Genomic DNA, 130,121 nt, shown 5'->3' with positions numbered 1-130,121 from the left:
CTGTGTCGGTCTGACTAGAAGCTGCCTGAGGTGGGAGAAGGTGGATCTCCTGCCTCGCTTCTCTCTCCCATCCCTGGTTCCTGGCTTCCTTCCTCCCCTCTGTCTTCTCAGCCCCTCTGGCCACCGCTCCCCACCCTCAGGCTGTCCTTCCCCCCATGAAGACGAGTGCCTCTTCCTGCCCACAAATCATGCCCGGCCCATCAGAGGGGTCCACGGCCCTGCCCACAGCGGTGGGCTCAGAGTGGGCAAGTGACTCAGGCCTGACCAAGGAGGCAGGATTCTGGACTCTGTTGGGACTGTTGAGAGAGACTCCTTCCTGCTGAGCAGTTGCGAGGCTGGAGCCCGGGTGGGTCCGGGTGGGGGGCGTAGGGGCTCTGGGAATGTTGTTTGAGCCTCTGCCTTGACCTCTAACCAGGAGGAGCTGACTGACCCCCCTGGGGTTAAGGAATGGGACGCAGCTGGGACATGCTGAGCCCTCCACCTTCCCCCACTGCCCACACAGTCTACCTCCCACCCATCTCCACACCCTCCCCGTTGCCGACTCACCAGATCTGAGGATTCAGGGTCCCCAAGATGTGGGTCCCTCCCAGCCCCCTGCCTCCGCCGGGAAAGGAGTTCTCAGCCAGCTCCCCTTTGACAGGTGAGGCCGCGGCTCTGCACGGGGCGATTTGCCGAAAGATGCCCAGTTGGTGAGCAGTGGGCCCACAGGCTAGGAGCCCATCAGTGGCTTCTTTCATTTCCTCACTTAGCAAGCGTCTTCGCAGCCCAGCCCAGGGCCCGAGGCTGTAAGGGTGCAGAGTGTGGGCTCTGGAGACAGGCCCCCGGGGCTCCGATCCCAGGTTCTGCACTCGCCAACGTACAACCTTGCAAGTGATTTCACTTCTCTCTGCCCATTTCTGCTCTGTAAAATCAGGGGGAAGTCCCCTAGTGTCTATAGAAACCAAGAACATTCTGCCTGGTGATAGCTGAGCCCTCTTTCCTAAGGCTGTGCTATGCACATGCCATCCCTCTGGATATCCTTTCAGAGCACCGCAGAGTGGTTCAGAGCACGGACCCAGGCAGCCTGGTTTCCAGTCCCAGCTGGAGATGAAGGAGAAGGGCATCCCAGGCAGGGGAAGCACAGGTGCCTCGCCCTGGGGAGAAGGTTCTGCAGGTTGGATGAATAAGGGGCATGGCTGCATTCCTAATGTGTCCTGCATCCTTCCTTCTGCCCCCAAGAGAACTTGTGCTGTCTCTGGGATGGGGCTGGGGACACATGCAGGGGACGCATCTGAATAAAGCAGTGGGAATCTGGGGCCCCGGTGAACATGATGGTCCTGGGCTCTGTGGGAGAGACAGCGTCCAAGTGGAATGGGGACCCTCCACTGGAATTGGAATTGGACCCGAGCCAGGAGGAGCGGGCCGCGCGGCCTTGGTGGAGGGCCCAGGGGTCCCGGGACAGGGGGCAGTTACCAGGAGACAGGCGAGCCTCCAGGGCCCAGCGTGGCAGAGGCTGGCGGGCTGGGATGGGGTGCTGGTGCAGGCCGTCGGCTGCCAGATACGCTCGCACCGAGCTCTGGCCTCTCCGTGGAGGAGCTGGAAGCTAACACAGGACTCTATTCTGGGGGCCTGAGCCAAGCTGGAGTCACTTCTCTGCTGGATGGGAGAGGTCGCCTCTGTGTCTTCCAGGCCAGGCTGTCCCCATGCAGGAGTGGTGAGGTGTGGACACTGACAGGGTGGGGGGCAGAGGGGCACAGGCTGGCAGGCGCTTGAGGACAACAGCTGCTGAGGGGGCTGGTGGCCTGATGCCTCATTCACGGCCTCCCTCTACGCCGCCGGCAGCCCCTGTGGTAGGAGCCGGGGCTTCCCCTGTTTTATAGAGCAGACCCAGATTCAGAGACACCGATCACTCATCCAAGGTCACTCAGCAGCAATGGCAGAGCCAGGAATTCAGCCTGGGTCTGCATGATGCCCGAGACTGCACTCCTAACCACAGCCGTGTCCGTGAGCACGACTTCCATGAGCACAAGCCTCGGCTGTTTCCTGAACACCTACTGTGTGCGGGGACTTCTGCACGCGTCAGCTCCGGGGGGTCCAGGCCCCAGAGGCTGGAAGCCACTGTCATCCGCATTTCACAGACAGGCCTGAGGCCAAGAAGGGTCAGGCCTGGCATGTTCCTCCCTCTGTTGGACATGCAAGTTACACACCCACAGGCAGGTCCCTTCCCCTTCTGGGCCTCTGTTTCCCCATCTGTAATTCAAAGAGATGGAATCAGGTCCCAGAGGGCCTGTCCAGCTCTCATGCTCTGAGACCCGTCTCCAGGAGACCGACAGAGGGCTGGGGGTGGCCAGGTGGCCAGGAGGGCAGAGAGAGTGTTCCAAGCTTGCCTTCCCTGCCCTGCCTCCAGCAAACCCATTCTCCAGGTCTTCAACCGAGGCCTCCCCATCCCTGAGGGAAGAGAGGGAACGCTCAGTCTGCGGGTCCTCACCCCTGCGAAAGAGCAATTGTTATTATCATGTTGTCCTTACAGAGGAAGCCCGGAGAGGGACAACACGTCGCACAGGACATCTCAGCGAGCAAGGGACGCCACTGGCTCCATCAGGGAAGCTGTGGGCTCGAGAAGCCTATTCTTTCTGCTACCTCCTTCCTGAAGCAAGAAAGTCAGCCCGGGCCTTCCTTAGCCGAAGCCTGATTTCTTTTCCCCTGAGCCTGGGTTCTTGGCTGCCCGGGGGCGGCGAGGTCACCTGCGGCCTCCTCCTTGCCTACCCCTTTCCTGCAGGAACTGGGCCATAAATAGCCTTGCCCATCCTCTCCATAGGTTTCCACCTTTGCAGCTCACCGCGCTCCATTGCCCGTGTCCTCCCTCCCCTCACCTGTCATGGAGAAGATGGGAGTCATTCCACCCCTTGCATTTCCCCGTCATTAATCTGTCCTGCCACCCACCCCTGCTGGGGCTCCTCTGGCAGCTTCCCAGTCCTGCCTGTCTCATTTCTGAGCCCAGAAACCTCCCCTCCTGCTCCTGCTGCCCCAACCAGCGTCGTCCAGAGGCCCCAGAGGAGGCTCAAAGGCTGCCCGGAGGCCAGACCCCCCCTCCTGGCCAGCCAGCTTCCATCCCTACTTGCCTCCCTCTCCAGCCCACTCCGTTGCCACACGTAGCTTCCCGGCTGCCTCCTCCGTCACTCACTCCCCTGCTCCAAGACCGCCCAGGGCTCCCTACTGTCTGCAGGGAAAGGCCCCCCGATCTTTACCTCCTCGCCTGACAACCCACATGTACCCCCTTACCGGCCCCCCTCTCCTGTCGGCCAGCTTCTGCTGTGGCCCAGGGGCCGAGAGGCCAGCCTCCGTTGGCTGGCCCGGGGAAAGCAGCACATTGCTGTGAGAACTTGGCTAAGAGGCATGGCCTCTCCGTGCCTCCATCTGTGAGGCTAGGAAGAGAATCCCCCTCGCAGGGCTGATGACACATGTCCAGTGAGAAATCAAAGCTTAAGGCTTTGTAGCCTGTGGAAGTGCAGACGCTTCAAATTGTTGCCGTTGTCCCGGGGAGGATGGTTGAGATTAACCTCGAGCTCTGGACTGTGGAGGTTAACCCGGGGCTGGAGGAGGGTGACGGGACAGGTGAGTTACCACCTGTCTCCACCCCAGAGGCTCCAAACACAGGGCTGGGAGGCCACCCCCACATTCCCAACCCCACAGCCCTCCCCAGCTCTGACACCCTGAGTGTGTCTCTCTCTTTCTCCAACTCTGTGTTGCTGTGCTCAGGCGAGGAAGCTTCCCTCTGCCTCCCTCTGGCTGGCCCTCGCTCTCTCTCTGCCTTGTCTCTCGTCTTTCTGTCTCTGGCTCTCTCACTGTCTCTCTCAGTCTCTTTGTTTCTCTGTGTCTCTTGGACTCCCCCGTCTCTGTCATGGCCCCTCTGTCCCTGTCACCTGATCCCACCCCAGTGTGTAATATGCCCTCCATCCCTCACACCCTGGGCAGCACCCCCGAACCCTCTCCCACGTCCGTGGAGTCACCCTAGCCCCTGGACCAGGTGTCGACGGGGAGGCTCGGGAGGAGGGGAGGACAGAGGGGGCTCAGACAGGCCAGGGAAGGTCCTGGAGCTAAGGGAGGACAGTTAGCTGAGCCTCTGCTCTGCTTGGCAGGGAAGACCCCAGAAGCATGAGGGGCAGGTGTGGGCCTCCGGACCCTCATTCTAAGTGGCGGCTTCCAGTGGAGGTGACCCTAGGGACAGGTGGCGGGTCAGGAGCCTGGTTCTGGATTAGGCTCTTCTCCCGCCCCCTGCGAGATGTCTCCCTGAGCCTGCCTTTCCCCGGCCCATGAGGTACCCAGGGGTCCCCTCTTGGCCTCCCTCCCACTGTGGGCACCGTAAGGGCTGACCGTGGCCTCTGTCCAGCAGGGGCTCTGGCTGACGTGCCCTGCTGCCCTGGAGCCTATGGCCACAGCGGACAGTTATGGCAACTGAAACCAGAGGGCCCTGCTCGCTGTCCCAAGCCTACGTGGGGAGGGGCAGAGATGGCCCACGGTCCCACCTGGCGTTGGGAGCACGACCCAGGCCAGAGGCCTCAGTCTGGGGTTGAAGGGCTGGGGGCCCAGCTACAGCTGTACTCGTTCAGTTCAGCGCTGAATCTCTGCTCCTAGACCAGGGTCTTGCTTGCTCACAGTAGGTGCTCAACAAGTATTTGTCGAATAAATGAATGAATGAATGACACAGAAGCCCTTTGAAATCTACAGCAGTGATGCTGATGTTTGAGCTGATGGCCAGGGTGCAGGCAAATGCCTCTGCTTGGGGAGTTCCCACTGGGGCTGGTGTAGGGGCCTTTATACCAGATGTGAGGCAGTCAATGGATGGAGTTGGGGATGGATTCTTGAGGTGGTCGGTGCGTGCGGGAGGGGACAATTGACTCGGCCAGTGCCAAGTACCGGTTCTGTCCTTCCCCACCCTTTCCCCAAGACATCCGCCATCTAGTGAAGGACACAGGAAAAGAAGGTTGTCAGACATGTCAGGACCCTGGAGGTCATGAGGTCCAACCCCCTAACTTTGAAGATGGGGAAAATGAGGTTCAGAGAAGGGAAGAGATGACCCTGGATCACACAGTAAATCAGAACCCACGCTCTTTCTCTAGACTCCCTCTCCTCATATACTGAGCTGTAAGTGATCTGATTTCCCTTTTTACATGGCTGCCAGGAAGCTCAGAGGTCAGTTTTCAAACTGTGTCTCATGTGGCAAGCCCTTCAAAACCCTTTCTGGAAGGGAACTCACATTTATTTGGGCCCACTGATGTGCCCCATGTCATGCTGTACCTGGCCACATATGAGATCTCATTTAGTCCCCACAGCGTGTGAGAGAGATATGAATGGCCCTTTTCTTTACAGATGAGGACACAGGTTCAGAGACAGAATCAACTTGCCCAACGTCACAGAGCTTGTAGGTGGGAGAGGCAGAATTCAAGGCTGAGACCCTCTGCCTCTCACAGCCATGCTCTCTCCTCTCTAGAAATAAGCACATGCATGCCTCTCTCTGCCCTTGGCCGCTGCCCTGGTGCCATTGCTGTGCCCCCTGGCCAGATCGGTCCCTCATCGGCACTCACCCTCTCAGTAGGCAGCCCCCTGAGAAGCCGGAAGGGGAGCTTGGTTTTGAAACATCTCCCCTTTGGCATCCGTAGAACTCAGCTTTCTATTGTCCTTGCAGAAAGATTCCGCTGCTGGGGTTGCATTCGGAGCCGGTCTGGCAAACATAGCCCAGACTTCTGTTAGTCCTTCGTCGGAGCAAACAGCCGCCAGAAGAACAAGTAAAACACCGCAACAACACAAACTGCACAGAGATGTTGCTCACGGCATTGTGTATCGTGGAGAAGGGCTCGTGCTCGTCGCAGTCCTCCAGGGGAAGGCGGAGGCCGCAGAGCTCGTCAGAGGGCTGGCTGGCTTCATGGGAGGGACCGAAGCTGGGTTTAAGGCTCTGTAGCTCTGTCTTAACATTCTTCATTTTCTCTTTGAACTTGTGTTTTGTAAGTGAAGTCCAACAGGACGTTGTGGGACACACAGGGAGCACAGAAGGTAATCTGAAGACAGGAAAGAGCTTTACACTTGGGTGCCTTCAACGGCACAGTTTCCCTGACTTCAGAACAAGGGACACATATTTTCACTCTGCAGTGGGTCCCACAAGTTATGGAGCTGGTCCCGTGTGTAGTAGTGGGAAGGGTACTGGGCTGGGGTCCAGGACAGTGGGGTTCAAGGATGCTTCCCTCTAGGCCTACCTGAGAGGGGTTGTGCTGCTGAGCTCTAAGATATTTTTTTAAAGATTTTATTTATTTGAGAGAGAGAGTTCCTGCAGGGGGAGAGGCAGAGGGAGAGGGCCAGAGGGGAGGAGGGGGGAGAGGGATAAGCAGACTCTGTGCTGAGCACGGAGCTCATCAGCTTATCGTGGGGCTCGATCCCAGGACCCTGAGATCACAACCTGAGCTGAAACGAAGAGTGGGACACTTAACGGACTGAGCCACCCAGGCGCCCCTGAGCTCTAGGATTTTATAAACAGCATGTAGTCATTAAAAATGGAAAATAGGTAGACGCCATCAATACCAAGAAAAGTCAGTCCCCATAAAAAACTGCAGTGAGAAAAGCCAGACAGACGCAGGAAGAAGGCCCCCGCCCCCGTCACAGCCGGTGATCTGACGAAGGACCAACAAGGATAAGGCGGCAGTTTGACCAGGCGAAACAGCTGAGCTGAGTTTGTAAGGAATAGGTTTTCCAGAACCAGGCGGGAAGGAAGCAAGTTGAACTTACAGGAATTATGCCTGAAGGGTGGGATTTGAGGCAAGATGAGGGGGAGGTTTCCAGCTTCATTAGACCACACCCTCCAACCCCCCCCCTGCCCCCACTTCTCTTCCTCTCTTTCTCCCACCTGATATCCCTTCCTTCCTTCCCTGCCGCCCACCACTCCCCCGGGCTGTGACGGAAGGGGGGAAGTGGGAGGGCCCAGGCAGGGGAGGGGAGGTGCGCCTGGGAAGATGGGGTGCGGCAGAGCAGCTCCCCTTCAGCCAGCCCATTTCCCTGTGGCAGGCTCCATGATACCTGAAGTTCCTCCACCCCAGATACAGCGACCCCCCCATTTCAGCGCCGCCAGGAGCCCCAGTGAAGTGAGAGAGATCAGGGGAGCTGCCTGCCAGCGAGCAGGGGGGAAGGCAGGTGGGAGGGCTGAGAAAGGGGAACAGGTGGGAGAGGGAAGGTGAGTCAGCGCAGAGCAGAGCGAGCAAGGGTTTGCAGCAGCCAGCGTGGCCTCGGAGCCTCCTGCAGCTCCAGCTCCCTGCTGCCTCCCGGCTCCGGCACCCCGGCCCCTCCCCCTGGGCCCGCCCCAGCGCCCACGGCCCGCACTCCGCTCTGGCGCCCCAGAAAGGCCTTGCTTTCCCAGCCCTTGTCAAAGCTTGCCTCTCCTGTGTCCTCCAGGTCGTGGCTTATGTTAACCTCTGAGATAGGAGCCAGGTCAAAGATCTGGAGTCCAGGGGTACCTGAGTCTGAGGTCCTCTTACCCAGGCGTCAAAGCACCACTGCAGATGAAGGCGGGCTCCTCTCACTAAGGATGAGACTGGGGAGGCCCTCCCTCTCCTATGAGTTGTGCGGGAGGTGAGACAAGGGGTGCTCTCACCTGGCAGAAGGGCACCACAGGGCTTCTGAGAGCGGGGCAGCTGCACTTTTGTCTTGCTGAGTGGTCTCCCCAGGCCCTTGGGGGAGCAGAGGTCACAGGAGCACTCTGGGAAATCCTGATGGGGGCGGCCCCTGCCCCGCCCTTAGCCCCCGTGTGGGAGAGGGTGAGTGAAAGGGAAGCAGGCCTCCTGGCCTCTGTCCACCCTCACCTCGGTTCAAGCCAGGCCCTTAGTTCCCGGGCCCCCGAAAAGACTGAGGCCACCATCCTTGTCCCCCTGCCTCTTGGGAATTGGTCAGAGTTCAGTGAATGAAGGGCCGGGAAGGGTGTCATGTGAAGGGAGGCATGAGGAAAGTTATGGGTGGAGGGGCTTGGATCCCGGGCTAGCTTCTTTCTCCAGGACAGAGGCCTCGGGTTCTCTTGTTAAACTGTGAAAGCACGTCGGATGCACAATGTCTTACCCAAATGGCAGCCACGTTGCCGGGGCTGGTGAACCGGGATCATTCACAAAGCAGCTCAAAGCACTTCTCAGTAGGTGAGCCTGTCTGCCGCTTCCCTGTGCTCCTGAGGTAGTGGCACCTTTTAGCTAGAAGATTCCTGGGGCAGCGAGGGCTCCCGCTGCTTCCTTACGCCTCGACTATTGGGTCTGCGGTTGGCACGCGGACGAGAGGCAGAGCTGGAAGGAGCTCTCAAACTGAAAGTTTCTGTGACAGACTACCACATACGGCCACAACGCCACCCTGGAGTGGACACCCTTTACCACGTGACTTTTACCATGCTCCCAGAAGCTGGAGTCTGATTTCCCACCCTTTGAATCTGGGCTGGCCTCGTGACCTCATTGGCCAAGAGAATGCCGTGGAAATGACTTTATCCAAGTTCAAGGCTAGGCTCAAGAGACCTTGTAGCTTCTGCCCTCACCCTCTTAGGTCACTGCCCTGAGATGCTGCGAAGGAATTTGAAGGAAGACAGGCCCCGGCCAATAGCCAGACTGACTACCTGACACGTGGACGAGACCATCTTGGACCTTACAGCCTAGCTGACGTTCCCCAGCTGCTGGAGTAAGCCCCAAAAACCGAGCAACGGAGCACTCAGTCCACCGAGGGAGCCTCGAGAAAGAATACGGCACTGTCGTCTAGGTTTTGGGGTGGTTTGTTACACAGCACAGGCTAAGCGAAGCCCGGAGAAAGGAAGGGACTGACCCAAGGTCCCACCCACAGTGAGGCAGAAACCAAGTCCGACTAGGACCAGGTTCCCCAGCTGCCCCCTGAGAGCCGTTCTCACTAGCGTCCTGAGGCCAACTTCATGGGCCCAGCCTGGAGTGTGTCCCCGCGTGTAGCTGTAACCAGGCAGGCTCCTCCCCCTTCCCTCTGGGTTACAGAGGGTTACTGCCACCCACACAGGGCTTTCCTGCCCATCATCTCTTGGGAGGGAGGGTTGGTTCATCCCATTCTACAGATGATGAAACTGAGGCCAAGAGCCGATGGGCAACTTGCTGGCAGCCATACAGCTGTGAAGTAGTGAAACTCCGGCTCAAGCCCAGGTCCTCTGAGGCCCGCGCAGGATCTTGCCCATTGCTCCCAGGAAGGAGAATGGCAGGTGGTAACGTCCCCTCCAGGGCTCAGGGTCTCGGAAAGGGACACATACATACCACACACAGACACACGCACATCATGGTCTCTCTCTCTCTCTCTTTTTCCCTGCTTTTCATCTGCAACCAGCCTACCCCTAATGGACCATATACTTTATTAAAAATATATAGTTACAAACTCCATTGTCACTCTGGGCTGGACCCCGGGGATCTGGAAGGACCGCAGGGAGGGATGGTCCTCATCCTGCCCCTCGGGGTCCCACCTCTGCACCCAAACCCAACACCATCCAGGGGCCAAGATGGCTGGCTTTGGGCACCAGCCAGCTGCGTGGGGGAAGGGGCTAGGCTCCCGGGCCGGGAGGGGGAGGGGTTCACAGAGAGGGACTGCACCTTCTCGTCCTGTGGTACAAATGGCAGAAGGTGGCTTTGGTGCCTCCATCTCTCCATTTATAGATATTTACAAAAGAAAGTCAAGAGCAACAGGTCACAGTCATGCAAAAGAAACGCACCCCCACCCTGCCTCCCCCCACACTAACCCCTGCCCACCCCAGAACTCCATGATGCCCACCCCCCAGCAGTCCAGCCGCCTTCCCCAAGGTTCGGAGAGTAAAGGGGGCACGTCCTTGAAGTGTCAGTGGGAAAAGGGTGGTGGGTCTGGGGTCCCCGAGATGCCAGTGGGTAGGCTGACAGGGCAGAGGGTATCCTGGGCCCTTCCCAGGCCTGGGCTCTGGAGTCAATAGGAAGGGGTTCCCCAGTCTTTGAAGCCCCCACCTCCCTCCAGAAGGTCCACGGAGCCAGGGTCAGCTCTGTCCTGAGTGTGGAGGGGATGTGCTGGCATCCCACCCCCGGCAGAGGCTCTTGCGGGAAGCGATGAGGGCGGGGCCCGGAGGTCAGATGGCAGACTCCCTGCGGTAGGAGATGTTGTCCAGTGGGAGGGTGGCTTGCATGCGCTCCAGATCCAGGTGGCTGCCGAACTCCAGCATTCGGATGATGCCCGCCTCCTCCTTGGAGCCCGCCTCCAGGCCCAGGCCCGCAGCCACGGCCGCTGCGGCCGCCGCCTCCTCCTCCATCTCCTCTTCCTCCTGGCTCATGAGGGCCAGCTCGTTCTCGTAGCAGAAGGCACTGGGCGGGGGCGGCGGGGCGGGCAGCACGGTGATCTTGCTTTCCTGCAGCTCCCGGGCGGAGCAGCAGGGCGTGCCGGCCACCTCGTAGGTCTTGTGGAAGCGCGAGTAGTCCACCTTGTAGTGGCTCTTCTCCTCGAAGACCACGGGCTCGAAGCGGTGGCCCCACAGGATCTCGCTGGCCAGGTAGGAGCTGCGGGCCTGGGTGGTCATGGCGGTGGCCTCCACCATGCCCTCGAGGATGACCACGATCTCAAAGTCCTCCGACTCCAGCTCCTCCTTGCCCATGCCGTAGAGCGGGCTGTCCTCGTCGATCTCGTGGACGATGATGATGGGCGACACCAGGAAGATGCGGTCCAGGCCGATGTCGTAGCCCACGTTGAGGTCCCGCTGGTCCAGCGGCAGGTACTCGCCCTCCTGGGTCATGTAGGGCTTGATGAGCTGGGCCCGCACGTGGGCCTCCACGATGTGGCTCTTGCGCAGGTTGCCCACGCGCCACATGAGGCAGAGCTTGCCGTCGCGCACCGAGATGACCGCATGGTGGCTGAACAGCAGCGTCTGCGCCCGCTTCTTGGGCCGTGCCATCTTGGCCATGATGGTGCCGATCATGAAGGAGTCGATGACGCAGCCCACGATGGACTGCACCACCACGGCGATGACCGCCAGCGGGCACTCCTCGGTCACGCAGCGGAACCCGTAGCCGATGGTCGTCTGCGTCTCCACCGAGAACAGGAAGGCGCCCAGGAAGCCGTTCACGTGCATGATGCAGGGCTTGGGGGCCGTCGGGGCGGCCGCGCCCCCGCCCCCGCCCGTGGGGGTCCCCGCCGCCGCCGCCGCTGCAGCCGCTGCCGCTGGGCCGGCCTCCAAGTCGCCGTGGAAGAAGGCGATACACCAGAAGAGGAGGCCGAAGAAGAGCCAGGAGACGAGGAAGGCCGCGGAGAAGATCATGAGCATGTAGCGCCAGCGTGTGTCCACGCACGTGGTGAAGATGTCCGCCATGTAGCGCTGCGACTTGTTGCTCAGGTTGGCGAAGTAGACGTTGCATTGGCCGTTCTTCTTGACGAAGCGGTTGCGGCGTTTCCGCCGGGGCACGTGGGCCTGCCCGTTGCGGCTGTGCCCGTGCATGTCCTGAAGCCGGCGTGGTCACCTGGGAAGACGCAGGGCCTGGGGGGGGGGGGGGAGAAGCCCGACAGGTGAGTTGCTGATGGCCGGGGATCCCCCCCAACGCCCCGAGACGCTCAGAAGGGGAAGAGCTGGGCCTAGGACCCGGGACCTCCAGGAGCCCTGCGGGCAGAATGCGGCAGGTGAGGCGCTTCTGACGACGGGGAGGGAGTGTCGGGGGCCTGAGCCTGTGCCTCCAGGGACCAGAAGCTGAGGCGGCCAGGGGAGCCCTCATGCCACCCCCTCCAAGCCTCCTGGGCCCCCACCCCATCCGGGGAGCTTCCTGACCCTGGTCACAGCTCCACCATCTGCCCCCTTACCCTGAGCGGAGGGAGCAGCGAACGCTCTGGCCCCTGCTCACCTCCTGGGTTCGGCCTCTGCCCTCTTGGCTCCCTGTGGGGCTGGACATCCTCCCAGGCTGTCCCATAGGGCAGTCGATGGCCTCCTGTGGCTTTGGACATTTACTCATTTACTTAAGATTAAATACAGTTTTAACTCCAGTCGCCCACACTTCAAGTGCTCAGTAGCCACTTGTGGCTAACGGCTGCCATGACCAGCCGGAGTTGATAACAGAACATTTGCATCACTGCAGAAAGTCCTACTAGACTGTGCTGGGACCCGTGGCCCCGTGTCGGTTCCTGTCCTGTCCCCAGACCTGTTGGGAACAGAAGGGGGTGAAGACACCAATGGTGGTGGTCAAGATGGAGGAGGGGGGAGCCCCAAACTTCGGCCCCTGTGTAGGCATTGCTATTCCCAAGTCACAGCTAAGGGAGCAGGGCTCAGAGAGGGAAGTGACCTGCCCAAGGCCACACAGCTGTTGAGTCAATCCAAAGTCAGGTGTGTCTAAGCTTCAGCCCCCAGGTGCTGTCAGCATCCATGGTGTCAGGGTGTGGACACCCGGAGGCAGGGAGGCGGACACACCACTGCCTCGCCGTGACGCCTCCGAAGACTCATTTTCCCTCACCTGCAGCAACACGGGGATCAAAAGCCTACCTCACAGGACCCAAGGAGAGAGTGGGTGCTTGGTGAAAGCCGGTCACCCTCCCGCCTGTCTTCCCGCGTCTCCAGAGCGGGAGGAAGCTGGCGAGAGGCAGCATTTGCCTGTCAGCCCCTTCAGCTGTGTCTCAGTGGAGGCGGCCCGCACCCCGCCAGGGCGATAGGAGCCCCAGCTGGGCCCACGGAGGCCAGACCCTCCCTCCAGCCCTCCCCTCCCCTGGGGCCCCGGGAGAGAGAGGGTGCTGCCCGGGGCCCCGGCCGCTGGCGGGGCTGGGCCTGGGCCTGGGCTCCCGGTAACGTTTTGGCCCAGAATTATATAAGGCTGGAAGTTTCTATTTTCTGTTCTATTCTTCTTCCTGATCTAATTGTGCATCTGTGGCAATGTTTATACACTTCCCCGTTCAGGACAACTCGGTTGCCGCAGCAACCGGGCGCGCCAACGCTGTAATTTAGAAATCAACAGCCTGGTGCCTGCCTGCGCCTCTTCTCGGGAGAAACTCCCTCCCTCGGCCAGGCCTGGGGAGAGCGAGCCCTGCCCCCTACCTCCCCCGCGATCACCCCCCACCCTGGGTTCTTCTCCCTTCCCCGCCTTTGCTCCCCGGGTCCCTCAGTCCTGCGCCGAAGTCCTTCGTCCACCACACAACATGGGCAAGTCACTTGGCTGCCGGGAGCCTCAGTTTCTTCATCTGGAAAATAGGACCCGGGAGACCCATTGGTCTGAAGATCTAACAGACAACGTGCATGTGCAAGACGGGCCCCTAAGAGGTCGTCACTTGAGCTGGGAGTCCCAGACCCTGTCTGCCACCTCCCCCAGAGGCCTAACAGCCAGGGCTCCAGGTGCGAGCCCTGAAGAAATTGGGGGCCAGGGGCACCTTCTAGCTTTTAGGGAGGTCTTCCTTCACTAACCATCCCCCTCTCTGCTCTGTCCCGCTGTCTTGAATGCCTCCAGCAGCACCGCAGAAGGAACCAGAGCCAGAAGGAACCAGAAATCACTGAGTTCGAGACGCTTACTTTGTGTCTGAGGCCCAGGAAGTGCAGACCTGGGATGGATCGGCTCAGGGTCCCAGAGTGAGGCAGGGCGGGCCAGCCCTGGGCCGGGGCTGCTCCTGCCCACTCCAGAGCTCCTGCCAGGTGACGGCGCTCCTGGAAGGAGGGGCCTCCTCCCTGGAGAGCTTGGGGTGCGGTTTGCTGCAGGAGAAGTCTCTTTCTGGGGCTCCCACACTCCAGGAGGGCCCAGGGCTAAGGGTAAGGGAGCTGGTCCCTGCCCGCACTAGGCTGCTGGTCCTCCCCCAGCAGCACAGCCCACTTGTCCCCGGTCCTGAATGCGAGTGGCAGGATCAGCCCGGCTGCAGGCTCCACGTTCGGCCCTGAGGCTCCGCATGTCCCCACCCGACACTCCCCCACCCCCAGCTTCAACCGTCACCCCTAGCCCCTGCCTTTCCATCACCCCATCCCCACCAGCCTCACATCTCGGCCCAGTGGGGGCACAGCTTGTCCTGCACCCCTGCTTCCCCTGTCCTGGTCACAGCAGTGTTTCAACCCCTGCAATGTTCCAGGCCCTGTGCCCACGGCTCTGCTCCGCCAGGCTCAGCCGTGCTCAGGAGTGTCCGCGCCCGGGCCGATGGGAAAGCCGCCCCCAGACCCATCACCCACCACCACGGAGGAGCCTGTGAGTCGCCTGTCCCCCTAGAGACCCCCCCGGTTGGTGAGGGCCCTGTCTGCAGGGACCCGTTCAAGTAAGCGCGCACTCCTGTCACCACTGACTCCCTCGGCACGAGCGAGAGGCTCACCTGCCAGCGCGTGGGCTGACCCGCACAACGCCCGGCCGGCACGTGAAAAGTACGGAGCTTGGCATCGTGCTTTCACGTGACAGCACTGGGAGACAGCCAGGATTTCTGTCCCTTGTTTGTCACACGGGGCTTCCCAGCGAAGGCCCAAGGGGAAAGTGCAGAAGAGAAGGGGCACAGATGGTCGAAGAGGGGCAAGAGGCCTTGATGACTGGGTATCAGCCCCTCTGAATATAGCTGTCCTATTGGAGAGAGCGCAACCCCTGGATCGTGTCTACCAGCAAACCGTACTTTTTCGGAAGGCAGGGAGCTGGTCTTCATTCTCTTGCAACAAGTGTGCGAGGAAATGAACACACATGGAAGAACTCGGTTTCGGCACATTTCCTACGGCGGAGGCTCTGGAGGCCGGGCCCCCCTCACTGCCTTGCAGGGTGACCTTGGACAAGTCCTTTCCCTTCCGGGCCAGCTTCCTCGGCTGGTCACTACCCTTGATCATGAGTGCATCCCAAGACTCCTTTCAGGGTTAACATTCTTTCTTCAGGGAAATGAGGGATGGGAGATAACGGCTGCTTTTAAAAACTTAATGTCCTTTCTTGGCAAAGTGGTCCTTTCTTACCAAACTTTTTTTTTTCCTTTAATTTTATGGTGCTGTCAATGTCCCAAATCTGGAGCCCCTAGGCCAGACTTCACTGAACAACTAGAGAAACTGAGGCCAAGAGCAGGGCTGTGGCGCAGGGAGGCAGCAGCTAGCCAAGGACATTCCGGCCTCAGGGAGATAGTGAAGGTGACCAGCAGGGCTGTCAACTCGCTGGCACCATCACTAGCCTGCTCCTTCCGGAGGAGGAGGGCCGGACACCCTGCCTGCCACGGGTCCAGAGGAGGCAGGAAAAAGACCCCACGCCTGTCATTAGGTTTTCCCTCTGATTTTATGACACCAAATGCCCCCTCCTTGCCCACAACTCCCTTTGGCAAAGAAAAGCTGATAAAGTGACAGCAGCCCCAGGGGGACTCTAGCAACCCCGGCCGACTGTGAGGACAGATCTCCCCGTGTGCACCCACCCCACGCACGGAAGAATCGCTGGTGGCTGCAGGGGCATGTCACCCCGGCCCCCAGCCCTCAGCAGCAGCCCTTCCCGGGACCGGGGCCAGCCAGGCTCTCTAGAGGGCAGGAGGTGGGGGCAGAAGGCCGCAGGCGGGGACACTTAGCCAGCCTGCAGGGCCTTGATGCATGTCACTGTTACTGGATGGGACAGTAGGTGAGGTGAAATGACTTGCCCGAGGTTACACTGCTCAGCCCTGGGGCCCAGCTGAACCTGTCGTCCTTCTTCTTCTTGGTGGCTGCTCTCAGGGAAGGAACCTTCTGGAAGTGTCAGCTCCCTGCCAGGCACCGCCTGGTCTGTCTCCCTGAACCGTCACTGCAGCCCTTTGTTTATTTAACAAGTATTTATTAAAGCACCAACCACAGCAACTAGCAGGGTTATTATTTCTCTTCCCAGCTGAACAATCACAGGCTGGAGGCTGGGGGAGTTGGGATGAGGATGGGGGTCGCACAGCAGAAGCGCCAAAGCTGGGATTCCCACTCAGGTCTGGCTGGCTCTGGGTTCCCGGCTCACCCCGGTCCCCAGCCTCCGGCATCGGGCTGCCTTCGCCTTCCACAAAGCCCCGCTCGACGCGGATCCCTCGTGCTTCTCCGCAGCCCCCTCGTGCTTCTCCGCAGCCCCCCCCAGGCCCAGCCCCAGCCCCTCCGGTCTCTGAATCTTCCCTGGCTGCCCTGCCAGCCACAGCCCTGCCTCCTCTGAGCCCCTCGGCTCTCACTGCCTATCCGCTCCACTCGGCTCCTTCTCAACTTTAGGAAAAGAACATGCTGGCTAAGCCCTCGTGGTTGGGCGGCGAGTCCTGGCTCTCAGTCTCGGCCCTGTCACCTCCTAGCGTGTCCCCTTTGGACCTCAGTTTCCTCATCTGCAAAGTGGACATCACGGAGACAGTACCTACCTCACCAAACCCCTGTGGAGGCGTGTGAGAACCACTAGGAACAGAAATGCGGGCCGAGGGCTCCACGGGGCTTTGCAGGTGGAATGCACGGAATATGCAGGGGACGCTGGTGGTGGTGGTGGTGAGGATGCTGATGGTGGTGATGATGGTGGTGGTGACACAGGACAGGGGACTGGGGGCCGGGAAACCCAGTGTCACGTCCTGGCTTCACTACAGCTCCAGCCAGGTGCTCCTTATCTCCATCTGCAAAATGCGGGACCATGTTTGCTCCCTGGCAGGAGCAGGAAGACGCAGTGAGACAAGGCGCGAGCACAGAGTCTGAAATAAGGCAGGGGAGCTGCTGGGTGCTCCTGAGTCCCAACAGCCCCATTCATCCCGGAACCCCTCTGGGGCTCGGACAGGGAGGCTGACTCTTCTTCTACCAGAGGAAGCAGGCACAGGGCAATAGAGGTGAGGCGAGGCGAGGCGAGGCGAGGCGAGGCGAGGCGAGGCGAGGCGAGGCGAGGCGAGGCTGCGCTGAGGGGCTAACTCAGTGCACCCAGATCGGGTTCTCGAGGGTGGGAAGATTTCCCTGAGGGATGTGGAAGGAATTGGCACCATTGTCCCCTTTCCCAGCCCCCTGAGGAACCCAGGGCCTGCCCCTCCCCCAGCTCTGATGGAAGCCTTTTAGGCCTGACCGGCCCGGTTTGGGTGAGGCTTCGCTCAGCTCTGACACACAGGGCTTTGCACGGGGGTGAGAAAGGGCTCGAGGCCTGGCCGCCGAGCTGTGTTCCTCCAAGAGTAAAAGGGAGCTGGAGATGGATCTAGCCATGGGGGACATTGTGGCAGCGTGTCCCCTCCTGCCCGCAGCCCTCTGGAGGCCGCTGTGCTGCTCCTCAGAACCCGGGAGGTCTGACTGCCTCGTCTTCACGAGTCTCAAGAGCCCACAGCTTCCCCCTGCACTCGCTTCGACCCAAGTCCGAAGTGGATTCTCTACCACTTTCTGCCTGTGTGACCCTGGGCAAATTACTTAGCCTCTCTGGTCCCTGCACTCATCACCTCTGGGTGGGGCTAACAATAGTCCTTACCTCATAAAACTGTAAGGAGGACTAAATGGGAGCACACACATCACGTGTCTAGCGCTGCCTACGTGATCGCTAAGGGGTACAGATCACTCCCGGGGCTGACCAGTCCTTCCTTATCCTCCTCCCCCTAAATTTGAGCTGCACGTCGCCAGAGCCCGCCCTGCACCCATCACAGGGCCCTGCCCGTTTGTTTTCCCACACGAGCCCAGGGAGCAGCTGAGCTAGGGCAGTGGCCACAATCTCCGTGGAGGGGGGGGGCGGGTTGGGCCGGAAGTGGGAGCAGGCAGACCCCTTGACCTCTCCGGGCCTTAGCGTCTTCATTGGCCAAGGAACGTGGTAATGCCTACCTTGCAGGGTGGTCGGGAGGGCCAGCTGTGCATTGCCAACTGTCACAGAGTGGGGGCTCAATGAACGCCGTTTCTCCCTCCTACTTTCCGTACCCCGAAACCCCACCGCACACGGAGGCCCTGCCCCACCGGCCGCCAGTGTGACATTGCCAACTGCACGCGGAGCACTGAGCGCGCCTGCTCCGTGGCGGCCGTCTCCTGAGTGCTTTACGCTGATCAATTCCCGCCATGCCCGCCGTGACCCAGAGGAAGTTACCATTATCCTGACTTAAGAAGTAAGAAAACGAAGGCAGAGAGAGGTCCGGCAACTTGTCCAAGGTCACACAGCCCGTTAGTGGTGGAGCCAGGATTTGGACACAGGCGGTCGATGCCAGAGCACGTCCATTAAACACTTGACTCTGCTGGCCGGAGGACTCACGGTCACGTTCCACATTTCTTCCACTTAGGAAACACTGATCAAGCCCTACTACGTGCCAGGCTCTGTGAAGTCAGTCCTTCTGGGGAAGGAGAAGCTGGGTTCTAGGGCAAGTTGGAGCCAGGACCTGGTCCGTGATCATAGAGCTGGATGCACAGGAGACTCTGGGCTCCCAGAGGGGCTCTGAGTAGTGTGGGGTGAGCTGGCTCATTCTTCCAGCACTGCACCCCAACTCCCAACTTTCCCGCCCAGCCACTCAGCCGGCAGGTGAACAGGCTTGGAAAGCAAGTTCCCCAGAATGTCCGGAGAGGCCTTCTGGTTACGGCCAAATAGCAGGAGCTGGGGGCCAAGGGTCACTGCTCCAACCTGCAGCTGTGCCCTTTCCTGCCCAGCCAGCGCCTGGCCCCGGCACTGACGGGAGCTTACCAGCCCCACAGGAGCGGCCTCGATTGGCCCGACAGTCCCACCCAACGGACTGTCCCCAAACACCTGTGCCCTTCTTCTATACAGGGATTGGAAGGTGAGAGTAGATCCCTGGAGGCTCCTCTTTTCCAGAACATTGGTGGTGGGATTCAATCCCCCACAGCCTCCCGGTGGCTTCTCAGGGCCTGGTCTGCTGCGCATTCTTCCTCCGAAGTTGCTCCAAGATTACTATTTATCGCACCCTTGCTGCGGGTCAGACCCAGGCCGTGGACTCACCCGGCTTATGGCTCAGCCGGGGAGAGACGCTGTACGCGTAGTAGCATCCGCACAGCTGGGCGGTCAGAAATCGTGGTAAGCTGCTTGAAGGAGAAGTTCGGCGTGATGTGTTTGGCGCGGGTCCCCTAAGGCCTCTTTGAGAAAGTGACATTGAACCTGAGCCCCGAGTAGTGACGGGGAGTCAAGTCGGTGTGGAGAATTGTGTGTCTGTGTGAAAGGTGGGGTGTAGAACATTCCAGAAGGGGTTTGGCGTTGTTGAGAACCTGCAGCAAGTCCACTTAGTGGGAGTGAAGTGAGCAAGAGGAGCGAGGGCAAACTTGCCCAGCTTGAGGCCCCAGAGGTAGGGGGTGGGGAGGATTACGGATTTCGCCCTCACGGTCACAGGAAACAGGTGGGCAGGCAGCTGGGTGTTGCCGGTTGGATCTTTTCAATTTTCATGTGAAATCTTTAAGATAAATAGGGATAAAGAATAATACAATAAAGTCTTGTGTATCCAGCACCAGGCTTAAGAAATAAAACCACCTTAGGGCGCCTGGGGGCTCAGTCGGTTAAGGCCAACCCCTGACATCAGCTCATTGATGTCAATGATGACGCTGACCTCAGGAGCGTGAGTTCAAGCCCCGTGCTGGGCTCCATGCTGGGCGTGGAGCCTACTTAAAAAAAGAAAAAAAAAACCCAACCCCCTCCTTGATGTGGCTCCCAGGGCCCCCTGCCCTGGTCTGGCCTCGGAGGCCTCCATTGTCTGGGCCTGGTGCACCCACGGGGTAAGAGGTGCTGGGGCCCCGCTCGGGGTGCCATGCACACAGGAGGCTTTTGGGTGGGCTCCTCCTGGGCCCAGACGGTGGCCTGTAGGGTGCGGTGGCGGGTTGCATGGGACTGTTGGGAAGAGGGGTACTGGGAACAGGTGCAACGGGATGCAGAAAGAAGACCCAATTTAAGGAGTGATGGTCTGCAGCGCGCCGTGGCCGTGGGGTGTGCGGGTGGAGAAGTCCGCAGCTCGTCAGGCCCCGAGGTCGAGGTCGGGGCGGAGCTGTTTGATGCTGACCCTGTGGCGGTGTTGGGAGTTGTGGAAGCACATGCAGCTGCCTAGGGCAGGAATGTTGAGGGGAGCGGAGCGCCCCAGAGCCCCTGGGCACCCCCTGCACGGGGACGAGGACCCGGTACAGCAGAGGGAGCAGCAACCAGAGCCAGGAGAAGAGGAGTTTCAGCAGAGCTGCCCAGCAGGCCCCGACCTGCCCAGACCATGTGAGGCCGGCGGCCCCCAGCCCTTTCCCACTGGGATGCTGTCCCTCCCCAGCCACCAAGGGCGAAGTGAGGACATGGGCGCCAGAGAAGGCCAGTTGCTGGGGACGCGGTAGCTGCGGTGGGCCAGGGGACAGGAGCAGAGGTGGCCTCGGCACAGCCCACGTCCAGGGCACATGCCCCAGCAGGGGAAGGAGGCTGGCGTGGAGATCACCACCCCGACCTCGGCCTCTCAGCAAACAAGACCTCAGGAGCTGGGGCTGACGGTGCAGGAGAGGGTCCCCTGGGGCCGTGGGGCATGTGGGGGCTAACACCTGTCACCCGCACCGGCACAGGGTTCCCTGGATTCTCTGATGGGCCTCACAAGAGGTGTGGGAAGAAGGGAGGTGTGGGGAAGGCGAGTCTGAGCCAAGTCCCAGGCTTACTTCCTGCCTCGCCCTGTGTGGACCTGGGTGGCTTTGGAGAGCCACAGGACTGCCTATGTATGACACTTGGGTGCGCTCCTGGGACCCCAGCCTGCAGAGGGTCACACAGGAGGGGAGCTGGGCCCCTTGTCTGCCCAGCCTGGCCTGGAAGCAGCCCGATGCCCATCCATGAATGGCACATCCCACAGCCGGCAAAAAAGGAAGAGGGAGCCCTGTAAGGAGCCACGTGGGTCCTCAAGATGTGTCTTTTAACAAAAAAAAAAAAAAAAAAGGCAACAGTGATGAACATTGAGTATAGTATCTACCATTTGTGGGAAAAAGGAGAGAACGAAATTTATAGACACACATATTTGCCTGTCTGGGCTTGTCTGTGGATGGAGCCCCAGGAAGCTGGTGACACTGGCTGCCTCCGGGGAGGGGAAGCAGGTGGCTGGGGATGGGTAGGAGGAAGAATTCTCACTGTATTCCTGTTTGTGTCTTTTTAATTTTAGAGCCATATGAATGTATTACCTACAGAAAAAAAGACACATAGAAGGCTTTAAAATTAGTGCATACATATGTGTATTTTCTGAGAAGGCTTAGAGCATTCATAAGGTCCTCAAAAGGGCCCGTGATCCCAGGAAGCCTGAGAATGCTGTACTTCTGTGCTGTGCGCCCATGAGAAAATGCCTTGACTTCTCTGAGTCACATCCGTAAGACGGGGAGGAAGAACACCCACTTCGTAGGCACGCTGTGAAGACGAAACGCGGCGCTGGACGGGAAGTTTGTAAACTGTAATGTGCAGAAAGCCCTTTTGGAAGGGGCTGACTTGGCGTCACCTCCCATTCTCTCCCCAGCCCCCTTGAGGGCTCCTCTCCAGGGCTCACAGGCTCCGAAGGGGGCCCTGGCTCCTCGCCCCTGCCTTCCTCCTCGAGTCCTCCCAGCCCGAAGGACCCCCCATCCAGACGGCCCCTCTCACCCTCCTACAGCTCCATATGCCCACGTCTCGCAGTGGCCAGGCTCGGCCTTGGCTTAAAATACCACGGACCCCGACCACCCCACTTGTCCTTGGAAGCAGCAACAGGCGGAGGGGGCTCCTGGTCTCAGCGGCGTCTGCTAAGAGGCAACGCAAACCTGGCAATCCCCAGACAGCCTGAGGGCCCCTCCCCTTCACCCCTCCCCCTCTGTGACCTGGGCGTGGGGGGGGGAGTTCGTTCAAATAAGGCCTGGGCATCGGCCTTCCACCCTCCCGAAGCCAATCATCGTCATAATGGTACAACAACTGACACTGAGTGTCTACTGTGGGCCAAGCCCGGGCCACAACTTTGATCCTCACCCCGGAGGTGGCTAAGGTCCCTCTCATCCTCACCCGGGGCCAGAAGCTTCCCCAAGAAGGTGAACTGTGGGACTGGGGCCTGGACCCCGGCCCCCCACGCTGTCCACCCAGTCTGCAGCGTCCCCCCTGCTCCAGGCCACATCACGACCACACAACTGCACGGCCTCTTCCCCACCCCACCCCACCCCTCTCCGCTCAGGCCTTTCTCCCTGTTCCTTGAACATCTCAAGTTTAATCCTATCTCCGGTCTTGACAAGGCTGTTCCTTCTGGTTGAAATCTTCCAAGTCGCCACTGCTCACACCTTGCTACCGTTCAGCTCTGAGTCAGAGGCTGCCTCCTCCAAGAAGCCCCCGGGGTCCTCTCTGTCTGCGTCCTGACCCTCCCAGCACTTCTCTGATCCAAACGGATTTCCGTACAATCACCGTGAAGTGCGGGGATCTCAAATCTCTGCGTCAGCCCGGAGCCCCGGTCCCCGGCACACAGTGGACACTTCACAAACATCTGATGACAGACAAAGAAACAAGATCCGCGTGTCACCATTCCCGTGAGGGACCTAAGCAGGGGATGTGACAGAATGTGACCAAGGAGGAGCTATTTTTGTCACCGTAGTCAGGGAGAACCTCTCCGTGGCGGAGGTGGTCTCTGCGTGGAGGCCAGAAGGACAGCTTCCGTGGCACTGGCGTGAGTGCAGGACGGCGGGGGCCCGGGGCCTGTGCCTCCCCCTCCCGGAGAGCACCGGCTTCTCCGAAGGTGTCCCCTTCACTCCCAGAGGAGTGAGCAGGGGTCCCTGACTCACGCCAAAGGCTCTAGGCCCTTAAGAGAAGCTGCAGGACTGGAGGGAGAGGCCGGGAAGGCTGGGGCAGGCAGACAGGACTCAGAGGGGCCGGAGACAGGGGTAGGCACACTCAGCCCCCGCTCCCACCCCAACCTCCTGCTCAGCCTCAGACGTGAGCGACTGTCCCTGTGGGGATGCCTACGACACCAGGCAGAGGGCTACGTTCTTATCATTCTGGCCATCGGTCCAGCTGGCTCCTAAGGCCAGAGACTCTCAGACTCCATTCATTCATTCATTCATTCATTCATTCATCCATCCATCCATCCATCCCTAAACCAAGCTGAGCTAGTGTGGCCTCCGCCCTCCCGCCTGGTGTGTCCGCACCACAGCGCAGCGCTTCCTCAGGGGTGTCCTACAAATCCCTGTGGAATGAATGAACGTTTACTGAGCACCTACCATGTGCTGGCGGAAGAGAACTGAGTAAGACACAACCTGCTTTGCTGAGCTGAGCTCCGCGTGTTAACAGGTGAGGACAGGAGGCGAAGGGTCTCCAAGGCCAGAGGGCTTCGAGACAGGTCCTCGGGAAGATGTGGGACAAGCAGGAAATGGGAAGGGGAAGCAGGGCTGGGCCTGGGCTGGGCAGAGAGTGGCCCTGAGCCCTGCGGCGGGGGTGGGGGTGGGGGTTGCTGACTGTGGGGCTTGACAGCCCCGAGCGAAATGGGCTGCTGGGCCAGGGAAGGGAGGTCTGAGGATAGGAGAGTGGCATCCTGGAATTCTCGCCACTTGTACTCTTAGGAACTGAGCATCCTGGAAAAGAGAGGGATCTGCACACCCCAGCCTCTGTCAGTGCTGCCTCCAGGATTTCTATACAGGGCGGTAGCTTTTAAACTTTCTGACCAAGACCCAGATTAAAAACAAACACGTTGTACGTTGCTACTCATTATACAACATATATATTTTAAAAACGGTAACAAGAGCATTGCAAAATAATACGCTCGCTACATATGAAGCACTTGACATTTTCTTTTTTATTTCATTAAAAAAATAAGTAGTGAGCTCACTAAATCAATTTCACAGCCACTCACGGATCAGGACCCGGACGTACTCGGAGGACCCCTGAGCTGCCGGGTGCTCTGGAGCCCTGAACTGGCTGACATGGGGGATCTAGGGTTTGTCTATTTTCTTTTCCAGTGTCCCCGGGTGGGCACAAGCCTCTAGGGCCTGTCTCGAAGCTGCGACTGCGCATGCTAGGACCATGGGCTTTTGGAGGGTACAACTGTGGGGACAGTTGTTGGAGGTCATGAGGGAATCCTTGGAACAGTCTGTTAGACTCTTAGGATCACGGGACCTCCATCCCGTGGCCCAGACAATAAGGATTCTGGGTTCTGGGTCTGATCCCTTTCTCTGGCCCTATATCAGAACCTGCTGCCATCCCCCTAACAGATGTCATTCAGAAGCTGCTTACACACCTCCCGTGACAGGGAGCTCACCCCCTCCCCGGGCAGCCCACTAGAGCGTGCGGAGTGAGGCTCTGCCGTGCTATCAGTGCAGCTGATAACTGTAACTCCGTCCCCTGACTGGCTGTCAGGCTGTTCTCCTATCTCCTGGCCTGTCACCCCAGGGACCCAGGCCGGCTCCAGCATGAGGCCATGCCCGCGCTCTGCCCCACCTGGCTCCTTCTCCTCCCTGTTGCCCAGTGTCTGGGGGATGGCTCTGAAACCCAGCCAGAGAGGCTCTTTCCAAGGTCAGGTGGCCCGAGGATCTGCAGCTGCTGGGCCTGGCGCGGGTGCTCAGCCAGCCCTGCCCCCACCCAAGCAGGTCTGGAGGGTTCGGCAGAGAGTGCAGGCGCTGACACCCAGTATAATGAGAGAAGCAGCGTCTGAAGGGGAGGCCAGTGAGCATGGGGGCTGGGGCCTGGCAATCAGCAGGAGTCGCCCCTGACTCGTCGGGCCACACGGCAGCTCCTGTCAATGATGGGTCGATGGGTCGTGTTACTCTCAAAGCTCACGGATCTTCCCAGCAGCCCACAGATGTAGGGGCACAAACCCATCCCGTAGGTCAGGGGATGGAGGCTCAGAGAGGTGAATACACTGCCCAAGGCCACACAGCCACTCAGGGGTGGAGCTGGACTTGAAGCCAGATCTGTTTCCCATCTGCGGGGCTCAACTGGGACTACGGAGGCCAGAGGAGAGAAGCTTTGGGGGAGCAGGGGGAAGCTAGTCGCCCCTCCTGGAGGGAATGGGCTGGTTCCCTCAGAGCAAAAGCCAAAGTTGGAGGCAGGTATCCATTAACAGAACCTTCCAGACACAGTGGGCTGCCCCAGGAGATGGTGAGCTCCCTACCAAGACGGGTGTAGGGGGCTCTGCTGCGCATGTGCCAGAGTGACTGAGCCCCTCGGCCCTCCCCCACCTTGCTGCCCACGACCAGGACACCTCGGGTTCTGTACCTGTCGTCTCCCCTATATGGTCCCATGGAGTTTCCAAATCGCTGGCCCCCATTCCAGCTGTCCCCTGGGCTGAGTGGAGCCTTAACTGTCACAGGACGGAGGGCTTGGACTTCTTCTCAGGCCTACAGTGGGGGTTTGGGATAGAGGTCAAGACTGGGAGGGGAGCTGCAGGGGAGGATAGGGGAGAAACGTCGCTGGGAGGGGGGTGGGGGGCCCAGAGGCCAGATGGTAAAACCAATTCTGCCACCACATTGAGGTTGGGCAAACTCCTTCTACAAGGCCTCCATCTCCCCTTCAGTAAAATGGGATCAGTCCCTCACAGTCATGTACCCTCTCCTCCCTGGCCTAGCTCAGGTCCCCTCCCATCCTGCAGCCCAGATAAAGCTGGGCTCTGACAGGAGACAGGGCAACAAAAGGGAAAAGCCAAGCACATCCCCCATGGCCACAGGTTGTCCCTGTTTCACAGAGGAGCTAAGAGAGGTTCCCAGGGGGGGACAGTGACCCAGTCAAGGTCACAAGGGGTACGTGGGTCAGGGGGAGCTGGGATTCAATCCCAGGCCTGCCTGACTTGGGCAGACTTCCTTGTTCAGCTGTGACGGGGGGCTGCTGCCCCTTCCCTCCCTCCAGTCTGGGGATTTCCCAGAGAGGGGCCTGAAGAGACCCAGCTCTTCCCTCCCACCTCTAAACAACCCCCCTCCCCCAAGATAGGGAGTGTGTGAGAGAGGGGACGGGTGTTGGCAGTCCCGGGGATGGGAGGCAGAGGAGTCAGGAGCCCTGGGCCAGTCCGGCCCCAATTCTGCCACCATTGCTGTGTGACCTTGGGTGATTCACTGTGGTCTCTGGGCTCAGTTGCTCCATGTTCCAGAAGTGTATGGGAGAAAAAGCAGATACAGGAGCAGATGGGGCCACCAGAAAATGCTGGGGAGAGTTTTCTCCATCTTCCCAGGCCCAGGGGTGCCGCTGCTCAACTGCACTCCCCATGTCCGACTGCATGTCCCCTCTGCCCTCCAGAGGCCCCTGCTGGGTCCACCTGAGCAGGCCTAGACCAACGCTCCCAGCTGATAGGGCCACAACCATGACCACACCTTCTCCCGACACCCCTCCAGCTGGGGCCCAAACACCAAGGACCACCTGTCTTGGCAGCCTCTCTCCTTGACCTGCCAATGCCCCTCACGGACACCTCGCCTCCCCCTGCGCACTGAGACCGGATATTCCGGCTGCTGGCACGAGAGCTGGTCAATCACTGGCCAGGTAGCCCCAGGGAGGAACGGGGTAACTGGCACAGGCTGAGAAAGGGGAGCCCCGGGCTGCAAGAGATGCACGTTTCCTCCAGCAAGCCAAAGGGACCCTCTCAGAATGGCCGGACCCGGGAGCATTCCAGCAGGACAACGGTGTATGGCTGTTTCTACCCTCCGGACCTTGGGCAGACTCGGGCTTCTAGCAGAGCCTCACTTTACTCAACTGAAAAGTGGGAGTGATGGCTCTCGCGGGGTGGCAAGGAGGATTCAGTAAAACCATGAATACAAAGCCTAGCCTAGAGCCTGGCACGCGGGGGCTTGTCCCCCTTCCTGCCACAGGACCCCCAAGAAAACCTCCCTGTCCACACAGCCACCAAGCAACGGCACCACCTCCCCGAGCAGCCGGGCGTCTGAGTGTGCGTGTGAGGGACCATGGGAGAGCGTTGTGTGAGTGTGTGCCAGAGCACGAGAGAGCGTGCGAGCGTGTGCTGGGAGGACTGAGGCAGGGGGACACCAAAGGGGGGGGCAGCGCCACACCCCAGCGCTCCCCTCCCCTGTTTGCCCGCCGGCGTGTCCTAAAACAGAATAGTGGTCTTAGAATCAAGCAAAACCCACCAGCTCAAACCTCGTCCCAGCCACTTTCTATTTGTGTCCCGCCAGCCACTCCCCCTTGCTGGACCTCAGTGTCCCCTTCTGTAGACAGAGAGGACCGTGGATGTCCCAAGTCTTGCGGCTTCACCATAGGGACCAGAGAGTGGGTGGCAGGGGCAGAAGTGTCCCAGGCCTTTGAGAGCAGGGGGCCGAGACCCAGAGCCAGCTGGAGCGTGAGCCCACCCTGCCCCCCACGCTGCACCCCACCCACCACCCCGCGAGCCCCGTGTGCGCGCCTGCAGGAGCGCGCGTGTGTGACTCAAGGTCTATTCATAGCTGAGCTCCACCAGCTGCAGCGTCACAAGCAGAGGGGCCTCAGCCCGTATTATTATTTCAATTACCATCTGAATTAAAAGTTTGAGCAGCGATCAGCCCACGTAGAGAGGGGAAGAGGGAGCAGGAGAAAAATAAAGATGAAAAGGAGAAGAAGGGCTGCGCCCGGAGATTCCCCCCACACCTCAAGGAGGGCTGAGTCGCCCGGGAGGCTTAAAGGTTATGCCAACCTCCAGGATTCCTGCCTGCCCCTTGCCCGGGGCCCAGGGTCCTTGAGGGGATGGGAGGAGCACTTTGAGATAACAGACCTCCGGCAGCTACACTGTGGAACTAGACGGTTCCTTCCAGAGTCTCTCTCACACAGCAAGCTCAGGGAGGGTGTCGAACTGACCTAAGGTCGCCCTGGGAGCCACACCCAAGGCTGCTGGCGCCAAGCTCCTCCTCTCTTGCCAGGCAGGTTCCACCCACAGGTTTCCATGACCTCACAGAGTGTACGACACTGACATCTGTGGGTGGCGCTGGGGCAGGACCCGGGAGGACAGAGGTGGACCTGCGGTCCCTGCTGGTTTCTCTCTCTGCGCCCTTCTCTGCATTCCTGAGGCCAGCCCCCCTACCCACAGCCCTAGCCTAGAGCCAGCACTCTCTCAGCCCTCTGCCAAACCACCGAGCAGTCAGCACCTCTGATCCCAGACCTCAAACCGTCGTCGGCCCAAAGGACCCTCCTGACCCACCAGCGCAGGGAACAGACCCCCTGGCCCAAATCTGACTGGGTGCCTTTGAGCAGGTCATTCTTTGTCCCTGTGCCTTAGTCTTCCCCTTCGGAAAGTGAGTTCTTCCTTGGGTGCCCGTCTATATCCATGGCTTCAGAATGGAGCCCCCAGAGGATCCTTGAGGGGGTGTCATGCTGTGGGGGCGACACATCATCTTCTGCCAAACCCCAGCCCAGGGGAGGGACTTTTTCCATTCTTTTCTCAAGGAAGTCCCAGGGACAGCCCCCAAGAATCAGACTGGCCGGGACTCAAATCCAGACTCATCCATTTCCCTGCTGTGTGACCTTGGGCAAATCACATAGACTCTCTGAGCCATGGCTCCCCCATCTGTAACACAGGGTCACCAAATCGACATTGCAGGGTTGTTGGGAGGATCATAAGAGAAAGCATTTGCAAAAAGCTCCTACCCCAATGCCTGGCGTAAGAATGTGAGGTTCCTTGCTGGAAACCGGGGAAGCGACTGGTGCTGCTCCCCAGCCTCTCCTGGGATATGAAAGACTCCTGGGATTTTGGAGGTGGGGGTGTCATTCACCCTCACCCAAAAGCAGGACTCACTGGGACGGGATTCTTGGCAGGTACTCATCCAGTTTTGCTAAATAGCTCTGGGAATAAGGAGCTCACTATTTCACAAAACAGCCACAGAGGCTCCCCATCTTTCTCTACCTCCAGCTCTGAGAATCTTCTAGAAGGGGCCATGATCTTCTAGCTTAACCCCAAATCTAGCCTGTCCCTGCCTGGGACTGCTTGGAACTCGCTTTAAAATGAGCCCAAAAGGGAGCTCTTCGAGTTTACTGAACGAGGGATGGGATTAATGCTCACGGACGGTGGAGACGAGGGGAGCCAGGGAGCAGGAAGGGAGAACAGAGGAGGCCAAAGTGAGAACTGGGCCCTCCAAGCTCCTGGGTCCTGCCCGGTCTTGCCAGAGCGTTCCACAGGGTGTGTATCTGCCTACCTGCCCACCTACTTCCAGGCAGGCCTGGGAGCCAGGGCCCTGGGTTCGGGCCCCAGCTCTACTTCCTCTACCCCCAAACCACTACTGTGACCGTGCGGTGGGGGCCTACTTCTCTCTTTGGGCCTCGGTTTCCACTTTTATAAAACGAGGACATCAGCCCAGGGAGTTAAGCTCCAGGCCTTCTGTCGTATTGAGCTGCTATCCCACTGCCCCCTCACCTCCCGCCCAGCACGCAGGGAGCCACTGGGCCCTGAGGGTCTGCTGGCTCAGGGCCAGAGACCCTGTCTCTTCCCCTGTCTCTCACCTTCACGTCCACTATCTCTTTCACACCTCGTGCCTTTGAGGGTTCTCTCGTCCCCATTTGACAGGTGTGGAGATGGAGCCATAAGGCGGCGGTCAGCCACAGAGCCGTTCGAAATGCCGGCCTCCTCCTCTGTGCCCAGGAGAGCAGCAGGGCTCAGGGGCATCTTTTTCTCAGGACACTCACCAAGATCTCGAGTGGCCAACTGTCCTCCACACAGAGGTAGACCTGCACAGGGCATGGGGCGGGAGGACCTGCCCAAGGTCACCCGGCGAGGCAACGACAGATCGTCCTGAACTTGGGCTCCCTGCCGCCCCGGTGCCACCTAGCCAGGGGACAGCAACACGGTCTGACCTGCCCTGGCCCTGGGGTCTTTCCAAGATCGGAGCCCTTGTCCTGCCTCGAGGCCCTGCCTGGCTGCTTCCGGAAGCCCCCACCCCCTGGGACTGAGGCGGCAAGAGTGAGCAGGAAGACAGGAATGAAAGTTGAAGGTTGGCCGCTTGCCCCCCGGCCCTCCGTCCCTCCCTCTCCTCGTGCAGGGGGAGCGGCGGTGATGTAATGCATGTAATGCACTCGGCTTTGGTCCCGGTGCCAATCTCAGAAGAGAGACGACAGATTGCGTGAGCCAAATTTGGCATCCTAGGGGGGAGAGGCATGAAAAGTGGAGATGTGGAGGAGAGGAGCGAGGAGCCTGGGGAGGTGCAGGAGAAGCCCCCCTGCCCGGCAGACCCCGGAGTCACCTCCTCTCCTTCCACCCTGGCCCCCCGTCCGCCCCAGCCCACCTGGCCTCAGGGTCCCCTCCTCACTCTGAGAGACCAGCCTGGTTCCTCCCTGGACCCTCCAGCCCCAGGACTGCCAGTCCTGCCCCCCCAACACACCGCTCCAGCTCCGTTTCCCACCGCCACTAGTCTCCTGGTTACCATGTTGCTGGTTGTCATGTCGCTTACATGTCCTCGTGACTCAGTGGTCCCTGCAGAGGGGCCCCCTCCTCCTCACACCCCCCTCAGCTCTCACCCCCGCCTCCCCCAGATCCACATTAAGAACCAACCCGCCCTGTAAGCCTACACTGTTCCTCCTCCCCTTCCCTCTTATCCTAAGCTAAGAAATCTTTCCACAGCATCTCCTAGACCTACTTCATTCTGTGTTCTGCAAATGTCTAAGAACCTACTATGCTCCAGGCTTTTGCAAGCTGCTTTCAGAGACCTGACATCGTCTGTAAATCACTCAGCAACCCAATGAAGTCAGTACCAACATCCCCATTCTCCAGTTAAGACACTGAGGCCCAGAGAGGTCAAGCCAGCTGCCCAAGGTCACCCAGCAGATACTCAAGGCCAGCTCCGTCTGTTCCCAGTCACCCCAGAGGCTCTCCCCGCCCCGGGAGAAGAGCTTCCTTTTGAAGGGTAACCAAAGGTTCCTGAGGAATAGCTCCGAAGCCCCAGGTCCCCCTCTAATTTCTGGACAATCCCCTTTTTGGTCAATCCTCTATTTGAGGCCATATCCTCTCTCCCCATTAGCTGTTCACCTTCTCAAAGGTAAAATGAGTCCTTACTGTCGTCTGCCCAGCACTCTCCCCAACCTGTGAACAGCTCTCAGTTCATCTGAGCCCTTGGAGGTCAGTGGGGCAGAGAGCTGTGTCCTCATTCCACAGATACGGAAGCTGAGGGTCACTTGCTCAGGGTGCTGGTCCCTCAGCTAGTGAGCTGATTCCAGGAGCCTGCATGTAGGGTATGTGAAGCCCACTTCCCAGTGTGGAAAACCCCAGAAGGAGCCCTCCTCCCTGTGGAGAACAGTCGAATGTTCTAGGCTCAGCCCTCCAGGCTCCAACTTGGATACGGGTCAGCTCAATGGCCAATAGCCTTTGTTGGGTCTGCAACCCAGACCTTATCCCACCACATTCCTCTGGCTTCTGTTCCTCTCATCCCAGGCCAAGGCAGGGCTACAGTGTGGCTCTCAGGCCCCCAAAAGTCCTCCCCGTAAGCTCCCCAAACTCCGGACACACACACACACACACACACACACACACACACACACACACACACGGGTCTGTCTCCTCTCTGGGTCTTGCACCCGTGGCCCTGGGACCTCCGTCCCTCAGCTCCCCGTTCCCTCAACCACTTGCTCAGCACCCTACTGGTCTCAAGGACCTGACTTGCCAACTTCGCCAGCCTGCCCTGCCTCTAGTCCCTCCACCACACTCCCACCTACCATCTCCCGGCATCCTCTCCCCATTTTAGAGCCTAGGCCCTGAAGGCAGAAGTGTGATGTTGATGCTGGTGGGGAGGCAGGGAAGTTTCCCTGCTCAGGGGCTCATTCAGACCTCTCTTTCCTTGGGGCTCTCCTGTAGGGAGAGAAGAGCAGTCTTCGCCTCTCTCCACAGCCTCCATCTCTACGGCTCTGAAATGTGAACTACCTCCTTGACTGGACCCCTGTCCCCCCACCTTGGGGTCACCTGGCCTAAAGTAGATGCTCAAAGCATGAGAAGTGGGATGTTGTTTTCTGTCGGATCAGAGGGCCATTTGCAAACAGGTTGCAGCCGGGGAAGTGGAAAGGGGACCCCCCCCCACCCTTCGCCACGAGGCAGGAGTCACCTGCCTCGAAGCTCCTCAGAAGCGGCTGACAACTGGGGGTGGGTGGAGGCAGGGAAAGGTCGTGGCCGGGGCAGGAGGTCAAGGCCTCTTCTACCCACCCCTCTCCGCCTTTCTGGCCACAACCCAGACCTTCACGCTCCCGAAAGTTCGACGGACAAAGCGACAGAGCCACAGAGCTTGCCAGCTCCCGGGACGGCGCGGAACGCGCGCCTGGCATCCGAGACCCGCAGGGATAAGGCGCTGAGCGGACGGGGCCAACGGCTCCCATCCGCCCCCTCGACGGGACACACAGACACGCACGCGGCCGGACAGACAGACGGACAGCGCCGGCGGTGGGCGTGAGCCCGGCTTACCGCGGGGCGGAGGGTCCGACGAAGGTCCAGGAGGCGGCGAGCCGGCTCTACATCCCACGGCGCGGTCGGGCGGGCGGCGTCCCGGGCGGGGAGAGGGGAGTCCCGGCGCCCCCTCCCCGCGAACTCGGCGGGCCGGCGCCGCCCCCCTCCCCGGCTGCCTGTGGGTCTGTCCGTCGGTCTCCGGGTCTCCGCGCCTCGGGGCCGTCCCGCGCCGCTCCCCGCGGGCCGCCCAACTTTCAGCGCTGCCCCGCGCCGCGCCCCCGGCGCCGCCTGGGCGTCAGCATCGTCGGGCCGGCCCCGGCTCAGAGCGCGGGGGTCCGGGGGCCCATGGCTCTCGACCGCCCGCGCTCGCGCCCCCCGCCCCCGCCGCAGCCGCCCGCCCTCCGCCGCCCCCCGCTGTTCTCGCGCTGTCACTCCGCGCTGTCCCCCGCCCTGCGCTCCGCTCCCTGCCCCGCGGCGCTCGCCTCCGGCCCCGGCCCCGAGAACCCCGCGGCTGGCCGGCCCGGGATCCGCCGCCTCCCACCCCGGCTGCCCCCCTGGGTCTCTGTCCCTCTGTCCCTCTGCCGGTCTCCTCGGTCCCCGTGCCGGTGTCTCCGTCTCTCCCTGCGGGGTCTCTGTCTTCTCCCGGCCGCCCTCCCAGTGTCTCCCCTGCCTCCCTCCGCCTCTGCCCTGTCTCTCTCCCCTGCGCGTCTCTATCTGTCCTCCTCCCGGTCTCCGTCTGTCCTTCTCTGTCTGTCTCTCTCTCCCTCCCACTCTCGGTGCGGCCCCCGCTGTCTCGGACCCAGGCCCGCGCCTCCGCCGCGTCCCCGGCTCGCCCGGGAGCCCGAGCTCCCGCCGCCCGCGGCGCGCCGAGAACTCCCAACTCGCGGCACGCCGCCCCGCTTTGCGAGACTTTCGCCCCTCCTCACACGTGACCCGCGCCCCAGTGCGGAGGCCGCGCGCCCCCCCCCCCCCGGGCCCCCGGGCCCCGGGCGGCCCGCCGGGCCCGGGCCGGCCCGGCCCCTTCCCCGCGGCCCAGCGGGTCTTCAAAGCCCCTTCGGTCGGCCGGCCGCGTGGGGCAGGGCCGGGGGCTGGGGGCTGCTGGGCCCCGCTCCTGCCCCGGATCCTGCCCGGGTTTTCCTCCTCCCTCCAGGAGCGCTCCTCCCAGAACCCATTCCGAGGATCCGCTCCGGGTTTTCTAGCCCCCAGGGGCAGGTCTGTTGGGTTCCTCTGGGCCGGGAAGGGGGTAAGTGGGAGAGGGTCTGTCCTGGGTTCGGAGGCTCCCGGCCACTTTGCTCAGCGATCCCCTTCCCCTCCTGAAGTACCGGCACTTAAGGACCCTACGCACTGTGCTCCGGCAGACCGAGGTGGCATGGCTGGAGGGACCATCACAGTCACCTAGACAGCAACCCTCATCTTATAGACTGGGAGACTGAGTGCCAAAGAGGGTCATGAGCTTGTCCAAGGTCACCCAGAGGTGGCAGAGCCGGACCAAACCCCAGTCTCTTATTCTCTGTGTCCCTATTACTCCAAACTGTCTTTACAAGGAAGGATCCCGGTCTGAGTGTGCCCCAGGTCTGGGCCCCACATTCTGGGCTATGGGTAGCAGTCCCCAGCACCTCACAGTCCCCCCCCGCCCCCCCCCCCCCAGCCAGCCACTTCCCTGGCCACCCTGCCACTCACCCCGACCCCTGAGGAGGGAAAGTGCTCCTTCTCTAGGGTGGAGGAGGAGAGAGCACCTATTGTTAGACAGCAGAAGAACTTCCCTGGGAGCTTGGCCATCTGTGGCTAGTCTCAGTTAAGAGGCAGAGAGACTAAGGCACCCCAAAGCCGGATTGAGAATTTTTTGAAGACAAAATCTCCAGCATCTTCTCCAAGCTGATCCCCGAGCATGTGTCCAACACACTAACCACCATGACTGTCTCTCTTCTCTGTGGATCCTCCCCACCTCCAGTTGGGATCCAGTCCCAACTCCTCAGCATGATGTACAGTCAGGCCCCACCTTACCCAGCACCCTATATACCCACACATACACCCTGATTCCCACAGATTCCAGAACATACCAGATGCTTCCGCACCTCTCTGCCTTTGCCCGTGCTGTTCTTCCTGCCTGAAGTGCCCTTCCTCCTTCTCTGCCCAGAGAATGCCTGCTGCTCTCTCAGCCCAGTCTCCCCCCTGCTTCCCCGGGGAGGGCCTCCTGATGCCCCCAGCAGAAGTCATTCATTACCCACTCACTCATTCATCCGGCCCTGCTACTCCAATTTTGTATCAAACCGGTTTGTAAAATGGGGTCCCTAACAGTCCCTCCCCTCACAGGGGCAGATTAGGGGAGGCAGGTGCACAAGAAAGTCACGGCTCAGAGTAGGTGTTCAGTAAACGGGACCATCCTTTCTCAGGGCTCCCTTCAACACTGCGCAGAGCCCCGCAGCGGATGAGCCATTCCATGGCCATCTCCCTCATTACTCTGCGGTGTCCTCACAAGCAGGCAGCCAGGACTGGCGTTCCTTCACGTGCGTCTTCGATGTGAACGGATGGACAGACTTCAGCGATCTGAATCCTGGGTCACATAAGTGCCTGGTCACCATCACATCTTTCCGTGGAAATTGGGAGGCTGCAGGTGAGGCGAATGACCTGTGGTGTCTTCACCTAGCCAGGGGCCCTGGAGATGTGGGGTGCGGGGGGATGGAGACAGACGCATCTGCACATCCAGATCCTCTGTTCCTGTGCGATCAGTCCTGACTCGATGTCACTGGGCACAAGTTTAAGGAAAAGGTGGGGGCTCAGACACAGTGACTTCTGGTTGATGGGAGGGGGAGGCCTGGTGGCTGTGACGTCGTAGGGTTGAAAGGAAACATTTGGTAATGGTCACTTGCTAGTCCTGGGGCTGCAACCCCCCCCCCCCGCCGCCTTGCTCATCTCCTCTAAGGAGGGTCTGGTGGAGGCCAAGGGTGGACTGGGAGGAGGTGGGGAGAGGCAGAAAGGGCAGCTCCAGCCAGAGAGAGGTTCAGGGACCCCAGGAAAAAGTGTCCCTCCCCTCCAAGCCTTGTGTGACTCTGGGCAGCTCACCTCTCTCTGTGCCTCAGTGTCCTCATCTGTATGACACCCTGTCGTGGCATAGGATAATAGTCCCACTGTTGAGATGACAGAAGACTGGGGGAGAATTTACCATTGTCCAGCCTGTATTTGAGAAGGGCAGGGGTGGGAAGGTGGAGGTGGGGAGGAATGTGAGACAGGTGTGCAGGGGAGAGAGGCTTGCATGTCAGAACCAGGGTGACCCTGGGCAAGTTGCTTATCCTTTCTGGACCTCAGAAGCCTCATCTGTGATATGGGACAGTCTGGACTGGGTCCCCAAAGGGCAAGTAGACTTTGTCATCATTCAACACAGAAACGCCCCCCGGAAGGAGTGAGAACAGGCCCCCCCTGGGGTGATACCATGAGCCCAGCACCATTCTGGGCCTTCACAGGCATCATCTAATTTAACCCTTACAAGAACTGTATGATCCAGGTGCTTGTTACCAATGGGGAAACTGAGGCATGGGTCATATTGTTACATAGCCAGGGACAGCTCTCTGGAAGGGTGAGACTTGCTCTGAAGTTTGATGGGTAATGATGGCAAAAAACTGGACATCGGCCCATTTTCCATTCTCAGATCTGATTCTCACAATGTCTTCATGAGGGAGACTCTGACTATCCCTGGTTCACAGGTGAGGAAACTGAATGGAGATGCAGAGAGAGGACGTGCCTTGCCCAGGGTCTGAGTGGGAGTGAACAAGGGTCTGAGCCAGAAGTGAATCGGTTCCCAGTTTTGGGGGAAAGGTCGTTTCAGGCCAGCAGAGCACTCACGAACTGGCTCACTCTGGGAGCCCAGCCAGGCCTCCCTGGTCCCACAGAGCCCTTGAGAGCCTGTGCAGAGGGCCGGGAGGACTGCAGGTGAGAGGGCCTAGGCCAAGCAGGGGGAGGCGCAGGGGACGTACACCAGATGGGCCCCTTCAATATGCCAGAGTCACAGAGTCTAGGGGGTTGGGACTTAGAGAGTTCCTTAAAGTCTGGCCAACCCATTCTGCAGATGGGACAAACAGAGGCAGCCCAGCTGCTTAGATTAGAAATCGGACCAGGACACAGCTGGCCTGCCTCCGAACTCTAAAGTCCCAGCAGCCGTGAGGGGTGGGGACCGATGAGGGGGAAAGCGGCAAGGGGAGTCCAGAGGGCCAAGACCCATCCCAGCAGGCTATGCCCTGGGAATGGAAGATTGCAGGGGTCTCTCCCGTCCTCCACTCCTACCCTCGCCCACCCCCCAGCACTCAGTAGTCACCAGGGTGGAATATTTTAGCACCTATAGAGAAACCGCCACAGACGGCCGTGGCAGCTGTTGCTAAGGAGACGCTCCCAAAATAGCCCCCCTCCGCCAACCTTTCCCGCTGCTGCTCCTGCTGTGGGGAGGGGAGGAGGCCAGGAGGGGAGGGGGTGGCACACGAGCCCTGGACCCAGGTTCACCCACCCGCCCTTGCTCCTACTGCCTGTACTGCCCGAAGACTGGCGCAAGCCGATGACCTGGGCAGCCCCTGGTCTGCAGGGGGGCAAGAGCTAGTCTGGGCACGCCTGTGGTCTCAGCCACAGCCCTCAGCTGGAGGAAGGTCACCCAGATGAGGGGAGACGGGGGAGAAAAGAGCCCCTGCACCCACAATCCCCAGCACACTCCTACACGTGCACAATTACAGCCCTCCCAGTGTGACACACCCACCTGTGCACACAAGTGCAGGCCCCAGATGCCCCCTTGACGGGCATATTCACCAAAGACACAAATAGATGCACGGGTGAACACATATGCCTCAAATACACAACACACACCTGCGAGCACACGGCACGCAGCCATAAATGCACACATTTACATACACATACTCCAGTATGAATCCCAAGTACACACAAACACCAGTGCGTGCGTGCATGCCTGGCCCGTGTACACACACGCACCCCGATGTGTATACGGTCTCACAGCTCACGAATACACGACCGTACAAACACATGCCCAGCATGTGGCATCCAAAGAGCGTTAAATGGTGTTACCATCAGGTTCTGGGCAGGAGCCACGTCCTGGACTCTGCAGACATCCTCACTTGGTGGGGGACTTCTAGATCCAGCTACGGGGTAGGAGATTAGGAGGAGGGTTACAGAAGGGTGAGTGGAGGCTGCTGTCTCTGTGAATCCCTCTAGTAGGTGGTCTGGGGATCCAAGGATCCCTGGGGCCTGGGAGAGCTACGCTGGGTCCATTCTTCGGGAAGGGGGACATCCTGGAGGGAACTCTCACCCAGAGACTGCAAACCTCTGGGCATGGAGAGTTGGGAGCCCCAGGTTCACGGGGCATCTGGTTGTCACCAAGCCTGCAGCTGGGGCTGGACTGATGATGAGGACAAGAAGACAATAGAGTGGCAGCAGCGATGGTCCTTAACAGGTGCGCAACACTTTACAGTTTATAAGCCACTTTGACACTCGTAATTTCACACACTTGGTAACAGTTACTCTGAGATATTGGTGGTGCTGTCACATCTCTGCGACACAGGCAGGAGAGGGGACTTGAAGACCACACAGCAAGCTCCTGGCTGAGCTGGAACCAGAGCCCAAGGAGGTGCCCGCACCCAGCTCTACCTACGAGCCTTCCACTTGGCCGGACTGCAGAAACTGGAAAGCAGACCACTGGGGCTTGCCTGGGTCCCTGCCTCTCTCTGTGATATTGGGGAGTAGCCAGGCGGTCCATCTCTCCACCTGGAAAGCTGAGAGTGAATCCCAGGGGTGTATTCACCCAGCAGTTTGTGGCCACAGGGCTAGGGAGCGGTGGTTGCCAGAGGCCCTCAAGAATGCCAGCACAAGGACGAAGGGCACCAGTCGCTCCCCTCCGCCCTTGGCTAGCCACCATCTCTCTCCAGCCACCACCCCACAACCCCCGCGCACCGTTCGCTCCGTGGCTCCGGTTCCTCGATCCGGCCTCCGGGTCTTCGCTGACGCCTCGTCACTCGGGAGACGCGGCGAGCGGCTTGCCGTTGCCTTGGGAACCTCGCCGCGGCCGAGGCGCGCGGAGCACGACTCCGAGCGCAGGGCACTGGGCTTGCCCCGCTCGCAGAGTGGTTTTTGGTGTCTCAGAAAGACAGCTGTCGCCATTGGCGAAGGGAGGCCGCGTCGCAAGGTTTGTTATGTTTTTCTTTTTCTTTTAATTGAGGTGTAACTTACAAACTGTAATACGTCTTAAGAGTACAGCTCGATGGATTTTTACATATGCATAAAACCCGTGTAATCACCACTCGAGCAAGATACAGAACACTTCTAACGCCCCAGAAGGCTTCCTCGGGCCCAGAGGTTATTTTTAATTGTCTTTTTTTGCACTTCTGGAATAAACCGGCGAGGGAGTGCTCGCCTTCTGAGAACACAGAATTTTTGTGTTTTCTCCTGGCTCTGCTTTACGGGCCCTCTTTGGGCCTCGGTGTCCCGTAAAGGGGAGCAAGGGACTGACATTTGTTGAGTGGTTTACTCCTTGCAAAGCGCTTTAGGTACCTAGCTAACTTCGACTCTCATAACTAACCTACGAAGTCAGTACTTGGTTTATACCCAGGTTACCCATGAGAACAGTATGACTTGAAAAGATAAAACGAATTGCCCAGATTCCGACAGCTCATCAGTAAGTGGTGAAACTTGAGACTTGGACAAAGATCTGTCTAACCTTGACATTCGTCCTTCCCCCCTCCCCTCTCTTTTCCCATTTATTGGCCTCTTTTAAAGAGTTGTACAAATAAAATGTGCTGGGAGAGTGGGTTGTATCATATTTCTGTGCTTTGCACCTAGTTACTTCTATTTGGGACTCCTACTCCTTTCTCCCAGGTTTTGTCCTTCAGGCAAGCTCCTACTCATCCTGCAAAACCCACTGGGGCATCATCTGAAGCCTTCCTAACTGCAATCCTCCTCTCCACTCTCTGCCAACCCAGGGTAACTACTCCCATCTGTGCTATATTTAATGCATGCACAGACACCACCACCCACAGTGCCCCAAGGGCTCCTCGAGGCTGCCTCTAGGTTCAACCTGTGAGGCACCGGCACACAGCTGGTATTCTACAAATATGCTTGGATCCGACAGTGGAGGAGAGGGTTGGCACATTGGTTTCCTGCTGTGCAAAAACTGGACTGCACTTGCCCTGCTGCATGTCCCTCAAAAGATATTGGGGAGGGGGGTGCTTCCCAAACACCTGGGGCAGAACCGCAGGAAGAGAATGGCTGCCCTCAGCCCAGGTTAGGGAATGGACTTGACCGAGCCCCTGGAGTGGGACCTCGGGCTGCCTGGGAAGAGTTCTTTCCTTCCACAGGGGAGCATCCACTTGTGTATGCGTGTAAGGAAGCCACAGCGGCCCCTACTGACCTGCAGGGAGTCCCAGGAGCAGGGACCCACAGCTCCCCATTCTTTCCAGGGCCCTGCCCAGCGAAAGGCAGCCAATTAGGCGGTGAAGTATCCTCAGGATAGTGGTTCTCACTTTACATCCACACTCTCCTTCCGCACAGAATTTGAGGCAATTGGCAGAATATTCAATAGGGCGGTGAAGTGTAACAATGAGCTAGGACCAGGAAGGAAAAGAGATTACTATACACATTTTTTCCCTATAATTGAGTTACTCCCCCGTTCTCTCTCCTTTGACTTTGAATAAACAATTTGCTTTGTTAATGAGGAAAAAAGAACCCTTGCCCTTCCAGCTGAAGGAAATTTCCCTCTTGGCTTCCCCCCAATGGCATTCCTACAGCAGACACATTTGGGGTGTCGGGAAAGTGAGGCTCGCAGGGATGAGGGACGTGCCCAGAACCACCCAGCATCAGGGACAGAGAGTGTCTGATGGTGCAGGTGGCCAAAGTGCTGGCATGGGCGAGGGCTGAGGGTTTTAAATGAGCTCATGATTTTCCCTCTTCTCCACAGGGAGCTTTGAAAAATGCTCCACCTTAAAGATGGGGTAGGTATGAGAAAGGCAGGGCTCATTACTAAGAACAGAGTGGTAGAACTTTGGGGAGAGGGGTCTATGTGACCCAGGGGAGCAAGAGACAAGTTTGAGCCTCAGTTTCCTCATCTATAAAATGGGGGTGATGATGAGGCGCCTGGGTGGCTCAGTCAGTTAAGTAGCCAACTCTTGATTTTGGCTCAGGTCATGGTCTCAGGGTTGTGAGAATGAGCCCCGAGTTGGGCTCCTCGTTCAGCATGGAATCTGCTTGAAATTTTTTCTCTCCCTCTGCCCCCTCCAGTGCTTGTGGGCTCTCTCTCTCTCTCTCTCTCTCTCTCAAATCAATCAATCAATCAATCAATCAATCTTTTTAAAATGGGGGTGATGAGCTCTCTGTCTTGAGACAGAGAGAGTATTGGTTTCCTGGGGAGACTGGAAAGACTAGATGCCAGGAGGACCAGGTCACTAGTTGGCAATACTTTCCTCTTTATTATCCCCATTAAAGATGGGAAAGCTGAGGCCCAAGGAGAGGACTTGGCAGGCTCAAGACCACTGTGGCAGGCCCAGGACAAGATCTTGGCTCTGGGGCCACCCAGCCTGGGTTCTCTCCCTTCCACCACCATGGTTCTCAGACCTTCCCTGGCCTTGGTCAGTTCTCTGGGGGGGGGGGGGGCGGTGCTGGAGAAAGAGAGGGAAAAGGAGACTAGCCTTGTTCCAGCCCCCGCTGGCAGTTGGGACTGCTTCTCAGGAGGACAGATGTTTCACCAAATGGCAAATGCACGTGCTTTTCCCTGGCTCGGGGAGGAGGTGGGCGCTGAGAAGGAGATGCCAGCTGGTAGGGCCGAGAACCGTAGCCACACCTGAGGGGTTTAAATAGCCACCGCCTTCTCTGGGCGACGCTGGAAGAGAGGCATCTGGGCAGGACTGGGAGGGGGGAGCAGGAAACAGACAGAGCAGCCCATTGAGAATCTGTCACAGCCCCGACATGAGTGCCTGACTCCTCCTCCCAGAGAGACTTGGCCCACGCACCTCACCTCCCTGGACCTCCATAGCTGTCACCTGTGAAGTGAGGACGCAAAGCCTACTTGGGAGGGTGCCTGTCGAGGCTGAATGGAGAGAGCTCACTAACGTGCCTGACCCATGCATGGCACCCAGTCAGTCCTCCGTACTTGAAGGCTGTTGTCATCCCAACCTCCCTGCCAGGGCAGGAGCCCCCACTGCAGCATCTTTGACAAATGGGCACCCACCCCTGCTCACCCATCTCTGGTACCAGAGATCATCTCCTACAGTGACCTACAGAGTAATGTGTTCATTTATTTGCATAAACCCTGGGGGTGCCCGGCTGGCTCAGTCAGAGGAGTATGCAATGCTTAATCCTGGGGTCATGAGTTCGAGCCCCACATTGGGTGTAGAGATTACTTTAAAATAAAATCTTTAAAAAACCGCACTAATTGCGTAAACCCTGGAGTCAGACTATGTGTTGGAATCTAGGCTCCACTACTTAGTGTCTGCGTGACTTTAAGCAAATGACTTAACCTCTCGGTGCCTCAGTTTCCCCAGGGTAAAGTGGGAATAATAGTGGTACCTCCCTCATAGTGTCGTTTAGATCAGTGCCTCTCAAACTTCCACGTGCCCAAGAATCAGCCGGCGATCTTCTTGAACCGCAGATTCGAAGTCAGTGCGTGTGAGGTGGGGCTCGGGATCTTGCATTCCCAGCAGGTGAGACAGATGCTGCTGGCCCTCGGACCACGTGCTGAGTCTCAGAGGACTGCCTTGCCCTGGGAGTCATGGTGAGCGGGCCATGGGAGGGTGACGGGTTGGGGAGTGACAGATTCCATCATAGCAAAGCCTCTCTGGCTGTGGTGGGCATGGGGGTGGGAGAAGGCCAGTGTTTAGGAAGAGATGAAGGGCCTGCGTGGGACAAGGGCCCACTGGGGTCAAAAGGAGGGTGGTAATAAGGGCCCTTAGCTTAGGCGGTCCACTCTTATAGATGCAGAGAGGAAAGCCCAGAGAGGGTGGGCGGACCTGCTCAGGCCACACAGCATGGGGAGGACTCCTGCCCCGAGGTGTCCTTCACCTTAACGCTTCCGGCCTCCCACCTTGGTGGCCAACACCCCGGCCCTCTGGAGTGTCCTGGCCTGTGCTCCTGTTTCTCATCTGTCATACCAAGGAGAGGAAAGCACTAGGGGGGCCCTGGATCTCCCTGACAGACATCTTTCATACAGTCACCTCATTCTACAGACGAGTCAACCGAGGCCAAGACCGGAGCCCACTGCGGGGAGGCTGGACCCGCGGTCAGCCCGACTCCAAACTTGAGGGCCCCGGCTTACCACCTTCCCCTCCTACTGGTCAGGGCGGAGCAAGGCGGCTCCCTCAGGGAACAGGTGAGAGGGCGGGGTGTCCGGCTCCGAGGAAGGAGGAGTTGAACCCCAGGTTGATGGTGACAGGGGCCGTGGGTCAAATTTATGGGCTACTTCCAGCCCCCAAGCGCTTGCCGGAGGAACCCCACCCCGGCCCCCGCCCTGTTAACCCGGGGCCCAGAAGAGCGCACTGAGGCGGCGCGAGGGGCGCGGTGGCCGCCCCCGGGGGCCGCGGGGGTTCCGCAGAGGCCGCGGCCGGAAGCCCCCGGGTGGCCGCGGCCGCCCCGCCCCGGGACCGCGGCGCTGGGGCGGGCGGGAGGCGGGGTCTCGGGCGGCGGCGCTTCCTGGCCCGCCTGGCTCGGCGGCCGGCCCGGCCACGTCACCGCCCGGCCGGAGTGCGCTGGCGGAGCGGCGGCGGCCGGGAGCGCGGCGCTCGGAGCGCGGGCGGCGGCGCGCGGGACGCAGAGCCGGGCCGGGGACGTGGCAGCCGCCTCGCCCGCCAGCAAGTTTCCCGGGAGTTGGCGGCGAGCGGTGCGGGGCCGCCGGGGGCACCATGAACGTGTTCCGGATCCTCGGCGACCTGAGCCACCTCCTAGCCATGATCTTGCTCCTGGGGAAGATCTGGAGGTCCAAGTGCTGCTCGGGTGAGGGTCGCCCCGGGCGGCGGGGGACGGGGGGCGGAGGGGCTGGGCCACCTGGGTCGCCTCGTCCGCGCGGGCGGGTCGCTGCCGCCTGCCCGCGAGGCCCGGGTGGGGGCTCCCGAATTTCCGTTCAGGGTGAGGACTTGGGCTCGCCGGTGCTTGAAACTGTTTCTGCACAGCTCAGCTGCAAAGAAAATGTGAAGTTGTAGCATATCAAAGAAGGAGGATCCGTGGAGGTTAGGGAGGAGGTGGGCTGTGCCTCCACTCACCCGCGCCACCCCTGCCTTGGCACAGCCACCGCTAGTGGGAAGAGGAGGAGGTGACCCCCTCTCGCTCCTGCCAGGGGCTCCCTTTGCTCCGTAGGAGCTGGAGGCCTTAGGCCCAGAGTGGGATCCGGAGGTGGGGCGGGGTAGGGGGGGCGGGAGGTATGCACACAGGAAATGGCCTCCAGTTCCCGGGGCCTTCTCTTTCCTTCCCCCACCACTCTCCCCTGCCCCCTCCACACAGCCCCTGGGGCTGGGCCCTCTTCCCTCCCTTGCCTGCGAGTGGCACAGGCGGCTGTGATGTGGCAGGAGGGACACCAGGCTGGGCCCTGGTGAGCACGGGGCTGCCCCTGAGCAGAGGCCCAGGGATGGCAGGAGAGGCCCCCCTTTGGCCCAGCAGTCTGGATGTCCTGCTGGGGGTTTGGAGAAGTTTTACGGCGGGACTGGGGGTCGCCAAACAGACTCAGGGCGTTAAGAGGCTGCTCAAGCCTCCTGCAGCCATCTTTGCCCGCTGGTGTCCCGGAGGCACCCATCCTGTGCTTGGCACTGGGGTGAGGGGATACAGAGATGAGTGCGGGCTGGGTGGGGGCGAGGAGGCAGAGAGCAGACCCCTGAAGGCTTCGTGGAGGGAGCCGCTTTGTGCTGGGTCCTGGAAGACGGGCAGGGTGTCGCCCAGGAAGGGTGTGCTGTGTGGAGGGCATTGGGGGTACAAAAGCCCACAGATCGCAGAGGGCAGGGCATGTCCCCAGGGAGAGCGAGCAGCCCGATTTGGGGGGGGGGGGTCCATAGGGAGATGAGTGGCAGGGGGCCAGTGGTCCAAATGTGAAGGGGCCTTGTATTTCAGGCTAGGGAGTCAGGACTGGGGAGTGATGGAAGTTTGGGGAGCAGGGGAGGGGGCCCGGAAGGGACCTGAAGCAGGTCACTCTGAAAGCTGTGTGGACCCACCAAGAGAGGAGACAGAGCAGCGGGGAGTCTGCCAGTCTGGGAGGCTTGCGGGGGGGCGGGGCGCGGTGAGGTGTGGATGCTGGCATGAGAGGCATTGCGGAGGGAGTGTTCTGGACCTGCAGGCCATTCCAGTTTTTGGTCTCTGGAGAGATAGGCTCTCATGGCCCCTCAGATTCCCACGGGGGGAAGCGAGGCAGGAGCCCCTAGAGGCGCTCCCAGCTCTGGTGAGGCGAGGAATCTAGCTCGCTGGGACCTGTCCCGGTACTTCCACGGATGGCCCTGGGCGGGATGAGCAGCCATGACCAGGAGGGGGCGCTGTTCCCCAGCTCATTCTGTCCGCCCGGCCCTAGGCCCCGGACATAACTTGGACAACTGGGGCAGAGCATCCGGGCCTGGGGGAGCCGACTTTCTAGCAGTGGGACACTGCCCGCAAGCAACCGTCGGAGCAACCAAGTAAATGATATGGTTTGTTAGACGTGCTCAGTGCTATGGGAAGAGGGAAAGGGCAGCTGGGTGGTGGATCCTGTGTGTGTGTGGAGTGGCGGAGTGGGGTTGGCATAGGCCTGGTTGGAATCTGAGGAGGTGAGGTGCCTGGATGCTAGCCCTGTCCACCCTGAGATTCAGAGCCTGCTGAGACCCTCCCTGAGGTCTCCCTGAGATCCTCCCCACCCCCCACAGAGGTGGGACACTGGGGCTTAGTTCTCACTCAGCCACTGACTCACCGTGTGACCTCAGACCTCAGTTTCCCCATCTGTGAAATGGAGGGAGCGCTGCAGCGGGTCCCCTATGTGCTCAGTGGACCCATGAGGGACTCTGGCCAGGTACCAGCTCGTGTTCTCTTCTGTGTCTTGGGTCTCTGTGCGTGGCTTGCTCTGGTGGAAATTTTTCACTGCTTTCAAGGGAGTGTGAAAACCTTTGTGCTCAGGGGCCCAAGCACTAAGGAAAATGGGAGCAAAGTCCGGAAACCTGGCAGGCTGAGGCTGCAGAGAGGGGAGGGGTGGGGGAAGGCCGTTGGGGGGAGTGGGTAGCGAATTGTCCCCTACCAGAGTCCCCTCCTGGGCCCTCCGAAATGGTGCTGAGGACCTCTCTGTGGGGCCTCTGTGAGATGGGGTGGCAGCAGGCATAGCCCAGAGCTGGCCTCAGCTCAGCGTTGGCTCCTGGATTCCACACCCCACGCCGGGGGAGGGGGCTCCCTCACCCACAGCCAGCGCCGCCGCTCTAAGTCCCAGTCCCAGACCCCCACAGGGCACTCACGTTCTCGCTGGGTCCTGTGTAGCTTCCGTCCGTGCTGTCCCACCTGTGTGAGGCTGCTCCTTTCACCATGAGTGCGAGGCTCAGGCTTGCCATACTGGTAGGAAGGCCGGCACGGGGACCCAGCACCCTCCAGAATGTTAGGGGCTTCAGCAGTATTCATCCTCCGTCTTTAAAATTGTCCCCCTCCCCAAAATGTCCAGCACCAGAGGAAAAGATAAGGCCCCATTTAGGCGAATAAAGGAACCAGACCCTTAATCAGGTAATGTCACTTCTTGGTGCCAAAGTCCCAGTCGTTCCACCATTGGTTGGTAAATGGGAATAGAGGGGTTTGGCAGCAAGGACGGACTTGGGGAGACCAGTGAGACCCCCTGAGGTAGGGCGCTGGGCAGGCAAGGGGCATGGAAGTGGGGGTAGTGGAGCTGGGGAAGATGGAGGGGGAGGAACACCGGGGAGGGACGCAAGGATGGCTCTTGGTTTCCTGGTTTGAGCATGGAGGGGACAGTGGTGGCATTCGCAAAGGAGGGAGACAGGAGGAGGGGCTTGAGGGGAGATGGTGAGTTTGGTCAGAACTCAGAGGGGAGTCTAGAGCTGGGGCACCCCTGGCGTGTGGGATGAGATGGCACAGGGACAAGGAAGAAGCCGGGGTAGCCCTCCAGCCATGAGGTGAGAACAGGAGCAGCCAGGGGCAGCTAGCCAGCAGTGTGGATGGTCGCAGAAGCCAGAGGAAGGATGTGGTTCTGAACAGACACCGTCGTCAGCTGGCTCTGGGGAGGTGGGGTGAGTGAGGACAGAGTCGACCTTTGGATCAGAAACGCGGGCATCATTGATGGGAGTGGTTTGCTGAGGTGTCCGGACTGGCGTGGGCTTGTCCGTCCAGCAGGAGGAGCGGGAAGTAGGGCTGGGCTCGCCTTGGCCCGGACCCACCTCCAGGATGTAGCAGAAGTGGCCAGAGGGACATTCAGGAGCATGACAGCTGAGAGAGGATTCTTGGATTGGCTTGTGGGACACAAAAGGGGTGTCGGTGGGAAAACGGGAGAAGTGAATAAAGCCCCGAGTTTGGTCAGCAGTGCTGTGTCAATGCAAATGTCTTAGTTGTGGTAAATGTCCTGTCATGAAGCACATGTCAACGTTGGGGGCAGCTAGTGAAGGGTGTACTGCTCTGTACTATCTTTACAATTCTTCTGCCAATCTAAAATTAATTCAAAATAAAAAGTTAAAAAAGAGAGACCAAAGCAGGTGAGGAGATAGCATGAAAAGCATGACCCCAGTTTTGTGAACTTGATGTGTGCACGTGTGTGTCATACGTGAGCCAGCGAAGATCTGGGAGGACGCACACTGAGTCTGGGATTCAGGTGACTCCTGCTTTTTTTAGTTATACCTCTGTATTCTGTTTTTTGTTTTATGAAGGGTAAAAATAGTTATAACTTTTATAACTAAAAAAAAAAGGCATTTTTAATTTTTAAAATTGGGAAAAGAAAACAGAATGCTCCTCCGGTCCTGCTTTTTCCTCCACGAGCTCTGGTCTCCCTGGTGAACTGACACCCTGTAAAGTCCGTGAGTTGCCCTCCCGAAGACAGAGCTTTGGGGACCGTCAGTGGAACCCTGGGGGTGGCGCGAAGAGAAGCCTCCACCGCACCCCACAGCCTCCCCAGAGCCGGGCTCCGAACCCGGGCAGGCCCATGCCGGGGCGCTGGGAACTCGGTGTTTGTGCTCCCCCAGCGGGAAGGCCTGTTTCCTGACCCTCAGAGAGGGACCGTGCGGGGACAGGGTGTTGTCACTGAGTGGGACTGGACACCCTGCAGGCCTTTTCAGCTCGGGCTCTGGGCTTCTTGAGTGTCGGTGGGCCTAGGAGCCTGTGTTCTCATCGTCTCCCGTCCTCCTTTGGCCACAGGCATCTCTGGGAAGAGCCAGATCCTTTTCGCTCTCGTCTTCACCACCAGGTACCTGGACCTGTTCACCAACTTCATCTCCGTCTACAACACGGTCATGAAGGTGAGGGCGGGGTGGTGGCCAAGGGGGCGGGGCGTGCTGAGCCCCACAAACTGAGATGGTGTGCTTGGGAACTCCGGCTGTGGAGGCCGGCGGGCCTGGATGCGAATCCTGGCTGTGTCGTTAGCCGCTGTGGGACCTGGGCTCGGGCGGGGCCTCTGGCCTCCCTGTGTACCTCTCTCTGCTCATCTGCAAGATAGGATAATACTAGTACTCACCTCAGAGGGCTTGCGGTGAGAATTAAATGAGGTAATACAGGCAAATACACAGTAGCCATCTTGTATATATTTTTAAAGATTTATTTATTTTGAGAGAGAGAGAGAGAACGTGTGGGGGGGGCGGGGAGGGAGGGACAGAGGGAGAGAATCTGAAGCAGACTCCCTGCTAAGCTCGGAGCCCAAAGCAGGGCTCGGGCTCAGTCTCAGTCGCACGACTCTGAGATCACGACTGAGCCAAAACCAAGAGTTAGACGTTTAACCAACGGAGCCACGCGGGCGCCCCAATAGCCGTCATATATTAAACAGTCAGTACGGGTTAGCTATTATAATGGTGCAAAAATAAGCAAAAAAATCAAACATGAACCCTGAGCTTTCAGAGAGATGATTCGTCTGACATCCATTTGACAGCTGTTTACTGAGCACCTACTATGAGCCGAGTGCTGGAAGAAGACGTAGGAGGCTGCTGTTCGCATGGAACCTGCACTCTAAGTGGGGAGACAAATAATAAAACGAGCAAGAAAACCTTGGTTAGGGATGAACCTATGCAAAAAATTAAAATAGGGTGACGTTTCCTTTAATTTAAAAAAAGGTTTTTTTGCTTGTTTAAGTAGCCTTTCTTTTCTTTCTTTCTTTCTTTCTTTCTTTCTTTCTTTCTTTCTTTCTTTCTTTCTTTCTTTCCTTCCTTCCTTCCTTCCTTCCTTCCTTTCTTTTTTTTCTTTCTTTTCTTTTTTCTTTCCTTCTTATTTATTTATTTATTCATTTATTTATTTATTTTAAGTAGGGTTCATGCCCAGCTTGTAGCCTTGGGTTTGAACTCCTGACCCTGAGATCAGGACCTGAACTGGAATCAAAAGTCAGCTGCTTAACCAATGAAGCCACCCAGACGCCCCATAAAAAAAAAGGTTTTAAAAACTGGGTGATGTGTTAAGAGAATGAATAGGAAGCTGTTTAGGGAGTATGACCAGGAAGGGCCTCTCTGAAGGGGTGACATACATGCCAAGGTGTGAGACACAAGGAACCAGCCGTGGGACGATCAGAGGAAGCGCATTCCAAGCAGGAGGAGGAGCCGGTGCAGAGACCACGAAGCCAGGAGCAAGCTGGGTGTGTTCAAAGGACAGGGGGGAGCTCAGCAGGCGCCGGCCCGTGGAGGCGGGAGGGCAGACGGCGCGGGTCCCCAGGCTGGACTTCATTTTGTGGAAGGAAGCTGTTGCTCTGAAGCCTGGCCCCGTTTTTTAGGAGAAACTGAGCATCTCTTGGTTCCGCACCGATGTCTTACACTCTGGGCCATAACCGTTAGAGGTGATGTTGGGGTGAGCCATGTTCTGAGCTTTTTAATCAGCCATCCTAGCTCTTTTTTTATTTTTAAAGCTCTGCACCCAACCTGCGGCTTGAACTCACGACCCCAGGATCAAGAGTCCCATGCTCCATTGACGGAGCCAGCCAGTGCCCCTCAGCCATCCTCACTCTTCAAGGTGGCCTAGGTTAGCGAAAGGAGCACAGGTTTCAGAGTCCGTGAACTGGAATGTTACTGCTTGGGTGCTGGTAACAGAGACTTAAAATAAACATCGTTTCAGGGGCGCCTGGGTGGGGCAGTCGGTTCAGTGTCCAACTCTTGGTTCCAGCTCTGGTCATGATCTCGGGGGTGTGAGATCGAGCCCCACGTCGGGCTCTATGCTCAGGTGGAGTCTGCTTGATTCTCCGTCCCTGCCCCTCCTGCTCGTGCCCCCTCTTTAAAATAAAAAATATTTTTTAAAAAGAGTTATTTTAATAAGATAAAGGCTTATTTTTACCTCACTCGTAACGTGGAGTCTGGCGGTGGGCAGTGCAGGGCTGGGATGGCAGCTCCTTTTAACTTTCTGCTCCGTCATCTTTAGTGTGACCAGGACTCACGGATGTGTGACCCATGCCGTTGCTCAAGAGAGCCCCACACTTGGTTTAATGCTTTGCTGTTGCCATCTTGAAATTTAATTCTTTAAGAGGCCCTGCAAATTATACAGAGTCCAGATGTGACATCTACCTTCAAGGTTGCCTCAGGGTCACAAAATGGATGCTAGAACTCCTTACCATCACATCACATTCTGGGCAGGGAGGAGGAAGAAGGGGAGAAAGCAATAGGGTGTCTGCCAGCTGGGCAAGCCCTGTGTAAAGAGCTTTCTCCAAACCGTACCCAGTGACTTTCACCTGCACATTACTGACCATCCTTATCTGCAGAGGAGGCTGGGAAATGTAGTTTTTAGTTGGGCGTATCATCTAATAGTTCCGTTTTTAAGGAAGAAAGGCTGTGTGAGGGGAGTTGTACGTATGTTGCAGGACTACTGTGAAGACTGTATGAGAGAATATATGTAAAGTGCCTCACACCCAGCAGATACTTAACCAAGGCAAGTTCTCTCTCCCCTCCATATCAGAGATGTGCCTTTGGGATTCCAGGCATCTTGTTGGAATGGACGGTGTTGTCATCTGTGGGGTGTTAATTGTGTGAACTTCGGTCTGAGGTTCTAAAATCACAGTCTTTACTTAAAGTCAACACAGAAATAGCAGCCACCTCCTTGCTTAGTTCTTTCCTCTGCCCAAGAGTCTGACTTGGACGGCCCTGGGAGGGGCTGGAGACCCAGCCCTCAGCATGGCCGAATGAGTTGTAGGAACTCATTTTCTCCATTTGTGAAGTGAGGAAGTGATCACCACTTCATTGGTTCATTCATTCATTCCAGCATGTTTTGTGCTGGGCCCTGAGTTAGGGGCTGGGGATTCAGAGGTGGACAGGAAGTCGGGACCCTCTTACAGAAATCACCTCCCATAGGGGAAAGAGACTGGTACACAGACATTTATAGAACATGTGATCATGGGTGGCAGTGAATGTGTTCCCATGGGGCTATGGTGACACAAAGTATATTTATTTGCCTCATTCTGGTGAGAAACTAATCTGAGTTTTGAAGTACAAATAGGAGTTCTCTAGGCCAGTGAGTTCCTGGACCAGCAGCATCAGCATCACATAGGAACTTGCTAGAAATGCAGATCTTCAGGCCTACTTAGACCTACTAAATCCATAACTGGGGGCGGGAGGGAAAAAGGCATCCATTTATGTGATTCTGATGCACACACAAATTTAAGAACCTCTGGCCTAGCAGGTTAGAGGCCAAACCATAAAACCATCACATGCTGGAGAGGAGCTTTTCTAAGAGCAAGCATCAGCTGATTCAAGGATGTCAGTCCCTGGTAAAAGAATGCTCACAAGTCACTGAGGCAGGTCCAGGGATTTGAGTTAAGAGCCCTGGAATTCCAGCCACTGCTAAATCCCCAGAGACCAACCCTGGTCTTCTCCCTGACACTTTGTAGTAAGAAAAGGCCTGGGCACCTTTGAGTCTTCATGGTTAGTGCCATCAGTCCCCATTAGAAGCATGGAGTTACTTAACAAAAGGGTCATTAGCTTCAGAATCTAGGCCAATGACTCAAAGAAATTGCACGCACACTTCACTTTGTCCCCCTTGGGGCAGCGCACTAGCCCTCTGTTTGTCAGGTCCCAACTCCAGGACTTGGAAGCCCAGCAAATAGGTTGGAAAATGACTTGATTCCCATGTGTCTCTTTCCCTTGTTAGGTGGTTTTTCTCCTCTGTGCCTATGTCACAGTGTACATGATCTATGGGAAATTTCGGAAAACATTTGACAGTGAGAATGACACATTCCGCTTGGAGTTTCTTCTGGTCCCCGTCATTGGCCTCTCCTTTCTTGAGAACTACAGTTTTACTCCCCTGGAGGTAAGGGAAGGGACCCAGGGTATTAATTCTGAAAGGTAAACACGTTCCCTAACATCCTTCCCTCTGGATCCTTTGTAGTATCTGGACTTGCTTTTTGGTACAGCCGTGACTATTACTCATATATTGTTACAAGTTTAAAAATTGGTAATTTGAAAACGGGCACATCCAAATAGTCATTATGTTAACAAAGGAGGCATCACAGCACCACTTACGGCTGCTGAGACCTTCTGTCCAACAGACGCTGCTAGAGCGCAGTCCGGGCTGAGATTTCAACTCCGTAGGTCTGGGCTGCGGCCAAGAACCTGGGGGGCTGAAAACATACCTACCAGCAAGTCCCGAGGCTTCAATTAAGATGAGTTTAGACAACAAAGTCCTACAACAATTAAAAATTACCTTCTAAAGAAATATTCATGTGATATTAAAAAAAAGCAGTTTGCTTCAATCTTTTAAAAATTTTATATTTACAGAGACAGGGGTGGAATGGTACATGATTATTTCAGAAACTTTTTTGCTTCACTAGATTATTCCAGTAAACATACTATTTTAGTAATTACATATTTTTTTTAAAGAAATGGCCCCCTTCATGGTCTTGATCCACCTCCTCTGGCCACTTCTCTTTGGCTCAGATCCTGTGGACTTTCTCTATCTACCTGGAATCAGTGGCCATCCTGCCCCAGCTCTTCATGATCAGTAAAACGGGAGAGGCTGAGACCATTACTACTCACTACCTGTTCTTTCTGGGGCTCTACCGGGCCCTCTACCTGGCTAACTGGATCAGGCGGGTACCAGACGGAGAACTTCTACGACCAGATTGCAGTGGTGTCTGGGGTAGTACAAACCATCTTCTACTGTGACTTCTTCTACTTGTACGTGACCAAAGGTAGGTGCCGGAACAGAGCAGGGCTGCTGGCGCTGGCACAGGGAGTTCCCATTTGGTAGGAGGGGATCTGGAGGTGAAAGTATAGATCCAAGTCTCTGCCCCTCGTAGTGCTTTTATTTCAGTGACGAAGATGAATAAGTCTTTTCAGGAAACAAGTACCATGAAAAAACACAGACCAGTTAGCTACTCTATGTACTGGGCAACACTGTGTAGAGAGAAGACAACTATGGGAGGACATCTGACGTAATACTTGGTTAGGAAAATATAGGAGAAACATTCCACAGAATAGCTTATGGAGGAGCCCCGAGATTGGAACCAGGTCGGTGTGATAAAGGCTAGTGTGATCACAACCTATAAAGCTGGAGAGCTCAGAGGTCAAGCAAGATCGGGGGTTACAGGTTTGCACTGCCAAGTGCAAAGTGCCAAGTGGAAAGCTACAGAACCAGCCCAGCAGCTGCTGTGGAGAGTAAAAGGCAGCCAAGTGGGGAGACTAGGGATGGGGCAGTTGCAGTTCAAGAGGTCACCCGTGTGTAGACAGATGTCCAGTGGAGAAGTGGGGAGACTAGGGATGGGGCAGTGGCAGTTCAAGAGGTCACCCATGTGTGGACAGCTGTCCAGTGGAGAGGCACTGGACACAGGTGAAAAAGAAATGGAGGCCAACTATTGAGTTTATGGCCTAAGGGAAAGTGGGATCAGTAACCAAGACTGGAGGCAGGGGTGGGGGTGCATTACTGAGTCTGTAGTTAACCTGGGATGAAGTTTCCCCCTTGGCTTGAACAGCCGAACGGCTATTATGAACTAGGGATCAGGGACACTGCAGTTAATAAGGGAGTCTTTTCATCATTGCAATCAATTCTCATTTCATCTCCCATTTTCTTCTAGTCCTTAAAGGAAAGAAGTTAAGTCTTCCAATGCCAATTTGAGGGCCCCAGAGATGGTTCTAACACCTTAACAAGGACACTGAACAAACTATTTGAAATGTTCTCCTGGACTTCTACAGAGCTCGGGCCAAATGTTAAAATGAAAATGAGAAAAATGCTTAGTGTGAATTTCAGCAAAGCACTGATCATTCTACCTAGAAGACGTTCTCACCAATCTGTCCCTTAAATTATAGCAGCAATAGAAAACCTAGGCCAATTATACAAGCATGGTGCCTCACATCAACTGGGTATCAAGAAATCTTAGGTGCTTAACCCATGTATGGGTCAAACTATTGCTCCCCCAAGTCCTAGTGTGAGCCTCATGCTAAGGAACAAGTCAATCCCATCCGGAAAGGTGTCTGTGCGTAAGGCAAATGTCCCTAAAGAGCAGACTTCAAGTACTAGACGCATGCGATGTGATTTTTCACTTTCCAGATAGACCACGTTTAGGGAGTGATTGATACAGAGGTGATCTAGTCTTACAGGTGTGTTACTTCACTTCTGCCTTCAAGCCACAAGCAAAAAGCCAAGTTTATCAGCTTTGGCTAGGTTTTTATACTGCAGGTGAGTGCATACTTAACTGGTTGTTCCCGCCTCACCTTTAAAACAGACTTGGGTCTTGCTGTAGTTCACAGCAGCTGCACACAGTACTTTAACCCCAGTAACCTAGGCGGGTACGACGACCATGACAACCATTTACCAACGAAGAAACAAATGCCCAAGTCTTCACCTACTTGGTGCCTGGCCTTGTTGCTTTGTGACTCAAATTTTTCCATTAAGACCGATCAGTCCCACTTTCCTTACACATTTTTAGGTGCTAAAGTGATTACTCAATCCAACAACCCCCCCCCAAGCTTGGTCTTGAAGCAAATAAAAACAAAGAATACTACTGGACTAGAGTCAGAATTTTCAAGCAATAAAAAGTTCACACCTTATTGTCAACAGTGTTTTATTTATACCTACAAAAAGAAAACAAGATGGTATCAAAAGGACAATTTACAAACTAAGAATAGTAACATAGCTCTTAGCATCCTGTGCCTGAACATCACACATCTACAATCTTTCAAGTCTTAACGCAACAGGAATGTGTTCAGAGACCAGCAAGAACATGAATAGAGCACTGATCCCAAGCGAAAGCCACCAACCTTTTAGATGAGAGAAGTCCACACAATGAATTGTTAGGGAGGAATTGGGGAGAAGCAGCCCCGTAGCTTAGTACTGAAATCCTTTCCCTAATGAGTTTCAACCATGACTGCAACAACTACCATCACATGAGGACTCTCCTGCTCATGTTCTGAAGCAAAGGCAGAACCTGAATTATGAGTGACAGAGAAGCAGAAGAGTTATTCTAAAGCTATATAGGAAAAAAACTGCTAGATTTCAATTGTGCTCAGGCCACAATAGCTTTCGAGATTTGGAATATGCTGTTATTCTGATTTATGACAACATCTCTGGCGGAAGAAGGGAAGCAAGCAGCAGATACCACCTGCTTGCCCAGAAACCTTTCCCACAAAGGGATGCTTTAAGACCCGCAAGATAGAAGTAGGACACCCCTTGTGGTGGCACCTCTGTTTAAAAAACAATCAGAATTTTGGTGTAGAAATATCTATAATGGACTGGTCAGTGCTTACACCAAAAAGTTATTTTTCTTTTTTGGCAGGGGGTGAGGGGGCACTTTGGTTTTAAAAGCACAGAGCAGTTTTGCCAAGTTTCCTGTGCCTACCATCCTCCCTCGGCCTCAACTTCTAGAAGAAGGGGAAAAAAGTAATTTAGGAAGAAGAAAGTGGGGGGGGGGGGAGACATGTCAAAGTTCTTACATGCGTACATTTCAGCTGATGCTGACAACCTACCTGTATGTTGCACATTCAACCATACTTTCAGAACCCCTCAGAAACCATCCCTTCTCTCTCCCTGAAGAATTTTAAAAAGAAAAAAAAAAAAAAACCCCTCAAGTATTTAGATATTACAAACCAGCATGCACCCTCAGGCCTTAGCCAAAGGAAGCAGTGGAGCCTTCCCCCTTTAACTACGTTGTTAATGAACAATACCAATAATAGCACAAAAAATTAATAGTCTAACACTGGATATGGAAGAGGGTTCTGGGGCTGTCTGATCTCCCTGTCCTGTTACAGTGAACGCAGAGCAGAACATTCCCTCTAGGCCCATGTGCTACGGAAGTCTCAGTAAAACAGTATCACTATGAAGGGGACAAACTCACCTACCTTCAGGAGGAAGAAAAGTGAGGACTTAAGTCCTCTGTAACTTAAGCACTACCTACCTGTAAAAAGCTGAGTGCAAAAGGATGCTGAAGAAATTTTGCATCCCAAAGCTGTTACAAAGCACTGCAGAGAAGAGTATGAAGAGAATTAAGAGCTTTCTTAACAGACCCCAAAGGTTCTTTATTCAAGATAATTTGGCCAAAAGGGCTGAGTATTAGCAAAGAGGTGCTTTTATTCTAGCTCTACAGATAATGAATTTAAAAATAAAATTTGCCACTGAGTATATTCTGTTTATAATTAAAGGTGGTTTTTATACTGCAGGTGAGTGCATACTTAACTGGTTAAGTTATAACTGGTTAATAAATTTTCAGTGAGCGTTTATGTTCACTCTGCTCAGAGCAGCTATCTAGTTGGAAAATGTTTGTCACAGATGGTCCCTGGTTATGTGGGGAAGAAAAACAGGCAGCTTCCACCCAGATGCTGAGATGCTACATTTAACCATCGCAATAAACACTTGGGGTTTTTAATTTAAAAGATACACTTAAACTCAAAAATTCAATGTCTAACTGGACTAAAATGGTTATTTTTCAGTAATTGGGAAGGGGCAAGGCAGAATATAAGGGAGACAAAACCAATTAGGAATTTTTTTAAACTGTCAAATGCACTTAACAAGCAATCAGCCAAAACGACAATGGCAAAGCACTGTCTTAAAAACTCATCAGGCCTGAGGAACATTAAAAAGCATTACAGAAAATGTGCAGGCAATTCCCTCTTGGTTTTCTAACCCAGTAATGAGAGCAACCTAAAGCACAGATGCCATCTTCTTCTGCAGAATTCAACCCTCTACCCTCCCCCCTCCCCCCCCAACTCAGGACAACAACAAAAAAAGGGCTCCCACAAAAGGGCCTAATACCTTTTAAGATGAAAAATAGCTCAAGTATCCTCAACATGCAAGAAGTTGGGGGGGGGGGAATCTCTTCCAGTCGGCTATATATATATGTTTTTACAAAATCTATTATTACAGACTGGATCATTTTGGCGGACAGAAGAAACCTGGCAGTGAATTCTAACTAATCTGCATGAAAGACAAATCACAATGGTTGGGGAAAAAATAAAAAAGAAAAAGAAAGAAAAGGGGAAGAGAAAAAAAGGGAAAGACAGCGTTCCTTTAACTGTAGTAAGTCTGCACAAGTCACTACCACTTGAGTGGTTTCATTTACGTGAAGGAGGAGGGGGAGGAGGAGGAGGAGGGTATTGGTAGGCAGTCTGCCCCATGTAACCTATCATATTGGTAGCTCCCGGAGGCTGTGCAAACTGTTGTGACATGAGTGGCTGTGGCTGCTGCCCAGACCGGCCTATCCCACTAAACTGCTGGCTAGAGCTCTGTGAACTTCTCCCAGTTGAGGTGGTGCTACTGGCCCCGTAAGTGCCAGCGCCATATTCTTGGGCTGTATAGCCACTGGTGCCATAAGCAGCTGCCCCATAGGTGCCTTGACCATAGGTGTATTGGCCTGCTTGTGCTCCAAAAGCAGAATTTGGACTTCCATAGCCACTGCCGTTAGCATAACCGGCTCTATCGGTTTCACTACGATCCCGATAGCTCGCAGAGTCTCTCCGGCCACCATCCTTGACTCCTCGAAGCCTCCGGTCACACTCATCCTGATACATCAGATTGGGATTGTTGGCTGAAGAAGTGGTCCGGTATCGAGAACGACCTCCTGAGGGGAGGACATGAGATATTTTTAATGCCAGATATACAATCCAAACACAATCAGATGTAAAAACTCGACGAGGCACAAGAGTATTCAAACTTCTTTCTTGATCTCTAGCTAGCCCAGCCTCCAAATCTGTTACTTTAAAAACTACACCCAAAATTTGATTTGTTAATAGGACATACTCAAAAGAATGGTGGACATTAAAGGTCATTCAACTTCTCACCGTTTTAGGTCCTTTTTCCCCTGAGGATTTACCAAGAAAACACAGTCTTCAAAATGCAGGAACAATGGTAAAGAAGTTTAGGTGACTTACCACAGGTTAAAAAAACACAAGCAGCTAGGTTCGGAGCACCCTACCTGGCACACAGTGGTTCTCAAATGTTGCTTTGTGGAGCTAACTGCATCGGAATTACCTCACAAACTTTGGAATCCTAGGCTCAATTCCAAACCCACTTAAAAAACAAAAACCTTATTATTTAAGAAACTGCTCAGATAATTTTAACAGATTCAGCACGCACAAAGTCTGGGACAAAGTAATACCAAACTGGCAGTCAAGAAGCTCCGATCCTAGTATATTTTACAACTATCCAATTTTCAGATTCATTAACTACGCCTGTCTCTATTAATCATAAAATGGTATAAAATTACTCTTCACCTGAAAAACCAAAAACCTAACATACACTAAGGCTTTTGAAGAATTCAGCTTAATTCTGAACATGCACCATGTGCTTCAAAACACAAGTCAGTTTTATATTACTGTCTATGGAAATACTGGGCTGCACAAGGAGGACAATCATGGCAGCCCCCCTCCCCCTTCACGTGATCTTACTTAGAAGAGATTATGAAAAACTACTCATCACTGTCCTCTGTTACTAAGCAACATACCCAAAAGCCTTCACAGGACTTGGGGGGGGGGAAAAAAAGAAAACAAAGACACAATGAGCACAAAAAGATACCTTTGGCAGTACCTGGAGAACTCCAGGACTTACCCTTACCCCCTCCTCCGCCGCCTCCTCTGTGGTCCACCAACTGCATCAGCTTTGGATTGATAGCCTGATTAGCCTCTTCCAGCACTTTGATCAGCTCTCTGGCCTGCTTTAGATTCCCTGGGGTGAAGAACGTGTAGGCGGTGCCCTTGTTGGTGCTACGGGCTGTTCGGCCAATACGGTGCACGTAATCCTCTGAACTGTTTGGATAGTCATAGTTGATCACAAACTTGACATCTTCCACATCTTCAAAACCAACGATGAGTCAGTGTGTAGGTTGATGTGGCAGGGAAAGAGAAGGTAAAGGACATGCCAACAACAGGTGGGAAGCACGAATGCAGATGACAGCAAGAGGAAAGAAGATTAAGTTAGTAACCACTCTGCACAGGAACAAAGAAAGACTCATCCCAACAGAGTAAAAGAGGATTAATGATTCTTGGGACATGCACAGGAAGTGGTGTCTTTATCAGCTGTAAAATCCTAAGGGAATCCCATCCAACCATCCAAACTCCTGCCTCTTCATTCTAACCAACATACCGGCAGGAATTGTACCGAATTCCAGTTCCTTTTCAAAACTGGAAAGTCTACGTAGAAAATAAGTAGTATCACCAATAAGGTACAAGGTCAAATTACTTCTACTCTGTTGGGAGAAGCCTGGCAAAATCTACCAGTAATATAACAAACTTACCTTTAAACCAGTCACAGAGCAAAATGAAAAAAGAAACTTCATATACTTTATTACTACATTTTCAAGGAGACTTAATTGAAATACTTGTATTAAAAAATGTTTGCTCTCATATTTAAAAAAGTTAAGTACACACCTATTTTCCTTTGCAGAATTATCCGAATTATCTTTCCCCTTTCAATTTCCGCAAGAGCACATTACACTAAAATTTCACTGTACTACCAAGCCCAGCTCTGCCAAATGAGTTTTTTTTTTTTTTTGCTCAACTCAAGGTTATTTCAACTCAGTACTTGCTTTAATTATTGCAGATTATCTACATAACCTGGGAAATTAAATAGCCAAAGAGGGTGGGAAAAACCATGAAACCTTGAGACAGTTTAATGTTCTATCCACTGCTGGGAATTGGGTTGAATAACCTCCTAATGCTTAAAGTATGTAAATGTTAGTGTAATGCTTTCAGCTAAATGTATATTTTTACCTACTTAAACAAACAAATCTAATATAACAAAGAATCCTAATGTTTTGTGGAAAAAAATCTGCATTTTACAAAGAATATCCAGAAAATATCCTAGATAAAACACAGATTTTTGTGATATAAATAATTAAAAAACATTCTCTGTTTGTTACCAGACCGATGCACACTCCCTCCTCCTTTGGGAAACCGCTGCAGCCGATCCCGTCTCTTTGCCTTTTATTTTTGGCGGCCTCCTTTCGAAAACTCCGCCTTCTGACACGGGACCACTGGAGCGCGGGGAGCATGCATCAAGGGTCCGTGGCAGTGAGAAGTCCCCACACACGCTCGCTCTGTGAACTGGCTTAGATGCTTCTCTGTAGCCCCATTTGGTTGCCAAGCGCCGGAGAACCTGGGTTCGGGTAAAAATTTCAGGTCCTCCAACGCCTCCCCCAAGGATAATTGGGGTGATTGTAGAAAAAAATAATTAATAAAAAAATGTAAGTTACATCCAAAGGGTCAGACTGCATCTATTGCCCAGACTGGATTAATTTCAGGGGGAAAGGGGAGATGATTAAAAAAAAAAATTCAGCTGTTGTTAAAGGGCCTGTGAAGAAAGGGGCATTATGTCTGTTTCTTATTACAGTAAGGCTCCTCAGTCTTTACTGACCCCTAAAGTCCTGAAATCACACCAGAAAGACGAGAAGGCAGTTATCACAGGGGGCAGCGTGAGTCTCCGGCTAGGGTCGTTGATGCAACGAAGGAAAAACAAAAATGTACAGGGCCAGGATGGATAGAAGGTGGGGGGATGGGAAATTGTGCTCCATGGCCGCATCTTCAGAGCTAGGATAATGCTCCTTCGTCAGTCCCATGGTGTCAGACCATGGGCAGCAGAGCAAGTTGAGGGACTGCCCTGAATACACAGATGTGTGCTTTCCTAGCAGAAAGCACTGGGGACTGGAGTCAACAGATCAGAACCTAAGACTTGGGAGTATTTCTGGAGGGGTTCACCAGGGGACAGATGTGGTGCCAGGTCTTCATACTAGAAAGGTGTCCTGTGTGTATACACATAGAGCTGGCTGCGGGCACATAGGAGCAAGCGCAGAATTTGGTTTTCTCCAGTCAAGCCTGCCCTGATGTTATTTGTGCACTGCCACAATATTATCTTGCTGCCTTTAGAGAAGATGCTGTAGCAGGGTAAGAAATTGAAAAAGTTATTGTTTTGGCCAGCTGCCTAAGATAACAACTTTTTTTGTCTGACAAGCCCTAGGACATGGCCTGATATCCAATCACTAATGGGGAGGGACTGAAACTAGCCAATAGGCTCATCTAGAGCTGCTTCGGGCCAATGTAGATTTGCCTCGGCCATGTACTGAGTGATCTGCAGCTGATATCAAAGCTTCTGTTAAAAAACAAAACAAAATAAATTCAATACTTTTAGTTTCACAGTGTGTAGTTTAAACAAAAAAAAAAAAAAAAGGAAAAATTAAAACTATCCCAGTGGAAAGGGAATAGTGGCTTCCTGAGGATGACTATCATAAAACTATGGGAAGTGAAGAACTTACCTGAAGGGAACATTTAAGAGGCCATCGCTCGACAGGAAGTGAAAAAAGGCCTGGTGACTCAGCTGAAAATTGCACCCCTGTCTGTGAGGTAGAAGCCTTCACTTTCCAGGATCTTGTAGGACCTTGGTCAGCATTCTGCCATTTTGGTGGGTTTTCCCCCTCCTTTTGATTTTTACAAGGCAGCAAACAAAGGGGCCCAAAACAAGCACTGATGCTGAGTAACAAGAAACAGACTCAGGTACCTTCCCTCTCCCCTCACTTGGATGAGTGGGGATGGGATGAAGAGTCTAAATTATTCTAATGGTAGCCAATTGATTTGGTTTAGAAATGCAGGGGGAAAAGGAACAAATATTTTTAATTGTCTAGGCAAGATGCACAAAGAAGCTACCAGCACATAGCAAGCCTGTTTAAAAACCACCATCACTGAAAGCTTTTGTGTAAACTGCTTTCAGGCCTCAGCCTCTTCTCCCAACAGGCCCGAGTTCTAACCGCACAGATCCAGACATGACCTCAGAGGGCAGAGACAGTTTTCAGTCATGGCTGCAGGTCACCACCTCTGAAGGAGGGAATGATGAGTGCAATGTATAGAAAGCCTTCATTCTTTTGTATTACGGTTGAACACTTATCCACTTTATGTTAAGTATTACAAGGGAATATGGTACTTCGCACCTTACTGGGCAAGAAATTCAATACCTGTCAATAATTTAAAAATCTTTGTGATAAAAATGTCATCTTTTTCTAATATAAAGGTTTGAGTTATACCTGGTTTACCTCAGAGTAACGGGATAAAGTACCACAAAATGGTTTATAAATCTTAAATCATAATGGGTGGAAAACTCCAAAAGAACACGAGCTTCAAATGAAGTTCTTAAATTGGAAGACAGCACACTGATGACAGAAACATGGGTGGGAAGAGGGGATAACTGAGTGTACACGATAATTTTACGCCAGTAAATACCATTGGGCAATATAGATTTAACTGCTGAATGGTAACACGCATTTATAGACTTATTTAATCCAAGAATGTATTATGTTAGCATTCATGGAATTGGACTTCCACACACACATCTAGCACAGACAGACTGGTATAGGGAGAACTGCGGACACTAGCTTCTAAGAGCCAGGTTCAATCGGGCTCTTTCTATCCAGCCAGAAAATAGAATAAAACCAGGAAGAAGCTGAGCCGTTCAACTGAATGTCTCCTGTCCCTCTAACTGTTTGAATAGTCATGCCTAGGCCTTGCTGCAGACCAAAGCCTGTTTGTCAGGAGCAGGAAGAGACTTTGAAAATAAAAGGAAAAACAAAACAAAACAAAATAACCAAGGTTAAAAAAAGTTGTTGGGGGGGGAGGGGAGAAAGTCACACTTTGTATTCGTCTCTTTTAAATATTTATCTAAACACACGAATATACAACTCTAATTTGAAATGACAAAGCTTTAAACCAAAAGATACATATACCATTGACAGAGACACCTATCTATACAAACCTAGCCCACGGGAGGCTACATCCGTGGCAATGAGGATGGGAGCCTTTCCTGAACGGAATTCTGTAAAACAAGCATAGTACCATGAAAGCCAAGTTATACAACCAAGGCTAAATGATTATCTTTATAAAATGACTGTACAACCATTTCTAGCTATCTGGCCTTTTTATTTTACCACGTTAAACTTCAAATAATGGTGTCAAAACATGCCAAACTCTTTTAAATTCAAGAGAAATAGTACTTTGAAAATCTTTATTATACTCGCTTTTAGCAGAGGAACAGACAATAAACTACCTCTAATGAAGTACTATGAAAACTCTGTAGCAATTCGTAACAAAATTAAAATGAGCTAGAATTTTCCCTTAAATTATGACACTGAAGTTACCTTCCAAATTAATACCAAAAGTAGAGGGCAGGGTTGAGGAAGCAAATTTAAAGATGTGGAGTCAAAGGAGAAACCCTACTTTCCTCTGCCCTCAAGTCCTGGCCGAGATCCTAAAACCCTTGTACACAGAGATGCTATGAAGTGTCTTTTATTCTTAGTCTTTGACCTTGCCTGGTTGCTGACACAGAGACCCCAAGTCCCTCAGAATTTCCTGAGTGATCACAGTGCCTTTTGTGCTGAGGCACTACTTGGTGGAATCCTGGAGAGCTTCAGGATGGGGGCTGGTCACGGGAAAGACCAAGCTATAAGACTGTTAAGAGCTTGGAACTTTCAGCCCTAGCCACCCCCCCCATCCCTAGAGAAGGGGAGACGGACTAGAAAGTGAGTTATTATCATCAATCAGGCCAATGCTATGAAGCCTCCATAAAATTCCAAAAGTAGGGGCACCTGGGTGGTGTAGTCGGTTGTGTGTACAACTCTTGGTTTCGCCTTGGATCATGATCTCAGGGTCGTGAGATTGAGTCCCACACAGGACTCCAAGCTCAGCGCAGAGTCAGCTTGAGATGCTCTCTCCCTCTCACTCTGCCCCTCCCCCTGCTCACCTGTTCTAAAATAAATCTTAAAAAAAAAACAAAAAACCACCCACCAAAAGTACAGGGTTTGGGGAGCTCTCCAGGTTGATGAACATTACATCACCAGAACATTAATAACGACAAGACCTTATTAAATAAAGGGTGGTCTAAGTTACAAAAAAGTGTAAACAGCCAGCATTATTGACCTTCAAGGACAGAAGAGATATGCTAAAAAAAAATGTCCCTAATACTCAATTAATGAGAGCAGAGATAGGCAAACTCTGGCCTACGGATTAAATCTGGCAGTATCTATTTTTATTTTTGCAACACAGCAAAGCTGTTTCTTTACATATTGCCTACGACCATCTTTTTGCTACATCAGAGCTGAATGACTGTTGACAGTCTTCAAAGCAGAAGTATTTACTTCTTGATCCTTTAGAGAAAGTCTGCCCATCCCTAAAACAGAGTACCGACAATGTTTAGTTTTGAACTCACCATTAAGTACCCAATCTCTTTCTGGTTGACTCTTGTCTCCATGGATACACATAGCTGGCCAACTGTCAGAAGAAAAGTGACCAATATTTCAGAAATCTTTAAAAAAGAGGAAAACTAAACTTTAAGAAGAAGTGCTACCACACGGAATTGTGACGGTTTATTAAGGCTACATGAACAGATGACTGTGTCCATCCAAAGAGTGAAGTGCATGACAGGCATTACTGAAATGTTATGTAACATTCATTATACCAATTTAGAAATTCCTACTGAACTATAAATACAAAACCTGTGGCTAATTACCTCTGCGCAGTACTCACCCATCTCTGCGCATCCGTCGAGTGAGGTCATCACAGCGTCTCTTTGTCTCTACAAATATTATTGTCTTATTTTCTTTCTCAGCCATTATTTCCTCCATGAGTTGGATCAACCTGAAAACAAGACCAGCAAAAATGCACACATTCAGAGAAGACCCCCCCCCATACATTATATGGAAGCTATGTCTACAATACCAATTCCCCAAAGCTACAGTACTTCCTTTTCACATTATTTTCTAGACAGCTGTTAACTATCCGAACTGGGATTTAATTCTAAGGATCCAGAATCCTTGCTTATAACCACAATGCTCTGGAAAATGAGATAAAGAATGGATAGTTGGAAAGCTAATAATGCTTTTAATGTTTTGGGGCCTCAAAAAATTTCAGACTTCTGGGGCGCCTGGGTGGCACAGCGGTTAAGCATCTGCCTTCGGCTCAGGGCATGATCCCGGCGTTCTGGGATCGAGCCCCACATCAGGCTCCTCCGCTGTGAGCCTGCTTCTTCCTCTCCCACTCCCCCTGCTTGTGTTCCCTCTCTCGCTGGCTGTCTCTATCTCTGTCGAATAAATAAAAAAAATCTTTTAAAAAAAAAAATTTCAGACTTCTTCAATGCTTTAATTTTGGGAGAATTATTAGGAAAGGTTTAACAGCATTATCAAAGCAGTAAAATCTTCTTACTTGTGGTCTTTTTCACTTTCCATGCAGACATCCACAATCTGGAGGATGTTGTGGTTGGCACTCAACTCCAGATTGCCCACGTTGATCTGGGTGTAATCACGAAGGAAATCCTCTGCAAGCTGTCTTACTTCTTTTGGCCAGGTTGCACTCCACATCAATGTCTGCCTATCAGGCTATCAGGAAAAGAAAAGCTTTCTTTTAGGCTAAGGAACTGTGACAGGCAATAAGCATAAAGACAGAGTGTCATCAGTTTTACACACCCTGATTTGGTCCACAATTTTACGGATCTGAGGTTCAAAGCCCATATCAAGCATCCTGTCAGCCTCATCCAATACAAGGTAAGTACATCGGCGAAGATTTGTTTTTCCTGACTCCAGGAAATCTATCAGGCGCCCAGGAGTAGCTATACAGATCTCAACACCTGTAAAACAAAACCAAAGATGTAGTACATTAAGAATTCTTTATATACACTGTCCAAGCCTCAGCAAACTAAGCAGCACCAGCTCTGGTGGTTGCATTCAATAGTGCAGAGCACTAGCTAAATTTTAACACAATACTTGGAAAAGCATGACGTAGATTTATGCATAATCATCAGATCCCCACAAAGTTTAAGTCTCTACTATGTTAAACATTCTCTTAATAGCAGTTTAACCATACCTGAGAATTTCTAAGCTGCTGAAACACTGATTTTTTCCAACAAGAACCCACTAGTTTCCTCTCCAAATTTGTTCATAAAAATTGGTAAAATGAGAAAAAACATTAGTTCTTACATTTTTTTTTTTTTTAATTACCTCTCTCCAAGTCTCGAATCTGAGGACCTTTAGGAGCACCTCCATAAATGCAAGTACTCTTCAACCTAGAACATTTGCCGTAGTCATCAGCTACCTGCTGTACTTGCTGGGCAAGCTCTCTGGTAGGAGCCAGAACTAGACACTGAAATAAACACACATGTTTAAGACACCTATCCCAAGTTAAAAAAGAAAAAAAACAAAAAAGGTTACCTAAATTCTTTTTCTATTGTCTAATCTGGTACTTTAAAATTATGTGAGGGAGTGGGGAAGGCAGAGAGTTTAAGACAGTGCCGTGGAGTGTGGCAAAAAACAGAATATTTAGCACGTGAGATGGTTTACTTTTGATATGGGATTCATTATAGTCTGTGTACTATTTAAGTGGATTTACAGATTATACTACCTAGTTTTAACTAAACGATGCTCACAAACTGAGTAAGTGGCTTTAACCATGGATTAAATATTAGGAAAAAAACAGATGAATAAGGTAATAGCAAAGCAGATACTTTTCTGACTTCTAGTTTAAGCTTTCAGCCAGACACATTTGGCAAAAACAATGACTTACACACAATCAAAATAACACAAAATTAAAACTCTTTGAAATAGGTTAACATACACTGTTAACAACTGCAACCTGTTCTGTGTACAGATCCATGAGATATTAGCTAACAATAATGAAGCTTATTCTACTAGCCATATGGAATGTATTTCATATTGCAAAGTAATGTATTATTCTTTTTGTGAGTATTTGGGAGACTGTAATAATGTACCTATTTGTAAAAACAAAAAGCTGATTTTTTTTTTAAGATTTTATTTTTAAGTAATCTCTACACCCATTATGGGGCTCCAACTCACTGAGCTCAAGAGCTGCATACTCTACTGAGCCAGTCAGGCACCCCTTGATTTTTAAAAAACAGGTAAGATCGGTAGGAGAAGAAAGGGATAAAGAAGGGGGGGTAATCAGAGGGGGGAGTGAAGCATGAGAGACTATGGACTCTGAGAAACAAACTGAGGGCTTCAGAGGGGAAGGGGGTGGGGGAATGGGATAGGCTGGTGATGGGTAGTAAGGAGGGTACGTATTGCATGGTGCACTGGGTGTTATACGCAACTAATGAATCACTGAACTTTACATCAAAAACCAGGGATGTACTGTATGGTGACTAACATAATATAATAAAAAAACATTAAAAAAAATAAAATAAATGCAACTGTTTTTTATTATTAAAAATAAATAAAGAAATAAAATCTTTAAGAAAACAGGTAAGAATTATTAAAAATGTTTCATAACCACTACACACATTTTACAGAAAGTAGTGTAAGTGAAAATAATCACCAGAAAACCATACTGCTTTATAAACATTTACAGAAGTATTTCTTAACCACAAAGAATACACATCCTAAATCTGACTTACATACACATGGCAGGGACATCATATCCCAATTCCTTATCCCTCACAGCATCATCGAGCAATTCAGAAGTGTATTTGAATTTACTGCAGAGTAAATGCAGTAATATGAAGTAATATAAAGGCAGTACACACAGTGTCTGTTAAGAGTAAGACTGGTTCAAATTCAAACTCAGCCATTTAACAGCTGTATGACTTTGGACTAGTCATTTAATAGCACTATGTCAAAATTTTATCAGTAAGATGGGGATAACATCACTACTAGATATGGAGGGTGGGTTTGAGAATGAAATCTGAAAACACAAGCAAAGTACATTGCCTGGAACACAGTTATCATTACATTGTGGTTATCTTTAGAATTATAAACACACTTACAATTGGGCCATCTCCCCTTTCCAAGTACGGCTGGTGGTTAATATGGACAATCGCAGGGAGCAAATACTGGGGGGGAGGAAGAACAACAGTCTTATTCCAAAACTAAGCCATTATTCTAAATTATCACAGTTAATTGATAATGTCTAACCACAAAAGTGAAAACAGAACTCACAACTGTTACACATTATGTGTAACGTAAACTTGAACACAAAATACTTGCACACATTTCTCATAGCTAAGAAAGTTGAAATATTACCTAACTAGCTGAATTAGAATTTTTTAAGAATTAAGAATTAACAGGATAATCAGAATAGCAAAATAAGTTACCACAACATTAACATTCCCTTGCTGGTACGTACCGCCAGTGTCTTCCCAGACCCAGTCTGAGCAATGCCCACCATATCTCGGCCACTGAGAGCCAAAGGAAATCCCTGGCACTGAATCGGAGTTGGTTCTGTAAAGTGCTGATCCATCAACACATCCATTACATATTCTGTAAGGGAAGCGATGTCGGTGCTTTTAGGTAAAACTAAGGACAAAGCCAAAAGAACCCTACGAAACTGTTCAACTCAACAAAGGAAAGACTCACGCAGCTTCGTATCTCTCCAAGAGAAATGCTGTTTCTTTCTTTAGTTACTCAATCTCTGACCTGCTGACTTCTACCTCTCAGGACTGTTGCCTTAGCTATCTACCGTTCCCTTCAATACTTTACCATCACTGCCCTAAAGTTTCTAACAGAGCATGGGCACAAGGCTGTTAGTCACATGTTTGCCAAGTTAAGCTATATCCAGCTAGAAAGCAATTTCGTTCTGTTTTCTAAAAGGTAGAGGCAAAACTTCTAGGGGAAGATGAAAAACTCAGTTTTAAAATGAAGACTAGATAAGCATAAAAAATCTCTTATGCAACAATACAGCATTTACTTCCAGCTTTGAAGTTAAAAAAAAAAATTACATGTTACCACCTTTATGAAAGGCTTCTACCTGCCTCTTCAACAAAATACAGAGCCTGAACCAAAACCTTTAAATAACCCATTACCCATATTTACCATTCAACAAAAATTAACAATTACAACCTGGTTTGAAGAACACTTACGTGGGAAGTTAGCATGATGGAAGGCAAATACAGGTTTAGGACAAACATCTCCCCCTCTCACTGTAATTTCCTTCTTTCGGCGTAGTTCATCAACCTCATACTATGGAAGAAAACAAAGTAAAAAAAATGAGTAAGTTACTCTAAACGTGCAAAACTTTATGTTCCAGTCAAGCTGAACAATGATCTAATCCACAATTACACTAGAAAACATGTCTAACAGTTCTACAGTGCTTTCATATACAGTCAACTTAAATCGATTTGTAAGGATCCCCCCAACTTTGTGAGTCAATGAAGCAAGTGACAGAGTTCCATTTTCCCCATGGGAAAGCAGATACTCAGAAATATTAAAAGTAATTTGCCCAAGGTCAGAACTAGGAAGAGGGAGAAAAAGTGGAACTTGGGACTAAGTGCTCTTTCCATCACACTTTTTTTTGAACGAGTAACCATTCCATGAGTAGAGTCCAAAACAATCACAATGAGGTCAAAAAAACAGAAGTACATTCCGCCAATGTTTTAAACCTAACTTCGTAGATGAAAGGACATGAACCTCATACACAGTTAAAATCTCATACATGACAAATTGGGAAGCATAGCCAATAAATGAGAACCAACAATAGATTAGGTATGTATTTAAACTATTTCCTCTTATGAGTACCAGCAGTCTTAATAAGAATCTAAGGGAAATACCACATGAGAATAAAACATCTAACAGCAGTAAAGGCTGCCTAATATGTCAACTTGGTCATTATTGTGTATAGAAAAAAAGGTAAATCAATCAATCAATCCCCAAAACTTACCGGAGTCAGCCTTGCCACTTCTGGATGCTCTACATAAAAATTCTTCTCAAACTTGGGGAGCTCACTCAAATCCCACTTCTTTTTACGTAAACGCTCCCCAGGATTACCAAATTTCTTCGGAGGAAGGCCACCGCCACCTCTTGCACCAAATCTAGAAACATCAAAATTTTTACGTTTTTTAGTATTAAAAAAGCAATATACCTTAGGTGGCATATAAACAAGCAAAAGATTTTCTTGTGAAACAGTAATTTTTTAAAATTCTTTTTCAAAGGTATGGAGAAAAAGTTTGTAGAACTTCCTTTACTATCCCATGATATCGTTACAGGTATGATTACAATAGGTGAAAAATTAAAAACTCCCATGCTTAGAAAAATATAGGAATTACAACACAGATTCTAGAATCACTGAAAAGGTTTGAATTTTGATTCTGCCTCTTATGGTATGATTTTGAACAATTTAACTTCTCTGTACTCCAGTTTCTTATGCAGACATAATACTACCACTTACTTCAGAGACTAAGATGAAGCGCTTAAGAAAGTACCTGGCATAGTAAGCACTCAGTACAAATTAGCATAACTATATTCACTCAACAGTTACTGTACCAGGTACTGTTTTAAGTGGTCCTGGAGATATTAAATTGAATAAAACAGAAGTCTATTCCTGTGTAATACTCAGACATGTAGGCAAGGCAAGACATTAGTTTAAGTTTAAATTAAAGGCAACATTGTGGACAAGCAAGAAAAAAAAGACTACAAGCCAAGTTGCCCCATACTTGAAGTTTCTTGAACCTTTTATCGATAACTGTGGTAAGCACTCCTATTGTCTGCTAATCTAAGGAAAACTACTAGGGCCCCTCTAAGACTAGTAGGCTACTCTCCACCTTTAGTTTATGCTAATGAATAGCCAGAACTGATTTATGACCTCTTCTTCCTCTTCATCTCCACGTTTACTTTCTCCTTTTTGTTCCCAGGGAAACAGAACTATTAACTATAAACAAAAAAATACCAGTAAATCTTATTTAAGGTTTTACTTATTTTAAGTTCATTCTTTTTAGTAATCTATAACGAAATGTGGGGTTCAAACTCACGACCCCAAGATCAAGAGTCACATGCTCCACTGAGCCGGCCAGGCACCCCTTATTTAAGGTTTAAAAAACTCAAACAGATTTAAAGCCAATCTTTATTTAACATTCCTAACAGACAAGTTCAACTGGAATACAAATGACCACTAGCCGAACTTGCAATGTTCTCACTATTCCTAAAAGATGGTCCTCATTTCTGTATTTCCACCTATTAAAGTATGGGGCATTGTTCTGTATACAAGTAGTATACACTTACACTATGTTTTCATTCCGTTTCCTTACTCCTGAATTTGAATTCCCTTTTCCACTCTAACCCACTCATAACATCATCTTGCAGATGGTTCCACTTTATAATTGACAGCCAGTAGCTGTATTACTTTAAAGGGCCTCAACTTCCTGTAACTCAAAGTGTTCTAAAACTTACTCAACTAGACTTTCTCTTAATACAAACATACAAAGATGGTTGGTGGGAAATTTTCTTGGGACCAGAGTATCTACACTCAATAGGTAGAACTTGATGGATTCCATTTATACTACTGAACTGGTAAGAGAAATCAGGAATCAAAACAGAAGCAAAGATATATATATATATACATATATTGAAGATAGAGTATCAATGACTTCTTCAAGTTGCCTTCAGGCCCAAAGCTCAATATTGAATAATCAAAGACCACTTGGATGAACCCCCCTTACAAATGAAGCAACTATCACAGATCTAAATAATAGGTAAGCTAAGTCTTTAGATTTTCAGGCTTACAAAGAATTGTAATACCAATTTTTAGAGACTGTCAGCCTACTTTATAATTTATGTGGTTCCTAGAAGGTGCTGTTTCATTCAATGGTGCTCCTGCATTCCAATGCTACCCAGACCTTAAACTAACGATCTACAAGAAAACTCTGGAAAGTAATGTTCCTTTTAAGGCGTATTCAAAGAAAGGAAGAGGTTTTTCCCATCTCCCTATTGTCTTGACTATTTATCCAAGACATATCATTCTAGACTACAGATATAATTTGAAACATGGAGTTCTTTAAAAATTTGCCGTCTTCCACCTTTATAATTGAAGTTTACCTCAATATTCAAGTGTAGCCTCTTATAGAATTTTTTAGCACATTGCTGCCATCCTTCAAAGATGCACATATCCTAATCCCTGGCATACTATACTGTTCATTAAATATTTTGATTGCTTTGCAATAAATGCAGCTCTGAAGATATATATATATATATTAACATGCAATATCATGCTAGTTTAAATGTACAAGGCACATCACTTTGGGATTTTACAAACACACATCCACTGATCTCACTTTCATTCCCTTTTCAAAATAATAATCCATTTCAGCTCTGTAACATTCCATTAAGAATGTTAAAAATTCAAATCATAAATGAAATTTCATGGTAAATGTAGAATTAGGACACAGACCTTATGAAAAAGTGTCATTTTGTTTGAAAAGAACAACAAAAAAAAATGTCATCTTATAGTCAATATGGGGTAAAGTATGGATCAGTAATTCACTTTTTCAAATACTTTTATTGTTAAACATATATATGGTTAAATTATTAAACCAAACACCCACAGCAAAGAAATAGAACATTATCAGTACCTTGGCAGCTCCCTGTGCCTATTTCAAGTTTACAAACCCCATAACGACCACCTCTGGTCATATGTAGCCTTATAGGTATTCTTTTACCACGACCTGCTTTTTCACTCTATGTTTGCGAGTCATCCATGCTGATGCACGGTTTTTCTTTTCACTGCTGTATTGTATTCTACTGTATGAATACCCACACTTTATCCAGACATATGAGCAGTTTCCAATATTGTCATGGACAGTGCTGGTATAAATACTTTTTATACATGAATGCTGGGGAACATGTACAAGGATTTCTATAGGCCTTAGTGTCTGGGGTATAAAGCTTAAGGTAAGAATTACTGGGTCATTTTCTACTAGGTAATGTCAAATTCTTTGTCTTAAGTGGTTGCGCTGAAATTCACTTCTAAATATAGCTGTACTGTGAAACACTAAGCAAACATTCCACTTCTAGCCCTCCAAATTAACACTAAGTTCAAATATTTTCCTTCCTAACAAGGCATAAACAAAGTAATCCCTTTTATTTTGTAATTCAAGTGATAATAAGTGCTTGTGACCAGAAGGTCTGGGACTTCTGTATTTGAACCACAAAAGACAAAAAATGTTTGGAGAAAATATCATTAACAACACCTACTACAAAGAGACAATTTCACACAGTATCTCAATTCCGGAGAACAACGCACAAAGTAAAGGCAATTATTATGTCCATCTTCAGTTGAGAAAATAGGCTCACAAAGGTCCAAGAATTATTGCACAAGGTCACACATACATTAATAACTGGCGTTGCATTACTTTTTATCCAGATATAAGACGTTTATTACAAAAAAGTAACAGCACAAACGAAGATTACTCTGTTAAGCAACTTTTTCCTTTAACTGATGTTAAGATTTCAATCTCAGTATCTGGGAAGACTTCAGGTTTAATCTTGTTAACTCAATCGCGGCATTATCCCACCAAAAACTTTCTAGTCAGGCCGGGAAAACTAATACCCCAGCCCAACTGGAGAAGGAAAGAACGGAATATGGGGAGGAACCCTATAGTAACAATAAAACAAACCCTTCCCTCCTCAAATAATTTCATTTAGATGGCAAACAATTCCACTGCTTTACGGTCCAATGTGCCTCCTTCGAATTATCTGAGATACGGCCAAAGGGGATTTAAAGATCTATTTAAAACTAGAAATGAGCCTTTTGGTCTCTAGTTTTCCAGTTCCATTAAGAGCGATCTCTGGCGACAGATAACACAAGGGAAGCCATTTGGCGTCAAGATTTTCCCAGGCCGCACTCGGAGACCTCCTCCTCTTCTCAGCAAGAACATCCGTGTTTTACAGATGAGCGCTGAGGCCTGGAGATCAAATGACTTGCCCAAATCGGCCGGGCTCGAAAGCCGGGCGCCGAGGCGCCGCTCCCGCACTCCGCCACGACGGCGGTCCGCAAGGAGAGGCTGGGGCGTCGCCAGGCCGCCCCCCCCCCCGGTCACCCGTGATCCCGGGGCGCAGGCCGACCCGCAGGCCCGCGCACCAAACCGCTGTTATGTCCCAGGACGCCTTGCCTCCCGGAGGCGGGGGCGTCGCTCCCAGGACCGCAGTCCGCTCCAGGTCTCCCGCTCCGCCGCAGGCTGCGGTCTCCTCAGGAAACAACCTTCCCCCCTCCCCCCGGCCCACGCACACGCGAGGCCTTCTCTCCCCCCCTCCCCCCTTACCCTCCACGGTCACGATCCCGGTCCCGGTCCCCAAAGCCGCCTCCGCGCATGGTCCCAAACGGATAGATATCTGGGAGCGGGGCACGGATGGCCGGGCTTGGGAGGGCCTGCGGCTCCGGTCTGGTGACGACCGATGGCGGCGGCGCCTCCGCTGTTGGGGCGGCGGCAGGCGCGGCGCTCTCTCGCTCCGACGCGCTGTCTCCCGTCGCAGACGCCACCGTCGCCGCCTCTCTCGTCGGAGACGGGAGCAAAACACAGAGAATCGGGGTTATAAAAACAGTGGGTAGGTTTGGCTACGCTCAAACCCGGCAGTGCCGCGGTTTAGGCGTCTCCTTCCTTCCCAGCGGCTGCACAAAATGGCGGGCGGCGCTGAGACTGCTCCAGCTTAACGCTACGTACGCCGGAGACGATACGTAAACAGCGTCTTGGAATAGCCCGAGGGCTTGGCGGAGTACTAAGGGTATTCTTGGAAGCACTTTACGTCAGTTGCGCAGACGGGTACATTTTGCAGTCCGTAGAAGAAAAATAAAGTACGAAGCGGGCGTAGAGTTCTCGCGCCACCTGAACTAGAACGTGGGGTGGGGTGAGGGGAAGAGCCTCCGGCGCGACGTAACATTCTTTGCGTCGTTACCCGGCCCACTATTGCGAAGATGCGCAGTGTGCGTAACGCATTCTGTTTGGAGAATAGAGGATTTTGCCGGGTTCCGAACACGAGACGAAACCCAGGCCTCCTTGTGCAAGTTGCTTTGCAGACACAAAAACTGTCCTCCATATTGCAGTCGTCAAGTGTCAGGGTCTTCAGGCGTCTCAAGCCCGGGCAGGTCTTCAGGGTCCCTGGTTGGCGCTCCTAGATGGCCCTGCCGGCTCCCTGGCCGCGCCAGCCCAGACCTGCCGTCACTGGCCGCGCGCCCCGGCGCCATTTTCTTTCGGTTGCCTCTCGCTGGGCTGTCGCCGGCAGCCATGATGGATGCTCCTTGTCCGTTCTTTCAGGAGGTGGCCGGTTGACGACGTCCCAGTTGGGTTAAAGCACTCCCTAATACACTCCCTAATAACAGTCTGAAGTGCATTTTCTGAGCAGAATATTTACACTGTCCTTGGCTGAGCACAGTTGGCTAACAACCAAAACGTGGATAGAGCTCTTGTTGAGGTAGACACCTGCGTCCTTTGGTCGCCATTCCTCGGCGCTGCCTCAGGAGGCCCTGGCTGGCCCTTCGCGCTCTCCCCAGACGAGAAGGGTTAACAGCGGTGGCCTTCAAACACAGAAAATGTGAAGGCATAAGCACGTGTTTTTAACCAGGACAGACCGCGCTCCCCTCAATTCCTTCTAACTGGTTTCCAACTTCCTGCTTGCTTCTCCCTCGGACTGAACTCGACAGTCTCACAAGCCTGGCCAGATAGCGTCACACAATTGTCGAGCCCCTGAGGCCCTCGGAGAGCAACTCATCTGACGTCTCTTTTGCTTATTTCTACAGATGGGTGCAAAGGGGGAGATTTGAGGCCCCTCATTGTGGGGGCCGAATGTTGTCTCCTACTCTGTTGTGAATGCTTCCTAAATTATTACAAAAGGCGCATAAGGAAAGGAGCTTCGTGACAAGTCGTTCAGATGCCTCTGGGGCCGTAGAAGCAGATGGGGAAACAATCGCTGGACAAGTGTTGAATGCCGCGTGGGCCAAGCACTGTGCTAGGGCCAACACATGGGTTCTTGCCCTCATGGTGTTTATACCCTAGTGGGGGAGATAGGACAATAAATCTTTTATGTTATTTAAATATTGCTAACTAAAAAAGAAGCAGGGAAATGGGATAGTGTTGCCTTGCCTGTGGGGCGGGGAGTACATGGGTGTCATAGTGTTACATGGGGTGCCCTGGGGGAAGGCCTCCCTAATCAAGTGACATTTGAACAGAGCCCTAAAGGGAGGGAGCTAACATTGCTGGCAGAGGAAAGAGCCTGTGTAAAGGCCCTGGGGTAGAATGTGGCTGGCTGTAGCAAGGAGGAAAGTCTGGAGAGGACCAGATTTGAAGGATTTGTAGGCGGCTGTAGGACTTTGTCTTTTCTTTTTGGTAAGATGGAAATCTCTAGAAAGTTTTTAGAGTGACACAATAAAAAGACCCCTATGACTACCACATAGAGAATGAATAGAGAGTGATCTAGGGCAGAAGCGGGAAGATTAGTTAGGAGGCTAGTGCAGTAGTTCAGGCAAGAGATGATGGAGCTTGGTACAGACTAATAGCAATGGGTAAAGGAGAAACAGTCTGAATGAAAATTTAGCCAATGATTTGCTAATGGGTGGGATATGAAGGAAAGAAGACTCAGGGATAACCTCGTAGGAGTGATACAGCAATTAAGCTCCTGTGATTTAGACTGTACATGCACTAAAGGAATAATTTGGACTGTTTTGCCTATTTATCATATATGTTAAGTAATTAAATCTGAGGCTCTCTATATAACAATAAATAATTTATAACGTAAGGTAGGTCCACTGAAACCCTCCCTATGTTTTGCTGAGGGAAAATAATTCATATTTTGCTACTAGATCAGGTCCCTATCTTACAGAATCTCATAGCTCCTTTGTCTTCATAAAGCTTTTCACAGTATGTAATTCTTCATTTATGTCATTATTTGGTTAATACCACCTCCAAAAAAAAAAAAAGTGAACTTTTAGTTTTCCTATTGCAGACAAGTTTTTTATTATAAAGTGAATCCATAGCATTTCTCATTCTTGATATATGTTTTCTTACCAAAGATGGTTGAAGCTTATTACATTTTTTCTAAACACAGAGAAAGATTTTCATTAAGTAGAGAGGCCAGAGAACCTAGGAATTTCATGAGTAACAGCCAAGACTGTGGAGAAAAAGGAAATATGCTTTGTTCACTTCATCTTTTTTTGAAACCTAAGCACTTATCATATGATCCAGCAATTATGCTCCTTGGTATTTATTGTAAGATTTGAAAACTTATATCCACACAAAAACCTGCACACAGATGTTTATAGCAGCTTTATTCATAATTGCCAAAACTTGGAAGCAACCAAGATGTCCCTCAGTAGGTGAACAGATAAACGGTGGTACATCAGAGCAGAGGAATATTATTCAGCAATAAAAAGAACTGAGCTATTAAGCCATAACAAGACATTGAGATCTTAACTGTGTATTACTTAGTGAAAGAAGCCAATCTAAAAAGGCTATATACTGTATGATTCTAACTACAAAACATTCTGAAAAAGGTAAAACTATGAAGACAATAAACAAATAAGTGATTTCCAGGGGTTAGCAGGGAGGGAGGGAGAATAGATGGAGTACAGAGGATTTTTAGGACAGTGAAACTATTCTGTATGTACCATGATGGTGAATATATATCATTATACATTTATCCAAACCTGAAGAATGTACAACATTAAGAATGAACCATAATGGGGGCGCCTGGGTGGCACAGCAGTTGAGCGTCTGCCTTCAGCTCAGGGTGTGATCCTGGCGTTATGGGATCGAGCCCCACATCAGGCTCCTCCGCTATGAGCCTGCTTCTTCCTCTCCCACTCCCCCTGCCTGTGTTCCCTCTCTCGCTGGCTGTCTCTATCTCTGTTGAATAAATAAATAAAATCTTAAAAAAAAAAAAAAGAATGAACCATAATGTAAACTATGGACTTTGGGTGATGATAATATGCCAGTGTAGGTTCATCAATTGTAGTGAATGTGGAAGTGTTGATAATGGCTCTGCATTGATGGGGGAAATAAAGGCAAAAGGAAAATTAAATTTCCTTACTACCTACAGCCCACTGCAAGTCCTTGAAACAGGCAGAGTGACATTCCTCATGTTAATGCTTTGCTAAGGGCAAAAGGCAATCTTAGCCCAATCCTCAGGATCCTGTAAGTCTACTTTAACATATAAAAATTCCTTTGGAAGCTTCCTTTATCTCTATCCCCCAAGATACATGTTGGCAATCATCCCCCAAGCATAACACCCACTGATATACATCTGAAGGGTCTCATGACTAAAGTTTCATTAGACAGTAATAAATGACCTTTTCCTCCCAACATCTAACTCCCTCAAGGTCCTGGAAACCTTGCTTCCAAAATTCCTTAGAGACTTACGCTATCCCTAACCTCCTACCAACTTGAAAATATATAATTAGCCACTTCTCACAACCCCAATGCAGCTCTTTCTGCCCACGGGTCCTGTCCCTGTGCTTTAATAAAGCCACCTTTTTGCACCAAAGACATCTCAAGAATTCTTTCTTGGCTGTCGGCTCCGAACTCCAATATTTTTCCCACATCATGCATGTGTGGGACAGGAGGTATATAGGAAGTCTCTGGACCTTCCTCTCAATTTTGTTGTAAACCTAAAACTTCTCTAAAAAAATAAAGCCTTAAAAAAAAAAACACCCTAAAAACTGACGGCTGGGGCGCCTGGGTAGCGCAGTCGTTAAGCGTCTGCCTTCGGCCCAGGGCGTGATTCTGGCATTCTGGGATCGAGTCCCACATCGGGCTCCTCGGCCGGGAGCCTGCTTCTTCCTCTCCCTCTCCCCTGCTGTGTTCCCTCTCTCGCTGGCTGTCTCTCTGTCACATAAATAAACAAAATCTTTTAAAAAAATAAAATAAAATAAAAAATAAAAACTGACGGCTATCGTGTACTGCTGCTCACCGTATCCTAGGCATGTGCTATGAGCTTTATTTTATTCTCATCTGTAAATGAGATAAGAGTACCTCATTAGATTTTAGAAGAAGCAAATGAAAATACCACTCTGAGTGGTGCCTGGCACATAACACTCAATAAAGGTTACCTGTTATCATCTCTCTACTTTCTTGGTTGAGAAAGCTGAGGCTTAGAAGGCTAAGTCATTCACCCAGGGTCACACAGCAATTGGCTCAATTGGGAGTCAAACCTAGGTGCTCTAGCAAGGTTTTCACGTGGCACTATTGACATTTGGGGCCAGATAATTTGTTGTGCAGGTTATCTTATGCGTTGTAAGATGTAAGCAGCATTCTGGACTCTACCAACTACATGTCAATGGAATCTCCCCACTCCTCCACGTTGTGACAACAAAATGTCACAAAATGTCTCCTAGTCATTGAGAATGACTCTAATTGAGAAGGGCTGCTCAAGAAACCCTCTGCTATACTACCTCCCCGTGGGATCACAGGAGGATTATCATTCTCTCTCAACTGTCAAGTTTTTCTGCAAATTTGGTTTGCCTTCTGCATTCCACCTGTCAACAATACCAATGCCATTTTTCATTTTATCTGTTTTGTTGTTATTATAGCAGTAAAATTTATAGTCAAGACTCAATTTCCAACCACTAAGAGAATTATTTCTTTTGTTTAGATTATAAAGCCATAGGTTTTTGTTTTGAAGCTACTTTTACTATCAACCACTTATGCTAAGTTCTGTACCTACATTCTCTCCTCTCAGTGTTACAACTCTGCAATTTCATAGTCATTAAACTCCCTAAATGTTGAAATGAAATATAATTGCCTCTGCTTTCTGCCTTGGTAGGACCGAGGTTAGTTTTTTGAGAAAAAAACTGATTGTACTAATTGTACTTTAGATAGAAGAGGTTGAGAATACGGACATTCTTCAGTCGACGAGGTAATCTAAAGAAGTGGCCTTCAAACTATGGTATATGAGGGACACATAGGAAATCTATTTCCAAAACATGAACTTTCATATACACTCTTTTCTAAAATTGATAACTGAGAAATTTGTTTAAAATGTCACCCTCTTATTTTAGAAACAAAAAGAATATTTCTCTTCTATCCAAAATCTCACTATGGACTTTGCCATTTATGTACAAATCTCAGAGGTGCTGAATACAGGGACAATTAGAAACGATGTCATAGAAATGAGAAAAGCAAATGATTCTAATGACTTGGTAACACATCCTTTTGCAAATTAGGAAAATTCTAGTTTTTTGCTTTCAGCAAAATGGAAAGAGGGCCATGCGGAATTTTTAGCCACAAATCATTAAAAATAACTTAAGATAGATTATGAGATTTTTCGCATATAACCTGGGAGGAGATTAAAGAATTGACATTCCTAGAACAAAACTCTTTTCCATTTCCACCTGCTAAATTATGTGATCAAAGTTTCTCAGCACTTACAGCTATAAAAAGGGAGGGGGAAAAAGAATAGCCAAAGGTAATATTCTTCCATGGATACAGGATCTTTTTTTCTTAATCTGCCTGTATCTTATTAAAAGATACCTTCCCAGGGCACCAGGCTGGCCCAGTAGGAAGAGCATGCAACTCTTGATCTGGGGTTGTGAGTTCAAGACCCATGTTGGCTGCAGAGATTATTTAAATAAATACATAAATAAATAAACTTAAAAAAAAACAGTTTAAAAAAATTAAAAAATAAAAGATACATCCCCAATAAAAAAATTTCTCTCTGTTTAATAGTTATGAAGAGTTTTAATATATTTATGTTGCTTTGTTTGTGTTCTAATAATAATTATTATAACTTAATTCAGAAGAAATTTTAATATGTAGAGCCATAGGATCATAAGAAATGAGAAAAAAGGGGCACCCAAGTGGCTTAGTCAATTAAGCATCAGCCTTTGGCTCAGGTCATGATCCCAGGGTCTTGGGATTGAGTCCCACATCAAGCTCCCTGCTCAGTGGAGAGCCCGCTTCTCCCTCTTCCTCTGCGCTCCCTCCCCCGCCCCCGCTCAGGCTCATGCTCTATCTCAAATAAATAAGGAAAATCTTTAAAAAAAAGAAATGAGAAAACATTTTAATATTTGTGCCACAATTCTGTGTGACAGAAATAAATGATGAGTAACACATTTGATATAAAAATATGGGATAATATTCTGGAAAGAAAATAAGAGTTCAAGGAGAAAACAGAACCATATAAAATGTCCAACTCTTAAAGAAGAACCTATTTGTGTATTTTTATTTTTTTAAGGTTTTTTATTTTTAGGTAATCTCTACACCCAGTGTGGGGCTTGAACCCACAACGCCAAGATCAAGAGTCACATACTCTATCAATTGAGCCAGCCAGGGGCCCTCCTATTCATGTATTTTTATTTATTTATTTTTTAATTTTTATTTTTTTTAAAGATTTTATTTATTTATTTATTTGACACAGAGACAGTCAGTGAGAGAGACAGCCAGTGAGAGAGAGACAAGCAGGGGGAGTGGGAGAGGAAGAAGCAGGCTCCCAGCAGAGGAGCCTGATGTGGGGCTCGATCCCAGAACACCGGGATCACACCCTGAGCTGAAGGCAGACACCCAATGACTGAGCCACCCAGGCGCCCCCTTCTATTCATGTATTTTTAAAGGATGATGTTGGGTATCAAGCTGCCATGGTATTTAAATTCCATTGGGATACATTTAAAAGAGTGATATGGATGTGACGGTTTCATGTTAAAACGTCAATACTTCACCGTATCATAAATTTTAGCCTTTAAAACAATTTAGGGGTGCCTGGGTGGCTCAGTCAATTAAATATCTGACTCTTGATCTCAGCTCCAGTCTTGTCCTCAGGGTGGTAAGTTTAAGCCCCTCATTGGGCTCCACACTGTGTGTGGAGCCTAGTGAAAAACAACAACAATTTAAGGCTACGATGAAAAAGTTGTGTCAACATAAAATCTGTTTTCTGAATTTTCTTAGGGGAACTATTTGACGACCACTAATCCAAAGAGGTGAACCCAAACCAGGTTGCCATGCTCCATCTAAAGTGGGTGCTTCACTGTCCAGTTAATTGTTGCCAGGCCAAAATTAGGCCAAGAGGTGTTAATCATTGACTCTAGTTGAATGTGTGTATTAGTGGCTTCTGTTTTAGAGAGACCTAGAAGAACGGAATCCCATCATCACTCTTTTTCAACTTCGCTATTCTGTATCAGTCTCTTTGCTTAAAAATTTTCTATTGCTCACCATGGCTGGAAGACCCGGTTTTAGCTCCACAGTCTGACATTGAAGGCTTTCCAAATTCTGGCCCCAACCTCTCACCACCTCCCTGCTTCAGCAAATCTCTATTCTCTAGTCTTCACCCACATTTAAAATACTTATTTATGCCAACTTTTGTGGTTTTTGTTAATCCCTGTCCATACATGCAAATAGAATAACTCAAGGTCTACTTCTGTCCCCTCCCTGCTGGGAAACTTAGAGACGTGATCTTCTGTCTGTCCTCTGGCATTTAGAGGCATTAGTCACCACCTGGAAACAATATTTTTTCTGTTCTCTTGATAGATAATGGGGGCAGCTGTTCGGTTCCTCCCTTCAGCACAGCATGCAAGCAAGCTGAGGAGGAAGAGAGTTGAGACTATACAGTCAGCTCACTGGGGGTGACATAGTCAAGAATTAAAGAGAATGACTCACCAGAATAGAGATTAACAGTGTTACTGTGTCTTAAAAACTCTAAATGAGAAAGGGGGGATTATAATTATCAAGGTGTGACAAATACTACACTCGCATACACAAATGCTTGGCACTTATCTTTTGGAATGCACAGGATGATGCATTCACCCTGCCCTTTGCCTCAGCAAATGTACCTTTCTAATTAGATTGGGACAACAACAATTTTTTTGGTGACAGAGAGAACTGTTATAATTCCCTAGCAGCCTTCTAAGCCAAGGGATCCTAGTAGCTGAAGGCTCTTTGGTTTGTTGAACATGAATGAATTTAAAGTCAGTGTTAAATGATGTGTATGGGAGTGCAAAATCTGAGAAGCCAGACAAAGTAACAATGTTTTGCATGGGGGACGTGGGGGAGGAGGCAATAAGGCAATGTTTTACCTTCAAAAAATCAGTAATGTTCTCTGGTGCTCAGTAGAGGGTGTTTAACCGAGGTGCCATTTAGATGCCATGGAGGGCTGAGTTCCTCTTCAAGATGGATACTGGTTGAGAACAGAGACTGTCAGTGTGGGTGCAGCCACATAGGAGGTAACTTGTTCTCAGTCCAGAGAAAATTCCAAGATGTTCCAGTGGATTGTAAAGCACAGGGATGTAAGTTTCTTCAGATTCTGGTTCCTCGAATTCTCTGTTACTCTTCACTCCTACAGTCCCCGTCCCCACCCATGCCCATTGCTGCAAAGGTTGCAGCCAGTTACAGACTCTTCAGCAGTTGAAGTTCTGGTATGGTACAGTACGGCTGACGTTATAGGCTCCTCCTTGCGTGCTAGCAACAGAAAAACAACTATCACAGGCTTGAACTGGCCACAGACTGACTGACCAAGGCCATTTCCGTGGTAGCTTTTTAGTTCTGGAGAAGCATAAAACTGACCCGAGCAAACTTCTGGGTGGCTGTGGCCAAGGACCGTCTGCCATGTCACATGCTTGGCCCCAATCTCTGCTCTCATCTGGGTGTGGCTCAAAGGTGAAAGATCAGACCTGCCAGAGCTGTGTGACGGGCACCACTGGTGCTTGGACAGTCTCTGGAACTACAGCGGGGCCTTGTCTTTGCTGGGAAATCCAACAGGTGATTGGGAATTTTGGTTTACTTCTGACGATCCCAGAGAGGAAAAGTCAGCCTTCATAAGCTGGAGGGGAGGGAGTAGGTGTATGGTAAAACAGCTGAGCAGGAGGTCGAGGGGCCAGTTCATGTTTTTAAATAGATTCCTCTGTGTTCTCCAGACAGATGTAGGGATATTGATCAGGTATGGAGCTGAGTGGAGAATCTGAGAGGAGAGTTGGCAACGTCCTGCTGAGGAACAGAATGGAAAGGAGGGGAATTGACCAGAAAGTATATAATTATGTACTTTAATTGTACATTTAGAGAATTGCACTTAAGAATTACAATTGTACTTTGGAAATACATAGACTTAATAAAGTGAAGAAAAACAGGCTGGCACCAAAAATCAGAACATAAGGACAAAGACAGTGAAAACATCGATGGGTCAGTTAAACACCAACTGGTGTCTCTAAGGTATTATATAATGAGAAGGAAAGCTCTGGTGTTTACATAATTTTGATCACAGAGGCAAAATATAGTTTGCACACACTTGGAGGAAAACCAACTAGCGTCAGGGTTATCTCTTAGGAAGGACTTCATCAAACAAGGACACCAAGGCTAAACACACACACAGACACACACACACACACACACACAACCTGATCTGGGGGTGGTTTAGATTGGTACTGGGTAGAGTCAAAGGGGAGACTTTCGCTTTTATATACATATATAATTCTTGGCATATATGTTTGAGAATTTACGGGGGTTCTCCCCGCAAAGGGTCTCCTGCCCAGAGTAAATAAGTTAGTGTGAGTAGATTCACATCTTTACGTCCTCTACCTGTTGAAATTGCTGCAAAGACCAGTTCTTAGATTGGGAAATGTGCGCGTTGCCTCCCCTGGCAGTACTTACTAACTGAATTGGGATTGTAGTGTTCGGGACAGGCTTTTTGCTCTCTGCCAAGGAGTGAAAATACTTGAGGAAGGGGGTGGAGGGAAGGTTGGCAAAGCAGCTATCCAAGAGCTACCCAACGTAGAGGGTGCCTTGTCCAGACAATGTGAGTGTCCAGGCTGCCTGGGAGGTCTTTGTACCTGCCCCAAACCTGGTCAGGTTAACCCCAGCTGAGGCAGTTCCCTGAGTGAGAACTCTCATAGCTACCTGTACTTTTGGTTTGTAGCTCTTAGCCACATTTGTAATTATGTGGGTGATTTTCCCTGCAAGTCCACGCCTCAGGGACTGTCTTGATTAATCATTCCTATCTGTATCTGTTGTACTTGGCAACTAACTGGCGTCTTGATATTGGTGGAATACAAGGCAGTATGCTTTCTAACTTAGAGATCCACATACATGTAATGTAAGAACAAAGAAATGTATGGGAGTGTTTGATCACAAATTCAGAAAAATGATTAATTCTGTGGCGGAGGAAAGAGATTCAATCCTAGGGGATATTCAGGAGTCTTCAGTTGTATTGGTAATGTGTCATTTTACAAGTATCAACTACATTTTTTTTTTATGCAATATTGTCTTAAATACTCCAAAATACATTTAAAATATACATATGAATGAATGGATGAGGATGAATGTAGTGGGCCCTCTGAGCCCATTAATAATTCAAGATTTATATCCAAGCAACCTTATTATTATTTTTTTATTGTTCTGGGATACAGCTCTTTAAAAAAAATTTTTTTTCATTTCAATTCAATTTAATTAAAATATATTGTATTATTAGAGTCAGGGGTAGAATTTAGAGATTCATCAGTCGCATATAACACCCAGTGCACATTACATCAAGTGCCCTCCTTAATGCCCATCACCCAGTTATAGCATCCCCCACCCACTTCCCCTCCTGCAACCCTCAGTTTGTTCCCTATAGTTAAGAGTCTTTCATGGTTTTTCTCCCTCTCTGTTTTCATCTTATTTTATTTTTCCTTCCCTTCCCCTATGTTCATCTGTTTTGTTAAAATTCCTTAACTTCCACATATGAATGAAATCATATGATATTTATCTTTCTCTGACTGACTTATTTCTCTTGGCATAATACCCTCTAGTTCCAACCATTCCATTGCAAATGGCAAGATTTCATTCTTTTTGATGGCTGAGTAATATTCTATTATATATGTATACACCACCTCTTCTTTATCCATTCATCTGTTGATGGATATCTGGGCTCTTCCCTTATTTCGGCTATTGTGGACATCAAGCAACCTTATTCTGATTCCATGTTCATCAAGCAACTTTGGCTCCATTTGAACTTGCTCACTGAGGCAACGGGTAGCTCAGGTCAATCTTTACATCTGATCAGCTTGCCATTATAGTCCATTCTTCAATATCACTGGCCTTCTGGTATACTCCACATGGCAGCTTGTATGCTTAGTCAGATGGAGACACTTCTCTAGAAACTAATCAATACTGGAGAACTAAATACACTGATGATGAAGGCTGAAGGCCTGACCCTGAGGCATGGAACATTCACCACCATATGAGGCCCCGAGAAAATTACAACTAGCTTTCCCAGGTCAAGACCCCATTCTCTGTGCCTGTCTTTAGACTTACATAGTCTTAAAAATGTTATTTAAATCCTGTGTTGCCATTTATCTTTCTAATAGCTTGTGTCTCATGTAAGCTCTTGAAGATGAATTCTCCCTACCTACAAAGGCCCAACATAGTACCCTGTAGAATCCTGTTACACCGATGACTTCCAAGGAACCATAGCTCCTGGCATTCAAGCTCCTGTGTAGTCCCCTCCCACAATGACTCTGGGCTTGGTGCATGACTTGCTTTGGCCAATGGGACATTAGCAAACATGAGACAAGTAGAAGCTTGATAAGTACTTGTCTCCCTGGAACCCAGGTACCATGTAGAAGTGCAGGCTAGACTACTGAATGATGACAGAGAGAAGTCCCAACCTTTCATCCATCCCTGCCGAGACATGAGTGAGGCCATCTTAGACCCTCCAGCCAACCCATGAGTTGAAGGTAGCTGTGTGAGTGGGTTGTTTCCTTGCTCCTTTATTGAGATGTTGTCATCTTGGGATGTGAAGTAGAACTACTGTAGCCATCTTTTGACCATGAGGGGAGCTTTTGGAAAACAAACCAGCATTGAGGATGGAAAAGTGAAGATACAGAAAGAACCTGGACCCTTGATGACATTCTATACTTGCTATTAACATAATTACTATATTAATTATATTAATGAACTAACTAGTTAATTAAGGTCAACTGCTGGACTTTACATTATATGAGAAGGCATATTTCCTCTTTGCTTAAGTTCCTTTGAGTTGGGTTTTCTCTTATTTGTTGCTGAAGGCATTTTTTTTTTTTAAAGTAATCTCTACAATGTGGGGCTTGAACTCATGACTCTGAGATCAGGGTCTCATGCTCCCCCCACTGACTGAACCAGACAGGAGCCCTGCAGCTGAAGGCATTCTAACTCATATAATCCTCAACCAGCTCTACTGGTACAAATAGAAAACCCCTGAAATGCCCTGCATTGTATATAACAGACCTTCAATGAGTTTGTCTTTGCTAAGGAAGTAAAAGATTTTGTGGTAGAGACTGCTAGTTGCTTACCCAACAACTGTTCTCCCTTTCCCCCTTAATTACAGAACTCTCAGTTCTAGCTGGGCATATTGCTGTCTAGAACAAAAGACTAGTTCTCTACTTCTTTGTGTGTAGATATGGCTGGTGACTGAGCTCAGGCCAGTGAGATACAAGCAGAAGTGTGTGGGAGGGCTGCTTCACACGGGCTGACTCAGCTGGAAGGAACCTTTTTTTCCCTGCCCTTCTGCCTTTCATCTTTCTTCCCCCAGCTTGGTTTCTCTGACTAGAGTTCCAAGCACTATCTTAGGCCATAAGGTGACCTTGAGGATGGAAGACAAGAGCGAGGATGGTCAAGCAGAAAGACAGAAGCCCGATGACAAAGTAGGGAGGACAAAGTTGAGGCACCATAGCATCTCTGGATTGCCTGCTTGTTAATGAGAGAAATATAAACCTTGATTTTGTTTAAGACACTGCTATTTTCAGTTTTTCTTTTATATTCAACCAAGTAAAATCCCAACTTTCCTTTTAAAATATTAAAGACTGGGGCACCAGGGTGGCTCAGTCGGGTAAGTATCTGACTCTTGATCTCAGCTCAGGTCTTGATCTCAGGGTCATGAGTTCAAGCCTTGCATGGGGCTCCACACTGGGTGTGGGGCATACTTAACAAAACAAAACAACAACAACAACAACAACAAAAACAAGACTGGTATAGAAGAGTATATGAAGAATATGAATACTTTAGGCTCTCTCATCTGGGTGTTAAGCAAGCCCCTCCTGGCTTCCTTTTTCTCCATTTCCCTGAAGCAGCATTTGGGAATCACTCTCTTTGTACCTTGGTTGGAGTTCTAGAATGCAAGTAGTATAGTCCAACTCTGGCTAACTGAAACAAAGGAAAATTTGTCAGAAGGACATTAGGAGTCACTGAGTTGGCAGGAGGTTGGAAAACCACCCGGGGAATGGACAGGAGTTTGAACAACACTGCAGTTCAGGAGTCAGAAACCTACAGTCTAGCAGCAGGAACAGACTGCCAGGTCACTGCCACTGCTGCTGGCCCTGTCACCCTGCTGTCACTGCACGAATGAGTGGCTTCTAACCCATGTTTTAATCCTTCCAACTGTCACTCAGTATCCACTGTCTCAGGATAGACTACATGAACTGGGGAGAGAGAACTCTTTAAAAGAAAACCAGGATGTTATTATAATAGAGAAATGGAAACTGTACAACCAAAAAATTATAGACATTCACTACATCCAAGCCAGAGTCAGGTGAAGAAGACTTGACTGGGTGCGGCTTGGTGTCCAAGGTCCCAATCCCTCTTTTCACCATAAAAGATATCCCTTTTTCAGTGTCTATTGTATCCCCTATTTTTGGCTTGGCCACCCTATTTTGATCTTGCTTTCTATCCTTGTTTTTTTCTTTGCTCTTTAAAGGATGATTGAACGGGAAAGTTATACAGGAATGGTAGAGATGTTCTATTTCAACCTCTTCATTTTCTAAATAGATACTAGGTTTCCCTAGATGTTGACTTACATGTTTCAGACTGTAGCCAGTATTGAGTACAGACTGTGTCTTGTGCATCCTGATGTTTGTTAGGGGAGGTCATCAGGAAGACATGAATGCCTGTTGACCTGTGAGCTAGACTCAGGTGATCAGAGCTCCTTATTCTGTCCCCTGTCCTTGGAGTATGGGTTTCACCTGTCTTTCACATTTTTCCAAGGATAGCCTTGAGATAGTGGTGTGGTGTTGAGAACACCTGTACAGTATACATGACTGAACCCAGTTAAGGCCTCTACATAAACTTTTCAGATTTGGTGGACCGTTGCAGGGATCTGAACTTGTCTTGCTGCTGCCCAAGACAAGCCTCATATGTAAGTTCCCTTTGTTTACAAAAATGGCCACCCACCAAGAGAGTGGCCTGCCTCTTTCTTCAGTCTCTCCCTGCCCTCCACCCATGGGGGCTGATTTCAGATTACCCCTGGGAAGCTCCTGAGGAGGTTATGGGCCAACAGTGTTTGACCCTTGACTGTACCTGATTCTTACTAACTGCTATGGGTTCCTGTCCCCACGAAAATTCATACACTGAAGTCCTAACCCCTAATACCTCAGAATGTGACCTTATTTCGGAATAAGGTCATTATAGATGTAATTAGTTAAACTGAGGTCATACTAGAATAGGGTGGGCATCTAATCCAACATGACTGGTATCCTTACAAAAAGGGAAATTTGAACACAAAGACATACACACAGTAAGAATGTCATGTGAAAATGAAGGCGATTCTTCTACAAACCAAGGAATGCTGAAGGTCACCAGAAACCCAGCAGAAGCTAGGAAAGAGGCATGGAACAGATTCTCCCTCATGGACCTCAGAAGGAACCAGCCTTGACCTTGGACTCATAGCTTCCAGAACTGTGAGACAATAAAATTCTGTTGTTTAAGCCATCCAATTTATGGTATTTGGTTATGGTAGTCCTAGCAAACTAATACACAAACCTTCCCAGAGTAAAAGCCCTAATCTCTATTTGCCACTTCCTCATTCCTGATCATGATACAACATAATCTCCTCTCATAGGTTAGAGAACTTTGTCAACAGTCACTTGTGACGACTCTTCTGTTTTTATTCAATCTCACACCAATTTTTTTTAAAGGATTTTATTTATTTATTTGACAGAGAGACAGAGAGAGAGCACAAGTAGGCAGAGCAGCAGGCAGAGGGAGAGGGAGAAGCAGGCTTCCTGCTGATCAGAGCGCCCGATGTGGGGCTCAATCCCAGGACCCTGGGATCATGACCTGAGCCGAAGGCAGATGCTTAACTGACTGAGCCACCCAGGTGGCCCCAATTCCACCTTAAGTTAATTTTTAACTACCTTTTTGAAATGTCTATTTCACTGCTACTCCAGCCCCAGTCTTTACCATCTCACAATTTAATTATTATAACTGTTTCCTAAATTGTCTCCCTGATGCCAGTGTTACTTCCTTTATCCATTTTCTGTGTCTCCATCAGATTAATTCTCCAGCTTCCGAATGCCAACAGCTTCCCATCAGAGCACACCCAAAGCATTTCCTTTTTTCTACTATAAGGCTTTCCCATTCCTCTGCCTGCCTTTGAGTCTCTACAAAAAGCAAATAGAGGTCACTGACTCTCTTGCTGTAGCAAACTCTGAATAAATAGCCTCCGTTCTCATTTGATAGTCTTTGTTTGTTTGGGTTTTTTCCCACAGAATGAATAATCTATGGAGGAAAAAGGCATGCTTTTTCTAGTGGGTTTTCTAACTTAGTGGGAGGTAAGCCTAGAGCTGCAAGCAGCATCTTGGCTACTATGTGAGGAAAGCCTGGCTGAAAACAATAGCAGCGTAGAAATGATCAGAACAGGAAAAGAAGGCAGGGAGAGCAAGTCCTGATGATGCTGTTTGAGATCTTGGCTCCATCTTGGCTAAAGTCAGCACTACTTATGGACTTTTCGGTTTCACGAGCCAATGAATTCCTATCTTCCATTGGCTACTTTGAGTTTCTGTGGCTTGCAACCAAAAGAGTCCTGACCTATAAAAGCTCTTTTCTGAGCTCTTCTGTCCCCCTTAGAATAAGGGGTGAGAGCTGTTTCTATATTCAGGTGGAGAGGGAAGACTGGAAAGCCCCGGCAGATTGAACCCTGGCCTAGCAGAGTTCCATGGGCACAGCACAATCTGCTGTGCTGTCCCAAAGTTGGGCCTCAAGGTTACAGCTTCTTAGTTCACTGTCCTCAGTTCTCAGCTACTGTTCTCCGAAGCAGGACACACAGAGTAGCTGGACCGAGATAGGTTTCCGGCTTTAGCTACATGCCTATTATAACTAGCCTCCCCACAGAACTGTAGGCCCTTGGATTAGGCCCTGGTTTCCAAACCTACTGCCCACCTCTTGGTAAATTCTCATTGGTGAGGGGGTTACTCAGTTTAATCCAGAAAATTTTTCTGAATCTCAAATCTTGGGACTTCTATTTCCTTTCCTACTAAAAGGCTCCGAGCTCCTGTGTAAATTAGTCCATTGCCCTCTAGTGCTCTGTATACCAGGGAATCTTTAGTTGTTGCTCAGTTTTTATCAAGTAACAAAATCTTCCCTTCCCCAGGACAAAAGTATGCATTTATATTTGTACACCAAAATAAGTCATTTAAGTGACCTTGCCGAATACAGAAAATCTGCTCCTAGATGAGTTTATCTCTGCTTATTCAGAAAGTAGCCTCTGTGGTATAAAAAAAGTATATATATATAAAAAAAAGCTATTATTTCCCAGTACCCCACACTGAACAATTTCTGCTTGTCAGGCTGGTCTCTGTTTCCAAATCTCAGCTTCTCTGCCTTTGTACATGCTGTACCACAGCTTAACCTTTCCTCTCCCATTTTTGGAATCCTATAATCCAAGACCACACTACTGATAAATTAATGATATAATCATTTGCTCTCTTTCATTCTTTCATAAATATTAGTATCTTCTCTTCAACTAGTGTACACATTCTTTGAGGGCAGTAACCATACTTTCCTTGTACATTTTTTAGCTCCAAGCATTGCTGAGTGAATGAGAATGGATAATCAAATATCTTTTGTGACAAATGGTACTTTCAATACTTGCATTTTCATACAAGGTGATGCAATGTCAGAGATGAAATCTTTTCGAGGTCTATAAAGATTGGCATTATAAATATTATTAGTATTTTAATTTTCAAATACTTTAATCTTATATTCATTTTGAAAACTAGATTTTATTTTTGTTTCACAGTTAGAAAAAAACAATATTCTTTTGCACATTTCTAAATTTAGTATTCAGAAATTTTACATGTAAATTAACTTTAATATTTTAAAAAAATATTAGCTATTCTCAACCCCACGCTTAAAATGTAAAACTCATGCTATATTGATTACCCCAAACTGTAAAGTTCCTAGTTACCTTCCTCTTTATCACCCCATAAAATATGTTGGTATCAGAAACACATTTTTTAAAAGTAATTTCAACTTGTCAAAAAGTCAAATCGTTTAATATTTAGTTTAATTTAATATTACTTTTCCATTGCTGTAAGATGAGTGTATAGTTTGATGTTGTAAATAAAAAAAGCTTTTTTGTGTGTTCTGTAAATATTCCTTCCTTAAATGGCTCCCTCCTTTGGAAGCGTGTCCACCTCTGTAAGTGTTCAAGGACAAATGGTAGGAGAATGGGGCATTTCTGAGCTCTTAGATTTTCTTTCTGTTTAGTGGCTGATTTTGGACAGCTAAAGTGATGGGATCAGGTACCCCTTCCCAACTAGTTTTCAATAGCTTTATTTATACATACACACGCATGAATATATATATATATATATTCCTCAATTGACATACAATGTATAATGATTATACATCAGGGACTTTTAGCATAAATATAAGATTTAAATTTCTTTTGTTGACTTTCCTCTAATAACATGTGAAAAAAACAAACTCTTACTTCAAGGTCTGAAATTTGAGACTGCTTTTCCATTTCTTCAGCTCCTAATAAGCACTAAGAAGCAATTTGCATCAATTCGCCACCTACTCCTTGGCATCCCCAATTCCTCCAGCAGTTATTGCGAAGGTGGCTTCATTTTCAGGCATCTCGGGGCTAGCAGAATACAAGGGAACAGAAGTTTATAAAAAGCTCTATTTCTATAAATACCATATTCATGTCACAGGCATCACACCCCTATCAGTCTGAGTCTCCAGAGACATTTCAGAGTTGCTATAGCTAAATGTGGACTATAGAATTTACCTACAAGTATTACCAACCCTCACAAACACTTATTGAACAACTTCCATTTCTAAGGTTCTGAATGTCAAGAAAAATGACCCCAAACTTGGAAATAGGCAGAGGGAATAACTGGGTGTTCTTTCAGTATATTCTCAGATACTGTGTGGCAGACCTTCAGGGGCCTGGGTCAAAAGGGGGTGGTGCACATTTTTGCTGACTAGACCAATGCAGGGCAAAATGATGAAAGGCTTTGAAGTGAACTAAAAGATTACCAAGGACCTTCAGAGGGAAAATAGGTGGCCCAGCATATCCTTCCAGGTTCCCCAATTCTGTGGATTCTGCCTTTCATTGTCTTTGAGCTACTTGACAACTCTGCCAGTTGCAGGTAACCATGAGTAATACAAATGATCCTTGTCCATAGAAATGTAAATTGTATGAGGAGGAATGCAACTGATTCCTGTCCTATGGATATTGACCTGTTTTTGACCAATTTCTAATTTATTTTAGCATTCCTTATTTGGCTCCATATGTGTGTTAATTTGATTTTTTCTTGGATCTGGATACAAAATCTTATTAGTTCCTGCATTAACTAATGACTTAAATAAAATCTTTGACATTTTATATTTCTACGTGATTATATGATCTTTTAGAGTTTACCTTTTACTTTATTCTACAATGCTGTGGGAGTAGAGGTTAATTTGTGGGAAACTGATAGCAATGCAGATGATTCTTGTCTGAGGGTGATGCGGATGATTCCAGCCTATAGCACTGGAAACGAATTTCATTGTGTAGAGAAGCAACTGATTTCCCTCCAGTAGAAAAGACAACTTCAAATGTTACAATTTGTTGCCTTGTAAAATATTGACCAGTTTTTCATCTATTAGCAAATTTATTTCAGCATTCCTTTGATTGACTACATAAATCTCCGTCAAATCATCCTTTGAATCAGTTTTTTCATTACTTAAGGAGTTGAATCAAGTCTTTGACATACGTTTATTTTACATTTATTTGCAAGAAAGCCACGTTTTCAACTTGTGAAAATCATACATTAGTATGTACTAGACTTTACAGATTTCACAGAAATGAGACAGAGTTCCTACTCTCAAGAAGTCTAACGGGTGAACTGTGTACGGCATCTGACAAACATGCAAAGTAAGCTACATTTCGTGAAGAAAGGAGACATTATACCAGTAAGGTTGATTAGGAAAGGCTTCATAGATAATATCTGAAGAGGCTTTTGAGGCAGAAATGGGGGCATTCCAGGCAGAGGGACAAGTATGAACAAAACAGGGGACTATATACTTGTTTTATATGTAAGAAAGAGAAGAATAGGAGCGCCTGGGTGGCTCAGTCGGTTGAGTGTCTGCCTTCGGCTCAGGTCATGATCTCGGGGTCCTGGGATGGAGCCCGCATCTCCCTCCCTGCTTAGCGGGGAGTCTGCTTCTCCTTCTCCCTCTGCCCCCCGCCCCGCTTGTGAGCTCTCTCTCGCTTTCAAACAAATAAATAAAATCTTCAAAAAAAAAAAAAAGAGAGAAGGATAAGAAATTAGGTTTAGGTACGTTGTGTTTGAAGTACCTGTGTGACAGTCCTGTAGAGGAGTTCTGCAAGCAGTTGGAAATGAATATCTAAAACTCAAGTAAAAGGCTAAACAAGAAATAAAAATTTGAAAATCACCGATCATGAGAGAAAGATCCTACTGCTACTTTGTGCTGTTATTATATCCAGGTTAGGTGACTGCTTAGTAATATTAATAGCTTTCGTTTATTAAGTATTTACTAATTTACTACATGTCGGTCTCCCTTACATTATTTTATTTTAACTTTATGAGAACTCTTGGGTATGTATTATTATCCATATTTTACAGATGCGAGGATGGAGGTTCAGAGAGAAGTAATTTGCCCAAGGTCACAATTGCTAGTAGGAAGATGCCAGATAAGAGACTAAATTATTTGACTCCAAACCTCATGTTCTTCTTCTTCTTTCTTTTTTAAGATTTATTTATTTGTCAGAGACAGAGAGCATAAACGGGGAGCTACAGGCAGAGGGAGAAGCAGGCTCCCCACTGAGCAAGGAGTCTGATGCAGGGCTCATGCAGGACTCGATCCCAGGACCCTGAGACCATGACCTGAGCTGAAGGCAGCCGCTTAACCGACTGAGCCACCCAGGCATCCCCAAAGCTCATGTTCTTTTTTTTTTTTTTTTTTAAGATTTTTTAAAAAGATTTTATTTGTCAGAGAGAAAGAGCACAAGCAGGCAGAACAACAGGCAGAGGGAGAAGCAGGCTCCCCGCTGACCAAGAAGCCCAATTTGGGTCTTGATCCCAGGACTCTGAGATCACAACCTGGGCCGAAGGAAGATGCTTAACCAACTAAGCCACCCAGGCAACCCCAAAGCTCATGTTCTTAACCACCAGACTATATTGCCTCTCAACACCGGTTTTTGTTTTTTGATTTTGTTTGTTTGTTTTGTTTTGTTAGAGGGGTGGAGATTAGGCACTATACTCTGAACACACTATTCCCTTGGAAAATAGCAAGGGGGCCTCCCCTGTGGAGCGCAAATGGGCTATAAATAAGGCCGGTCTTGCTAAACTAAAACTAGAGCTGGGTAAGAAGACCTGAGCAGAATCAGAAAATAACGTTTTGGCTTTGAAGGCAAATACTCAGTTGGCCACTTAAAAATGGCAGGAAGCTAAGGAAATGAGAAACGGGGGGGGGGGGCAAGAAAGGTATCTGCAAAGTTGAACCGGGATATGTTTGTTTTTTTGGTTCTAGAAACAGAATCAAAAACAATTACTTCAGAAACTTGACCATTTGGGTGCCTTTTCAGTTTTTGGTAATTATCTAAAATTTGTTTTTTCTTTGAATTCAGTAGAGTTCTTTGTTTTTAATGTCCACCAATCTCAGATATGCTAAGTGGAACAAAATAAATGGGTTTTTTTTTTCACTCAAAAGTTTTAAAGAGAGAAAAATGCATACTGGGGGCCAGCTCTAATTACTTATGGAAGCTGTAACTATAGTGACATTCGAGGGAAAGAGCTTAGTCCCTTTTTGTAGTCACTCCTGTACATCTGGGAAGTCTTCTGGGAACCGTTTCCTGCTCAATTCCTCGAGAATTCTGTGTTTTCACTGAACAAGAACTGTCTTTCTCTTACATCTGTGTAAGTTAGTAGTTGAAGCCATGGGAGTAGCTATAGCAGACGCTATGACTGTCCAAAATAGAGCATCTTTAACAAACTAAGAAACAGTGTAATGATTAAAAGTGTTGGCCCTAGATTCAGACAGTACAGATTCTAATCCTGGTTCCATCTTTTATTGATTGTGTGATTTGGGCAAGGCCATTCATTCACTCACTAAGAAAGCATTTATTGAGCACCTGCTAAGTCTTCATTATAGGCACCTGAAATCTAGAAATGAAAAAAATAGACAAAGATCCCCATCCTTGTGGAAGTTATATTTGGGGAGAAGAAGAAACAGATAATAAATAATGAACATAATAAATATATTATGAAATACATTGAGGATGATAAGTACTATGGGGAAAGAAAAAATAGAGCTGGGTGAGGGACAGTAGAAGTGTGGAAACTGGGAAGAGTTGCAATTTTAAATAGGGAGATCTAGACAGGAATTGTGGAGAAGGTAACATTTGATCAAAGATTGGAAGAGAGGAGATTGATAACCAGAATGCGGGCTATGTGGGGAAAGATGATTCTAGACAAGTACAAAGCCCCTAAGGTGGAACTATGCCTGGCACGTATTTAGAACATCGAAGTGCCCACTGAGGTTGCAGTGCTGTGAGAGGGGGAGCAGGGGCAACAGGATAGGGACATGCATGTAGTGCTAAGTAAACCACTATAGAGACTGGAGCTTTTGTTCTGAGTTAAGATGGGGAGCCACTGGAGAGTTTTAAGCAGACGATAGATATGATCTGACTCAATTTTACAAGGGATCACTCTGGTTTCTGTGTTTAAAATAGACTGTAGAGGGTCAATGGCTACCTAACTGCTTGAGCCCTTGGTTTGCTCATGTGGAAAATAGGGATAATGATCTCTATCTCTTAGGGTTGTTATAAACAATGAAATATATATATAAAGCACTTGGTACAAGACCTAGAATGCAGCAGCCATTCAATACATATTGGCTATCATTAATTAGCACCATCATCTTCTCAACTAAAAAGTCTCTAAAGTCAAGAATGCTTTGTGGGAAAGGACACATTGCACAGCAAACTAAGTTTTGACATTTTTTGCTCTGATCTAGTTTTACTGTTTTTATTCAAATTTATGGAAATTTGACATTTCTAACCTCTATGATAACTTTAATTATCCTTTATTGAGTCTGCAGAACCCTAGGGTTCTCTCAAGACTGTAAGAACTGAAAGAGTTATTTGGTCCTGCAAATATGGAGGATTTGATAAAATATGCAAATGATGGAACATGCAGATGGAGTTCATTTCTTAATTCAACAACCAGTTATTGAGTTCCTACTATGTGCCAAGTACCATGTTAAGTGCTGGGGACATTTGTGAATCAGACTCAGTCCCTGCTATGAGGGAGATGTACATGTAATTAGCTGATGTAATTCAGAGTGAAAAGTGTTTAGGAAAGTATCTTATTTTATTTATTTATTTATTTATTTATTTATTTATTTATTTATTTATTTATTTCAGAGAGACAGAGACAGAGAGAGTGTGTGTGTGAGTGGGGGGAGGGACGGAGAGAGAGGAGCCTGGGAAGCAAGAGTCCCTGCTGAGTGGGAAGCTTGATCTCCCCACGGAGAGATCATGATCTGAGCAGAAACCAAGAGTCAGATGTTTAACCAGCTGAGCCACCTGGGCACTCTTAGGAAAGTTCTAAGTACAGCAATCTGTCTAAGATACAGGCCAAGAAATTTTAATAAAGGGGCGCCTGGGTGGCACAGTGTCTGCCTTCGGCTCAGGGCGTGATCCCGGCGTTCTGGGATCGAGCCCCACATCAGGCTCCTCCGCTAGGAGCCTGCTTCTTCCTCTCCCACTCCCCCTGCTTGTGTTCCCTCTCTTGCTGGCTGTCTCTATCTCTGTCGAATAAATAAATTAAAAAAATCTAAAAAAAAAAAAAAGAAATTTTAATAAAAAAATGGAACAATCTTACTACCTATTTAATTCAACAAAGAATATTCATAGCAAATTTCTAGAGATTGCTGAAGCTCCATAAAACACAGCATTTGTATATTATAGTCTATAGGGATAGGTCATGGAGAGCAAGATGGTCTAAATAACAATTAAATAGATGGAAGAACTGATTATTTAATATTTATTCAGTGACAGCCCATAATAAGTTCTGTAATTCACAGCAAAAACCAGATTAAGAGCTCGTGTGATTTCTTTTTGGCTGATTTTTCCTCCCTGGGGTAGAGTTACTACAAATCTTTGCCTCGTTGCTCAGGGTTGGCTAATCAGTCAATCACAAATATTGTACATCTATCATGTCTCAGGTACTGGGAATACAGCAGTGAGCAAGAGAATCGTGTCCCTGTCCTCGGGGTATTTGCTGTCTAGCCAGATGGCATGCATTATATAAATCATTACCAGTGGAATATAAGCTCTATGAGGGCAGGGCCTTGTCTTTTTGTTTTAGTCATTGCTCTATACCTAGAACCTAGAACAGCTGGTGTGTAGTAGGTCTCTTGTAAAAATTTAGTTTATAATTCTTTTTTTTTAAGATTTTATTTATTTATTTGACAGAGAGAGAGACAGCGAAGAGAGGGAACACAAGCAGGGGGAGTGGGAGAGGGAGAAGCAGGCTTCCCGCTGAGCAGGGAGCCTGATGCGGGGCTTGATCCCACCACCCTGGGATCATGACCTGAGCCGAAGGGAGATGCTTAATGACTGAGCCACCCAGGCGTCCCTACTGTTCATAATTCTTAATTAAATAAGTAAAGTACTGTGAAAGAATATAAATTATAATATAGGGTACAGCCTAAACTGAAGGGTTAGGGACAGATTCCCTGTGGAAGTGATGTTTAAACTGAAACCTAAAAAAACAAAACAAAACAAATAAACAAACAAAAATCAAACCTGACAGAAGAAAGGAGAAGAATATAAAAATATATCTCTATCATACCCCGTACTTTCCCTGCACTGACCACCCTTGAGTTGGAATCATTCTTTCACTATCTAGCTTCACTGTAAGCTTTGGACGGTCAGGAACCAAGTCTATTTGTCAACAGAATCCCTGAATCTCTAGAACCTAGTCCATAGTAGGGATTTCCCAATGGAGTGAATACTTTTTGAGAAGGAAATTCAGACATGTGGGATCTGCCAGTGGTATAATTATAGCCTCTCAGGAGAGGCAATGCTATTTAATGCCATATGCCCAAGAATCTGATTAAAAATAAGAAAATATTTACCTGTCATAAATCTTGGCAATTCTCAGTTCTCCTCTTCCTTTTCTCAAGCTTATTCTTGTTGTTGAAGCATGAGCCAGAATGTGTCCCCCGATGGGTTTTTTGGGGTCTGCCTGAAAACTGAATTCATAAAACACCTTTTCAGGTTTCATCACAGGGACCATAAAATGGTAAAATCTGCAATTATAAGGCAACTTTTCTGTGGACCACAGCAGGAGATGGGGTAGGTGTGTGTTCTAAGCAAGCGGAGGCTCATTCATTAACTAGAGTGGGGTATGGTTTCGAGCTGCTATATACCCCCTTGCCATCTCGTTCAGGCGCCTGACAGTCCTATGATGTACAGTTCATGTTTTGATTGTTTTTTAATTTTTTTAAATTTTTTATTTTTTTAAAGATTTCATTTATTTATTTGACAGAGAGAGAGGCAGCAAGAGAGGGAACACAAGCAGGGGGAGTGGGAGAGGGAGAAGCAGGCTTCCCACTGAGCAGGAAGCCCCATGCTATGCGGGCTCGATCCTGAGCCCAAGGCAGATGCTTAACGACTGAGCCACCCAGGCGCCCAGTGATTGCTTTTTTAAAAGGAAAAAACACAGTTTGTTTCCCAGACTCCACAGTCTCTCATGGCTCTGGGAAACAAACTGAAGGCTTCAGAGGGGAGGGGGGTGGGGGATTGGGATAGGCCGGTGATGGGTATTAAGGAGGGCACATACTGCATGGTGCACTGGGTGTTATACGCAAATAATGAATCATGGAACACTACATCAAAAACTAAGGATATACTGTATGGTGACTAACATAACATAATAAAAATTATTATTAAAAAAAGGGAAAAAAACAAATAAAGTGTTATTCACTGTCTTACAATAATTCTTGGGGATAAGCAATTTTTCTTCTTTACAAAATAAAAAGACTGAATATATTTATTCATTCATTCATTTAACAGAAATATTTATTAATGGCCTACTATATGCCAAGCACTGTTTTAGTCTAATGAATAAGAAATGCCCCATTATCTCTATGAGGTCATGATATAAATGAGAACATTTATATCCTTCTTGTTCATTAACTGTATGTTGGAAGCCTTCAACGTTGCACTCATTATGAATTTGCAGTGAGAATAATCTTGGAAATGTCTTTGTCTTTATCACTGAAGCTCCAAGTTTATTCTTCTAAAAAAGGATACAGAAAAGATAAGTTTTTACTTTGAATTCAAAAAATATACTGTGATTGTAACGTAGTTACAAATATTCTTGACATTTATCTTGAGAGATACACTCACTTGGGGACTAACACTTGCCAAGAAGTGAAGGCTTCTTAATAACCCTAATAGTGAACCCTTTAAAAAAAAGCCTAGGTGCAAAAAACCTCAACAAAATACCAGCAAATCAAATCTGGCAACATATTAAAAGGATTATAGATCATGACCAAGTAGGATTTACTTGAGAAACGTAAGAGTGGTTCGACACAGGAAAATCATCAGTGTAATATACCAGATCAAAAGAATAAAGGGAAAAAACCCACATAACCATCCCAGTTGATGCAGAAGAAAACCTAGGCTTTCAAATCATCAATAAGGGGAACTGAATATAAACTAACAGGTTATACTTGACCAAAATAAACTATGACACAGCCTAATAACCTCAGTTCTGGGGGAATATGGTTACAAGTCAGTTTAAATTCTGCTTGTTCCATGAAGGTGTTCATTGTCTAAGTATGAGGCATGGTGTAGTGAGGATGTAGCTGACAGGTATAAGCTTAAATAGATTGTAGGGTGGTGGGGATAAAAAGCTCTCTGGTAAAGGAGGCTGCTGATAACAGCGAGAGTCTGCTTATCTACTGCTGCTTGGTTAAATGGGCTAGGAGTTAGGACCAGAAGATCCGTGGCTGGGACTGGATAGGATTGGTTAAGATTCAGCAGGTCCAACATTGAAACAAACACAGAACGTTAGTTTTGGAGTGAACCACTATCAAGAAAGGAGTAGCCAGGCAGTTGAAACTGACAGCAGTTAAGAAGTCAGAAGGCTATATACCACATCTTTATCATTCATCAGTCGATGGACATTTGCACTCTTTCCATAATTTGGCTATTGTTGATAATGCTGCTATAAACATTGGGGTGCATGAATCCCTTCAAATTAGTATTTTTGTATCCCTTGGGTAAATACCTAATAGTGCCATTTGCAATGACATGGATGGAGCTAGAGAGTATTATGTTAAGTGAAATAAGTCAGTCAGAGAAAGACAAATACCATGTGATTTCACTCCTATGTGGAATTTAAGAAACAAAACAACTGATCATAGCAGAAAAAAAGAGAGGCAAACCAAGAAACAGACTCTTAACTATAGAGAACCAACTGATGGTTACCAGAGGGGAGAGGTGGGGATTGGCTTAAATAGGTGATGGGGATTAAGGAGGGCACTTGTGATGAACATTGGGTGATGTATGGACATGTTGAATCACTAAATTGTATGCCAGAAACTAATATTACACAGTATGTTAACTAAGTGGAATAAAAAAAAAAACCTTAAAAAAAAAGTCAGAAGGCTAGGTTGCTTTCTGTAGGCTGCTGAAAGGGTAGTAAAGCAATAAAGTGATCTCAGTTGGATGAAATAGCTAGAGTTGAGTTGTCTATGTAATGCATTTACAGATCAGTGCCACTCTTTTTAATGGAATGGCTCTAAATTATCCAGGTGATCCTAAGTTATTGGTGGTTCTTCAAGGTCTTAAAAGAATCCTGTGTTCTATACAGATGGGCCCTGATGACATCAAACAGGGCTAGGACTCTAAACTTGCAAATACTATACTTAGGCTTCCCTAATGCACATTTCATATTGTGCCTTTAGTGCTATTTTATTCACTTTTTTTATTTCCCTTCAATCTCTCTTCCACTGCCCATCACTAAGCTCCTTAAGGGCAGACAGCACTGTATTTAACTTTGTAGCAACCAGCAACACAGTGGGTGCTCAAAGATATTTTTGAACGTAAAATATGGAAGTTATAAAAATACCAAGGAGAATATTGGACTGTAGAAAGATTGGTGCTTCCACAGAAAGTAGACCAATTAGGAATTTCTATCAAGAGGAGAGAAGAAGCTACATGGGTGGAGAGAAGTTTGAACAGCGATGTTACTGTTGTTCACAGATGGTCTCTCAGTGCTGCTTAGTAATTCTCCCACATGAGCACGGTTAGTCTCCTTAAGCCCCCTTTTCCATTTTGTCCCTTGATCTTGGATGACAAAGCTTGCTTTTTTTTTTAAGATTTTATTTATTTTTGCAAGAGGAGGGGGCAGGCAGAGGGAGAAGCAGACTCCCCACTGAGCAGGGAGCCTGACCCAATGTGGGCCTCCATCCCGAGACCCTGAGATCATGATCTGAGCCAAAGGCAGACGCTTAACCCACTGAGCCACCCAGGTGCCCCAACAAAGCTTGCTAATTGTAAAAAAGAAATGAGTGTTCTCAGGAAGAATCTCCCTCAATTTCCTCTTCTTTCTATCTGCTGCTTATATATTTCTCTACAGTTGTAGTCATCCTTCCTTCTTCCCTCTCAAACTTTGCTTTTTCCTTCTTCCAATAAGTCTTCTTACACCTCGATGCCTTTGCACACACAACTCCCCATAAACGAAAGCCCTTATCCCACTGTTTGTTCATTTAGCTCCTACTCACCCAGCCAGTGTCATCCCCTCTTGGAAACCTTGTCTGATCCTCTGAAACAGAGTAGAGCCCTCTTGTCTGTGCTCCCATACCACCGTACATTCCTCTTTGAAAGCACACTTCATTGCAATTTTTTTTTAATTAAGTAGGCTCCACACCCAACGTGGGGCTTAAACTCACAACTCTGATATCAAGAGTTGCATCCTCCACCAACTGAACCAGCCGAGCGCCCCCACATTGTGATTTTTCATTTATAGGTCTCATTTCCCTACTATCCTCTAAATCCTTATTCATCTTTGTAACTCCAGTGCCCAGAAAAGTGCCTATAATATAAAAGGCGCTGTATAAATATTGTGGAATGACTAGAAGGGAGGACAAGTTGGGTCTCCCTGGTCTACATTCTTTTGGATACAGTTTCGGATACACATCTTCAAAGAAGCTATAATTTGAGGAGCTTTTGAAGGGTGTTCTGACAGAAAGGCAAATGTAAAAGGAGATAGAATTTCTCTCTAATTGAAGTAATCCTACCCTCACCCCATCACTGATCATCTAAAGAAGAGCAGAAAAGTGGAGCTTTTAGATGTATAGCCATCATTTTTTCTTAGCAAATTATTGTTTGCTGTGACCAATGTGGTACCTTTTGCACAAAAGAGAATAGGGACTACGGCTTGTTACTGATTACTCTAGGTGAAGAGCCTGAATGTTAAGAACGTTATCTCAAGGAAAAAAAAAAAAAAAGAATGTTATTTCCAAAGGGAGATGATTTTGAATGAACTAAATGGGGAAATAAATTATAGAACGTGCAAAAGTACTAAAGAAACATATAGGGAAGATACTATGGAAAGAAAAACGTCCTCAAAAGTGACTCATAAAGAGGTTATACTTAATCAACAGTGATTGCCACATACAATAACAACCTTAGTTCTGGAAGAATATCAAGTCGATTCAAATTTTACTTGCTCCATCAAGATGTTCAGGATTCCGTGTAGAATTTTGTGTAGAATTTATGGCTCTTAACCTTGCTTATAGGTCACTAACACTTTGATAATTTAATAAAAGATAGACTCTTCCCCAGAAAAATGCACATATGTATATACACGAACTCTTCATGTATGTTTAGGGGATTCATGGTTTCTTGCTCCTCTGATGCAGATGGGTATTAATAATAATAATAGCACCTAAGATTTACTGAGTCCTTACTATGTGGCAGACACTCTTCCTAACTCATCCAATTATTTTCTTTTGCTTCGATTCCATATTTAGTGAATAACTTTAGATTAAAACTTGAATTCCTATAAAAGTCTGCCACCAGGGAGAGGATGCACTTGTCACAAGAAACTCAAATGTGGTTACATTTTTCAGTCAGTAAACTGGCCCTCTGCTCTTTCATTGAGTCTCCTAAGCTTGATTAATGTGGATCTGCCCCTAAGAGAAGGATTGGTTCTCAGTTGGTGACCAAATCAAATCTCTGCCTATAAGACTGAGGGTCCTGAACTCTGGTCAATTCACCAGGGTAATGGATACATCCCTGCAAAGTTGCTCAAATGACAGCTTGCCTACCTCTCTCCAGGCATATATGGCCCTGGTGTACTGTGTGGTGTATGAGCTCTGGAGTTAGACCCGGGTTCAAGTTTTGGTTTACCAGCCAGCCATGTGACCTCAGGAAAATTGCTTAAGCATTTTAAGTGTTTGTTTCTTTATTTTAAATGGGGGGTAATAATGGTACCTAACTGGTAGGGTATTTGTAAGAATAAAATGAAATAGTTTAGGTAAAACATTAGCCCAGTGACTGTAATTATCTACTTTCCCAGTCCTGACTCAGTGTTATTATTAGGCTAGTTACTTACCTTTACGAACCTCAGTTTCTTTACCTGTAACATGGGAACAAAAAGATCTTACCTCTTAGTGCCGTCATGAGGATTCAAGATGTCTTTAATATAACTCATTGAGAGCCTACTACACGCCAGGAGCTGTGCCAGGTCATTTATGTACATTAGCTCTACCCTTAACACTAATCTTGGCACATAAGAGATATTCAATAAATAGTAGCTATGGTTATTTAATTATACAACCCAGTTAAAACAGCCACTCTTTCAGTGACATGTAGACCAAGAAATTTTCTTAAAGTTTCTTTGAACTTCCTGAGTATTCAAGCAGTTTAAACCAAGGCTCGAGGTAAAGTACGAGAAGATGTAGCATTCTGCATCCTTTTAGAGGGCTTTAATTTATTTCTATTTCTGACCGAGTAACAACAGCTTCAGAAAACCACCCACATTCCTCCTTCAGCCTATTCTTATTTCCCCTTCTTTCATATTTTCTTCTCTTCTTTCCTCCTTTTCTCAGGGGGTGGGAGACTATGATGAATAGGAGGAAGAGAGAGGCGTGAATATTAGGAATAAAGAGGGGTCAAGAGAGACTGGATCATTTATCCCCATCTGGTTGAAAAGGGCATAGCGTATTACACCGTTGAGGGTAAGACCCAGAGCAGCCTGACTTCCCAACTTCAAACCAGGGTGCTGGGGTCATGAAGTACAAGATTAAGGTGATGATAGGGCAGGTGATATTTTCCTAGGAGTGGGATAGGGAGGGTAGCACAGTGAGGCTAAAAGAGCATTAACTTTGAAATCAAAGATACCTGGGTTCAAATCCTGGCTGCCATTTTTAAACTGGTTGATTGAGCAAATGGATACTCTGAGCCTCTGTTTCCTCCTTTACAAATTAGGAATAATAATAGTATTGTTACTACCTCAAATAGTGGTTGGAGTTGGGGACCTTCAGGGGCCGGCTCAAGGGCAAGTGGGTACAGTCCCTGAGGGACAGCTGGAACTCCTGGTACTTTGGACCTGCTGCAGGGGAAGTTTTTGGGTGGAATTTTTGAGAAGAGGTCTGTTGAGGAGAGAAAGGCTGAGTGAACATGAGGAGGATTCTCTGAGAGTAGGGGAAGACAAGGAAAGAAGAGTACTGCAAAAAGAAAATTTGGGGGGAAGAAGAGACTTTTTTTTTTTTTTTTAGATTTTATTTTTAAGTAATCTCTATACCCAATGTGGGGCTTGAACTCACAACCCTGAGACCAAGAGTCGCATGCTCCATCGTTGAGCCAGCCAGGAACCGCAAGAAGAGATGGTTTTTGAAAAGAGCTATGTTTAGGGATATCTGGGTGGCTCAGTCGGTTAAGTGTCCTGCTCTTGATCTTAGCTCAGAGGTCTTGATCTCAGAGTCATGAGGCCAAGCCCTGCGAGTTCAAGCCGTGTGAGTTCAAGCCATGTGTTGGGCTTCAGACTAGGCATGGAGCCCACTTTTTAAAAAAGTAAAAAAATAGTAAGGGGTGTGTTTCAGAAGTTTTGTTAAGTAATAGCCCCACCAGCCATTTTCTCATAAAATATGCAGAAAAATCTACACTTTTTTCAAAAGTTTGAAGATGGAATTCTGGGGTTTGGAGGAAGGGCACAGAACTTAGCAACGTTCTGAGACTGGCTTCATACAAAGAATAGGGAGGCCCAAGGAGGCTGAGCTAGGGTGATAAAAGAATTATATAAGATAATGCATAAAAGCACCTGGTACATGGTAAGCAATCAATAAATATAAGCCCTCTTAATCTCTTAATGGAGTTCATATAGTTTATTTTTATTTATTTATTTTTAAAGTTTTTCTTTTATTTAAATGGAGCTCGAAATCACAACCCCAAGATCAAGAATCACATGGTCTTCCAACTGAGCCAGCCAGGCTCCTCTGAAGTTCAAACAGTTTAAATGACTTGCTCAAGGTCACCACGCTAGTGAACTTGGCTTAATGTTTTTTCTTTAACCATACTGCTTCTTAACTTACTGCAAATGATGTTGGATCAGTGGGTGACACCCTTAGAGAACAAACTGACTGCACGTTTACACGACTGCAGATGTTCTAAGACGACTTTCTGTTTTAGCTAAACAAATACACAAACGAAGTAGGTGGCTATGTCATGGTCTTATTTGTCGCTCATATTATCTGCCCTGGCGTGGAGCTTCCGCAGGCTGGTACTTTTCACTTTTTATCTCCAGGCCTTCATCAACTGGCTCATTCTAGTTCTAAAATCCGAATATGTAAGCCTCGTCTAGGAGCTAATGCTCTGCTGTATCATACAGCAGCTCCTCGCCTCTATAATTTTGTTCCTTTTTAATACGATGTGCCATCAAGTATAATGCATGGGATATAAGCCTCAATTATTGTCAGCATACTTGGGGACTCATACCAATTATAGTGATACTTCTCTGACAGGTCCCAGGCAAGCTGCAGCTTGGAGTTCTTTAACACTGAGAAACAGAGATTTTCTTTATGGAGGTTTTCTAATAGCATTTGAGATCCTTTAGTTTAAAACTGTACTGTTTTTTATTTCTTTTTCATTTAGTTACGGCAGTCTATGTGCTTCATATAAAGATACACATTTAATTTATATTGTTATAATTTAATATACTTTAGAATATACTAATTATAGCGAATCTTGATTCCTCACCACTTGGCTTGGTGGAGGAGATGAAGTTTGAAAGCAGAGTCACCCAACAAAAGTACCAGCCTTTGCTACCTTGTCTGGCTCTCAGCCCACTTCGCTACAAATCTCCCCTCTCCAGCTCCTACAATTGTTTCTTTCTATCACCTCTCTATGTCTCCTTTCTATTGTCTTATCGCAGTCAATTCAAAATGGTTTTACTCTTTTTGAAACTTTCTACAAATATAAGAAAAAGAACCCCTATCTGACCTAATTTCCACCAATTTCCTTTGTATTCTAACCCCAGATAGACAGTTTTGGCCTCTGCAGTGTTCCCTCCCCATACCTGAAGAAAGAACATTGCTCTTTAACTTGTCCTGTTTTATTTGAATGCAACCCACTTCCTCCCTCTGAGCCAATGAGTCATTTTCTCTTTTTAAAGTGAGCCCTGAAAATCTTCCATTTCTCTTCAGTTTAAAATTATTCTCTTTGTGAAGTACTTCATGTCCTGTGTATGAAAGACACCCTATAAAACTGAGAGGATTGCCTTAACTACTCAAGGACTACAGACAATGCATGACCTACCAAGCCTTCACAATTCTGAGTTAAACGGACATCATTCATTTTCTTCTTTATGGAGGCAAGGTACATAGTCTCTTTTGTGCACTACTGAATTCCCAGAATCTTGATACATAGTAGATTTTCAGTAAGTCTATATTGGATGAATAAATGATTGAGTTTCCCCTCCTCAGTCTTTTTAACTTGCCTAATGCCATTCATGTAGTTAATATTTTTCACATTGGAATCTCCTGTGATTAAGTAGAAAATGCTCATAAAAGGGTATTGAAAAGTGAAAGATACAAATTGCAGAAGATGCAGGAATACTCTTAGGGTTAGTTTAGAAAATGCCTGAAGAGGGGCGCCTGGCTGGTTCGGTCAGTGGAGCAGGTGACTCTTGATCTTAGGGTTGTGTGTCCGAGCTCCACACTGGGAATAGAGGTAACTTAAAAATAAAATATTTTAAAAAATAAAAAAATAGGGGTGCCTGGCTGGCTCAGTCAGTGGAGTGTGCACCTCTTGATCTCAGGGTTGTGGGTTCAAGCCCCACATTGGGTCTAGTAGAGATTACTTAAAAATAAAATCTAAAAAAATAATAATAATAAAGACAAAAAACAAAGAATATGCCTAAAGAGAGACACGTTCGTTTCAGTACAATTTACAAATTTTACATTGGCATATCAAATATCTTCAAACACGTACGTCAATGACCCGTTTATCTGCTACTAAATGATGTATTGCCTTGGTTTTAAATAAAACTATATTGCAATCGTCAGAGTAATAACTGATTTAAGCAAGAACTTTCAATGGATGCTAAAACCAATGGGTGAGAGCTTCTTGCAGAACATGTTTACACACATCTCAGATTACTCTTACGTACCCCACGAATCACTTACTCATTATAAAGGCAAAAAGGTCCTTTACAATGGGGAAATCTTGTGAACAGCATCTTAATCACATGATCAAACTTCAGATCACTAATAATGGGACAAACTCCCATCGTATGCTTCCTCATATGATCTATGGAGAAGGCCATAATATTGCTTATGTAATTTTCCTGCCAAAAGTATTTAACATTTTTTTAAAAGATTTTATTTATTTATTTGACAGAGATAGCCAGCGAGAGAAGGAACACAAGCAGGGGGAGTGGGAGAGGAAGAAGCAGGCTCATAGTGGAAGAGCCTGATGTGGGACTCAATCCCATAATGCCGGGATCACACCCTGAGCCAAAGGCAGACGCTTAACCGCTGTGCCACCCAGGCGCCCCTGAAGAGCAGTTCTGATTAAAGGAGACTAAAGGGACAAGACAACTAACTCCATGCAGTGTGTGATACTCAGTTTGTCCTGAACCAAAACCAAAATTGACAAACCCCGGCAACTATAACGGACATTTTTGAGACAATTGGAGGCGCTGGAATATAAATGTACATTAGATAATACTAGAGTGCCAATGTTAAATTTCCTGACGGTGATGGTTATACTGTGATTATGTAGGAGAATGTTCTTGTTCTTACACGAAATATGCTGAATTATTAAGAGGGGAAATGTCATAATGTCTGTAAATAATTCTCCACAGTTCAGGTGGAAAACCTTTCAAAAATACACACACACACACATGTTTGAGTATGTGTGTGTACGTACAAAGAGGGTTTACACACATGCACACACACACGGACACACAAAACATGAGAGAGAAAAAATGTGGCAAATGTTTACCATACAAGAACCTAGGAGAATGATACATGTGTATTCATTGTACTAGTCTTGCGGCTTTTCTCTGGTTAAATAATTTTCTAAATAAAAACTTGTTGGAGAGATTGACATCACGAATTCAGGGTTATTTTGATTGCTTGTTCAGATACGTAGTGCTCAAAATGTTTGATCGTGGCAACTCATCTTTCTTTGAATCTCCTGTTTTCATCACCCTACTTTACTTAGCCCTTCTTGCCTCTCTGTGCACTGCCATCTGTCAAGCAGACCCACCAATAAGTACGTGACGTGCACAAACATCTCAACCGATTCTGAACACGCCTAAGTGTGAACTGAAACCCCGTTTCTTCTAACAGGAGACTTCTCTCATAGGACCTCTTAGAAACGTATCTCTTGTATATCCTGCAGAGAGCCTCCGTTTTTCGCGCTTAGGCTGACAGCTTATCAGGACAATAGAAGCCATGCCTGTATACGGAATATACATTTTTATCTTTTTCTTATTTTCTTCCAATATCCTTTTAATCCTAGACAAAAGAGGGACCCAAAGTATCTCTGAAAATGGTTAAACTATTGCTTTATTCTATAAAGAACTAGGGAACAATAGACTGGATAACAAGTGATATTTGCAATTATGAAGTAATATTCACTGTGCAATAGAGTGATTTGGGATATATTTGTGCCCGCATTGGGACCATTTTGGAACTATTTTCTATTTTTCACTCTAATCCTTTTGATATTACCCACTGTGAAATACAAAAGCAGAATATTGGGGCTTACGTCATAGTTGCTCCTGGATCAGCAGTCATTTGATTGGTCACAAACACAGCCACGTTATATTCTGCATCAAGAAATAAAATTAAGAAACTAAGAGAATGGCAATATAAAAAGTTCATTGCTTAGATTTCAGAGTTTAGGAATATTGTGCTGTGAACTGATTTTATAAACAATATTACGTTCCTATTTTTTCATTGATAACAATTTATTTAAAGTTATTTGTTATTACTATACGTGTTTAGGTACTTATTGTATTAGAATCAGTATTTTGCTTTTAAAAAAAAGAGTTGCATTCCCATGAAGGTAATTTTAGTTTTTAAACATGTATTGCCTCCTGACATAATTCTGAGCTTCTCTGCAAAGCCTACTCAACAGTCACAGATGCTATTCCGATAGCATTGCTTATTTTAAAAATCTACCTTCGGAGATTTTTTGGAGTCGTGACAACATCTGGGCCAATTTTTGCTGCCGTTCAGCCAACTCCCCGCGACCGCTGAAATCCACTCGAAAAAGTGCCATTATTGAATCAATGATCTGCACAGGATTAATGTAAAAATAAATATGCATTTGGAAATGGAAAGAAGTTAATTTGGATTGGAATCAATCGAAGAAAAAGAATACGCTAACTAGCTCTGCGAGGGAGCAGCATTTAAAAGCTTGTACCAACAGCTTGAAGATGCCAGCTTCTTCGTGGAACTTTGCTGCTACGTAATCAAGTAGCTCCATCTGATGTTCACCTGGTAGGAAATGCAGTGAGAAAATGTTACAACAGCTAGACGCAGCAGAGGCTAAGATCATTTATGTTCTTGTAATCCAGCGAAAGAGAGTCCTGGAAGGACTTTCTTAATTATTCATGGCTTTATTAAATATGATTTCACACTCTGCCGTAGCACGCATGCCAAATGCTACATTATCCAAAAAGAATGCTACTCTCCATTTCAAAGACAAGAACAAGAAATCATGTGAGGGCATTTTAATATCTCAGGGCTTGCCAGATGATAAAATTTGTGGACTAAGTAAATTTGGAGGAAAGTAAAATGAAGAGAACAGAATGGCATCAAAATGTTGTGTCACTCAAATAGCAAATCATTGCTGGCAACCTTAACACAGCCCCAGCGTCCCATCACGTGGGGCTCTTACTAGTATATGCACGCGCATAAAGGACATTGTCCAGCACTGCATCATGGTCTACATTGAAGCGGTCAGCAATGTCCCGAAGGCGATCTGGACGGCTGGAGTATGCCAAGGTTAAGGATCCAATACATCGATTCCAGAAAAATTTAGAACAACTACAAAAAATAATACCTTAAATAAGTAAACTAACAGAGAGGCAAACATCGTACCTGCAAAGGTATTCTGGAGGATGCTAATAATCACTTAAAATCTATATCAGATTTTTCTTTTTCATAAGTGCCCAAATTAATAAATAACTTAGTTAGTGATAACCGTGATAGAAATGATAAGGCAGTGTTGAATTTAAATACTAAATACTCTAATCCTTACAATAATTTTGGAAGCTAGTTACATTTTACAAATGAGGACACTGACAAACAGAGATTAGGCAAATGACTCAGGATTATGCAGCAAATCAGTTATAAGAGAAAAACTAGAAACTAAGATTTGTGCCTCTCTTTTGATCTCAGTTCTATAAAAATAGATCTAATCTAGGGAGATAATATCACTGAATTATAATTCAAGTCACTTCAAAGTGAATTAATTCACTCTCTTTAAACTCCTTGTTTGTTCAATATGAAGTAATTTAATATACTGTTAACCATGAGTTGCCAACAAATTCTAAATCTGACTACATGAACCAAAGGATCAATAAGTAATTTCAAGGATCATGGGGTGCCTGGCTAAGGCATTCAAGCCTGTGACTTGAGCGTGTGAAGGTTGTGAGTTTGACCCCTACATTGGGTGTAGAGATCACTTAAAAATCAAATCTTAAAAAAAAAAAAAAAGGAATTTCAAGGATCAGAAGGAAATTATCATCCTATGGTTTTTGGTTTGTTTAGGGTTTAAAATCTCCCTTCTTCTAAAGGACTTGTGTTAGCTTTCTGAAATTAGTAAATTCACAGGGAGGCCAATTCAGTGTACCTGCAAAGGTATTCTGGAAAATGCTAATCATCACTTACATCTATCTAAACTATAAAGGAGTAATCAACATTTTTTTAGGTCTTTGGTGATCCCAAATATGCCTACAGTATTCTCTGAAGTGAAGTAAGCTAAAATAAAATCCACGTCTATGTTCTCATTTCACTTTGTTTACAGTGTTTGTATAGTACTGCTCATACTGTAACCGTAAAACAAATTACAATTTTATTTGTGATGTTTACAACTAGCTCCGCATAAGTAGAATTGGCTTGTCTTTACAATTCCCCAGCCGTCTATATCCTACTGCCCCACGTGTGTTCTTTCCTTCAGAGCTCCACTGACAACCACTAAAATCTTCCATTGCTACTGAGTATACCCAGTAGATGTTTCTGGTGGACACGTCAAAGATGGCAAAGAATTGGAAGACACAGTAAAAATGCTTTTCACTACATCACTTTTTACAGAACCTGGTTACTATGTGACTGAAAGTGTAAAAGTTGGGCTTATACTGAAGGGAAGTCCAAATCAATTTATAAATATTTGTTAACTGATTACTATGTGGAATTGATTATCATTTTAACCAATTACCAATGCTTTGTGGAAGACGTGAGTCATAAAACAATCCATATTACAGGTAAATGTAAAACATAATTAAGAAGGCAAAATATAAACATATAAAAAGGAAAATATCAAGAGAAAGCCATGTATATGTAAGAGAAACTAAAGGAGGGTGCCTGGGTGGTTCAGTCAGTTAAGCAGCCAACTTTTGGTTTCGGCTCAGGTCATGATCTCAGGGTCCTGGGATCGAGCCCCGCGACGGGCTCTGCACTCAGTTCTGAGTCTGCTTGAGATTTTTTTTCTCCCTCTCCCTCTGCTCCATCTCCTGCTCATGCTCTTGCTCTCCTTCTAAATAAATAAATAAAATCTTAAAAACAAAAACAAAAAAAAAAGAGAGAGACTCTAAAGGAATGAGAACATTCCACTGGGGCTCTTGAATGTCCTCGTTCCCCCCAGCTGTTCTCCCTACTCCTTGCATAAGACTTGGCTCCTAACTGTTCCTCTCTACCATTCTTGATAGAATCCAAATTGCCCAAACAGTGGCTGCTCATCTGCAAGAATCATTCCTCCCTCTTCAAGAACCATTCTTAATCAACTATTTCTGAAATGAGCTAAACTCCAGCTGCACTCCTCTTGCTACAGCCCTACACGGCATTCCACCCTCCCTCCCCAAGTTTGGAGTCTCCTTCAGAGTCTTCTCGTGCCTGCTATTTCCAAATAAAGACTTCTGCACATGGTTCTCTGGTTTGTTTTTTCTTTTCTTTTTAAGAGCGTATTTTAGATAGTAAATTCTATAACAGATTAAGAAGGACAAGGTTTTTTACGTTGAGTAATTATAGATTAGAAAAGGCAGGCCTTTAAAGGAGAGCCTTAAAGGATTTGAATGATTCAGAAAGACTGAGGTAGGGACAGATGGATCAAATATCCAAGGAGAATAGAAATATACCATGCAAATTTCTCGATGACTGGCCAGATTCACATTTAAGAGTGAGAGCAAAATAAAGGCATTTTCAGACATGCTAGGGCTCAAAGCTTACCACCCAGATTACTTTTCTGAAAGAATGACTTGAATAGGTATTCCGATAAAACAAAGATACAGGAAAGAAAATTAGGGATGCAAGAAACCATAATGAACAAATATGAATACCTTTATAGTGAAATCTAACTAACTGCTGATATACAAAGTTTTCATGTTTTAGAGACAATAATATTGAACTAGAACAGACTGGATCCCTTTCCCTCTAATAGTGGTAATAGTGAGTAATGAGCTTGGAGATCTAGGTTGGGGCTTTGTTGTGAATGGCCTTACAAAGTTGTACAAGTCTTTTCTATCGTTAAAAACAATTTCCTCTGAACCTGATACCAAAAACTACTGTATTTCTTCTTCTATTTGTTGGTTAATAACACACTGGCTCCGTTCTTTAGTGTTTATTTGCAACAAGCTTCCATCATCATCCTTTACTGCAAATGCTCTCTCGGATTCCTAATTTCAAACCTCAGTGATCTTTCTCAGTTTGCGCCTTCTCTCTCACTGTTCGTGGAACAGTGCTGACTACCCTTATCTTCCTGAGACTTTCCTTTTGCTTAGCTTCTACAACCAGACTTCCTCCTACTTCCTCTGTCTCTATGGCACCCGCTTTTTCAGTCCCTCTTCCGAAACTTAGGCACACCAGGAATTGGTGTTCTCAGTTCTTCTCTCTTCTAAGTTCTCTTGCCCTTTGTTCATTCCATCTATATCTCTGGCCCTACCCCTTCTCAGACAGAGTCCAACATTTCCAACTGCCATGTGGATGTCCTCTTGTTCCTCATATTTAACATGCTGAAATGAAACATACCTTTCTGAAGGTATCTTCAGATCTGATACATGATCTGAAAATCTGAAATCGGAAACATGATCCTCCCAACTCTGTCTTTAATGTCATATTCTCCCAGCATCTAGACAAAAAACCTGACAGTCGTTTCTCAAATCTCTCTTTCCTTTGTCTACCAAATACAGTCATCAAGTCCTATCAATTTTCCACCCTAATATTTCTTGTCCCTTTTTTTCTTTTTAAGATTCTTATTTTTAAGTAAATTCTATACCCAACATGGGGCTTGAACCTACAACCTTGAGGTCAAGAATCACATGCTCCACTGACTGAGCCAGCCAGGCGTCCCTTATCCTTTTCTTTTTATTCCTCCTGCTTCCAGCCTAGATCAAGCTCTCATTACTTGCCTAGAATATTGCAAAAGTATCCATTTACACCCATCATCTGGTTTTAAAGCTCTTCATATCTAAGACCCAAATCACCTTTCCAGCCTTAATTCTGAAACATCTTACATTTCAGTTAAACTACAATTCTTTCTGTGAACCAGCCAGGTTCTGCCTTTTTCCCACCTGTGCTTTTGTTCTCTTTTTTCTTTTCCCTTTATTTTGAACCATGAGTTTGAGTGAGTCAACAATCTTCTTCCTAACTATTAAGTACCATCTTTGGAGAAGTAAGAGGATTAAAAACAAATAAAATATAAGTTCCTCTCATGTATTCATCTTGTGAATCTTACACCAAACACATCCAGAGAAGTGAAACGTTTTAAATAAAAAGTGATTTGAAAACTCTACCAACAACTGTTTGCCTTGTGGCTTTTCTCATTATTAGGGGATGATTATACAAATGATATATTTCAAACTTTCTTTTACAGTAACATTCCTACATCACACTATTATGCTAGCAACTTATTTAAATAAAAAGGTTACAAAGTATTTTCTGTATCAATGAAGATAATCTTTCCTCCTGAATAGCCACCTGCTCCTGGAAGTTGAGCTGTCACTAGGAAGCAATTAAAAAAATGAAATAATATTAATAGAATTGAATAAACTTTGCACAAGTAAATATATAAATTAACATAGGATTTATGTTGGTTGCAACTGTTTCATCAATCTGGCAAAAAAATCATGATCCTTTAGTTTATAAATAGCGTGTTATATTTTTATATTACTAACCAGTGGTACAACTGTAAGTATTCCATCAGCATGGTAATTCAACAAAGAATGTCAATATCTCTCCCAATGGGAGATATAGGCCAAAGTTAGTTCTCCTAACAAACAGAATTTAAATATTACTTTCTTCCTGTAAGAAACAATCACAAATATAATTTATGCTACATAACTCATTCAAGTAACCTTTCGATTAATGCATGTCAAATTTTAAAATGCATTTTCTTTATAGGTATTAGTAATTGACACTAAGGAATTTCTTTATATCAGGTTCATGTATTATTTCATTTATTTTTCAAAACAACCCTAAATTTGGCATTATCATTATTCCTATTTTACTGATGGGGAAAATTAGAAAGGTGAAGGAACTTGCCCAGCGTCACACAGTTATTAACAGTAGAGCCAAGACTGGAGCCAGGCCTTTGGATTCCAGAATCTACTTCTTAACTGCTTGGCCATGCTCCTTCTGCTTAGGTCAAAGAAATGCAGAGTAACGTCTTGGTACAAAAGGATATATTTTTGTTTCTTTTGTTTTAGAAAAATTTATTTTTAAGTCTTTCTTAAGGACAACTTCACTCCACTGAAAGTTAGGGATTCTAGGTATCAACTGATTTTATGATATTCTTGTCGACATGATATAAAAAAGATGGAATGGGTAAAAAGGAGACAGTGAGGGCCTCTCCCCACCAGCAACACTATACTCATATGCCCATTCACTTCCACCTTGAAAGGTGTTCAGAGTTTAGCACATGTAACATTACCTCAAGCATCACACGTTCAAAGATTGGCTCTGGTGTTTGTGTAACCATGGATTAAGTTTACTTAACCTCTCTGAGCTTTAGTTTCCTTGCAAATTTCAGATTACAAGAGATTATATAAAGTACCATGCACAAAATAAATTAGTAAGTGATAGCTATCATTATTATCGTTACTGTGGTTGTTATGTATCCTTACCACAGAGGGTATGAGAGAGCTGGGTTTTTCCAGTACGAAATTCTGTAAAATACAGAAAAAAAACAAAAACCGCAAGTTAATTTTTAGATATTTTCATAAAGAGTGAAATACAGTCTCAGAGTATGATTTTCTTTCCAAGTGTCAAATCTTAGACATAAAGTACCACTGTGTCATGGATGGATCCTGAAATACAAATACCGGTGGTAAAAATAAATTTTTAAAGGTAAACCAAGTTTTCCTTAGGATTAGTCATTGTGAGATAATAGAAAAGAGGACATGGAAGCTCCACACCTCTTCCCTCATACCTTTTCCTACTCATCTTGTCCCTCTAAATGTTCATCCATAGCCTTTGTCACATCCTTTACTAAACTGGTAAACACGAGTAAGTGTTTCCCTGAGTTCTGTGAGCTGCTTTAACAAACTAATCAAAGTCAAGGAAGGGGACATTGGAACTTTGGACCTACAGCCAGTTGGTCAGAAGCTCAGGTAATAACCTGGGGTTGTGACTGGCACCTGAAGGCAGGGGACAGGTGGAGGGATTCTTATGGGACTGATGCCTTATTTAACCTGTGGAAGCTGATGCCGTCTCTGGGTAGATTGTGTCAGGACTGACTTGAATTCTTGGATACCTACAGGTATATCCAAGAATTGCTTGTTGTTCTGGGGGGACACGTCCATATATCTGGTGACCAGAAGCGTCGGAAGTGAAGTGTTTGTGTGAGTAGTAAAAGAGACTCACAGGAAAAAATACACAGTAGAAAGAACAGGGTTTTCCCTACATAGGGAAAAAAAACACTGAGTTTTTTAATTTTAGTCATATAAACGAAAGTTTAAGGCCCTACTACAAGGAAGGAGAACCTAGGGTTGTCCCACTGCACTAAGATCCTCAAGGGAAAGTTGAAGAAGTGGTGGCATGCCCTACCTCCCAACAAAAGCAAATTCTCTCTGGAGAAAAACTTCCCCACTCCCCAGTTTAGGTCCAGTGAGCCCCCATAGATCAAAATTAGGCAATAAGCTCACAAATATCCATAAATACACAGGAGAGTAAGCCACTAAGCCGGACACTCAACGGGAATAATAAAAACTAGATTTATTTTTCTATGTCAACAGAAACATCAACAACAACAAAAAAGACTATTTCCCCAAGGATTGGAGATATTGGAATTGCAAGGCACAGCATATAAAACTGCAAGGCACAGCATATAAAATAGCTGTTTTGAAGAAAAATAGAAGATATAATCAGGGAAGAAAAAATCTACCCTCTATGTTCATGGAACATGCATATCCCAGAAATAAGATTAGTCTCATTACCCAACTACCTTTTGAAGGAATGAGAGAAAAAAATTCTCTTCTCTTCTACGGAAGTCAGAGAGAAAAAGATGACAAATGGCAACAAGACCTCTCTTGTTAATGTTGGAGTGTATTTTAATTCCAGCACAGAATGATCCTGTATTATAGTTGAGATTTCAACATACGTTTCAAAGTAGACACAATGTACTATTGGTTGTTTGTTAAATTATGTATGCATGTGTGTATATAATTTTTTTCATATAACAAAATAGTAAGGTTCTACCTACCTCCAAAAGCTTCTGTGATTGCCATGCTTTCAATTCCACCTCCTAGCAGCTTACTGGAAATAGAAAGTAAGCATTAGTAAAAGGAACAGAACTAGAGAGATTAAGAAAGGAGAAAGTGCACCATTTTTGTCATCTCTATCATCTATCTATCTATCTATCTATCTATCTATCTATCTATCTATCTATCTACCACGAACAAGAATTCTTGGCAGAACAAATGGCACTTTACCTCTTTCGACCACAGATTCTGCTGGCTATGGGCAGGGTGGAACAACAAAACATGGAAGCCCTGATGTTCCTGCTCTTACTTTTGGGTGCCAGTAGGAAATGGGCTATATAGACTTAAGTCTCACTATTTTTTGGAACTGAATTGAAGCTTAAATAAATGGTTTTAGCTATTAACTGGGTTGTTCATTTTATACTTGGGACTATGTTTCTAAAAGTCAACTGACTATTCAGTGTTTATTTTTTAAGTTTTAGAAAATATTTATCTATTTTAGAGAGAGCAAGTGCATGAGGCGGGGGGAGGGGCAGAAGGAGAAGGAGAGAAGCAGACTACCCGCTGAGATTAGATTATTTTACACAAACCGAATTCCAGGAAGAGCATGTCAGGATAGGAAATATTCAAAGGTGTTATAGTAATGCTAGCAGTTAGAAGAATAACTGTCAGATTTTGACAGCATACATTTAATTGGTAACCCAGTGTTTCAGTGTATTTAATATTCTTGATGTGAGAAGACCTAAGGTTGGGGGGCCCGGGTGGCTCAGTCGGTTAAGCGGCTACCTTCGACTGGGGTCATGATCTCTGGGTCCTGATATTGAGCCCCGCTTAGGCTTCCTGCTTGTCAGGGAGTCTGCTTCTCTCTCTCTCTCTCCCTCTGTGCCTCCCCACTGCTTGTTCTCTCTGTCTCTCAGATAAATAAATAAAATCTTAAAAAAAAAAAAAAAGACCTAAGGTTAGGTCATTAATTCATTAAATGCAACAAATATTACTTGTGTTAACTGTATTAAGACCTGGAAGGAGCACTTTATTTTTTCTTTTAAGATTTTATTTATGTATTTCTTTGAGAGAGAAAGAGAGCACAAGCAGGGGGAGCAGCAGAGGGAGAAGGAGAAGCAGGCTTCCCACTAAGCAGAGAGCCTGACGCAGGGCTCGATTCCAGGAGGCTGGGATCATGACCTAAGCCGAAGGCAGACGTCTAACCAACTGAGCCACCCAGGCACCCCTGGAAGGAGCACTTTAAAAACCTTCTTTATTTCTAGTAGCATGACTTTTGGGACGTGATCACATTAGACAAAGCTTTAATAGATGTGGATAATCCAATACATTCTACATTTACACAGTTTAAGAGAGTAATATAAGTGTAAATTGAGGCAATGTCAGAAGTTATCCACAAATTTAGGACTACAGACTTTAATAAGAAAAAGAAAAATCTAGGTACTAGCTGTATAACTTGAATCTAAAGGATGTGGGTTGAGAGACCACCCCATTTGGAGGGCACACACTTGAAGGTCTATGAATCTATCAACTACTAGAGAGAGCTTTACTTGTCCCTCCTCATCTTAAGAAAAATCACTCTAGGGGCGCCTGGGTGGCACAGCGGTTAAGCGCCTGCCTTCGGCTCAGGGCGTGATCCCGGTGTTCCGGGATCGAGCCCCACATCAGGCTCCTCCGCTATGAGCCTGCTTCTTCCTCTCCCACTCCCCCTGCCTGTGTTCTCTCTCTCGCTGGCTGTCTCTATCTCTGTCAAATAAATAAATAAAATCTTAAAAAAAAAAATCACTCTAAAAGGCTGTAGCTCTGGAAAGTCTCAGACAAAATTTCTGGTTGATATGCAACCTTAATCAGCTGAAAAAGTAACCCCCAAATCTACCTGACAGGGTACCCCAAATTACTTGGGAGAGCATTATCGTTCCCTTCGTGAAACTCGGGATAATTTAGAATTAAGTATAGATATAGTGTTTTTAAGTCTAGAGATTTAAAAATGGAGACACAACTCACAACCACAGATTACTATTTTCATATTAAATTTCGGATTAATCTCTGCATATTTAGTATTTGAGAACTTTTAAAGTTTAAGAGAATTTGACCTTTTATTAGAACAGACTAGCCTCTAATTGATTAAATGATATAAACTAGTAGTTTCTAAGTTGATAACTACGTTTATACTCAGTATTTGAACACTTCAGAGCGCCAAAGACTCATTATACTTTTAAGTTTAATTTATTAGATTTACAAAGACATGTCGATAATTGGAAGATTTTAATAATTCCGGATTATTGAAGTTCTTATAGAAATATATTAAATCTACAAATATAATTTAAGATGTTTTAGGAAATTTAGTTAACCATGTTATAAAAGCCCCCTAAAGTTTGCTATAAGTGGACTTGCAGCTTAAGGAAAAATGTACATTTTAAATAATCAAATGTTAATTTTTTAAGGCCTAGTTCCTGAGTAATCTTTTCTGTGCCCAAAACTTAACACTGAGGACACCAGAAAACTCACGATAACAGTAAGAATTCCTTTAGCCCAATGTTGCCTAAACCAGGATGCGGTAGAGCAGCTGGACAAGACCAAGTCGTCACTGGAATCAAATTGTTTTGTTGATCAACCTGATTTTGACCAATTTGCCTCGGGGCAGGATTTCCCAAAGACTCTTCCTTAGCTGTTAACTTGAAAAAAAGTTCTGTGATTTTTAAAATTTGGGACAATGCTAGGTTAAAGAGATGTTTTATTTCACAACAGGATTCCAGACCCTTCCATAGGCTGGTATACACTGTGAACCTCCAAGAGAGGAACGTATCGGACACTACATTTCACCAACTTCCTTCATTCACTATTTGTTTATTCATTCAGTCACTTAATATTTACTGAGAACCTAGTGTGGTGTTTAAATGGGGTGTCTGTCCCAATCAGATGGGGGCCCCCAAATGTGGGGTGATGATCAGGTGGAAGTCAGCAGCGTGGGAGGTGAAAGGATTGATCCGATTCACCTGAGGCAGAACGGAGGACAGAAGCTTACTGAATACACCGCAAGGCAGCAGCGGGCCCACAGCAAGGGAGAGGCTGTCTGACAGCAGGCAGTGGATGAGGGCTGTTTTTATTTTATTTTATTATTATTTATTTTTTATTTTTTGGAGGGGGCTGTTTTTAAAAGGGGCAGATGAGGAGGTATGACAATGTATGGAATTCTCCCCCTTTTGGCAACTGTGCCTGGTTTAAGTAGCCCATTGCTCAGTTAGGGCCAATGGATATTTTGAGGTGCGTTACCTGATGGGCCTGTCTGGATTCAGCCACAGCTCAAGCCTGTTTGCCTAAAAGTGGCTTCTACACCTGGTTTATGCCAGAGATTGTTCTATGCACTTGGAGCAAAGCAGTGAACAAAAGACAGAAGTCTTTCATTTTATGGAGATTACATTCCAGAGGGAGAACAGACAATAAACAATAATAAGTAAGTAAATAAGTAAAATATGTGGTATGTCAGATGTTATTAAAGGGTCTGAATAAAAATTAGATCCAGAAAGGAGATAAGAAGTGCAGCGGATGAAGGCAGGGAGTTTAAATATCTAAATAAAGTGACTAGAGAAGACCTCATTGGGAAGTGGATGTTCTAGCAAAGATCTGAAAGAGATGACAGCAAGCCATGGAGATATAGGAGGAAAAAGTGTTCCAGCAGAGAAAATGGTAAGTGCAAAGGCCCTGAGGCAGGAGTGTATCTGGCATGTTCTGGGAATAGCAAAGACGTCAGTGTTCGTGTATAGCAAACTGAAAAAAGACTAAAGGATGAGGTTAGATTAGAGAGGATTTTGGCTTTTGCTCCCAGACGAGGAGTCATTAGAGTAGTTTTGGGTAGAAAAATGTCATGATCTGACCTAAGTTTGTTGTTGCTTTTTTCCCATTTTTTCAAAGAGAGTAGGGGGAGGGGCAGAGGAAGAGAATCCCAAGCAGACTCCCCGCTGAGCATGGAGCCTGACAACACAGGGCTCAGTCCCATGACCTTGAGATCTTGACCTGGGCCAAAAACAAGAGTCGGATGCTCAATGAACTGAGCCACCCAGGGGCCCCTGACCTAAGTTTTAAAGGGATCGTTCTGGCTCCTGTGTGAAGAATAAACCGTAGGGGCAAGGGCTGAAAAAAAGAGAGGTTAGAAGTTATTACAGTACTCCAGAGGAGATATTAATAGGTACTTTAAATGAGTAAGGTAACAGTGGAGGAGGTGGTGGAGGATTAACTGAATTCATATTTCCTCTTATTTTCTATATACACACATACACAGACACATACGAAAAATATATAAACATTATAATGGAAAGTTTCAAACATAAACTAAAGTGGACAAAGACAGTATAATAATGAGCCATCATGTACCTTTCACTTAGCTTCAACAATTATCAACTATGAACTCATGGTCAATCTTTTTTCATATAAACCTCCAACTACTTCCCCCTCTTTTCATATTATTTTAAGCAGATACTGGACAACAAATCATTTCATCCTAAATATTTCAGTAGGTATCTCTAAAAATGAATACTCTTATTTTAAACATAATCATATTATCATTATTACCTAAAAAACTAGTTCCTTAATATCAACTATATATAGTAAGTGTTCAATTTTCCAATTGTCTCATATATATCTTATTTTTTTATACTGGGCTTAAATGAGGATCCAAATAAAAGCCACATACTGGGGATTAGGTGATATGTCTTTTAAATCTCTTTTAATCTCTAGGTCTTCTCCCTGACTTCATTTCTTTTTTGATTCCTTGTAATTTATTTTTTGAACAAACTGGGAGGTTTGTTGTTGAAGGCACAGCAGACAGGATTTGTTAATGAGTACGAGTTAGGGCGTGAGAGGAAAAAAGCAAGGTGCCAAGAATGACACCAAGGTTTTAGTTCTGAGGATCAGAAAAGAGGCAGATCTGAGATGAGGGAGGCATTGGGAGGTGCAGATCTGGGACAGATAACAGAAGTTATCTGGATTTGGATCTGTGAAGTCTGAACTGCCTAGTAGACACCCAATTGAATGCAATATTTGACTATGAAATCCTTTTTTCTTGGAATCTCTTGTGAGGCCAGGGTTTTGAGGAATACTTTGTGGAAATACTGCTTTTGTTCAAATTGTTCTTGGCCACTCATCTAACCTATGAACTAGTAATTCTGCCTAGTAAGGTAGGGAAAAAAACCCACAAATTAGTAAACTTGCATTAGGAAGATGATAACTACGTCTCAGGAATCATGAGATAGTAAATAAAAAGGGAGGTTAAAGCTGTTAATGCTAAAGAGGAAACAAACAAACAAAAAAACCCACTGGATTATTTCCTCTAAAATATTCTATCTAAATTTTTAAGTAAAACCAAAAGTGAAATGGAATTTCCTTTATCAACAAGAAGAAAAGGAAATTCCAAGAAGAAAAGGAAAATCAGTTTAACTTTTCATGATGGTTTTTAAAATACAGGCTGATTCAGAAACTACTTATATTTTGGGTCTGAATTTCTTGTAACAAATTTAATCCTGCTTCTACAAATCGTCTGGAATTTGTTTGCTTCAGTAGACTTTCAGAAAGAAAAAAAACTACTACTTCAGAAAAAGAAGCTATTTCTGACAAATTCAAGAAAAGAGATACAATATTCCAAAGATGGTGTCTAGTGGTTGTAAAAAAAATATGAGATACACACTCAAATTCCTGGCTCCCAGTGGTGATATGGAAAACCATCTTTCTCTTCTCACTATACTCAAAGGCAGTCAAGAATCCTGGTTCCTACAGAAAGACAAAAGGAAAGGTTCAAAGGGGTATAAGATGGTGGTTTTATTTCAAATGCTACCCAAAACTCTCTACTTGATTATCGGGGTCATCATTTGATATGAGCTACAGTTCACTTGTTTTTGAGGGCAGCACAAGATCGTGGTTAAGAAAACAGGGTCTGGAGCTACCCTATCTAGGTTCAAAATAAGTCTCCAATACTTATTAGTCGTATGATTTGGGGTAAACTACTTAACCTTGCTGTACTTCAATTTCCTCTTTTGGGTCAAATCAGGATAAGAACAGTGTCTCTCTCATAGCTGTAAAGTTTAAATGAGGTATATTTACGGCATAAAGCAGAATGGTATTTTACCAAATGATTCCATTGATTTCATTGAACAGCATCATTTTCCCCTAGCTCTGGAAGTTTCAAGGAGCACAGAAATTCCACTGTTCACTATTCATAAGACCGTATCTTTCAACGGTAGAAGTACTACTTATTTGACAAATCAAAGAGCTATAGCTGATGCAGGAGTATAACCAGTGAGAACAGGCCCTGATGTGCCCTAATGACATGGTCTAACGTATTTCCCTTTTTTTTTCTTTTAAAGATTTTATTTATTTGAGATAGAGAGAGAGAGCATGAGTGTGAGCGGGGGTGGGGGGGTGCAGCGCACAGAGGAAGAGGGAGAAGCAGGCTCTCCACTGAGCAGGGAGCCTGATGTGGGACTCAACCCCAGGATCCTGGGATCATGACCTGAGCCAAAGGCAGACGCTTAACTGACTGAGCCACCCAGACGCCCCTTAAGTATTTCCCTTTTTGTTTTTGTTTTTTTCTTAAGATTATTTATTTATTTATTTGACAGAGATAGAGACAGCCAGCGAGAGAGGGAACACAAGCAGGGGGAGTGGGAGAGGAAGAAGCAGGCTCATAGCGGAGGAGCCTGATGTGGGGCCCGATCCCATAATTCCGGGATCACGCCCTGAGCCGAAGGCAGACGCTTAACCACTGTGCCACCCAGGTGCCCCTCCCTTTTTGTTTTATACCATGACAGTGGTTCTCAAACTTTGGAGAACTTGACGGGGGGTTAAAAAAGCCCAGGCCAGGGCACCTGGGTGGCTCAGTTGGTTGAGTGTTTTACTCTTGATTTTGGCTCACGTCATGGTCTCAGGGTTGTGGAACCAAGCCCCACATCGGGCTCCGGGCTGGGCATAGAGCCTACTTGGGATTCTCTCTCTCCCTCTCCCCTCTCCTCTAAAATAAATAAATAAATAAATAAATAAATAAATAAATAAATAAATAAATAAATAAATAAAATGTTTGAACTCACAACTCTTATTTAAACAAAACAAAACAAAACAGGCCCTATCCCATTTCAGTGAATCTGGGCCTATGTGTTCTTTTTAGCCACTCCAGGTCATTCTGATAGACACCAATGTCTGGAACCACTATACCATGAAATTAACTTCTTCTTCTTCTTCTTCTTCTTCTTCTTCTTCTTCTTCTTCTTCTTCTTCTTCTTCTTCTTCTTCTCCTCCTTCTTCTTCTCTCTCTCTCTTTTTCTCTTTCTCTCTCTCCCTCCCTCCCTCTCTCTCTTTCTCCCACTCTCTTTCTCTCCAAGAATAAATAGCTTTAGTTGAGAAAGGATGCAGACTCTGGGTATAGTAGTGGAGGAGAGGGATTCTTTTCTTTGATAACGGGATTTAATTTGCAAAGAAAATAAGACTAACGCCTAGGAGCTATAAAGTGGCAGTTTTGCAAACTCTGGGTACTGCTCTGGGACAGTTGTGGAACTGGCCTGTGAGTGTACTGTCTGAGTTTACTCAGAAGTCAGAGCAACTGAGCTGGGTTCAGAGCAGTGTAGTTAGGTCCTCTCCAAGTTCAGGACCATACCGCCACTGTCATCACTGTCACACCTCAACTGCCTCTGGGGAAGGAAACCAAATGGCTGTAGTGAAGGGAGCTTCTAGGACTTGCTGGAATGAGACCCTCACATACATATGGAGACATGGAGAGCCTTGTTCTTCGGCAAAGAGAGAGACTTGGTGACTATCTTTCTGCTCATTCCTGTTTCCAGAGCTAGTGCTTCCACTGGCCCCCAAAAGTTCAACACAAAAGCTTGGGTCAAAGGCATATGTTTTTGCTTGGAGCCTCTCAACTGCATGGGCCACTCATAGTCTGTGGGCCAGCTACAAAGTGCGGGTTCAGCTCAGCTTTAGCTTATCTGCCTCAGTGAGCATATATTCTTGGTCGTATTTATCTCGACTGTACACACGTAGACCCACACTGTTGGTTTTTTCCTAACCCAGTGCTCTCTTACCAATTGGCCTATACAAGGAGAGAGCAACTTCTATGGTGCTGAGTGCTTTGCAACAACCAAAGATACAATATTTGAGGACACAAAGCAAAAATATGGAGGAGTTAAGGCAGAGAAACAGAAAGGGAGAAAAATTAATACAAAAGGAGACCAAAAAAAAGTTTTGGTAAAAATAATTACCTTTATAGTATTCAAGTCTCTTAACACCTGTCTCAATCTGTCAGAAATTAATTGTTGTTGCTTTGAAACTGAAGTGATAAAAAGTTAATGTGAGGAGTATAACAGATTGTGATTTATAGAAATTCAGAGTTCCCACGGTAGTTTCTGGTGTTCATGAGAAGTTTCTAGGTTCAATGACAAAGGCTATAGAGACTCACCGGGCCTTTTAAGCTAAAACAACAAAGAACTGATTTTGCTTACAATAAGTTTGTTGGCTGCCTCTTTAATCTTATCCACTTTTGCTTCTGAGAGCCCTTTGACATTGCATAGGGCCCTTCTTGTTGTCATTTGTATCCCTTTAATGGTGCAGATTCCTACCGACTTCAGTTTCTTAATGTCAGCCACATTCTGTAAATAAAAGAATGGGTGCAGCAGATTGATAAAATGCCAGCCTGCAAAGCTCCCATACTATGTCATGTGCTTTTGTGTCCATCTCCTTCCACCACGATGCCAATTTTATACAAGCAGCCAGGTGGAACCCACCCACTATGTAGCCAAATGTTCTGGAAATATCTGAGTAGAACATACCCAGCATGCTGCCAAATGTTCTGGCTGTGCCCTGATTTCCCAAGAATGTTAGTGAGACCATGGCAATGTAACAAGGAATTCAAAAGAAAAGTCTGTTGGTGGAAAAGCTAGCAAATTCATCACACGTTCGCCCCCTCAGTTCATCTCTTTCCTTCTAGAGAACTTCATTATGAATATGTTCTCTTAAAATTAAATTTTTTTCCCTCTACCCTTGGGGAGTGCAAATAACTACATCACCAAAGGACCAGGATTTTCTTTTGCTCCTATTTTCTAAATCCAACTGAAAGAGATTAAATGTGAGGGCTTCAGAAGATAATGTCAGGGAAGTTTTACTATCAGTGAACTGCTGTTGAAATTCATCTACTTAAAGTCTGATTTCGGTCAACATCATTTACTCTAATCACCTGCCACAGAACTGAATTTTCTGTTGATGAAGACAGGGGTAGGTAGCTCTGAATACCTCTAGTTGGACCAGTGGTTCTCAACTGGGGGCAGTTTTGCCCCCTTAGGGCACTTGACAACGTCTGGAGAAATTTTTGGTTGTCGTAACTAAGAGGGGTGTTACTGGTGTTACTGGCATATAATGAGTGGTCAGAAGCCAGCGGTGCTGCTAAACAGCCTACAAATGCACAGGACAGCCCCCCGCAACTAAGAACTGTCTAGTCCCAAATATCAATAGGGTCAAGGCTGAGAAACCCTGAGTTGAACAATTTCACACTGAAAAATTATTTACATTGAAAATTGAAAAAATACTTACAATTCCATGTTTTTGTAATAGGTCAATGTCTTGAAACAAAGATTCCTGAAGAAGATGGAACAGAAAAAAAATGGAGCTTTGATTCTTCATATCCAATTGTATCATATCTTTTAAAGAGTTAATTCAATATTATGAGTCACTCCAAGATGCCTCAAATTCCACTTCTCTAGGCAGATCGAGTTAGGATCAAGAGTGTTTTTTCAAACACATTGTTATATACTTAGAAGATGAACCAACACTGAAAGGGCTGGGAAGCCCAACATTTTTGCCATGTCCTGTCCAGACTTTTAAGACCTTAGCCCAAAGGAGTGGAACAACATTTAACCTTTTTAAAAATATATTTTCTCGGGGCGCCTGGGTGGCACAGTCATTAAGCGTCTGCCTTCGGCTCAGGGCGTGATCCCGGCGTTATGGGATGGAGCCCCACATCAGGCTCCTCCGCTAGGAGCCTGCTTCTTCCTCTCCCACTCCCCCTGCTTGTGTTCCCTCTCTCACTGGCTGTCTCTCTCTCTCTGTCAAATAAATAAATAAAATCTTTAAAAAAAAATATTTTCTCAACTTTCTGCTCCACCAGACCTTGAACTTCTTCCTCTGCTACTCTGTACCAGCATGCATTGATACCATTATGGCAGTACCAGTTGTTAGGTTATTAAAATACTTTCTTGCTAGTTGCTAAGTAGCTAATCTTAGCACCCCTTGCCAAACAAGTTGTTACATATTTGTAATATTGCCTCTCTCTAAAATTATGTTTTCTTTCCACTCTCAGTTTCTAAAAATAATAGCCAACAGAGAAGGAACTTCATTTTTGTGGAATGACTGAACGTCTACCCATATTTCAACATTCTAGCCATACCTCTTCATCTTGGAATCCTGGGTCTTCCAGCACAACTTGATCCTCCTTCATCTTGAAAGGTGAGCAGCAGAAAAATGATCAGTTCTGGGAAAATAAGAAATATTACTTAAGAAGTAGTCATAGATCATATAGTACAAAATCCTTTGCCCAGAGACCTCCTTGATTTCATTTCAAAGTCACCAAGGGCCAGAAGAGCAATCACAGAAACATTTAGTTTAGAATGACTGGGCTGACCTGTCTTCTTTTTGCTGGGCACATGACATAGTTTCTTTTGTGTGTGTACGTATGTAAGGGCGGGGTACTCCATTTCTACTTCCTTTCCTGAAAATTGGTTAACTTTTCTCATCATTTGATTTCCTCTAGCACAGATATCATGACTGTCTGCTAATATCTTTTTTGCTGTCTTGGAATGCTATTTAGTATTGCATGTTGCTGTTTAAACTTCCGTGTTTATGTTAACAATACCCCACGAATTTTGACCTCATGTCAGTCATTCTTCCTGTATCTTCCCTGGCTCCTAGAACTTAGTCTATCCGCAATCAATAAATTTTATTTTTCTCATACATGATGAATGCCTTCCTGCTTCCTAATTATGAATGGGCTGTCTTGCAACATAGCTCTGTTTCATAAAACATGAGATCTATTTTGTTTTATGGTATTTACTGGACTCAAAAAATTTTAAGATTTAATTATGGTAGATACCCAATATTATGATAACACGAGGGCCAATAAGCAGATAAATGGAAGTCTTTAACACTGTAGTGGTTGTTTTAAGATCTCAGGAATCTACAAGGCATGACTGTGGAATAAAATGTGGTCCAAGCAATCAGTTTTCTTGGCTTATTGCATTTTCTCGCTTCCTACCAAAGTCACGCATGGTTGGGGCCTGGCAGAAGGGAAACAAAACTATTAAGGCAGAGGCATGATTGCTATCACCGCTAAACCGCAAAATATCTGAGGCAAAGAGGAGACAGTGTGAATGGGGTCTTCGGGAATATTGTCCCCCAGACAGGTAATCATATATAAGACCACCCCAAACTCCACACGGACTGTCCTCATGGAAGAAAAAAATCGTTCATTTCTTCTCGACTTGATAAAATGAAAGATAGTTCTTTCTCAAGTAGCCATGGATGGATGGAAGACATGCATCCTACAAGTGGGCTCCCCGACACCTCGGTTTCAGGCGTCGTCGCTCGGGAGCGTGGTGCACGTCCCCGCGCCGCCATCGGCGTTTTGCGGGCACCCGGTTCCCTCCTCACGAGACCCGAGGCGGAGGAGGCCGCGTAAAACTTAGGTCCGACTTGCTTTAAAATAACGCTGCTGGAAATCCCTCGAGATCACCGAGATTTCCTCCTCGCAACGAGTCAGAGCCCAGGGCCCAGCGACGACCACCAAGCACCACCGTGAGAGGAACCCCTGGACTTCCTCTCACATTCTTCACACGCTTGCCCTTTTTGCCACAAACCCCGCTCGTACCCACAGTCTCCCCGAGGTTTTCAAGGTGACTCCCTGCCGCCCCCAGCCCGGGCCTTCCCGTCCTCAGGGATTCTGACTCCGAACCACAACGCTGAGACTGGCAGCCCTCGCGTCACTGACCAGGAGGTTTGGCGCCAACCGACGAGAGTTTGGCAGCGTGTCCGGCGTGGCCGGGGGCCGGGCGATGACAGAGGGGGCGTGTTCAAAGGGGGCGGGGCGGGGCGGAGAGCGAG

The 130,121-nt window shown here is 47.6% G+C and overlaps 4 protein-coding genes across 7 annotated transcripts; 1 reads left to right on the top strand and 3 right to left on the bottom strand.

Annotated features, from left to right (window-relative positions):
• Positions 1-9,753: 9,753 nt before the first annotated feature.
• Positions 9,754-32,390, bottom strand: KCNJ4 (potassium inwardly rectifying channel subfamily J member 4). 2 transcript variants are annotated; one of them, XM_045779793.2, is made up of 2 exons: positions 32,113-32,390; positions 9,754-11,485 (listed from the first exon to the last, which is right to left on the bottom strand). In XM_045779793.2, the coding sequence occupies exon 2, from the start codon at positions 11,444-11,446 to the stop codon at positions 10,091-10,093; it is 1,356 nt and encodes a 451-aa protein (XP_045635749.1). In that variant the 5' UTR covers positions 11,447-11,485; positions 32,113-32,390; the 3' UTR covers positions 9,754-10,090. The 2 variants fall into 2 exon arrangements, with proteins under 2 accessions (XP_045635749.1, XP_045635748.1); XM_045779792.2 differs by lacking the exon at positions 32,113-32,390 and adding an exon at positions 16,258-16,488.
• A 10,409-nt stretch (positions 32,391-42,799) lies between these two features.
• On the top strand, positions 42,800-55,073 carry KDELR3 (KDEL endoplasmic reticulum protein retention receptor 3). Its single transcript, XM_045779479.2, is given in 6 exon segments — positions 42,800-43,059; positions 47,410-47,510; positions 51,319-51,477; positions 52,104-52,259; positions 52,261-52,357; positions 53,240-55,073. Coding segments are annotated over 6 exon segments (645 nt in total). The 5' UTR covers positions 42,800-42,968; the 3' UTR covers positions 53,281-55,073.
• Positions 54,210-74,039, bottom strand: DDX17 (DEAD-box helicase 17). Of its 2 annotated transcripts, none has more exons than XM_045779477.2 (13): positions 73,657-74,039; positions 69,285-69,435; positions 68,488-68,587; positions 67,755-67,888; positions 67,396-67,461; positions 65,618-65,759; positions 65,087-65,247; positions 64,827-64,999; positions 64,152-64,262; positions 63,835-63,896; positions 62,386-62,445; positions 58,201-58,443; positions 54,210-57,214 (listed from the first exon to the last, which is right to left on the bottom strand). In XM_045779477.2, exons 1-13 carry the CDS (start codon positions 73,704-73,706, stop codon positions 56,709-56,711), a joined length of 1,959 nt encoding a protein of 652 aa, XP_045635433.1. In that variant the 5' UTR covers positions 73,707-74,039; the 3' UTR covers positions 54,210-56,708. The 2 variants fall into 2 exon arrangements, with proteins under 2 accessions (XP_045635433.1, XP_045635434.1); XM_045779478.2 differs by having other exon boundaries at positions 58,207-58,443; positions 73,657-74,038.
• A 17,802-nt stretch (positions 74,040-91,841) lies between these two features.
• Positions 91,842-128,471, bottom strand: DMC1 (DNA meiotic recombinase 1). Of its 2 annotated transcripts, XM_045780071.2 has the most exons (13): positions 128,413-128,471; positions 127,560-127,604; positions 126,476-126,622; positions 123,673-123,755; positions 117,995-118,047; positions 116,418-116,459; positions 115,224-115,296; positions 110,978-111,069; positions 110,501-110,574; positions 110,257-110,371; positions 109,841-109,901; positions 98,686-98,802; positions 91,842-92,176 (listed from the first exon to the last, which is right to left on the bottom strand). In XM_045780071.2, exons 1-13 carry the CDS (start codon positions 128,461-128,463, stop codon positions 92,107-92,109), a joined length of 1,023 nt encoding a protein of 340 aa, XP_045636027.1. In that variant the 5' UTR covers positions 128,464-128,471; the 3' UTR covers positions 91,842-92,106. The 2 variants fall into 2 exon arrangements, with proteins under 2 accessions (XP_045636027.1, XP_045636028.1); XM_045780072.2 differs by lacking the exons at positions 110,978-111,069; positions 115,224-115,296.
• Positions 128,472-130,121: the final 1,650 nt, after the last annotated feature.

Source organism: Ursus americanus, chromosome 17, assembly GCF_024610735.1.
Source record: "Ursus americanus isolate L20-20 chromosome 17, mUrsAme1.1.p, whole genome shotgun sequence".
Lineage (NCBI taxonomy): Eukaryota > Metazoa > Chordata > Mammalia > Carnivora > Ursidae > Ursus > Ursus americanus.
Note: the sequence above shows the minus strand (reverse complement) of the source record. Positions and strands in the feature narration are given on the sequence as shown.

Bases quoted from the DNA above. Each gene is read 5' to 3' on its own strand.
- DMC1 (XM_045780071.2), bottom strand. From the start codon at position 128,463: ATGAAGGAGGATCAAGTTGTGCTGGAAGACCCAGGATTCCAAGATGAA. The intron at 98,803-109,840 runs GTAAGCCCCAAT...TTATGAATTCAG, and splicing joins GATCCAGGAGCAACTATGAC to TTTTCAGGCAGACCCCAAAA. The intron at 92,177-98,685 runs GTAAATATTTTC...GTATTCTGCTAG, and splicing joins ATTGCCAAGATTTATGACAG to CCCCGAGATGCCTGAAAATG.
- KCNJ4 (XM_045779793.2), bottom strand. From the start codon at position 11,446: ATGCACGGGCACAGCCGCAACGGGCAGGCCCACGTGCCCCGGCGGAAA.
- DDX17 (XM_045779477.2), bottom strand. From the start codon at position 73,706: ATGCGCGGAGGCGGCTTTGGGGACCGGGACCGGGATCGTGACCGTGGA. The intron at 69,436-73,656 runs GTAAGGGGGGAG...TGATGTTTCTAG, and splicing joins CGGGATCGTGACCGTGGAGG to ATTTGGTGCAAGAGGTGGCG. The intron at 67,889-68,487 runs GTAAGTGTTCTT...CTTCCCTTACAG, and splicing joins CCATCATGCTAACTTCCCAC to AATATGTAATGGATGTGTTG.